Source organism: Oncorhynchus masou, chromosome 17, assembly GCF_036934945.1.
Source record: "Oncorhynchus masou masou isolate Uvic2021 chromosome 17, UVic_Omas_1.1, whole genome shotgun sequence".
In the NCBI taxonomy this organism is placed as follows: domain Eukaryota; kingdom Metazoa; phylum Chordata; class Actinopteri; order Salmoniformes; family Salmonidae; genus Oncorhynchus; species Oncorhynchus masou.
Genome location: NC_088228.1, coordinates 12346349 through 12490527, shown reverse-complemented (window position 1 = coordinate 12490527; position 144179 = coordinate 12346349). Strand labels below are relative to the sequence as shown.

At 43.3% G+C, this 144179-nt stretch overlaps 3 protein-coding genes across 3 annotated transcripts; 1 reads left to right on the top strand and 2 right to left on the bottom strand.

Moving 5' to 3' along the window:
- Positions 1–49316: 49316 nt before the first annotated feature.
- Positions 49317–52082, top strand: LOC135558502 (growth arrest and DNA damage-inducible protein GADD45 alpha-like). The gene is made up of 4 exons (XM_064992343.1): positions 49317–49490; positions 50178–50279; positions 50599–50815; positions 51200–52082. Exons 1-4 carry the CDS (start codon positions 49441–49443, stop codon positions 51311–51313), a joined length of 483 nt encoding a protein of 160 aa, XP_064848415.1. The 5' UTR covers positions 49317–49440; the 3' UTR covers positions 51314–52082.
- A 4661-nt stretch (positions 52083–56743) lies between these two features.
- On the bottom strand, positions 56744–109320 carry LOC135558501 (guanine nucleotide-binding protein G(I)/G(S)/G(O) subunit gamma-12-like). Its single transcript, XM_064992341.1, has 4 exons — positions 109017–109320; positions 60851–60885; positions 60628–60736; positions 56744–59498 (listed from the first exon to the last, which is right to left on the bottom strand). The coding sequence occupies exons 3-4, from the start codon at positions 60718–60720 to the stop codon at positions 59373–59375; spliced, it is 219 nt and encodes a 72-aa protein (XP_064848413.1). The 5' UTR covers positions 60721–60736; positions 60851–60885; positions 109017–109320; the 3' UTR covers positions 56744–59372.
- Positions 109321–111232: 1912 nt separating this feature from the next.
- On the bottom strand, positions 111233–139039 carry LOC135558500 (protein wntless homolog). The gene is made up of 12 exons (XM_064992340.1): positions 138796–139039; positions 135791–136063; positions 125056–125180; positions 124695–124856; positions 124312–124448; positions 121255–121423; positions 118173–118270; positions 117984–118047; positions 116910–117053; positions 115842–115925; positions 115486–115639; positions 111233–112431 (listed from the first exon to the last, which is right to left on the bottom strand). The coding sequence occupies exons 1-12, from the start codon at positions 138899–138901 to the stop codon at positions 112325–112327; spliced, it is 1623 nt and encodes a 540-aa protein (XP_064848412.1). The 5' UTR covers positions 138902–139039; the 3' UTR covers positions 111233–112324.
- Between the last annotated feature and the right edge of the window lie 5140 nt (positions 139040–144179).

Below are 144179 nucleotides of genomic sequence, written 5' to 3'. Positions count from 1 at the left end.
CTCTCCCCACCCATCCTATCCCCAGGCTCCCTCTCCCCACCCATCCTATCCCCAGGCTCCCTCTCCCCACCCATCCTATCCCCATCCCCACCCATCCTATCCCCTCCCTCTCCCCACCCATCCTATCCCCAGTCTCCTCTCCCCACCTCTCCCCACCCATCCTATCCCCAGTCTCCCCCTCCCCACCCATCCATATCCCCAGTCTCCCTCTCCCCACCCATCCATATATCCCCACCCATCCAGTCTCCCTCTCCCCACCCATCCTATCCCCAGGCTCCCTCTCCCCACCCATCCTATCCCCAGTCTCCCTCTCCCCACCCATCCTATCCCCAGTCTCCCTCTCCCCACCCATCTATCCCCAGTCTCCCTCTCCCCACCCATCCTATCCCCTCTCCCCACCCATCCTATCCCCAGTCTCCCTCTCCCCACCCATCCTATCCCCATCCCCAGTCTCCTCTCCCCACCCATCCTATCCCCAGTCTCCCTCTCCCTCCCCACCCATCCTATCCCCAGTCTCCCTCTCCCCATCCTATCCCCAGTCTCCCTCTCCCCACCCATCCTATCCCCAGTCTCCCTCTCCCCACCCATCCTATCCCCAGTCTCCCTCTCCCCACCCATCCTATCCCCAGTCTCCCTCTCCCCACCCATCCTATCCCCAGTCTCCCTCTCCCCACCCATCCTATCCCCAGTCTCCCTCTCCCCACCCATCCTATCCCCAGTCTCCCTCTCCCCACCCATCCTATCCCCAGGCTCCCTCTCCCCACCCATCCTATCCCCAGTCTCCCTCTCCCCACCCATCCTATCCCCAGTCTCCCTCTCCCCACCCATCCTATCCCCAGGCTCCCCTCCCCACCCATCCTATCCCCAGTCTCCCTCTCCCCACCCATCCTATCCCCGGCTCCCTCTCCCCCCCATCCATCCTATCCCCAGTCTCCCTCTCCCCACCCATCCTATCCCCAGTCTCCTCTCCCCACCCATCCTATCCCCACCCCCAGTCTCCCTCTCCCCACCCATCCTATCCCCAGTCTCCCTCTCCCCAGGCTCCCTCTCACCACCCATCCTATCCCCAGTCTCCCTCTCCCCACCCATCCTATCCCGTCTCCCCCTCTCCCCACCCATCCTATCCCGTCTCCCTATCCCCAGTCTCCCTCTCACCACCCATCCTATCCCCAGTCTCCCTCTCCCCACCCATCCTATCCCCAGGCTCCCTCTCCCCACCCATCCTATCCTCAGGCTCCCTCTCCCCACCCATCCTATCCCCAGTCTCCCTCTCCCCACCCATCCTATCCCCAGTCTCCCTCTCCCCAGTCTCCCTCTCCCCACCCATCCTATCCCCAGTCTCCCTCTCCCCACCCATCCTATCCCGTCTCCCTCTCCCCACCCATCCTATCCCCAGGCTCCCTCTCCCCACCCATCCTATCCCCAGTCTCCCTCTCCCCACCCATCCTATCCTCAGGCTCCCTCTCCCCAGTCTCCCTCTCCCCACCCATCCTATCCCCAGTCTCCCTCTCCCCACCCATCCTATCCCCAGTCTCCCTCTCCCCACCCATCCTATCCCCAGTCTCCCTCTCCCCACCCATCCTATCCCCAGTCTCCCTCTCCCCACCCATCCTAGTCTCCCTCTCCCCACCCATCCTATCCCCAGTCTCCCTCTCCCCACCCATCCTATCCCAATCTCCCCAGGCTCCCTCTCCCCACCCTTCCTATCCCCAGTCTCCCTCTCCCCACCCATCCTATCCTCAGGCTCCCTCTCCCCACCCATCCTATCCCCAGTCTCCTCTCCCCACCCATCCTATCCCCAGTCTCCTCTCCCCACCCATCCTATCCCCAGTCTCCCTCTCCCCACCCATCCTATCCCCAGTCTCCTCTCCCCACCCATCCTATCCCCAGTCTCCCTCTCCCCACCCATCCTATCCCCAGTCTCCTCTCCCCACCCATCCTATCCCCAGAACCCTCTCCCCACCCATCCTATCCCCATCTCCCTCTCCCCACCCATCCTATCCCCAGTCTCCCTCTCCCCACCCATCCTATCCCCAGTCTCCCTCTCCCCACCCATCCTATCCCCAGTCTCCTCTCCCCACCCATCATATCCCGTCTCCCCTCCCCACCCAACCATCCCCAGGCTCCCTCAGTCCCCACCCATCCTATCCCCAGTCTCCTCTCCCCACCCATCCATCCCGTTCCTCTCCCCACCCATCCTATCCCCAGAACCCTCTCCCCACCCATCCTCCCCAGTCTCCCTCTCCCCACCCATCATATCCCGTCTCCCTCTCCCCACCCATCCTATCCCCAGGCTCCCTCTCCCCACCCATCCTATCCCCAGTCACCCTCTCCCCAATCTTCCTCTCCCCTTTATTTGTTCTCTAATGTACCCTCTCTCGCTCTCTGGGGACAGATTAACCCCCAATCCCCCAGTTCCTTGTTAATTGAAATTATTTTATGGTTTGGAGGCCACCGGGTTCCACACAGTTCCCACAGAGTTTTATACTCTTCTGTTCTCTCAGTGAAGGACCCTTCCCTCTATTCCTCTCAGTGGAGAACCCTTCCCTCTATTCCTCTCAGTGGAGAACCCTTCCCTCTATTCCTCTCAGTGGAGAACCCTTCCCTCTATTCCTCTCAGTGGAGAACCCTTCCCTCCATTCCTCTCAGTGGAGAACCCTTCCCTCCGTTCCTCTCAGTGGAGAACCCTTCCCTCTATTCCTCTTAGTGGAGAACCCTTCCCTCCATTCCTCTCAGTGGAGAACCCTTCCCTCTATTCCTCTCAGTGGAGAAACCTTCCCTCCATTCCTCTCAGTGGAGAACCCTTCCCTCCATTCCTCTTAGTGGAGAACCCTTCCCTCCATTCCTCTCAGTGGAGAACCCTTCCCTCTATTCCTCTCAGTGGAGAACCCTTCCCTCCATTCCTTTCAGTGGAGAACCCTTCCCTCCATTCCTCTCAGTGGAGAACCCTTCCCTCCATTCCTCTCAGTGGAGAACCCTTCCCTCCAATTCCTCACAGTGGAGAACCCTTCCCTCCGTTCCTCTCTCACCTCCTCCCCTCTTTTCCCTGACACCCTTTTCTCCCAAGAGTCTGCAGTGGGAGTTTGACTAGGTAACACGACCAAGGGATCAATGGAACGGTAGTTCCACTATCTTAGAAAGGGGTAAAACACACAGTGATTTGTGAAGATTTCTATGAGTAATGGTTATGGAAAGGCAACAAGCTGGTGTAGTTCCACCACCTACAAAACCCAGGCTTAACACCTGCATGTGGATATGATTTGTTATCTTCCAGGTGAAAGGTACAGTACATATTACCTCAATTACCCCAACTAACCAGTGCCACCGCACATTAATTATGTACCGGTACCCCTGTATATATCCTCACTATTTTACTGCTGCTGTTTAATTATTTGTTTGTTTTATTAAAAATGTTTTACTTATCTATTTTTACTTAAATTTTGTTTAAATACATATGTTTAAAACTTCTTAAAGAATAGTTAGTTAAGGGCTTGTAAGTAAGCATTTCATTGTGTATTGTGTGGTATTCGGCTCATGTGACAAATACAATTTGATTTGATTTGAGTATCAAAACCCCTTGGATATGAAAAGGTGGAGAGTATAGCTTTATTGACTTTCCAGTGGCATCAAGATGTCGCTCTCTCTAGACAAACAAGATTTGAAGATTAAGAGCGATAGAGTTGGTGTTTACCAGCTAATCACTGGATTCGTTTTGGGAAATGTTGGGACATCTGGGATTTTAGCAACAGTTTAGACTCAAATCCAGTGTGGGATCCAGACAGGACATGAAGGCTATGCACTCACCGACACTGGCAGTATCATCCTGTTTTAAATAAAAACCACTCATGGCTCAACCACACATCAGATCATCATGAAACAAAGACCTGATAAAGTCCAGCTTGGTCTTTTCGACACACAGCGTTGACAGTTAGAATGAGATGATCTGTGTGGTGATCTGGTCATGGCTGGTTGATCTCTGTGTGGTGATCTGGTCATAGCTGGTTGATCTCTGTGTGGTGATCTGGTCATGGCTGGATGATATCTGTGTGGTGATCTGGTCATGGCTGGATGATCTCTGTGTGGTGATCTGGTCATGAATGGTTGATCTCTTTGTGGTCATCTGGTCATGGCTGGATGATCTATGTGTGGTGATCTGGTCATGGCTGGATGATCTCTGTGTGGTGATCTGGTCATGGCTGGTTGATCTCTGTGTGGTGATCTGGTCATGGCTGGATGATCTGTGTGGTCATCTGGTCATGGCTGGTTGATCTCTGTGTGGTCATCTGGTCATGGCTGGATGATCTATGTGTGGTGATCTGGTCATGGCTGGATGATCTCTGTGTGGTGATCTGGTCATGGCTGGTTGATCTCTGTGTGGTGATCTGGTCATGGCTGGATGATCTGTGTGGTCATCTGGTCATGGCTGGTTGATCTCTGTGTGGTGATCTGGTCATGGCTGGTTGATCTCTGTGTGGTGATCTGGTCATGGCTGGTTGATCTCTGTGTGGTGATCTGTTCATGGCTGGTTGAGCTTGTCTGTGTGGTGATCTGGTCATGGCTGGTTGAGCTTGTCTGTGTGGTGATCTGGTCGTGGCTGGTTGAGCTTGTCTGTGTGGTGATCTGGTCATTGCTGGTTGAGCTTGTCTGTGTGGTGATCTGGTCATGGCTGGTTGAGCTTGTCTGTATGGCCATCTGGTCATGGCTGGTTGATCTCTGTGTGGTGATCTGGTCATGGCTGGTTGAGCTTGTCTGTGCTTTGCTTTGTTCAACTCATGCAGACTCTCCAGTACACTTGACCACACATGCTCTCAGGCCCTACGGGCTGTGTGTGTTCGTAACCATTTGTGTTTTCTCTCTGCTTCAGTGTTCATGCGGGAGGGGATCCCTTTAAGAGGCTAAGTGGAGTAAAAACATTACTGCACTCAGCAAACTGGCAAAGTCAACAGGACTGACAAGAGGTCTGGGAGTGGGAGCAAAGGTGCAGAGAGAGAGAGAGAGAGACAGAGAGGGAGGGTAAGGTACAGAGAGAGAGAGAAAGACAGAGACAGAGAGGGAGGGAGGGAGGGTAAGGTACAGAGAGAGAGAGAGAGGGAGGGAGAGGGAAAGAGAGAGAGAGAGAGTGAGGGTGAGAGAAGGGTGAGAGAAGGAGGGAGGGAGAGAGAGAAACGGTGAGAAGGGGGGTAGGGAGGGAGGGAGAGGGAGAAAGGGAGAGAGAGAGAGAGAGAGAGAGAGAGAGAGAGAGAGAGAGGGTGAGAGAAGGGTGAGAGGAGGGAGGGAGAGAGAGAAACTCATGAGAGAAGGAGGGAGGGAGAGGGAGAAAGGGTGAGAGAGAGAGAGAGAGAGAGAGAGAGAGAGAGGGAGGGTGAGAGAAGGGTGAGAGAAGGAGGGAGGGAGAGAGAGAAAGGGTGAGAAAGGGAGGGAGGGAGGGAGGGAGGAGGGAGGGAGGGAGGGAGGGAGAGAGAGAGAGAGAGAGAGAGAGAGAGAGAGAGAGAGAGAGAGAGAGAGGAGAGGGAGGGAGGGATGGTAAGGTACAGAGAGATAGAGAGAGGGAGAGAGAGAGAGAGAGAGAGAGAGAGAGAGAGAGAGAGAGAGAGAGAGAGAGAGAGAGAGAGAGAGTGAGAGAGAGAGGGAGAGAGGGAGGGAGGGAGAGAGAGGGGTGGTGAGAAGGGGGAGAGAAGGAGGGAGGGAGAGGGAGAGAAAGGGGGGAGGGAAGGGAGGGAGGGAGGGAGGGAGGGAGGGGAGGGAGGGAGGGAGGAGGGAGGGAGGGGGGAGGGTGAGAGAGAGAGAGAGGGAGGGAGGGAGAGGGATGGTAAGGTACAGAGAGATAGAGGGAGAGAGAGAGAGAGAGAGAGAGAGAGAGAGAGAGAGGGAGGGAGGGAGAGGGAGAGAGAGAGTGAGAGGGAGGGAGAAGGGGGAGAGAGAGAGAGAGGGAGGGAGAGAAGGGTGAGAGAGAAGGAGGGAGGGAGGGGGAGAAAGGGAGGGGGAGGGAGGGAGGGAGAGAGAGAGAGGAGGAGGGAGATAGAGAGGGATGGTAAGGTACAGAGGGAGGGAGGGAGGGAGGGAGGGAGGGAGGGGAGGAGGGAGGGAGGGAGGGAGGGAGGGAGGGAGGGAGGGAGGGAGGGAGGGAGGGAGGGAGGGAGGGAGGGAGGGAGGGAGGGAGGGAGGGAGGGAGGGAGGGAGAGGTGGAGAGAGGAAGATACAGAGAGAAGAAGGTGAGTCTTAGAGGGATGTGGGTTACACCTTATTTGAAGGCTTATAAACTCTTTATAAACATTATTACATAGTTTGTTAGGCCAGGTAACACTGTAAGTCTTGTTGCCAGTGGCCTCGTGCACTAACGTATTTTTGTGGGCAAATCACAGGCCGAATTAGTATATATGTTTACACAATATATTTTGTTTCTCGCATAGTACAGGACTGTGTTCTGTTATTTACATTTTCATTCCACAAATTCAATATCGACGTAAAGTGTAGTTTGTGGATTTGTTTTTATTTTACATTCCTCATATACACCATTCAGACCCTAAATCTGTATTGACTCTATTATCAGGCCGGGCCCAAATGTTGCTCTCCGACTACAAATAGGTAGGATGAACTTCCTATCGCCCTGGCCCAAGCTCTTTCTGCCTCTCTCTCTTTCTCTCACGTTCACAAAGACACACACTCACCCCTACCTGCCTGCCCTGAAACCAGAGTGTATCGTTGAAATCACTACCGTGTTTCTCACAGCGATGGAACATTCTGCCTGAAAACATGATAAATAGAGGCACTCTGTCTCCTCTGAGCTTTGACATGCATTTGTAATATGATCATTCTTAACCGATAGCAGGACCTGATGTGCTTTTGTCAGCTGCTCCCATCAGTTACTCGCATGTTCACACATCCTTTTCCCTCAGATGCAGTTAGGCAAGGTGAACACTAAGCATATAGCTATAGGAACAAGAACCAGTCAACATTGAAAATAGAGAGCGTTTTTTTATGTGGTTCATATGATAATGTTGTTATTTTTTATCTATTTTATGATGGAATGGTGTTTGTAAAAGGGGACGGGAACAGGCATGTTGGTTATCATCAGTTGGGGGGAGCAAGCTGTCAGCTGAAGCCCTGGCTATTATAGTCTTTGGGAATATTGGGCAGGTGTTGAAGGAGCATGTCAGCGGAGGGCTGGAAGTGTTTTGGGATTCCGAGTGTGTATGGGGGTGGGGGTGTGTGTATGATGAGTGGCCTAGCATTTACCTCTTTCCTTATGAAACTGTCTGTGTCCACTCCTCCTCCTCTGTAAGTCTCTGAGGTATTTCCACAGGAATGTGTTCGTGCTCATATTGACTGTGCCACGGCTCAATAGGAGAAGGGCTCTCAGAGGGAGAATCTCAATTGCATACTCCCCCCGTCCTCTCTCCTCACCTCCTTCTCTAAACCCGTTGGATGAGAAAGCCAGAGGTCCCTCCCCTCTGAACATCTCCTTCAATGGGTATTGAGAAGGACGTGAGGAGTATCCAATTGAAATTCTCCCGTATTCTCATTCACCTAGTCAGCAATGTTGCCAGTCACTGATTCTGACACCTGATTCTGAGAAAATAAGAAACATTTGTAATTTGACTCTTTTCTGAAAAAAGTGTGGACATAATGCATCATAAATACATTTTTCCTTCACATTTTAGGGATTTTATCTTCTAATCCTTTACCGTTTTTTTAGAAATATTTATAATCAGTTTAAGTATGGTCCCATTCCCTTTTTACCAATCTGAAAAGGTTGCTCACCTGAGAAGGAGGAGGAGCGGCAGACTCCATGGTGGGAGAAGAGGAGGGGCTGCATTAATTAGGAACAGCCAGCCCCGAACCCTAATATCCACAGCAGCCTAACTGCTCAGATATCCAGGGCTTTTTCTTTTTGTCCCAGAATGAAATATGGTGGGTGAGATATTCAGACACTACCCACCCACCCCATTCCATTCACAGGCATGGGGGAGTCCCTGGACCGGCCTTGCTGAAAGATTAAGCTGTGTGTGTGTGTGTGTGTGTGTGTGTGTGTGTGTGTGTGTGTGTGTGTGTGTGTGTGTGTGTGTGTGTGTGTGTGTGTGTGTGCGTGCGTGCGTGCGTGCGTGCGTGCGTGTGTGTGTGTGCGTGCGTGCGTGTGTGTGCGTGGTTTGAAAGCCTGAGTGGGAAGCTGATGTTTATCTCTTCAGAGTGGTGTCTCCATGGAGTTTAGTTGTCTCGGGCAATAAAGGATCAAACCAGCAGGTCACAGGTCGTGAACCCCAAGCAAACTCTGGGGTCATTTGCCCCAGCAGGAGAACTCCTATTCCTTCACTCTATAGAGTAACATGCAAAAGGCCCAGTTTAACGTCTGATTTAGTCAATAATCTGGAGCAGTAAAAAACTAACACTATACTTCTATTTTTGCATTTGTTTTGAACCTTGTATTGGTTCTTATGTTAAATGCATATTTTGAACATGCAAACTTTATACGTTCACATCAAGTCTTATTGAATTATGTATACAACATCAAGTACAGACTTCAGCTCTTATATAACCCTCATACAACTCTCATACAACCCTCATACAACTCTAATACAACCCTCATACAACTCCAATACAACCTTCATACAACTCGTATACAACCCTCATACAACTCTAATACAACCCTCATACAACTCCAATACAACCTTCATACAACTCGTATACAACCCTCATACAACTATCCTACAACCCTCATACAACTCTAATACAACCCTCATACAACTCCAATGCAACCTTCATACAACTCGTATACAACCCTCATACAACTCTTATAAAACCCTCATACAACCCTCATACAACTCTCATTCAACCCCTTTGTCTCTTGACAACCCTATTGGCTCATTTTGCATGAGGACAGAAATAAACACTGAAAAAAACCTAGCTGCTATGTTGATTGAGAGCAGTGATGACTTTGTTCAACTGATTTCCAATCCCGACCTCAGCCTCCCTGAGCAGCGCTAGAAAACACCTTATCCAGTCGAAGGCTTCTCTCTCTCTCCTTTTCCTTCTCAGAGAAGAAGGGATAACAGCCCTTGTTCAGGGAATATCCATGCCTTCCAATTGCCGTAATGGCCTCTAATTCCAAATTAATTCAGTCTAAATGAACTGTCAGAGGAAGATTGATTTGTTGGAGCTGCTGTCTTGATGAGTGCTGTCTTGGGAGGGGGTGATTAGGAGCTGAGGCCTGCGCAGCACCCTCTCAGCCTGGGGCTAGATTTCCTGAGCAGCCCCAGACCTGGGTATAAGTAGCAGCTGCTGCCGGGCTGACAAGCAAGAGGACGTTTGGTCACCCTGGGGATGGCGTTCACTGAGTGGGAGAGTGGGGACCAGGTTCTATATTAATCTCTATGGGGATGGGAACAACTCAATGGTATTGAGGGGGATTTGAATAGTGCAGAACAACTCAATGGTATTGAGGGGGATTTGAACAGTACAGAACAACTCAATGGTATTGAGGCGGATTTGAACAGTACAGAACAACTCAATAGTATTGAGGAAGATTTGAACAGTACAGAACAACTTAATGGTATTGAAGTGAATTTAATAATGCAGAAAGTCTCAGTGGTATTGAGGCAGATTTGAATAGGGCAGAACAACTCAATGGTATTGAGGGGGGTTTGAACTGTACATAATTCTGGAGAAGGAGAAGGAAAAGGAGACGGAGAAGGAGACGGAGAAGGAGACGGAGACGGAGAAGGAGACGGAGACGGAGAAGGACAGAGACAGAGAAGGAGACGTAGAAGGACAGAGACAGAGAAGGAGACGTAGAAGGAGACGGAGACGGAAAAGGAGAAGGAGACGGAGAAGGAGAAGGAGACGGAGACGGAGAAGGAGAAGAAGGAGACGGAGAAGGAGACGGAGACGGAAAAGGAGACGGAGAAGGAGATGGAGACGGAAAAGGAGACAGAGAAGGAGACGGAGAAGGAGACAGAAAAGGAGACGGAGACGGACAAGGAGAAGGAGACGGAGAAGGAGACAGAGAAGGAGACGGAGAAGGAGACGGAGACGGAGAAGGAGACGGAGATTGAGACGGAGAAGGAGACGGAGACGGAAAAGGAGACGGAGAAGGAGATGGAGAAAACAAATCAAAAACTGAAAAATTGGGCGTGAGACGGAGACGGAAAAGGAGACGGAGAAGGAGATGGAGAAAACAAAAAAACTGAAAAAAAATTATTCAGCCCCCTTAAGTTAATACTTTGTAGCGCCACCTTTTGCTGCGATTACAGCTGTAAGTCGCTTGGGGTATGTCTCTATCAGTTTTGCACATCGAGAGACTGAATTTTTTTCCCATTCCTTCTTGCAAAACAGCTCGAGCTCAGTGAGGTTGGATGGAGAGCATTTGTGAACAGCAGTTTTCAGTTATTTCCACAGATTCTCGATTGGATTCAGGTCTGGACTTTGACTTGGCCATTCTAACACCTGGATATGTTTATTTTTGAACCATTCCATTGTAGATTTTGCTTTATGTTTTGGATCATTGTCTTGTTGGAAGACAAATCTCCGTCCCAGTCTCAGGTCTTTTGCAGACTCAATCAGGTTTTCTTCCAGAATGGTCCTGTATTTGGCTCCATCCATCTTCCCATCAATTTTAACCATCTTCCCTGTCCCTGCTGAAGAAAAGCAGGCCCAAACCATGATGCTGCCACCACCATGTTTGACAGTGGGGATGGTGGTTCAGGGTGATGAGCTGTGTTGCTTTTACGCCAAACATAACGTTTTGCATTGTTGCCAAAAAGTTCAATTTTGGTTTCATCTGACCAGAGCACCTTCTTCCACATGTTTGGTGTGTCTCCCAGGTGGCTTGTGGCAAACTTTAAACAACACTTTTTATGGATATCTTTAAGAAATGGCTTTCTTCTTGCCACTCTTCCATAAAGGCCAGATTTGTGCAATATACGACTGATTGTTGTCCTATGGACAGAGTCTCCCACCTCAGCTGTAGATCTCTGCAGTTCATCCAGAGTGATCATGGGCCTCTTGGCTGCATCTCTGATCAGTCTTCTCCTTGTATGAGCTGAAAGTTTAGAGGGACGGCCAGGTCTTGGTAGATTTGCAGTGGTCTGATACTCCTTCCATTTCAATATTATCGCTTGCACAGTGCTCCTTGGGATGTTTAAAGCTTGGGAAATCTTTTTGTATCCAAATCCGGCTTTAAAATTCTTCACAACAGTATCTCGGACCTGCCTGGTGTGTTCCTTGTTCTTCATGATGCTCTCTGCGCTTTTAACGGACCTCTGAGACTATCACAGTGCAGGTGCATTTATACGGAGACTTGATTACACACAGGTGGATTGTATTTATCATCATTAGTCATTTAGGTCAACATTGGATCATTCAGAGATCCTCACTGAACTTCTGGAGAGAGTTTGCTGCACTGAAAGTAAAGGGGCTGAATAATTTTGCACGCCCAATTTTTCAGTTTTTGATTTGTTAAAAAAGTTTGAAATATCCAATAAATGTCGTTCCACTTCATGATTGTGTCCCACTTGTTGTTGATTCTTCACAAAAAAATACAGTTTTATATCTTTATGTTTGAATCCTGAAATGTGGCAAAAGGTCGCAAAGTTCAATGGGGCCGAATACTTTCGCAAGGCACTGTACATATGAGATGAGTAATATAATATGTAAACATCATTAAAGTGGCGTAATTTGTGAGTCAGTGTCTAGAGATTTGAGTCAGTAGGATGTTGATTCAACCAGTATCCTCCTCCATTTCCGGAGACACTGTGGACCTACATGCTGCAGGATCTGTCAACCGCCCCTCAACAACCGGACAAAACTGTGGATCTGCCATTTCCACCAAACTCACTTCTTCAAGCTCCTGATTCTCATCGCAAGACACTGCCGTGTCACAACATGACTGGGAAGAATATCCTCCCTTCCATTGCTCAGTGAGAAACGTGTCAGATAAATCAACCCCTGACATACAAACAACCTCATGGTCAGCCTGCTGAGGAACCACAACCTCCCCTATTTTGTCAAAGAGCGTGTCAGTTAAAGGAACCATAGAATCACTGACAACCTCTGAAACAAACAGATCATTTAGGGGAACCCAAGTCCTTTCAGATCACTAAGAGAACCTACGTGTTCAGTATCACTCACGTCACCAAAGAGCTTCTCCCCTATAGTGACACCTGAGTGTGTAGCTTTCTTCTCATAACTACATAAACTCTGTTTTTACCGTGCACTCCAAAAAAATATGTCGTTTCTGCAATTCAATAAAAGGCATCTATTGCATTTGCACCAGTCGCTGTATGAAGAAACCTTATTAATTGGTTCCTCTCAGAGTTAATTAGCTGTAGAAAAGAGGCCGGGGCGAGCATTTGGGTCCAGTGGGCTTAATATCCCTGCTGATTTCAGGGCTAGGCTAATTATTTTCCAATAACCTTACTTACTGGGCACTCTCTCTCTTCTGGGCCTTACCCTAACAATCCTCCTCCCCCATTCCCAGTACAGGCTTTTCTGGTTGGAGCTGAGCCGAGCAGCCAAAATATGATTTCCTTCCCTCAGAGAGGAAGTGAATTCAGAACTTCTAAAACCCACGGCCATGAAGGAAGTGCTCCCTTTAAGGTCCTGTTTGATGTTCAAATCAATCTCATTCAAATTCGCCATTAACACTATTACTTAAACTATTGGACACACTCCTAAGCACCCAAATGGCATTAGGTCTACTGTTATTCATTTGGAGGCCATACCAGCCCTCCCACAAGTACTGTATCAATATCAAAAGCCAAAATAGTTAAAATAGTTCACTTTAACTTTAATACTGTAGCTATTTATTTTGACTTTGTTTATTTATTTTTCCACCAGACCTTAAAGTAGAATTTTCTGCTCTCATATATTGCACATAAATATGGTCCACATAAATATTCTCAAGGCTAATATTTGCACTGGAAATCTCTTTATCGTGCAAAGAGGGAACATCACAGGCTAAGATGGGAGGGCTCAAATAGGCAGTAGCTTAAAAATGGATATTAGAATATCGGAAAATTAAATATAAACAAACCCATTATCCATCGGTATATTCTAGATGAAAGCTGGAGGAACTCATGAAACTTTAAATGTATCCAAATCACTTGGATAAGTACTAATAGTACTGTATAAAGTAGCTTTGTTCAAGTACATGTCATTTTTTGTTTTGTTTAGGCATCTGATTATACAAACAGTATTTGGAAGTATTTTAGAGCGACAATAATATTGATAGTCTTGTCGTGTATTATTCTCGTATCAGTCTGTTATAGGACATGTCTGATATTATTCTGAAGTTGTTGTGTACATGCCAGGATCTCTGTTTCAGCATTAGACAGTGTTGTTCTCCTGCTACTTCATAATCCCTCTAAACCCTCCCTCAACAATCCGAACTACACATCTAACGGCCTTGGACTGGCTACAACCATATCACTGGTCAGAGAAACATGTTGTTCTTCTTTATTTGACACGGATCATCATCGTGATCATAACAGATTTACTCCTAAGTTTCTTCATAATAACAATAAGATGTGTATCTTTCAAGTTGTTTTGGTGGACTTGTCATTCAGACTGCTTCAAACCTGATAATTCCTGATTATGTCCTCGACAACATAATTGTTGTTATTTGATGTGGACCAGAAACATTTCATGATGTAACATGTTATTTCATTGCTCCTTTTCTAATCTCTACTTTGAAATAAATATGTTTATCTCATCAATCCTTATCACAATTCATCTCCACAGAAGGAAGTCAGAACTATGTAAATCACAACCCATTCATATTCTATGAACATTTCGCTTAAAGATTCCATTGTCATGGCATTCCTATGGAAACTATATGAAAAGGGCTATTTAACCAATAAGGCCCGAGGGGGTGTGGTATATGGCCAATATACCACGGCTAAGGGCTGTTCTAATGTATGACTCAACCCGGAGTGCCTGGACACAGCCCTTAGCCGTGGAACATTGGCTATGTACCACAAACCCCCGAGGCGCCTTATTGATATTATACACTGATTACCAATGTAATTAGAGCAGTAAAAATAAATGTTTTGTCATACCCGTGGTATACGGTCTGATATACCATGGTTGTCAGCCAATCAGCGTACTGGGCTTTAACCACCCAGTTTATAATTCCAGTTATTACATTGCAGATAAGTAGTTATTATACACAAAAGACAGAAATGCAGACCAAATGGTGACACAGGAGATAGCACTGACATGGTAGTGTTAGTGTTGAGAACACATTGTTATCACTCCTCAGTAAGACTGACATGTCTGACATGTCAGGCAGAGAGAGAGAGAGAGACATCCTTTAATTCTTCTTAACTATGCCTCTCCATTTCCCAGCCACCTGTGAGTGAATAAGGATGTGTCCGTGCATCATCTATCTCCCCAAAGTTTCTGTGTCCTCCCACAATGCACTTTAGGATGTGGGCTACAGAGCCACATGTCTCATTCACCTGCTGGACCTCCTCTCCGTATGACATCACTGTAGATGAGCTCGTTAACAACTTTACACCTTTGGTTGTCCCCTGGCGATGCAGGGGAGGGATGGACAGCTCAGCCCTTTGTCTAACCCTCACTCTCTCCTTTCTTTCCCTCAAACCCCTCACCAGTCACTCCCTCTCCTCCTGTCTCATCCAACCATTTTCCTGTCTCGTTGTGTGTTTTATTTTGCTTCAAACTCTGAACTCTTCCAGTTCAAGCCTACTGTTTGATCAGTAGCAGGGAGCTTTGTGACTGAATGCATTATACACCTTGGCAGATTAGTTGATCAATACCATTTAAATACTCTTCGTGACCCAAGCCTGGGTCTGCATTATTTAGCAGGCCTCTGATCAATTGCACATTATCTGTATAACATTAGCCTGTAAATGATCTAGCTTTGGTATCTGTATAACATTAGCTGGTAAATTATCTAGCCTTGGTATCTCTATTAGCCAGTCAGTGATGTAGCTTAGTTGCCTCAGACCTCTTCAGCTATCTCCCCCTGTTCTCAACTCCTGTCTATCCTCCTGTCTATCCTTCTCTCTCCTCCTGTCTCTCTTCCTGTCTCTCCCCTGTCTCTCCTTCCAGTCTCTCTTCCAGTCTCTCTTCCTGTCTCTCTTCCAGTCTCTCTTCCTGTCTCTCTTCCTGTTTCTTCCTGTCTCTCTTCCAGTCTCTCTTCCTGTCTCTCTTCCAGTCTCTCTTCCTGTCTCTCTTCCTGTCTCTCTTCCTGTCTCTCTTCCTGTTTCTCGTCCTGTACAACCTGATATTTACGAATAACGGCAGAGGAAAAGAGTCACACTGAAGGTTGTGCTATAAACAAGTTAGATAATGTGGGTTGCACTTACAGTCAGCTGTTTAGATAGACTTTAGTCAAAGGTTTGCTATGTTTGGAAATCCATGTTGGCATACAGTTCAAGTAGTTTGTTCTACCTTCCTTTTGAGTATGTCAAATTGTCATTCACTTGCAATGTGGACAGCTTTGTTGAATCCAAAACAACAATGAAATATAATGTTCCTAAGAATGTGACAGAACTACTGTAAAGCTGGGTCTCATTTAGCAGGAAAATGGTTTCTCATCTTCCGAGTTGAACAGGAAAAATATTCATTAAGGAATAAATCATACCAGCCATGACTGCTACAAGGGCGCCATGGAAATTCAATTTGTATTCATAAACAAGGCGATCGTTCTGAGTAGTTGGTTATTGAAGCTGTTGCAATTTCACTTGTTATTTACAAGGCCGAAGTGTGTACCACAGTCTGATGAAATAATGTATTCTGTCTGAAATCTATTAATGGTGATTATTTCCAAAGCATTATTTCAACTCAGTTCTAAACTCAATCACACTAAACAGTAAACAAATACTTGAGTTAATGTTATCATTAATAGAATGTAATATAGTATGTGAACACTTGCTCGTTGAACATCTCATTCCAAAATAATGGGCATTAATATGGAGTTGGTCCCCCTTTTGCTTCTATAACAGCCTCCATTCTTCCGGAAAGGCTTTCCACTAGATGTCGGAACATTGCTGCGGGAACTTGCTTCCATTCAGCCACAAGAGCATTAGCGAGGTCGGGCACTGATGTTGGGCGATTAGGCCTGGCTTGCAGTCGGCGTTCCAATTCATTCCAAAGATGTTTGATAGGGTTGAGGTCAGGGCTCTGTGCAGGCCATTCAAGTTGTTCCACACCGATCTTGATAAACTATTTCTGTATGGACCTCGCTTTGTAAGAAGCGGCATTGTCATGCTGGAACAGGAAAGGTCCTCACCCAAACTGTTACCACAAAGTTGGAAGCACAGAATAGTCTAGAATGTCATTGTATGCTGCAGAGTTAAGATTTCCCTTCACTGGAACTAAGGGGATTGCTCAAAGCAGGAAAAACAGCCCCAGACCATTATTCCTCATCCACCAAACTTTACAGTTGGGACTATGCATTGGGGCAGGTAACGTACTCCTGGCATCTGCCAAACTCAGAATCGTCCGTCGGACTGCGTGTTTCCACTTCTCCAGAAACCAATGGCGGTGAGCTTTACACCACCCCAACCGGCACTTGGCATTACACATTGTGATTTTAGGCTTGTGTGCAGCTGCTCGGCCATGGAAACCCATTTCATGAAGCTCACGACGAACAGTTTGGAATTCGTTAGTGAATGTTGCAACTGAGGACAGACGGACAGACGCTACACACTTTTACGCCTTACACTCTGTGCGCTTTTGTGGCCTACCACTTCGTGAACTTACAGTTGACGGGGCAGCTCTAGCAGGGCAGAAATTTGACAAACTGACTTATTGGAAATGTGGTATCCCATGACGGTGCCACGTTGAAAGTCATTGAGCTCTTCAGTATGGGCTGTTCTACTGCCAATGTTTGTCTATGGAGATTGCATGGTGGTGTGCTGGATTTTATACACCTGGCAGCAATGGGTGTGGCTGACATAGCCAAATCCACACATTTGAAGGGGTGTCCACATGGTAGTGACTTAGGATGGAATGGAAGTCTGTATTTTCTCAAATTAAGTCTCTCTAAACTCTGCTCTTGTTTATTTTGATTAAATTGAGATAAACAAATTCTATCTCCCCAAATCCCGTGTGAGGTATGAATGTAGGTCTGTGTTTTTGTGTGTGTGAGAGACAGAGAGAGAGAGAGAGAGAGATAAGGAAATAAAGAAATTGGAGAAAGATGAGCGAAAGAGAGGTGCAAGGCTAGTGTTTTTGTGCTGTGTTTTTGTATGTGTTGGTGACAGGTGGGGGGGGCTTTGTTAGGAAAAAGAGCTTACGAGTTCAGCTGAAGAAAGGCTTGAGCTCAAAGTCAATATTTAGGCCTTTCTCTGAGGCCTAAGCCCAGGCCCGGTCGAGCCATTTGAACAAGGCCTCCCTCCTAACAGTAAACTTGGATTAATGATACTCTACATCTATTAATCTATTCATCCATCCATCCCTCCATCCTTATATCTGGAGTACTTCTCCTGTCCAATTCGGTGTCCTGTGTGAATCTAAGTGTGCATTCTCTAATTCTCTCCTTCTCTCTCTCGGAGGACCTGAGCCCTAGGACCATGCCCCAGGACTACCTGACATGATGACTCCTTGCTGTCCCCAGTCCACCTGGCCGTGCTGCTGCTCCAGTTTCAACTGTTCTGCCTTATTATTATTCGACCATGCTGGTCATTTATGAACATTTGAACATCTTGGCCATGTTCTGTTATAATCTCCACCCGGCACAGCCAGAAGAGGACTGGCCACCCCACATAGCCTGGTTTCTCTCTAGGTTTCTTCCTAGGTTTTGGCCTTTCTAGGGAGTTTTTCCTAACCACCGTGCTTCTACACCTGCATTGCTTGCTGTTTAGGGTTTTTAGGCTGGGTTTCTGTACAGCACTTTGAGATATCAGCTGATGTACGAAGGGCTATATAAATAAATTTGATTTGATTTGATTTGTTTAACACTCTTTGTTTTCAATTTGTTACATGAAGGGATTTAGCATACCTGCTGGGCAAAGACGTCAATTCAACATCTACTCCACATTGGTTCAACGTAATTTCATTGAAATGACGTGGAAACAAAATTCATTCAACCAGTGTGTAGCTTGAATATTGTTATCACACTGTAAGAATGATTTCCTGGGAGAGGTTAGAAGTGACAAATGTAATGTCATTAATTAATTAAAAACAGCTGTTCTATCAGGTCATTTACTATGCATTGTATTTCCTTTTTTTAAAGTAGATTCATTGCCATCTCTTCAATCTAAGGTGTTTGACCAGATATAATGCTATTTCACTGTAAACAAATTAACAACTGAGGAAAAACGTATGTGTTATGGCTTTATATCCCCTGCTATATCGTGGATTGAGAGTTACCTGTCTAACAAAACACAGAGGGTGTTCTTTAATGGAAGCCTCTTGAACATAATCCAGGTTGAGTCAGGCATTCCCCAGAGCAGTTGTCTATGCCTCTTACATTTTTCAGTCTCTACTAATGACCTGCCACTGGCACTGAGTAAAGCCTGTGTGTGTCTATGTATGGTGATGACTTAGCATTATACACGTCAGCTACCACAGCGAGTAAAATCATTGCAACACTTAACAAAGAGCTGCAATTAGTTTTAGAATGGGTGGAAAGTAATAAACTAGTACTAAATATTTCAAAAACTAAAAGCATTGTACTTGCAACAAACTATTAACGAAACACTAAACCTCAACTTAAAATTGTAATGAATAATGTGGAAAATGAGCACATTGTGGGGACTAAACTGCTTGCTGTAACCCTGGATTGTAAACTGTCATGGTCAAAACATATTGATGCAACTGTAGCTAAGATGGGGAGAGGTCTGCCCGTAATAAAGTGCTGCTCTGCTTTCTTGACATTGCCATCAACAAAACAAGTCCTACAGGCCCTAGTTTTGTCGCACCTGGACTACTGCCCAGTCATATGGTCAAGTGCCACTAAGAAGGACAGAGGAAAATTACAGTCGGGCCAGAACAGAGCAGCACTGCTCAATCTCTCCTGGCACACAGCTCAGATACCCATGCATACCTCACAAGGCATGCCACAAGGGGTCTCTTCAAATCAAATCACATTTTATTGGTCACATGGTTAGCAGATTAATGCAAGTGTAGCAAAATGCTGGTGCTTCTAGTTCTGACAGTGCAGTAATATCTAAAAATTCCCCAACAACTACCTAATACACACAGATCTAAAAGAGTGGCATAGGCAAGGTGCAATAGATGGTATAAAATACAGTATACACATATGGTATGAGTAATGTAAGATATGTAAACATGATTAAAGTGGCCTTATTTAAAGTGGCATTGTTTAAGTGGCCAGTGATTGGGTCTCCATGTAGGCAGCAGCCTCTCTGAGTTAGTAATTGCTGTTTAGCAGTCTGATGGCCTTGAGATAGAAGCTGTTCTTCAGTCTCTCGGTCCCAGCTTTGATGCACCCATACTGAACACGCCTTCTGGATGGTAACAGTGTGAACAGGTAGTGGCTCCTATGACATCGGGTGCTATAGGTGTCATGGAGGGCAGGTAGTTTGCCCCCCAGTGTTGCGTTGTGCAGACTGTACCCCACTCTGGAGAGTCTTGCGGTTGAGGGCGGAGCCCAACAGGATGCTCTCGATTGTGGATCTGTAAAAGTTAGTCAGGGTTTTGGGTGACAAGCCAAATTTCTTCAGCCTGTAGAGGAAGAGTATCGTCCATCAGGAAGTCCAGGACCCAATTGCAGAGGGCGGGGTTGAGGCCCAGGGCCTCCAGCTTGATGATGAGCTTGGAGGGTACTATGGTGTTGAATGCTGAGCTGTAGTCAATGAACAGCATTCTTACATAGTTATTCCTCTTGTCCAGATGGGATAGGCAGTGTGCAGGCGATTGCATCGTCTGTGGACCTCTTGGGGTGGTATGCAAACTGAAGTGGTTCTAGGGTGGCCAGTAAGGTGGAGGTGATATGATCCTTGGCTAGTCTCTCAAAGCATTTCATGATGACAGAAGTGAGTGCTACGGGGCGGTAGTCATTTAGTTCAGTTTTCTTTGCCTTCTTGGGTACAGGATCAATTGTGGCCATCTTGAAGCATGTGGTGACAGCAGACTGGGATAGGGAGCAATTGAATATGTCCGTAAACACAACAGCCAGCTGGTCTGTGCATGCTCTGAGGACGTGGCTAGGGGTGCCCTCTGGGCCAGCAGCCTTGTGAGGGTTAACACGTTTAAATGTTTTACTAAAGGCAGCCACGGACAAGGGGGGGGCAGTTCTTGATAGCGGGCCGCGACAGTGGCACTGTATTGTCTTCAAAGCGGGCAAAGAATGTGTTAAGTTCGTCTGGAAGCGTGACATCGGTGTCCGTGACGTGGCTGATTTTCTTTTTGTAGTCCGTGATTGTCTGTAGACCCTGCCACATACGTCTCGTGTCTGAGCCGTTGAATTGCGACTCCACTTTGTCTCTGTACTGGGATTTCGCTTGTTTGATTGCATTGCGGAGGGAATAACTACACTGTTTATACTCAATCATATTCGGCGGAAGTCGTGACACATATTCTCAGACCTCTTTCCGTGGTTAAATGCGGTGGTTCGCGCTTTCAGTTTTGCGCGAACGCCGCCATCCATTCACGGTTTCTGGTTGGGTTGGTTTTCAGTCTCAGTGGGTGCAACATCTCCAATGTACTTCCTTATAAATTCCCTCACCGAATCAGCGTATAGGTCAATGTATTGTCTGAGGCTGACCGGAACATATCCCAGTCCGTGTAATCAAAACAATCCTGAAGCGTGGATTCCGATTGGTCAGACCAGCATTGAATGGTTCTACTCACTGGTACATCCTGTTTGAGTTTCTGCTATAAAAGACGGTAGGAGCAAGATGGAGTCGTGCCGAAGGGAGGTTGGGGGAGGGCTTTGTATGCATCACGGAAGTCAGAGTAGCAGTGATCGAGTGTATTACACCTGCGCGTAGTGCAATCAATATACTGATAGAATTTAGGTAGCCTTGTTCTCAAACTTGCTTTGTTAAAATCCCCAGCTACAATAAATGCAGCCTCAGGATATATGGTTTCCAGTGTACATAGAGTCCAGAGAAGTTCCTTTAGGGCCATCTTGGTGTCTGCTTGAGCGAGAATATACACAGCTGTGACCGTAACTGACGAGAAGTCTCTTGGAAGGTAATATGGCCGTCATTTGATTGTGAGGAATTCTAGGTCTGGTGACCAGAAGGACTTGAGTTCCTGTATATTGTTATGATTACACCATGAGTCGTTAATCATGAAACATACACCCCTGCCCTTCCTCTTCCCAGAGAGGTGTTTATCTCTGTCGGTGTGATGCATGGAGAAGCCTGGTGGCTGAACCGATTCCAACAACATATCCAGAGAGAGCCATGTTTCCGTGAAACAGAGAATGTTACAATCTCTGATGTCTCTCTGGAAGGCAATCCTTGCTCAAATTTCATCAACCTTGTTGTCAAGAGACTGGACATTGGTGAGTAGTATACTCAGGAGTAGTGAGCAATGTGTCCGTCTACAGAGTCTGACCAGGAGGCCGCTCCGTCAGCCCCTTCTGCAGCGCCGTTGTCTTGGGACGGCTTCTGGGATTAGATCCATTGTCCTGGGCGGTGGTCCAAACAGAGGATCCGCTTCAGGAAAGTCGTATTACTTGTCGTAATGTTGGTAAGTTGACGTTGCTCTTATATCCAATAGTTCTTCCCAGTTGTATGTAATAATACTTAAGATTTCCTGGGGTAACAATGTAAGAAATAATACATAAAACAATTTTAAAATACTGCAGTTTCCTAAGGACGAAGCGAGGCGACCATCTCTGTCGGCGTCATCTTGCATCTTCACAATTCACATGTCCAGAACAGATTCCGGAACGCGCAGTACCACATAGAGCCATGACGACATGGAACTCTATTCCACATCAAGTAACTCATGCCAGCATTAAAATCACATTTTAAAAAACGGATTTAACTACACCTTATGGAACAACCAGACTGTGAAGAGACACACACACGTCCATTGTAATATTGTTGTATTATACATTTTGAATTGTACATATGTAGTGGTGCTATAATGTCATGTACTTTTTTAACTTACTAGGCAAGTCAGTTAAGAACAAATTCTTATTTACAATGACGGCCTACCTCGGTCAAACCCAGAAGACGCTGGGCCAATTCTACATTGCCCTATGGGACTCCCAATCATGGCCAGATGTGATTCAGCCTGGATTCAAACCAGGGACTGTAGTGACACCTTTTGCATTGAGATACAGTGCCTTAGACCGCTGTGCCACTTGAGAGCCCAACTATTTGTGTGTGATGTAAGTGCCTCATTGTGTTTGGACCCCAGGAAGAGTACTGCTGCATTAGCAACAGCTAATGGGGATCCCTAATAAATACAAATACAAAATACATGCAACCTGGACAGAAGTAAGACAGAAGTAAGTTTGAATGCAGGCTCAAACTGCAGGGTAGTCTTCAGGCAGAGATGTGCTACTTTTTATTGCAATTGTTTTATATACTTCTCCAGAACAACTCCCCCTAAATATCTCTCAATCCTCCTAGTCATAACCCTGCCTTCCTTGCCGTGGCTGGCGGAGAAAAAGAATAACAACCATATTTAGAGCAGAGAGAGAGAGAGAAAGAGGATGAGATTTCTGCCATGCCAAAGAGGCTGTCAAAACCCATTACCTAAGTGTCCTTTAACTCCCCATATGCTTTTGTTGCCTAATCAGCTTTGTATCTCTCCAAATCCCAGATTGAGATAACAAACAAATGGATCAGCCCGTCGTTCACGGCAACGCTCGCCCCTAAGTACCTCAGCACCGCACTGCTGCAGCACTGCCCGGTGGCCAAGGGAGGAAGTGCAGTCTGACATTAATTTAAAAGAGGAGGAAAGGGGGGGCTAAGTTGCTAAGTCCACTTTCCCCTCCGTCGAATGGATCCCCTTCCCTCCCTCTGGCCTACTCGTCCCATGATCCTCTTGGCTTTTTCTTTTTTTCTTCTTTACTCTCGTTTTAAGGAGGATTGGAGTTTATTGCAGACAATTCACGCTGGTCGGGAAGTACAGTGGAAGGACCATGGACGGACTTCCGAGGGGAAAATCGCCTCACAAAAGCACCAAGACTTATCAGATTTAAGTGAAGGGTTTGTGGTTTAGAGCCTGAGCCTGAAGGGTAAACTTTGAGACAGAGGGGGGGGGGGGGGGGATACAGTGATTATAGAAATGGGTTTTAGCCAGTGGCGAGGACATGCTGAGAAGGCCTCTGATCGACTGGATGGCCAAAAGAGGGATATTTCGTTGTGATGCATCATGGCTCAGAATGCCGTTTATCGCTTACAGAGGCAGCGGTTAGATACGTACATACTAGATTTGCACATTATTCTGAGGGACGGTAGTACAGTAGATCATTCTGGAAGGTGTTATAACCCAGAGACCACAGGTTTAAGGCAAGTGACACAAGGAAAGCACAGTCTGTTTTCCATTCGCGTCAATGGCAGACAAATTACCAATGAAGTGACAAACACACACAAAAACAAACACTCCCTGCCTATGCTTCCCCCTTCATCCACTAATCTATATCAGACAAATTAGGCAAACAGATTGGGGAGAGAAAAGATTGACTTTGGGCTAATTAGCTCAGACTCATTAGGAGTTTTTAAGAGGCTGTGATTAGGGATGTTTGTTTACACGCTGTGCTGTGCTTAATGACTGGGCTAGATCACCAGCCAGGCTGCCCGCAGGGAGAGGGGAGACGAGACACAGCCTATTGACAGTCATTCATATTTACAATTAGAGGCTATGGTGGGGGGCTGGGAGGGGATATTCCCTCTAACGGAGCGCCACAACTTAAAGAAGAGCAGCCGGTCGATGTAAGTGGCGAGGAAGGTTATTGGTGGGTTCAACCTCCACTTTTGGAGGTATAAAACAGATACACGGACTGACTGCTAAAGTGCATGTTAAAGTTCTTCAACTAAAAAGTGTAAACTTCAGTAGAAAAGACCTCAACAGCCAGCAGCTCAACCTATAGACGGGTTGGTTGGTTGTTTAGCAATAAAACCGTGGCGTGCGCAACTATAGGGCAGAACAGACTGGGTTGGCATAGACTGTTGACAACGTGTAAACTATATTTAGTCTCCAATGTTTATTGATAACATAAATACATTTGCACAATGAGCACTTGTTGTCTCTCAAATACATCGTCACAGTTTTACCTGTAGCTGTCTAGAGGATTTTAGCCATATTAGCATAGACCTGACAACAGTCAAAACACCTCAAAACAAGACATGCTATCAAGATACAACCAGCTGAAACGAACCACCTACAATTCACCACAAGGCAGCTTCTTGTCATTGTTGCTAAGCTAATCTGACTGTTCAGAATCATAACAACGCAAGCCTTCTGGCCACATCGATGTGCACGCATCCTTTTCGTGACATTGTCAGCCAACCCATCTATACTGTACTGTTCTCAACCTATATCTGTCTCACCACTGGTGTCCCCCAAGGCCCTCTCCTATTCTCGCTATACACCAAGTCACATAACCTCACATGGTCTCTCCTATCATTGCTATGCAGACGACACACAATTAATCTTCTCCTTTCCCCTTCTGATGACCAGGTGGCCAATCGCATCTCTGCATGTCTGGCAGACATATCAGTGTGGATGACGGATCACCACCTCAAGCTGAACCTCGGCAAGACGGAGCTGCTCTTCCTCCCGGGGAAGGACTGCCCGTTCCATGATCTCGCCATCACGGTTGACAACTCCATTGTGTCCTCCTCCCAGAGCGCTAAGAACCTTGGCATCCTGGACAACACCCTGTCGTTCTCAACTAACATCATGGCGGTGGCCCGTTCCTGTAGGTTCATGCTCTACAACATCCCAGAGTGACCCTGCCTCACACAGGAAGCGGCGCAGGTCCTAATCCAGGCACTTGTCATCTCCCGTCTGGATTACTGCAACTCGCTGTTGGTTGGGCTCCCTGCCTGTGCCATTAAACCCTACAACTCATCCAGAACGCCCCAGCCCGTCTGGTGTTCAACCTTCCCAAGTTCTCTCACGTCACCCCGCTCCTCCGCTCTCTCCACTGGCTTCCAGTTGAAGCTCGCATCCGCTACAAGACCATGGTGCTTGCCTACGGAGCTGTGAGGGGAACGGCACCGCAGTACCTCCAGGCTCTGATCAGGCCCTACACCCAAACAAGGGCACTGCGTTCATCCACCTCTGGCCTGCTCGCCTCCCTACCACTGAGGAAGTACAGTTCCCACTCAGCCCAGTCAAAACTGTTCGCTGCTCTGGCCCCCCAATGGTGGAACAAACTCCCTCACGACGCCAGGACAGCGGAGTCAATCACCACCTTCCGGAGACACCTGAAACCCCACCTCTTCAAGGAATACCTAGGATAGGATAAAGTAATCCTTCTTACCCCCCCTTAAATGATTTAGATGCACTATTGTAAAGTGGCTGTTCCACTGGATGTCAGAAGGTGAATTCACCAATTTGTAAGTCGCTCTGGATAAGAGCGTCTGCTAAATGACCTAAATGTAAATGTAAATGTACTGTGTTCTCAACTTCTCAACAAACTCTCCATATACAACCACTTTCTCGCTTCTCAAACACTCCCACATAGTATTACATGGATGAGGACAGTGTTCTCTGATGGTGAGTAGGACAGATAGCCAGACCATCTAGAAGTGCGTCTCTTGTCTTGTCTCCATGTCGTCTCTCCGTGTCGTCATTTGGCTAGCTAGCTGTCCTCTGGGACTAACAGCTCGCTTTGCGTCCCCCCAACGCCCCCCATACCTATATCCCAACAATACTCCCCCTCCCACCCTGGGGCGACAAACGATCCACAATGGAGAACAAAGTCGTTGGGGAAATGGGGGCCATTTATAACTACCAGCCCCCCCCCCCCTCCCACTCCCCCCCCCGGTTTGGCGAATTGGTGGCGGAGGTGAGATGCGAGACAGAGCAAGAGCATCCCTCTCCTGGCTAATGTCACACAATTACCTTTTAACCACTCTGACAGGCGCTGCACAAACATGCCAAAAGAGTAACATCAAATCATAACTGTCACAGACGATCGAGTTGAGCCATCGAGTGAGCCCGCCCGTGCCTGCTCCTCTGTCTGTCACACAGGTGACTCCATGGTGTGTGTGTGTGTGTGTGTGGGGGGAGGCTGAGGATGCGTGTGTGTAGAATGAGGAGGTGATTTGAATTGATAACAGAACACAAACATCATATCAACACAGCGATGTCATCACTCATGCTGCTCAGCCCTCAGTCAGAGAGAGCTGGATCACTTCCTCTCTCTGAAGCCTCTCTGTCTCGCTCCCCTCTGTCTCGCTCCCCTCTGTCTCGCTCCCCTCTGTCTCGCTCCCCTCTGTCTCGCTCCCCTCTGTCTCGCTCCTCTCTGTCTCGCTCCCCTCTGTCTCGCTCCCCTCTGTCTCGCTCCCCTCTGTCTCGCTCCCCTCTGTCTCGCTCCCCTCTGTCTCGCTCCCCTCTGTCTCGCTCCCCTCTGTCTCGCTCCTCTCTGTCTCGCTCCCCTCTGTCTCTCTCACACACACAGGGGATCGGCATGAGAGCATGGAAAGTGGAGTGGACTAATGATATTCCTGAAATGTTAGCAACGAAACCTGAAAGAAGTCAACCATATTTCCCGTACCACAAAACCTACAAAGCATTGACTTTTTAAATTGTTGATTTTTCTCAAAAGAAAGAATTTGATAGATATACAGTAGGAAGAGAGTAGGAACTATTCTAATATGGCATCATGCTCTCGGTACAATTTGGCATTGTTTTCCTCAAGCTAAGTATTCATTTATGCTTTTGAAATCTCAGGGAAAGTGACAATGGAGAAAAGAATAAAACTGCCCAGGATGGACATTTTCTTTGGCATCACCTTACATTAAAACGATCACATACACATCCAGTGCCTTCAGAAAGTTAACTCAATGTTGCCGAAAAGCACCTGGAAGATCATCAATACTTTTTAAACTGGAAAAACTTGCCCCCCGATGGGTGTTTTTAAATAGTTGATTTAAAATTCCCTGACCTGTCAATGTTTTTAATTTGCTCTTTTATGATTTTCTTATACACTTGTGAATTCTATGTTTTTTTTACTAGATTCCCTGTAGTTTTTCTTGTTGTCTGTCTGTGATTGTATAATGACTTGGTGCTGCCTATCTTAGCCAGGACGCTCTTGAAAAAGATATTTCAAATCTCAATGAGCCCTTCCTGGTTAAATAAAGGTAAAAAAAATAAAGACTCTTGGAAGAATGTTCTATAGACAGATGATTCAAAAGTATAACTTTTTCAACGACATGGGTCCCATTATGTCTGGTGAAAACCAAACACTGCATTCCACAGTAAGAACCGCAGACCAACGGTCAGCATGGTGGTGGTAGTGTGATGGTAGTGTGACGTTTTGGGATGGTAGTGTGATGGTAGTGTGATGGTAGTGTGATGGGAGTGTGATGGTAGTGTGACGTTTTGGGATGGGAGTGTGATGGTAGTGTGATGGGAGTGTGATGGTAGTGTGATGGTAGTGTGACGGTTTGGGATGGGAGTGTGATGGTAGTGTGATGGTAGTGTGATGGTAGTGTGATGGGAGTGTGATGGTAGTGTGGTGGTAGTGTGGTGGTAGTGTGGTGGTAATGTGATGGTAGTGTGATGGGAGTGTGATGGTAGTGTGATGGTAGTGTGATGGTAGTGTGATGGGAGTGTGATGGTAGTGTGATGGGAGTGTGATGGGAGTGTGATGGTAGTGTGACGGTACTGTGACGGTACTGTGATGGTAGTGTGATGGTAGTGTGATGGTAGTGTGATGGTAGTGTGATGGTTTGCTGCCTCAGGACCTGGACGACTTGCCTTAATAGAAGGTGATGGTAGTGTGATGGGAGTGTGATGGTAGTGTGATGGGAGTGTGATGGTAGTGTGATGGGAGTGTGATGGTAGTGTGATGGTAGTGTGATGGTAGTGTGATGGTTTGCTGCCTCAGGACCTGGACGATTTGCCTTAATAGAAGGTGATGGTAGTGTGATGGTAGTGTGATGGGAGTGTGATGGTAGTGTGATGGGAGTGTGATGGTAGTGTGATGGTTTGCTGCCTCAGGACCTGGACGACTTGCCTTAATAGAAGGTGATGGTAGTGTGATTGTAGTGTGGTGGTAGTGTGATGGTTTGGGAAGCTTTGCTGTCTCAGGACCTGGACGACTTGCCTTAATAGAAGGTGATGGTAGTCTGATTGTAGTGTGATGGTAGTGTGATGGTAGTGTGATGGGAGTGTGATAGTTTGGGATGCTTTGCTGTCTCAGGACCTGGACGACTTGCCTTAATATGAGAAACCATGAATTCTGCATCAGAGGATCCTACAGGAGAATGTCAGGCCATCTGTCTGTGAGCTGAAGCGGACCTGGGTCATGCAACAAGACAATGATCCAGAACACACAATCAAGTCTACATGAAAATGTCTAAAAAGCAACAAATTTGAAGATTTGGAATGACCTCGTCAAACTCCAGTCTTAATCTCAATTGAGGTGTTGTGGCAGGACTGGAAACGAGCAGTTTACGCTTGAAAACCCACAAACGTCGCTGAGTTACAGCAGCTCTGCATGGAAGAGTGGGCCAAAATTCCTCCACAGCAACGTGAAAGACTGATCAACAACTACAGGAAGCATTTGGTTGCAGTCATTTCTGCTAAAGGAGGCACAACCAGTTATTGAGTGAAAGGTGGCAATTACTTTTTCATACAGGGGCATTGGGTGTTGCATAACTTTGTTTATTAAATAAATGAAATAAGAATGTAATTGTTGTGTTATTTGTTCACTCATGTTTCCTTTATCTAATATTAGGTTTTGGTTGAAGATCTGATAACATTCAGTATCCAAAATATGCAAAAGTAGAGAACATTTGAACGGGGACAAATGCATTTTCACGGCACCCATACAATTTAGGCTGCATTCAGTAATTCAACAGCTCAAGTAACAAATTAATATTTGAACACGTTCTTGATGTTGGCTCCTTTGTCTTGTCCACATTGATGTGGGGGCACTTGACCGGTCCGGGAACATTCTCGAAGGTTGTTGGCCTGTTTAAAATAGGTGTCCCCCATCTGACGTAGTAAATTGTCCCACCAGAGCCATGTCATCTGCTTACTTAAAAAGGCTCATATTGTTTCCTGGATGAAGAGAGTGAAGAAGTGAAAGAGAGATTCAATGCGTTCCAGTTGCATTAGCCAGTCAGTCAGGTATCTGACCCATGCTGTGCAGTCAGAGGTTGGCCACCCAGCCTCCAGTATGACTGCTCTTCTCTCCTCTCCCGGGCTTAGCTGTCACTGTTCTAATTGCCTGACTGTGACCCCGCCCCCCTCCATTCACCGGGCTAATTAGTCTTTCTTTAGGGCTCTCCAATTCAGTTCAGTTTAATACAATTATAGCTTTATTGGCATGGAAACTAAGGGGAATTATATTGTCAAAAGTGAATTATGACTCACTCTCTATTTCTACAGGAGTTTTCCTTCAGTATTTTGGATTAGGGTAGAGGACTGGCAATCTGTTTGCTGAGAGGTCTTGAATATGTGTTGATTGGATTACTGTACTTACTTTGCTCTCAGTTTTTTTTTTTACAGTTTCTTAGTGTCTTAGTGGGGACTATAACGTGGAGTGAATGACCGCCCAAAAATACCCCTGGCATACCTAGCACAACCCCCCCACACACAAGCACTCGTACATAAACACACATATTAATATGGACTGTAGCAGTCTTCCCTCCTTTCCTTCAGGTGTCAGGGAATAATTTAACCAGACGGGGGAAGTTCTAAAAAAAGGACAGAAGAGGATGTGAGAATTAGAGCAGAGATTGAAGGCATGCAAATTACATGATCATGATATGCTAATGAGCAGGGTGAGGGAGGGGTGCAGGGGGGGGGGGGGGTAAAGTTTGGGTTAGGGAGCGGGCTGGCGAAACAGCGGGCGTATGGGCGCTGCTTGGGCGAGCAGTGAGTACACACATTGCCATGCTGAGAGAGAGAACATTTAGCAAAGGAGAGAGAGGGAAAAATCAAGATTGAAGGAGAGGAATAGAGAAAAAGACAAGAGAGATGGACCCACAAGTTAATGGATGCTGATTGATTCCCAAATTACATTTCACAACTACACTCCTGTTCTTTTCTCTCACCATTCCACACACAATCCCTCTCTTGTCTCTCACCATTCCACACTCCCTCTCTTTTCTCTCACCATTCCACATTCCCTCTCTTTTCTCTCACCATTCCACACTCCCTCTCTTTTCTCTCACCATTCCACACTCCCTCTCTTTTCTCTCACCATTCCACATTCCCTCTCTTTTCTCTCACCATTCCACACACAATCCCTCTCTTTTCTCTCACCATTCCACACACAATCCTCTCATTTTTCACCATTCCACACTCCCTCTCTTTTCTCACCATTCCACATTCCACACCCTCTCTTTTCTCTCTCTTCACCATTCCACATTCCCTCTCTTTTCTCTCACCATTCCACACTCCCTCTCTTTTCTCACACCATTTCTCTTTTCTCTCATCCCTCTCTTTTCTCTCACCATTCCACACTCCCTCTCTTTTCTCTCACCATTCCCTCTCTTTTCTCTCACCATCACACCATTCCACACACAATCCCTCTCTTTTCTCTCACCATTCCACACTCCCTCTCTTTTCTCTCACCATTCCACACACAATCCCTCTCTTTTCTCTCACCATTCCACACACAATCCCTCTCTTTTCTCTCACCATTCCACACTCCCTCTCTTTTCTCTCACCATTCCACACACACTCCCTCTCTTTTCCCACCTTTGTTTTGTTGTATTTGTTTCTCAGTAACTTGCACTTTGCAGTCTTTATAGATCCTGTAGACACAAGCTTAAAAAATAAAATCTAATCATATTTGATTGGTCTCTAACACATATTTGGCAGATGTTATTGCAGATGTAGCGAAACACCTAACAATACAAAACACAACATACAAATCCCCCCCCAAAATGTAATGACCGGAATTAAGAAATATCAGAATGAGCAATGTCAGAGTCCGGAATATATATAAACCACAAAACAACAGGAAAGATTTCAGACCCCTTGACTTTTTCCACATTTTGTTACGTTACAGCCTGATTATGGGGTATTGTGTGTAGATTGATGAGAGAAAAATGATTTAGTCAATTTTAGAATAAGGCTGTAATGTAACAAAATGCAGAAAAAGTCAAGGGTTTTGAATACTTTATATTCTTTTTAATATTTTTTTTTGCTGTAGACCTCCTGGAGGGCAGGCAGTTTACCCCCAGTGATGCTTTGGGCTGATCGCAGCACCACCCTCTGGAGAGCCCTTGACTCAGACTAGAAATCAAGTTTACCCCCAGTGATACGTTGGGCTGATCGCAGCACCACCCTCTGGAGAGCCCTTTGACTCAGTTGAGAAATCAAGTTTACCCCCAGTGATGCTTTGGGCTGATCGCAGCACCACCCTCTGGAGAGCCCTTGACTCAGACTAGAAATCAAGTTTACCCCCAGTGATGCTTTGGGCTGATCGCAGCACCACCCTCTGGAGAGCCCCTTGACTCAGACGAGAAATCAAGTTTACCCCCAGTGATGCGTTGGGCTGATCGCAGCACCACCCTCTGGAGAGCCCTTGACTCAGACTAGAAATCAAGTTTAACCCTGTGTGACAATATTGGCTTCCGCACAGAAGCAATCAATCTTTTTAACTACATTTTTTCCTCTCAAATGAAATCGGAATTGATTTCAAATGTTCAGAGCATTTTAGGAATCAAGAAGTTACTGACTTGCACCCCTAAATTTAGTTTATTATCTCTTTGGGGAAAATGTGTCTGACAACTCGATAACCTGGCATCCCATTATGGGAAGTTACACAGTAAAAAGAATCCTGTAGTTTTGCCGATAACTAACTGGCAGCCAGCTACCTGTAAACACTGTAAATAAAGGTACAGTATGTTACCATCAATTCCAAATCAACTTTGGTTTAATAGTCCATTATAGTGTCGGTACTGTTAAAACCAATTCTTGGGGGGTATTTACGGTAACATATTGTAAAAAAATTTTTTACAGTATCTTGTTGCCAATAAGTTTCCATAAAAACAACATTTTTTTTTTTTTACTGTGTATGGACAAACCTGTCATCCATGCACTAAACATGATAAATGGCTCTCATTTGATGACAATGAACAAGTCTTGGCTACCAAGTGTTGGAATCTCAGTCAGGCTACCTGCCTATATATGTGTTCTTGGCCTACCGAAACCAGAGCAGAGTATTTGCCATGAAAGACAGTGTCTATGGGAGTTGGGACTTACCATCTCTTCTTTAGTCAGACAGATTGAGCAAGACAGAGTGTGACACTCGTTTGGAACCATGTCAGCTCATACATTCGATTCTTCTTTATCAAACACACAGAAAGTCTGTCCGGGTCTGGCAAAGCGCCAACGTCTTCCACTCGGAGAGGCCCATTCAACCGCTGTCTCCATTTGGACTTTAAATACATTTTAAGGGACTGAATGGGGAGACCATATTACAATCGGGTTTTTTAGGTGGTGCGGGTGGGGTAGCAGATCTTTATTGAACAAGACTGCACATATGCGACCTCCGCGCGCCATAACGTGTGACGGAACACTTTACTTCGAGATAAGCATGGGAATGAGAAAAAAACGATATAAAAAAATCGGGGGACGAACGCAATTCTATTTTTTTAAGCAAAATATTAATGATCTTTCATTTGGTTCTCATCAGAAAGGCTGCCGGGGGAAATTGCATTCTATACTGGTGAAAGCAAGTCAGAGCGAGACTGGATAATGGGCAATAGGTGTGTAGCCTAGGAAAAGAAACGAGAGAGGGGGGGAGAAACGACAAATACCCTGATGGGGTGGGGGTAGAGAGCAGGGGAGAGTGGCTAAGGTTGGAGTGGGGGAGAGAAAGAAGAAAATGGAGAGATTGGAAATATAAATTTATGACATTGAAAATGACTATGACAGAGTCGGGACAGGTCCCTTTACTCTCTCCTCTCTTTGGTAGCAGTCAACCTTGCAATGAGGGCAGATCACACAGAAATATGCTGTTGGGGGGTGCTGAGCGCCACAGACCGGATGAAATGAGGGGAGTGGAAGAGGTATGGATGCTTAGGTAAGGTGGGGTGAGGGGTGGTGGTAGCCTGGTAGATTGGGGTGGGGTTAGCCTGGTAGACTGGGGTGGGGGTAGCCTGGTAGATGGGGGTGGGGTTAGCCTGGTAGACTGGGGTGGGGTTAGCCTGGTAGACTGGGGTGGGGTTAGCCTGGTAGACGGGGGTGAGGGTAGCCTGGTAGACGGGGGTGGGGTAGCCTGGTAGACGGGGTGAGGGTAGCCTGGTAGACGGGGGTGGGGGTAGCCTGGTAGACGGGGGTGGGGTTAGCCTGGTAGATGGGGGTAGACGGGGGTGGGGTAGCCTGGTAGACGGGGGTGGGGGTAGCCTGGTAGATGGGGGGGTAGGGGGGTAGCCTGGTAGACGGGGGTGGGGGAAGAAGGCCTGGTAGCGGGGGTGAGGGATGATGTTGTAGACGGGGGTGACTGGTAGACGGGGGTGGGGGTAGCCTGGTAACGGGGGTGGGGGTAGCCTGGTAGACAGCCTAGACAGTACGGGTGGGGGTAGCCACGCGGGTGGGGGTAGCCTGGTAGACGGGGGTGGGGGTAGCCTGGTAGACGGGGGTGGGGGTAGCCTGGTAGACGGGGGTGAGGGGAGTAGCCTGGTAGGGTTGAAGAAGGCCATGAGCGGGTGAGATGATGTTGTCAGTGACCAATGTAAATCGCAGCACTAACAGACACAGTCGGCTGGCTGCGGGGGGCGGGGCCTGCCGCCACGGCAATGGCACTGACAAATTGAATATTTTCAGGGGGACTTAATCAGAGGAAAATGGGGTTTCATCTGTACGCCTCCCAGCTGCCTGCAAAAAAATAAATGATTGCCTGTCCCTCTTGTTTTCACCCTCTCGTCCCTCTCTCTTTCTTTCTTTTCTCCCTAGCACTCTCTCTCTCTCACTGAGCACAGCTACTGAACCATGGGAAGGTTACCAAAAGGGTGTATCTGTGGCATTTTACAAAAGGAGAGGGAAACACAAGAGCACACACACACACATAGACCTTGCAGAAATCTGTATTCGATGTTTATGTATTCCAATTAGTTGGTTGAATTTACAAATCAATAAGGTCATTGGTCATGCTTGCAGATTAGGGAGATAGCGACGTACCAGTCTGTATTGACATGCAAGAGGCAGGTCATGTTCTGAAATACTGTATTCTATTTAAGCAATAATACACAAGAGGCCATGTGTTATGACATTTTTATCATGGTTGCGACGTGGTCACTGATTTCTGCATGTCTAATGTTAACACTAGACTGGTCCACTTGCTCTTCAACTTGCTCTTTCATTTCTTTCATGGCCTCCTCCTCTTCTTGTTGGCAGAGTTCTTCAAATGTTAGTGGATAAAACAAATCAAAAGTAACTTTCAAATCATCCATACAGGTGCTGAGGCTAGTAGTTGTAAAAGTAGTGGTAGTGCGTTGTCTCATATATCATTGGCAGGATAGGTTTCTAACAATGGGGAATTCCAAACCACCAGTTGTATAATTAAGCAATAAGGCACGTTTGTAAAATGTTTGTCATTGTTATGACGCTTGATACAAAATACCCAGTCTGATATGGACATTTGTTTCCCATGTTATGAGCAAGGTGTTCCTAATGTTTGGTACACTGAATGTACAGTCTGTGATTTAGGATTATGGAGGATTAACTGCATTTTATTTTATTTTACTGTACTTTACATTTACATTTTACATTACATTTAAGTCATTTAGCAGACGCTCTTATCCAGAGCGACTTACAAATTGGTGAATTCACCTTCTGACATCCAGTGGAACAGCCACTTTACAATAGTGCATCTAAATCATTAAGGGGGGGGGGGGGGGTGAGAAGGATTACTTTATCCTATCCTAGGTATTCCTTGAAGAGGTGGGGTTTCAGGTGTCTCCGGAAGGTGGTGATTGACTCCGCTGTCCTGGCGTCGTGAGGGAGTTTGTTCCACCATTGGGGGGCCAGAGCAGCGAACTTTACATGATGATTTAGGAGTAACCTTATTTGATAGATACCAGAACTATTCTGGAGTAGTGATGAAGAAAAACTTGGATGGCTATTCAGAAACTAAGTGCTCCTGGTTGCAAAGTTTATTTCCAAAGCTTGGAAAACGCAACAAAATAAGTTGAAAACTGGAAGATTTTTGTTGTGTTTCAATTGTTTTCATTTCAGTAAGAATGAAAATATGTACAGTACCAGTCAAAAGTTTGGACACACCTACTCATTATTTTTTTACTATTTTGTAGAATAATACTAAAGCCAACAAAACTATGAAATAACACTTATGGAATCATTTAGCAACCAAAAAAGTGTTAAACAAATCAAAATAAATGTTGCGATTCTTCTTTGCCTTGATGACAGCACACTCTTTTCTTTTAAATTTTCTTTTACCCCAATTTTGTGGTATCCAATTGTTTTTTAGTAGCTACTATCTTGTCTTGGGAGAGACAAAGGTCGGGAGAGTTATGCGTCCTCCAAGCCACACTGCGCATCCAACCCAGAAGCCAGTGTGTCATTGCACCTGCCAACCTTGGTTGGCGAGCACTGTGCGCCACAGGAGTCGCTGGTGTGCGATGAGACAAGGACGCTAGGCCAAGTGTGCGTCGCCCCACGGACCTCCTGGTCATGGCCAGTTACGACAGAGCCTGGGCGCAAACCCAGGGTCTCTGGTGGCACAGCTGGCGCTGCAGTACAGCACCCTTAACCACTGCGCCACCCGGGAGGCCAGCTTTGCACACTCTTGGCATTCTCTGGTACTGTTTCTATCTATGTATGTACATGTCTGCATATGATCATATCTGCGTATGATCATTTTATTTAGATACCGCAAATACAGTGTCTTATAAGGGGGGTGGGCATCATGAAAATGCTCATAAATCCATCCATCAATCAATCATACAGTATAGCCTATGTATATTTCAGTGAAGTACATATACATGTATTGTATTACCAACCTCACACATAAACACATACACCAGCCCAGATTCACTAAACACTTCTTAAACAAATAAAGAAAAGAAAGACATTTCTTCTTAAGGGTTTGGGCAGTGGTCTAAGCCACTGCATCGCAGTGCTAGCTGTGCCACCAGAGATCCTGGTTCGAGTCCAGGCGCTGTTGCAGCCATCCGCGACCGGGTGACCCATGGGGCAGCGCAAAATTGGCCCAGCGTTGTCCGGGTTAGGGGAGCGTTTGGCCGGCAGAGATGCTCTTGTCCCATTGTGCACTAGCGACAACTGTGGTGGGCCAGGCGCAATGCACGCTGACACGATCGCCAGGTGCAAGGTGTTTCCTCCGACACATTGGTGCGGCTGGCTTCCGGGTTAAGCGGGCATCTCGTCAAAAAGCAGTGCGGCTTGGCTGGGTTGTGTTTCTGAGGACGCACGGCTCTCGACCTTCGCCTCTCCCGAGTCCGTACGGGAGTTGCAGCGATGGGACAAGACTGTAACTACCAATTGGATACCACGAAATTGGGGAGAAAAACAAGTAAAAAATATATAAAATACATATAAGGTTTGTGAATCGGTGGCCAGGTATCTATCGAGTGCTGGATAAACAATACTAAATCTTCCTTCTCACCGCAGCAATCAGTCATCTATCTGCTCTGCACTGGGAGTGGGGAGTGTGTGTATGTGTGTGTTGGGTGGATATCGGTGTTCGGTGTAATGAATGATATGTGCGGCATAAAAGGTTTGATATGCTGCTGAAGGGTTGTGTGGAGAAGGGTTTGTGTATTTTTGTGCGGGGCGGGTGTGTTTAGATGGTGTATGTGGTGTTACGAGCGAATGCGGTGTTGCGAGCGAATGCTAACAACTTCACCGACCGAGCTAGCAGCTCATGCTCAAGATTATGGTGAACATTCCCGTACAAAAATAACATTCTAAACAAGCAGAATTCGAGTCCATGCATACATTAAGATGACAAGGAACATTTTACCTTAAGTTTTTTGTGGATATAGAGCCATATTTACACACTTCTAATCACAAAATTAGTAGAGAAGAAAAATACAGCTAACCTTGTTCAGGTAGGTCGGAACATAGAACATTTATAATGGCTGATGCAACAGGTTCAGAGGAAAAGGACCGAAACATTCCACAGTTCTCGATTGTAAAACTCTGATGAGAGATACTGAGAGATTTGCATTGGTTGTACAAAAAGTACACCAACTTAATCATAGTTAAAGATGAATGGTAAATTAAGCAATGCCACAGTAGAACATTAATTCAGAAATTAAATAACCCCATAAGTGACCTGATTGAACCAGTCCACTCAAAATAACGTTGAAGATTCAAAGTAGCATACCTCTGCTGTATCAAAATTAAATATCTCATAACCCAACAAAATTACCTTGCCAACCAGTTACCTGTAGTTTTCTATATTGGCTTGAGACACAATTTAGCGTAGCTGTAATAGATGTGTTAGCATATAGCTGTTCCATCCATAGACCCACATGAGCAGAGAGGGCTTCACAGCTTTGATGACATTATCTATTTATTCCATGATGAATGTAGCAATCTCCCCCCTGTTGCCCTGTCTGCCTAATTTGTTATGATGTGACACAGTGGAGGCTTGGTGGACTTGTTGATGGTAGGTCCAGCAGCTAAGTGGGATGAGAACTCCAAAAAGACCACGAGGCTGACAAAATATGTATTTGTTTTGATTTGTTTAGTTCTGGTGTCCGAAAGACACCAGATTTATGGTTTGCAGTAGAATAGTAGGCTACATACTCAACAGGATTTCATTCCAGTTTGAGTCTACAATAGTTTGAGTTGAAGTGGAAATTGCTGAAACAAAGTCATAGATGCACATACTTAAGCAATAATACATGAGAGGCCATGTGTTATGACATTTTTATCATGGCTGTAACATGTTCATTGACCACCACAGCCATGATAAAAATGTCGTAACACATGGACTTAAGTGTATTATTGCTTTTATAGAAAGGGTTACCAGCATTAAAAAGCAAGAATCTTTCTAAATTTTTATCAAAACATGATGCTACATTCACTAACAATGGTTGTCAAGTGCAATTTTAGGCGTTCTCTGGTTGTTAGTTCTATTAGTATTGACTGCCATGTAAAGTGCTGGTTGATAGTTGCACAACTTTTCAGGTTGCTATGGAAGCTCTACCCATCTTGCTAGCTTGCCTATTACACAGCTAATGCAATCAATTCAGACTGAAGCTGGAAAGATAGCAAACTAGCTGCATTTCGTTTCGTTTTACCTGTTTTTCTATTGACATTTCTTTGAAAAATATCAATAAAAATGATGCTTATTCATGATTTCGACTGACTGAGAAAAGCTGCCTGTCTGTCTTGTCTCCTGACACCTTCATTACTAAGGAACACCGTAGAGATCTAAAGTTTATAAATTGCATGGCTGGGCAGTGGATCTGTCTACATAGTTGTAGTAGTAGTAGTAGTAGTAGTAGTAGTAGTAGTAGTAGTAGTAGTAGTAGTGGTAGTAGTAGTAGCACATTGCTCGGTAACAATGGCATTTTTCATGAACCTGGCAATGTGTGTGTTGTGTAGTATGGGCAGGACAGACGAACAATGGGAATTTCAAACCACCCGTTGCATAATAGAAAATTCACTTAGCGGAGCAACAGTGAAATTTGTCACCTTTTGCAGCAGATTACCTCCCTGACATGAGTACAGTTATTACTTTACAGGATCAGGGACAGGGGGAGGGAGGGCTGGGGAGGGGACCGCTGAGCTGGTCGATTATCTCTGAGATCTGGCTACTGCAGGCCCCCAGGCCTGGCCTTGTAGCAGCTCACCATAAAAACAAAAATAACAAAAAAAACAAGACATCACCATAGCAACACCCACCCGTAGCACACACTCCAGTAGGTATATTTCACTGGCCATCCCCAAAGCCAACACCTCCTTTGGCTGCCTTTCCTTCCAGTTCTCTGCTGCCAATGACTGGAACGAATTTTAAAAATCACTGAAGCTGGAGACTTATATCTCCCTCACTAACTTTCAGCATCAGCTATCAGAGCAGCTTACCGATCACTGCACCTGTACACAGGCCATCTGTAAATAGACCACCCACCCTCATCCCCATATTGTTATTTATTTTTCTTGCTCTTTTACACCCCAGTATCTCTACTTGCACATCATCATCTGCACATCTGTCACTCCAATGTTAATGCTAAATTGTAATTATTTTGCCACTATGGCCTATTTATTGTCTTACCTCACTAATCTTACTACATTTGCACACACTGTACATATATTTTTCTATTGTGTTATTGACTGTACGTTTGTTTATTCCATGTGTAACTCTGTGTTGTTGTTTTTGTCGCACTGCTTTGCTTTATCTTGGCCAGGTCGCAGTTGTGAATGAGAACTTGTTCTCAACTAGCTTACCTGGTTAAGTAAAGGTGAAATAAAAATAAATAAATAAAAATGACTGCCTCCCCTGGTCTGGTAGAAAACAGTGTACCAACATGGGTGTGTGTATTTTGCATTTGAGTAATTTACGCTATCCAGAGTTATCCACAGTTAGTGCATTCATCTTAAGATAGCTAGGTGGGACAATCACATATCTCAGTCATAAACCACATTTCCAACCACAGTTTTTATGTGAGGGAAGTCATATCGTATTAAAAAAAATCACAACAGCTGTGATGGAAACAGGAAGTTTCGGTGTGATTTTATAAATGCCAACAGATCATTCGGTCGTTCTATATGGTGGGATCTGTTTGTGTCTGTAAAATGTATTATGTGGGAAATGTCGGTGGAAATGCCGTTATGTGCAATTATGGGTACTGTGGGATTATTTAAGATACTCTTTGATGAGGGTTTCAGATGTTTTCCGGGATATGGACAGGGACTGGATTGCTCAGATCTGTAATGCTCAGGTATTTACTTTAGAGGAATAAGAGAGGTAGAGAAGGGAAGCCAGGTAATGTCCTGCTGTGTAGAGTAGGTGGTATACAAGTATTATGTCCGTTTTTCAGTGCCTAAATTTGACTTGAAGCTGTTTGTAACGCATAACACTTTCAAAAAGCCATTAGTGCAATGGCTGTTTAGGAACAGATCCACTGTGGACCAGGGTCAGTCCTCGTTCTCTCACTGACAAAGAGCCTCTTTTAGTAGGAGTCCAGGACAAACTGGCTTCATCTCTCCACCTATCCTCTTGGGTGTTTTTCAACTCGCCTTGCGGTGAGAGAGAGAGCTGGCACCTGATGGTCGGTAGGCTGCATGGCTGTGGCTCTCGGTCTCCAAGACGGGATTTGGATTGTTAGCGGAGAGGGGGGGGGGGGCGGAGAGAGTATCTTTATACAGTAATGTTAATGAAAAGTGCATAGATACTTAACCTCTTTTACAAATCTATTGCAATTGTATATTGGACAACTTTGTGATTACTCAACTTGGACAAAGTTTTCTGTTCAACTTGAACAAAGTTTTCTGTTCAATAGTAAACATACTTAATGACATTAAAAGTAAGTTTGATTGTGACTTTCATGGCTAGTTTTAAGGTTGTGCATTATACAACTGCTGTTTATTTGACTGTAGTTGAAATGAAGTGTTACCCGACTAATACCCATACTAACTGACAGTTTGTATGCATCTTAAATACTCTTTTCTTTTAGTATTTTATCTGCCACTCTTTTAGACTCCTTTGCAATTCTGGCCAGGCTTATGGCTGCATCTTCTCTGATAATTGAAGAATCTTTTGTTATTATCTGTTTTCCTTTGGAAATCTTACATTTGAAGACATACAACTCTAAGACTTGGCTGTGTTGGCCAACTCTGGGCTGAAGTTATTTTCTCTTAAAGTAGTTTAGTATCTTTGAAAGTCCTACTAATTAAAATTGTCCATCTGTCTCATTCCATTATAATGCAATTGATAAGGGAATTTATACCTTGTCAAAAAAGTGATATACTTTTGGTGAATTTCAGACAATAGAACCTCAATAGTATTCTGTACTGTAGTTAGTTACTTATAAAACTACAAACAGTTTGCTGTGTGTCTGAATATGCCTATTTCCCGTGGTGTCCACATTTGACCGTAACACATACAAACTAAATGTATTTTACGGACGGAGGATCTGAAAATGAGCGCAGTTATCCATCTTGGAAAGTCCCTCACATTTCCTCTTCTTCTGATACAGAGCTCAGTACTGACGATTATTTCTCCCCTTCCTTAAACTCTCACAAACACAGTTCCAGGTCTTACTCTCCTTCTCTCTTCTCTCTATCCTGACCTCTGTCCCCTCTCTCCTCCTCCACACTCGGCCCTTCTCTCACGTCATTAAATGTCCTGTCTGCCTGTGTATACTATCTGTCCCTTGTGGCGCTCTATGCTAAATTCCATCATTAAAACCCATTACCCAGCTATCAAAACCCCCTTGTAATTCCAGCTAATGATCTAATTTCTCTAAGTGTCACCCGTGTCAGTCAGCAGCAGGGCGCCAGCAAACGTCCAAAGGGGTCTGGTCAGAGTACCCCATACCCCTCCCCTCCACCCATTCCCCTCCCCTCCACCCATACCCCTCCCCTCCACCCATACCCCTCCCCTCCACCCATACCCCTCCCCTCCACCCATACCCCTCCCCTCCCACCATACCCCTCCCCTCCCCTCCACCAATACCCCGCCCCTCCCTCTATCCATCCCTATCTCCTCCACCCATACCCCTCCCCTTCACCCATACCCCTTCCCTCCAACCCTCTCTCCTCCACCCATACCCCTCCCCTCCATCCATACCCTCCCCTCAACCTATACCCCTCCCCTCCATCCATCCCTCTCTCCTCCATCCATACCCCTCCCCTCCACCCATCCCTATCTCCTCCATCTATGCCCCTCCCCTCTATCCATACCCTCCCCTCAACCTATACCCCTCCCCTCTATCAATCCCTCTCTCCTCCATCCATACCCCTCCTGTAACGGCGTTCTTCGTTTGTTGAATGAGAGTCAGACCGAAATGCAGCGTGGTGGTTACTCATGTCTTTAATGAAGAAAAAACGGAACGATACATGAAATAACTAATAAATACAAAAACAACAAACGGAACGTGAAACCTATTACAGCCTATCTGGTGAACACTACACAGAGACAGGAACAATCACCCACAAAATACACAGTGAAACCCAGGCTACCTAAATACGGTTCCCTATCAGAGACAACAAGAATCACCTGACTCTGATTGAGAACCGCCTCAGGCAGCCAAACCTAAACTAAACACACCCCTAATCAACCACAATCCCAATGCCTACAAAAACCCCAATACGGCAACACAATAACATAAACCCATGTCACACCCTGGCCTGACCAACTAATTAACTAAAACACAAAATACTAAGACCAAGGCGTGACACCTCCCCTCCACCCATACCCCTCCCCTCCATCCATCCCTCTCTCCTCCATCCATACCCCTCCGCTCCCCTCCACCCATCCCTATCTCTTCCATCTATACCCCTCCCCTCTATCAATCCCTCTCTCCTCCATCCATACCCCTCTCCTCCATCCATACCCCTCCCCTCCATCCATACCCCTCACCTCCATCTATACCCCTCCCCTCCATCTATCCCTCTCTCCTCCAAAAAGAGGTTTGAGAAATCAGTGGCCTACCAAAAATTACACGACAGGGTGGCGAGGGATAGTGTGTGTGTGTGTGTGTGTGTGTACGTGCGTGCGTGACTGCTCAAATATTCCACTTTAATAGCAAGGCCAGATCAACTAGGGGCCTGATTTTGGTAAAACGAAAAGGTGGGAAAAAGAGAGAGCCAGGTAAGAGGCAGAAATGCCTGCTGTTTGACAAGAGGCCATTCTAAATCCCATACACATCCATCATAAGTGAAGGTTTATGTACTCTGAAGGGGCGATAATAGCATTTAGCATTTTCACACAGCTTCCTGTCGTCTGGATTTGAGTGGAGAGAAAGAAAGTGGGGTAGAGGACACGGGTTGTTTCTTTTCCCTCCTTCCTCCTCTTCCTCACAGTCTCCTTCCTCCTCTTCCTCCTCCACATAGGCTCCTTCCTCTCCTCTCCCACTCTTCAGGAAATCATTCCCTGAATTGGAAAAGGGGCCCTGGGGCCCCCGGGGTGCCCAGTCACTCGTTTTTTCAAAGTGGATAATTGACTACCTTCGCCTGGTAATTTGTCGCCTGCATATGCCAGCTAATACATCAGTGGGAGAGAAGCCCACACACTCTAACCTCACACACACACACACAGAGGGCCCAGGCCGGGCCCCCCATTATCAAAGAGCCAGGAGCTGGGAATGAGAAGAGGGTTTGAAGTGGTGGAGGAAAAACCTGAGATGATACATGAGCCCATTGTGGCATAATGACTCCCAAATACCTTTAAGCAGAGCAGAGTGTAAACCTGTATCTATACTAATCTGGGAGGAAATATGACTGTTTACACATTAAAGGGGACTGCAAAAGAACCAGCTGTAGAATTAATTGAGCAATCAGGACATTGGAAAGAAATGTTGTACATGGCCTCTCTATTGCCGAGACTGCATTTATCATCGCTGAGCTGGCGGTCCCATTCTTTTATGTTTACCCCCCTCCTCTCACTTACTGTTTTAATATACCCCCATCACTAAACAGATTAGGATTATTGCAACAAAACAAAGGTATTTTATGTGTTTTCAATAGCGGTGTCAGTACCTGATGTATTTATCATGTGTTTCCCCGAGACCTTTTCTCTTCAACTTTCACATCATGCTCAACGGAGGGAATGTAGTTACAGTGTTTGATTGTATGTTGTATGTATGTATGTATGTAGTCAAGTCATTGATTATTGTTAATGCCATACTTGATAAACTTATATTGAGGTAGTTTTTAGACACATTATATAAACTTATATTTTTATTGATCCGTCTTTCGGCTGGGACGTTAAACGGGTGTCCTGACTCTCTGAGGTCATTAAAGATCCCATGGCACTTATTGTAAGAGTAGGGGTGTTAACCCTGGTGTCTTGGCTAAATTCCCAATCTGGCCCTCAAATGATCACGGTCACCTAATATTCCCCAGTTTACAATTGGCTCATTCATCCCCTCCTCTCCCCTGTAACTATTCCCCAGGTCATTGCTGTAAATGAGAACGTGTTCTCAGTACAACTTACCTGGTAAAATAATGAATAAATAAAATAATGAATAGTTATTATATTTGTTCATCTTTATGTAGGTATATTTATTAATGTGCTCATAAAGTATACATTTAGCATGTCACCTTTCATTTGTATTGTGCAGGCTACTGTAGATTTGAAAAAGATTTGTTTTTTATTTTGTATCTGCCTTTACATTTCTTTATATGCAATTCCTCAGCTAATGGTTCAAAAAAGTGTCTATTTTTATTTAGTTAAATCCTTGTCTCTATTTCTATGATATCCCTTACATAACATTTTTCAGTAGTGTTAGCCTCTACAGATGCAGTATCTTAATTTGATCACCATGAGACAGGCAAACTTACTTGCAATACAGGACCTACAGATGTAGCATCTTACTTTGATCAACATGAGACAGGCGAACTTAAATGCAATACAGGACTTGTAAAACGTGTCGTCTATTTGAGGTTTAAAAAGGCTTCTGAAGTTTTTAATTTACACTTTGACATTTCAGACTTGATTTTCCCTTAACGAAAAATATATCAACCAATACAAAAATGTCCATTAATTATAATCCACATAATAATTCACATTTCCTATTGCTGCAGGATTATTTTCCTGCTGTAGCAAACTAGCTCAAATGACGATCCTACATCTGTACCACTAATATAACGCAAGTTAAGGTAGAAGTGGTGGTGGTCGTGCAGTACAATGGCGTGATTTATCATCTGATGGTCCTGTGTGGAAGCATATTATTCTCCCTCTCTCTGGTGTAAAGTGGTGTGGGCTCCAGGCCCCAGTTTTTACCTTGCCCTTGTTCCAGGCTGCGGGCTGGAGGAGAGACTAACGTAAGAATGGGGCCACTAGCACCTCAAGGGTACTGTAGCTACTACAGCTCCCTGCTTAGAGCAGAGCTTGGAGCTTTTGCCCATTACAAAAACTCTCTGAGGTTCATTAGACTCATAATAGCTTTTAGTTTGATATAGCACGCAAGGGTTCCCTTCAGTAATTACATTCATATGACGTACTCTCATATTTTTATTGTATGCATTTCCCATGTAAAGTAAGGGCTGCTCAATATCCCACAATAGTATACATAATATACTGTATACACATGACTCTAGGCTTTTCATTTTAACAATAGAAAATATCAAATTTCCATTGTGACGGTATAAGAAAATGTTTTTTTAGGTATAGTACTATTCGCATACACAGTCTACTGGTAATGATTTCATCATTTCCAAATAATGTATTTGTTTTAATAATAAAAAATGACAATAGTAATGTGTAAATGTGTAACCAAATTACCACGGAAATGAAGGTATAGGTAGGCAAGAAGCGGTAAAGCTGAATATTCTCTGAGAAAAAAAGAATGGCTTCAAAAGACCAAGACTACAGGAAAAGAAGGACCGAGCACAACCCCATTCTCATCGACGGGGCTGTAGTCTACATCAACAACACAATAACATGGTCCAAGCACACCAAGACAGTCGTGAAGAGGGCACGACAAAACCTATTCCCAATCAGGAGACTGAAAAGATTTGGCATGGATCCTCGACCTCCGACCCCAAGTCACTACAGAGGGTAATGCATACGTCCCAGTACATTACTGGGGCCAAGCTTCCTGCCATCCAAGACCTCTATACCAGGTGGTGTCAGAGGAAAGCCCTAAAAATTGTCAGACTCCAGCCACCCTAGTCATTGACTGTTCTCTCTGCTACCGCATAGCAAGCTGTACCGGAGCCCCCAAGCCTAGGTCCAAGAGACTTTAATAATTCTACCTACATGTGCATATTACCTCAATTACCTCGACTAACAGGTGCGGTATACCCTGTATATAGCCTCGCTATTGTTATTTTACTGCTGCTCTTCAATCATTTGTTACTTTTATTTATTATTCTTATTTTTGTATTTATATTTTTTAAACTGCATTGTTGGTTATGGGTTGTAAGTAAGCAATTCGCTGTAAGGTCTACCTACACCTGTTGTATTCGACACATGTGACAAATACAATTTGATTTGATCAACGTTGTTTTCAGGGGCTGAGTTAATGCTGCTGCTCTCTGGTCAATGAAGCTCTAGCTTCCTCTAGTGTATAAAAAAGGACGCTACAAGACAAGACATTTCAATACTAAATCAAAAACTCAAAACTATCAGAGCTGCCAACTCATGCATTGTCCGTGAGACACACGCTTTTCACCCACTTCTCACGCTCTCAAGGAACATGTCTTATACCTCACACATTGAAAAGTACTGCTTTTGGTTTTCTAATTAGTCCATTGTATAGTCAGCGCGTTAACTTTTCAACTGTGCTCCAAATAGTTTTGAAATCGGAGCATCTTCGCCTGATATTGAACATTACGAACCTCCATCACTGTCCTGTCTTGCCACAGCACTGTGAACCATGGCACATTAAAGCATATGATTGGTCTAGTTATGTAAAGGATCAATGGGATTGGATGCGTGTTTTAAAGAAACGCCACTCAAGACGAGAGGAGATGAATAGAAAACGTTTTCTGGAGTTAAGTGATCTGCTGTCTAGACCGGGCACGCGCGTGCGTCCTCGTGCGCCATTGCGCGCATGTTGATTTTGTACATCCACACCAGGCGATCCAAGACAGCAGGTTGAAATATCAAAACGAACTCTGAACAAACTATATTAATTTGGGGACAGGTAGAAACACATGAAACATTCATGGACACGTTGCTAGCTAATTTGTCCTGAGATACAAACATTGGGTTGTTATTTTACCTGAAATGCACAAGGTCCGTTTTTTTCTGTATCTTTGTAGAATTTTGACCCATTTTGAGTCACACAAAATCGTGTGTTCTCCACTCTGACATTTAATCCACAGATAAAAGGGGAACCCTATTTTATTTATCCTTTAGCAGCCAGAAGCTGCCGCCAGCAGCAGCAGCCTAGTGGTTAGTGTGTTGGGCCAGTAACTGAAGGGTTGCTGGATCAAATACCTGAGCTGACAAAGTGAAAATCTGTAATTATACCCCTGAACAAGGCAGTTAACCCACTGTTCACCAGTAGGCTGTTGTAAAAAAAAATGTATTTGTAACAATGGACTAAAATATAGGGTGATTACGGTGCTCGTCAGCAAGAACACTACTGATATTCCCACACTTCTTGTATTATTCCACTTCATCCCAATTTTTCCGGTGTAATCGGCATATTTGAAATCTGATATGCCTACCTGTGTCTGGAAATGCATTATTTGAGGTTATGTATTTTTGTAGCCATTCATGGACAGTTTTGAATAAGTCATACAAATACGCATTGGATATTAAATACTCCAGGAATCAAATATAATTGTTGACATTTTAGTATTGTGCACATGCTAGGCAGAGATGGTAGGGGGACTCACAGCTCATAAACACGTCATATTTTGTCTATGTAGCGTAAAATGATGGCAAGGATCTTCAACTAGTAGGCATAAACCACCTGAATATTGATATTCATTCTATCTTTCTTGAAGGTCTGGTGATTATGAGAAATGTATTGTTATAACAACAAGAACATTTACAAACACCCAGCACTTGGGAAACATAGTTCAGGAGCGGTCAACCTTCCTGGAGTACAAGCAGGATTTTCTTTCAGCCCTATTTTAAAGAGAGTTCACCCAAATTACAAAATGTTTGTGTCATTACCTTGAACGCAGTCTATGAACAAGCAGACTGCGATCTATGATTTGATTGCCCACTGCCATCAAGCATTAATATAAACATGTCCTGTGCCGAGCCTTGTTGTAGTGGTAACCCTCGCCTGCATGTGCTGCATACAACTTTCCACCTGAGAACAGGGCTTAATCCCTGCTTCCAACCTTCCCACTGATTCTCTCATTTGCCATATCATATTTCACTAGTGTTTGAATAAAGTGTCAAACCACCCAAAAATCTAATGGTAAGTCGTTGAATTTTGAAATCATGTCAAAATACCTCGAATTGCAATAAATTAGCTTTAAAACATAGCAAATCTCCCTCCAAGCTTTCTTCAAACTTTGGCAGCCCCGTTTTCATTATATTACTTTGTACACCAGTTGATACTAAAGTCCCATATAAAACCATGAAAGGTTTTATATGGGCCTCAAGTGCTGTTCAGCCATTGAAGCTTCCTTGGGGGCAATGAAATGAAATTTGATACCACCTGAACTCATTCACCCAGGTATGCATTGACATCAAATAGGCTGTCAAATTCAGATGACAAAAATACAAAATGTGTAAAGATGACTATATAGAAGAAAAGGAGCGGGGTTTGAAACAGATAAAATTGGCATAATAGATTGCATGCATTGTAGTAGTAGCATATACCTCAGACGATTCTCTCCCGTCTCTCGCAAATATTTTGTAGGCTACTCTCTCCTCCAGATGTCGCGGTTTCGCAAGCTCTGCCGAATGTCCAATCAGAAACGGTTTTGCGTCTCGTTGCTTTCTCTTCACACCCGGCTCTTTCTCGTGACAGGTGAGTTTGCAGAATTTTCCTAGCAAAATACAGGTCAACATATCCTCGCATGTAGACCATTTCAATTTTCAATAACACAATTGCTAAAATGTTTGTTTCTTCTGGATGATGAACTTGACTTCTTAACACACGTCCTCCTATGATGTTTAACATACCTCTTGGTACTACTCTTTACTTTTAATCGTGTGTCATGTTCTTCACACCCTTTGGATAATACTTACTATACGTGTTTGTGTGTGTGGGCATACCATCTGTAGGTTACTGAAGCAAATGTTCACAGACCAGATATAGTACAAGTAGGCTGCTTACATGCTGTCTTGTGTTCTGTTTCCAAATGCACAAATAAACACGGACAGATAGGAATGCAATAAAGGATTTGCATCAAGCTAACTTTTTCAAGACCTCTTTCGTTAATCTTGAATAACTGAATAACCCTTCACATTTTGACTGGCATCATAACATGCTTACACCACCTCAGATACAGGTCATGCAACTGCTGAGGCAGACCACGCCTCTCTAAAATCGTGTTCCAATCAGAATATCTCATTACTGTTGCTACCGGTGGTTGCTACTCATTTTACAGCCATTCCCTATTTAGAACGGTCTTGGTAAATTAGCATGTGGCCAATGATCTTAAGTATGCAAATGTTCGACATGACCCCAAATCGCCAATAATATCTGCGTGTACAGCAGATGAGTTGCTTCATTTTCAACAGCGAACGATAAACGGAGTATAGTGACAACAAATCGCTAGCACAAAAAGTGATATATCAGCAAGCAATATCTTTGTTTCTATTTGGATTTTATGTGCAAGATGACATTTGAGGAACTAAGTGGGGAATATTCTACAGAAAGGTAAACTATACTTTTAAGCGCTTTTGCATTTGCCAATGTTGTCAGTACAATTTGTGAGTGACTGTTCTGCCATTAAGCCATGCATGCATTCAATTTACGAAAAAGAATGCGCAAAACTTCAATGTAATTTTATTCAGATATTGAACTACAGTTAACTTGACCTAAACTTTGATATGGTTTACTTTGTTAACTAGCTAGGTAACAGTAGCTTGGCTTGGTTGAGCTTTATGCAGTATTTGAATATGTAGCTAGCTGACGACAGCTTTTCTGTTCAGCTCACGACAGTTTAGCCTACTGTAATGCCGGTGTCAGGTCACTTTAGGGTAGCACACTTTTGACATGAACTAAAAGCTTCAGTGTATTCGACTATCAATGTACTCATCATCCAATAATATTAAGTCAATTATGGAGTTACATGCACCGAAAATCAAACGCGATTTCAGAGTTTCAACTTGCAAATCGTAATTTTTACTCGCAACTAGCAAAAGGTAATTAGCTAAGTAAAGTAGCTAGCTAGCTAATGCAAGTATGCCAAAGCCGGCGCCTGCTTTTGGCTGTTATTCACCAGGCTGATAGATTAGCCCTGGCATGCCTCCTTTTCAAGAAGTTGAGCTTTGGCCATGAATATGTGAAAGTTGATGTGAATTTGATGTTAGTTCTAACAATTCGTTCCTTTCGCTGTTGTAGGATGGATACAGTGACAAAAGCCTTGGAAGAGGTTCTCTCATCAGCATTACCCCAAGGATGCATAACAGTAGGGGTCTATGAAGCAGCTAAATCATTGAATGTGTAAGTAGGCTTCCCTTCATTAAAATCAATTAAAGTTGCAATGATGTAGTTTTTGTCTATGCATGCCTGTTTTAGAATGTCTGCAATTTGGGGGCAGGTAGTCTAGTGGTTAGCTAGCGCATTGGGCCAGTAATTGGGCTCAGTAATTGCTGGATTGAATCCCTGAGCTGACAAGGTAAAAATCTGTCATTCTGCCCCGGTAGGCCATCATTGTAAATAAGAATTTGTTCTTAACTGACTTGCCTAGTTAAAATAAATTTTTTTAATTCATGCGCTATTACTGCGTTACTAACCATTTGTCTGTTACTTTCTTCAACAGAGATCCAGATAATGTGGTTCTGTGCATCCTGGCTACAGATGACGAGGATGTAAAGGACGTGGCCCTTCAGATCCACTTCACCCTGATCCAGGCATTCTGCTGTGAGAATGACATCAACATCCTGCGAGTGAACAACACCAGGCGTCTGGCAGAGATCCTTGGAGGGGGAGGGAAACAAGGGGGAGAGCCCATGGACCTGCACTGTGTCCTGGTCACTGTAAGTATCCATTTCCACTAATATACACTAAAATATGTTAAATGTAGACTTCAAAGTGACTTTCAAACAGACCAGGGTGCTAAAAATGTCTCTAACGTTTATTTGATTTTACTGATGCACTTGAGACACTCATGCTCTGAACTTGTCAGAACACACCCAGTAATTACTCACTCCTTGAGTCCTGTAGTGCACCACTCAGTCTTGATATCTAGACTTGCCGCTTGTGGGATTTTCATTTAGGCAAATAACTTAATTGCTCATAGTCTTGAAACCCCCAGGTTTCTATCTATTCCATTGTCATGTTAGGCATACATGTCATAAAACAGGCATTTGGATCCTTGTGCCACTATTGACTCATTCTCTCTTTTTCTCTTGTCTTTGCAGAGCCCACACTCCTCGTCCTGGAAAGACCCAGCCCTTAGCAAAGTGAACCGCTTCTGCAGGGAGAGCCGCTGCATGGACCAGTGGGTGCCCATCATCAACCTCCCAGAGCGCTGAAGGGTCCCCCCCACCCCCCAACAGCAAGGCCTGCGAAGTACTCTCTCTGAACAGGAGTAGTGTAATCCCTGATGGACACACTACCCTGGGGAAATTCCTGATGGAGGAAAAACAAGATTAACGACCACAAAATAAGGCATTTCGAGAAGAAAAAAAGATCAGACCCTGCCATCTAGATGGGATACAAAAGAGGATGGTTTCCACTGGGCTGGTGGAGTTAAACTCTCGGCTATGGCAGTCGAGGCGAGATGAGGCACATTTTATGTTCGGTCACGAGACCGAAACCGGCGTCTGCTTTTTAACAGAAGATGGACACACTGTACAGAAGGACAAAAGCATGTATGGCAGAGCACTTCACCTTGTGGGAACTTTAAAGAGGGATAGCAACAAAAATAGGCACTGTTGTTAAGAGGACCATGGCCTTGGCGTCTCTCTGCAGAAACAGAGCACTTGTAGAAACACTGGACCTTTGCAATTTCGTTTTTTATTCACACTGTTGATGTTGTCGTTACTTTTGTTTTGTAATTATTTAAAAAGGGAAGGGCTAAATATCTAATGAATATTCAAGATACTATGCATTCAGTCAGTGTTTCCAATGCCAAATGTTTTTTACTCAAGTGAAAAGTTTTTTTTTTTTTACAGTTAAGTTATTTCTTATGATATTTAAATGTATTTATATTAGCAATTTTTTACCATTATCTATATGAAATTCTCTGCAAAAGCACAAATGTATTATTGTGGTCAATAAAACATATTTTTGGAGCCAGAACTCGATGGTCCTTCTCATTCATTTTTTTTCAACATTTCTGGAAATGTAACAAAGCTAGTTGAACTTTGACCCCACAACGTTTGTATAGGGAATCACATGCGATCATGGAGGTCACACTGGGCTCTATGCACTCAGTGACATCCTCTTGCCAGGTGACAATAGCCCCACCCCCACCACGCTTTGTCAGCATGATCGTGCTCATTCATCCCTATGCCTTCCCCTTTTCATCGTCCTGAATTCAGCCCACGGGTAAGCTGAGAGTCCTTCCTGCATACCTCTTTGAATGCCTCACACCTACCTGCTGCCTCGTTAGGAAAAGTACTGCACGTGTGCAAAGTGCACCCACAGTGCTCACGTGCACATTTGACAATCCAGGTTTCTGCGTAGTACACACACGCGTTGATTGTCCACTTGCATGCAGAACTATCTACTGAACAAGACAATAGTGAGTGCTCAGGTGAATAAAGGGAGAATGAAAACAGAAACACTTCAACTAATAGAGCATATCCAGGGGAACATAGTACATATCAATCGCGTCAAATAACAAACATATTACAAAACCTCTGAGTGAGGTTATAGCGTAAACTTTCCCCAAATTATCAAACACGCTGCTTGCGAGGACTGTTTGAGCCGGTTGCTGTTTATTAGCATTTCGCACGGAAGGTGGGGTAGAGAGCGCATGACTTTACGCCCTTGGAGAGTTGTGTAAGGTAGCCACTGCCGTGCGTGTAGGTTGTATAACACGCTCTCCCCCAGTCCTTCCTCTACATGCTCACAGGTGACGCTGGCGTTGGGTGTGGATGATGTCAGAGCTGATGCAAGGCAGGCTTTCCCCTGGTTGTCATGATCACAAGAGCTTGTCACCTTTGCACAGGAAAACAACGTTTCATTGTAGATGGCTTTAATTATCTTCTAGAATGTGTTTAATGATTAACAACTCCAATATTGCTAATATTTTTTTGGTGTTTTTTTAATCGTTTTTCATATTTTCTTACTCTGACTGCCAATAATTTAAATGGATTCTATGATATTTTCATCAATAATAATGTATATTATATATTAATAACACGACTGGGTAGACCCTCCCAACAGCACTGTGTTAAAGGTTACCATGTCGTAACTAAGGTGTGTGATGACCAGTTGAGGGTGTGACACTGATGTCATGTGGATCAGTTGGTGGTGTTTGGGGGAAAGGTTAGATACAAGTAGAGGAGGTGTGATGTAAGGTTTATGTTGGTACTGGAGGAGTTCAAGTCAGTCACAGGAGGAATTTTACATTCCCCAACCCTTAGTAACTACCCAACCGGCTCCTTGGGTATCCCTGTGTTTTCTGGTTATTACCGTCATACGCAGAAGTTGTATAGGGGTTTAAGAAGGTTGTATAGGACAATACATACTCAGGTCATCAAAATAATCTGAATCATATTTTTCACTCAATGTAATACAGGTTACTCAACAGATTACACTCAAATGTTACTCTCAACATGTTACACTCAACATGTTACTCTCAACAGATTACTCTCAACAGATTACACTCAACATGTTACACTCAACATGTTACACTCAACATGTTACACTCAACATGTTACACTCAGTGTATATAACTAGAGAAAATAAATCAAATACAATTGCTGAATAAATTGTGTAACAACATCCTGAGGGAACACTCGGGGTAGTAGACAGTAGATCAGATGTCATGGTTTGGCATGGTCCACTGCACTGCTGAATGGGGGTGAATGAGTGGCTCGGCCTAACTGAGGGGCTGTGCGGGGGTGGGACCACCAACAGTGCAGAGGACTGTGCTGGGATGGGTTCAACGCTGCCCCCCTCCCTCCCCGTCTCCCACACATCAGCACATTCCAACACACTGACACTGTGACTGCCAGGCTTTCACCAAGGGAGGCACGCGGTCAGTGGGCCTGCCAGGCCTTAGCAATGTGCCCACCAGGCTCGCCCTGGAACACAATGACATTGTTCTTGCCAGGATTACACTGTGTGCTTCGCGTCCAATACGCCTGCTTTGCACCGATATCAATACACTGTTACTGGGCAGCCAGGCTTCCGCAGGACACGGCGCCTAAAGACATCCCCAGTAAAAGACTGTACTTACTGTGGCTTTCCCAGCTGCAGCGATGAACCATGTGCAAGAGAGAACAATATCTAAAATGTGTCATGTATACTCCCTCTCCGGCCTCTAGGTCATCAGGCTGCTGATTATCCTGCACACCTGTCACCATTGTCTCGCGCACCTCATGACACTCACCTGGACTCCATCACCACCTTGATTATCTTCCCTATATCTGTCGCTCCCCTTGGTTCTTTCCTCAGGTGTTATTGACTCTGTTTTCATGTCGGTGCGTTGTTGTATAACCGGTTTATTGTTTCCTTTAACACTCACTCCCTGAACTTGCTTCCCGACTCCTTACAAGATGTCTCTTTTGGTTACTATCCAACATTTTCCTCATACTGAATTTTTTCTTTTTTTTACCCACTAGCTGCCTGAAGACAAGGTCAGAAAATAAAGGGGAACAAGCTTCAGGCTTACAAATCCTTAAAATAGCGCCTCATCTCTCGATAAGTGGAAACCAGGGTTTCAGCACCTATTTTTAGCTCTCTCCAGTTCATTGGCCCAGACGGCCGTGGGCCGAGGCCTATTCTAGTCTCACCATGGTGAGGTATAAACACATGTTCGCTGGACCCCACGTAATGAGAGGAAACAAGGCTAGGCTATAGATAACTCACAGTAGCTTTCTTTAGGCCACATGGCTGGAGTTGAATCAAACTGTTGAGCTTGGTCTGCATCCCCTTTGTACAGATGTAGGATCTTGTTGCTGGAGGACTTTCCTGCAATGCAAAACTTATAGTGTATTTTAGCTAGTAATTTCCACTTAGAAATTTGAGACTTGATTTTCCCTTACCAAAAATGTATCAACCGCTACAAAAATGTCCATTAATTATCATCCACATATCCTGTAACTGCAGGATTATTTTCCTGCTGTAGCAAACTGCCTCAAATTAAGATCTGTATTTGTTAATTATTCCCTTTAGATATGAGTGATATTGAATGCTGCATTTTAATCATACGTTTAAATTCATTGTTAGATTGTCTCAACATAATGGGAACAATGGATTCTTGCACGTGGTAGTATAATTACATTTTTGTCATTTAGTAGATGCTCTTATACAGTGTATACATTTTTGGTGCTTTTTCGCAGTGGTCCCTCAAACCACAACCCTGGCTTTGCTAGCGCCTTGATCTACCAACTGAGCCACACCGGACCATATTACCCACCATCAGACTAACAATCAAGTGAGAAAAGTGAGGAAGTAACAAAAATAAAGAAGCAGAGGAGACAAGGTGCAATTATAAATCTATGTTTAATAACAACAGGAAATACTGTACTCAGCAGAGAGAGAAACAAAGGCTCCATCACTTGATATAATGAACAAAACCACATACAGATGTCTTTAATCCACCAGGTTTACACTGTCTTCACAGAGGGTCAGGGAAAGGTCACGTACGAGTCTCACAAAGGTATATAAAGGCCATTGCTGGTGTGCTGGTTGAATCAGAATTGTCTGGTGATGTCACACAAAGTAACCGTAGCCAGATTTAGCATATGAGAGAGATACAATTGTCATCGCTCAAGAATTCATAATGGGTTACTGGGTCTCCCTGGTTCTGATTTCAAGACCTTTATGATGAATGAAGTACCTTTTTGGAGGGAGGTTAACACAAACATTACAAACAGTAGCACCAGGTGCATACAAATCAGACATTTTCTTTTCTCTTCTGCAAGTGACAAGACGATGGCACGATTCAGTTAGAAATCACAGGAAATCAGCACAGAAAGATCCATTTCATTTAACAAATAAAACAATAATAATCTTCACACCACAATGCAAACACTTGTAAGGCTTTGTGAATGCAAACATAATTATACTTTCCAGCCTATCTGTGCTAACCACATCGATACAGCTGGTTCGTTTTATCGAGACATGTTCCCAACAGCTAACCGACAGGGCATACGGGACACTCTATTTTTTTACTGTTCAATAGGACAGAGTTTCCCAAACTTGGTCCTGCCCCCCCCAAATACGATACTTAGTACTATCACAGGACATTGGGGTCAGCTTCAAATCAACGTGGTCTCAGAGCATTTAGTATTATTCTGTTTGTAAATTGAGACACTCCATTTAGTATGATATGTTACGTTTCGTATGATATGTGTTAATTTGTGGATGTCCATCATCAGTTTTTGATGATATGTTACGAATTCCAATTTGTTGTGGTTAACGTTGGTTAGGTGGCAAACATTAGCTAGCTGGCTAATGTTAGCTCTAGGGCTTAGGGATTAAGGTTAGGAGTTGGGCTAAAAGGGCTAAGGTTAGGGTTAGGGGAAGGGCCAGCTAAAATGGTTAAGGTTAGGGTTAGGGGAAGGGCCAGCTAAAAGGGTTAGGGCTAGGGGAAGGGCCAGCTAAAAGGTCAGGTTTAGGGGAAGGGCCAGCTAAAAGGGTTAGGGTTAGGGGAAGGGCCAGCTAAAAGGGTTAGGGTTAGGGGAAGGGTCAGCTAAAAGGGTTAGGGGAAGGGCCAGCTAAAAGGTTTAGGGTAAAGGGCCAGCTAAAAGGGTTAGGGTTAGGGAAGGGCCAGCTAAAAGGGTTAGGGTTAGGGGAAGGGGAAGGGCCAGCTAAAAGGGTTAAGGTTAGGGTTAGGGGAAGGGTCAGCTAAAAGGGTTAGGGGAAGGGCCAGCTAAAAGGGTTAAGGTTAGGGTTAGGGGAAGGGCCAGCTAAAAGGGTTAGGGTTCGGGGAAGGGCCAGCTAAAAGGGTTAGGGTTAGGGGAAGGGCCAGCTAAAAGGGTTAGGGTTAGGGGAAGGGCCAGCTAAAAGGGTTAGGGTTAGGGGAAGGGCCAGCTAAAAGGGTTAGGGTTAGGGCTAACTAAAAGGGTTAGGGTTAGGGCTAACTAAAAGGGTTAGGGTTAGGGGAAGTGCCAGCTAAAAGGGGTTAGGGTTAGGGGAAGGGCCAGCTAAAAGGGTTAGGGTTAGGGGAAGGGCCAGCTAAAAGGGTTAAGGTTAGGGTTAGGGGAAGGGCCAGCTAAAAGGGTTAGGGTTAGGGGAAGTGCCAGCTAAAAGGGTTAGGGGAAGGGCCAGCTAAAAGGGTTAGGGTTAGGGGAAGGGCCAGCTAAAAGGGTTAGGGTTAGGGCCAGCTAAAAGGGTCTAAGTAGTTGTAAAATAGCTAAAAAAGTAGTAAGTAGTTGCCAAATTGCTAAAATGCTTAATTTGTCCGTGGTGAGATTCAAGCATGCAACCTTTGTGTTGCTAGATATTCGCATTATACGCCCATCCCATCCCAACCAACCAACTTCCTTTTGTTTTTGCCTTAACTAACTTTCTATCTTATGTAACCATACCAAAGGTAACATGTCATATACTATAATGAAATAAAATATAAATGCAACATGCAACAATTTCTAGATTTTGTTGAGTTACAGTTCATACAAACAAATCAGTCAATATGAATATATTCATTAAGCCATAATCTATGGATTTCATATGACTGGGCAAGGGCGAGGCCATGGGTGGGCCTGAGAGGGCATAGGCCCACCCACTTCGAAGTCAGCCCGACCCACTGGGGAGCCAGGCCCAGCCAATCAGAATTAATTTTTCCCCACAGACAGAAATAGTCCCCCCTTTCTCCTCTGACGATCCCGCAGATGAAGAAACCAGATGTGGAGGTCCTGGGCTGGTGTGGTTACAAGTGGTCTCCGGTTGTGAGACCGGTTGGACGTACTGCCAAATTCTCTAAAAGGATGTGGGAGGTGGCTTATGGTAGGTAACAGCTCTGGTGGACATTCCTGCAGTCAGCATGTCAATTGCATGCTCTCTCAAAACTTGAGAATTGTGCCATTGCGTTGTGTGACCAAACTGCACATTTTAGAGTGGCCTTTGATTGTCCCCAGCACAAGGTGCACCTGTGTAATGATCGTGCAGTTTAATGAGCTTCTTGAAATGCCACACCTGTCAAGTAGATTGCTTATCTTGACAAAGGATCCATGCTCACTAACAAGGGTGTAAACAATTTTTTGCACATAATTTAAGAGAAATTCCTTTTTTGGGCGTAGGGAAATATCTCAGGGATTTTTTTTTCGGCTCATGAAACATGGGACCAGCCCTTCACATGTTGCATTTATATTTTTGTTCAGTGTAATTTGAGTGTCCCGGATGTACGTTTACTATGTTACTTCTAGTCTATGAGACCAGTCTACTCAAATACATGGTATAGTGCACATAGTTGGAGTGAAAATAATTTATTACACCATTAATAACAACCCATGTGCCAAGCTGGTGCACCTCCTATGGTCTCTCCCAACAGAATACTTGTACCTGAACCCCCTCTTTAAAATACCAACCTATACATTGATTACATGATCACTATCGTAAATATGTTAAGGTGACTTGGCTCACAGTGTTCTGTTATGTAACACCTGGTTTAAATGGCTGGGTGGAGTGCTGTATACTGAGGTTGTGAATTACCTGTCTTAGCTGTACACTGCAGTTTCCCATCTGAAAATTGTCAGTGAGTTAAAATATCCTCAGCACTAATCAAAAACTTATGCTCTTTACATTAATAGAAGGTTGAGGGATCTGATGATGTCTATTTTAGAAAATATTTGTCCCTGGGTCTACTTCCTCCATTGCTCAATGACAGTCCAGATGCCATCCTGCTGAACCAGGAAGTTATTAATAAACAGCATGAAGCTGCGTTCACATGCTAGTCGGAACTAGGTTACTCTGTCATGTTTGATTTGCTAAATGGTTGTAGTTATATACATGCCCTGTTCAACCAGTTAGCAAGTCAAACACGTCTGAGTTTCCTAGTTCCAACTAGCACGTGAACGCTGCACGGGTCAATGACGAGTCAATGGGAAGTAGACAATACAGCCACATGTCCCAACCATGACTCGAAAGCCTGAAATATATTAAATTAGGTCATTATAATACAAATGACAGAAGATACGATTAAAACAGACTTGCTAAAGGGATGGTCGGAAACATCGGCTAAATCCACTTTAGCTAAATCAGACACACATTAACAGTCAGTGTCCCAAGGTACATTTGAACGATGTACTGTATCAATGCACTGTATGTTATGTCTGTAAGTATGTTCAACGTGAGTGATAAAATACAACATTTTCATTAAAGGGTTATAGGCTTTAAGGCATGATGAGTGGATGAGTAGAAAAAAAAGACATACAGGAACATTAAAAAGCCAACAGATACATAAAGGGGTCATTATAATATAGCGCAAGGCTTTTTGTCCTTGAAGGGGTTCTCTGAAGCAGGGATGCCCATGAGCAGAGGGTCGTACTTGGCATGTTCGCCACAGTAGTGCATGAGGTCCGCTGAGGCCTTGGATACCTACAGGTGATATAAGAGAGTGTGCATGAGTGTGTGGGCAAGAGGAGTCTCTCTGCTCACACACATACATGTACAGTATGCACACTAGGCTTGGGCTGTGGTATACATATACATATATACCATGTAGCGAGGTATTTGGAAATAGCCTCAGGATGGTTTTTCAATACCATTGAAACTATTTATTTGTACCTATTTAAAAACTACATTTTAATATTTGTCGATACGTTTTAAGTAAATATCCGCAGTCAACGTGTGCAATACGCTAGGAGATAAAAGAAGATTGTGTTCTTCATTTCACCTGTCAAATAATTTTTCATTATGACGATTACTACCGGTCAAGTGGTGTTTGTATATAAGCACACAACGATGAGAGACCAGAGCCTTGTGAGTCACTCACTGTTGTGCAGCACGCACCAGATGATTTAGTTACAGTATGGAATTCACAACTAAATATTTACCAGTTAGATATCTTATAATTAATAAGTTAACTGTCTAAAATGTTGTAAATGCTCTGCAGTTGTGCATTTGGTTTGCTAATATATTAGCTCGTTATTATCTACGTATATCGAGCTAAGTGGTTAGCTTCTTCCAAAATCAAGCTTTGTTTGGTAACAGCTGAGATATCCCTCCTGGATCAAGAGCTTCCTGTCTAATATTTGTTTTGTGCATGCAGCCAACTGATGTTGCATTTGTTTGTTACTTGTATAACTTTATAAGCTGGGATGTCTGTCCTGCAAATACTTTCGGTCAGAGACCGTAGAAAGTGTTTGCAACGCTTGTTAGCATTTAGTTAGCATTCTTTATGTGAATCTACATGTACTTGTTAGCAATGCTAACCTTCGGATTACAGAGGAAAAAACTGCCCTTGTATTCAGTGTCAGTATTACCGAATATCCCGGTAAGGCACAAGGTCGGTATAAAGGCATGACAATCTGGATACCGCCCAAGCCTAACGCACACTCACAAGTACCCATACACGTGTATACTGTACACAGACACACACACTAACAACAGATCATTGGGCTATCCTTAATAGCAAGATGGTGTGCATTTAGGGAGACATTTAGGTAAGGACCAGTAAAATCTACTTTGTTACTCAGCACTCCTTTCTACTTTCAGCATGCCGTACCTTGATCCTCTCAATACTGGCCTCTATCTTTAGCTGTTGTACTGTCCTTCTGGCCTGAGTTACGTTGTTAGAGCTTGGCATCTTCGATGACATCTTGGCCTCCACACCACTGCATGGAGGAAGTACACAAGAGAAAAGCTAATATTATAGAATTTGTCATGAAACACAACAGATATGGCAAACATATAAATAGCCTTTTTATAGATAATTTGACAACACTCACCTCGTCCAATATTTTGAAATCTAATCTTATGAAATCTGAAAGAAAAAAAGTTTTTTTTAAAACAATGGCAATCATTGCATTAAAAGCATGACCACTCACTTTAGAACGGGTATTGGGACAGAACATCCCCCCCCTCAATCTTTCCCCAGACATACATCCTGCTATCTGACGGTAAAGACCGACCCATCTTTGACACATGGGAAGCAGTTAGGCCACTTTGCAAGCCTCTTGACAAATCACGGCACAGTATGTCATTACAAAACCATTCATATGTCTGCGAAGGGAATGTACAGTAAACAAATAACGGAACATTGCTGTTGTGTCAACAAAGTTTGATTCAATCAGTTCTCCATTGTGTTTTTGCTTGATATAACCATAAGTTTTATTGGAGGCATGTATACTTTAAGAGGCAGTGCAGCTGGTAGCGCTTTGCAACAAGGGTAATATATATATTTTTATATACAGTACCAGTAATTGTTTGGACACACCTACTCATTCAAGTTTTTTTTTCTTCTCTAAACCAGCTTCATGAAGTAGTCACCTGGAATGCATTTAAATTAACAGGTGTGTCTTGTTAAAAGTTTGTTTGTGGAATTTCTTTCCTTCTTAATGCATTTGAGCCAATCAGTTGTATTGTAACAAAGTAGGGGTGGTATACAGAAGATAGCCCTATTTGGGAAAATACCAAGTCCATATTATAGCAAGAACAGCTCAAATAAGCAAAGAGAAATGACAGTCCATCATTACTTTAAGACATGAAGGTCAGTCAACATTTCAAGAACTTTGAAAGTTTCTTCGAGTGCAATCGCAAAAACCATCAATTGCTATGATGAAACTGGCTCTCATAGGAAAGGAAGACCCAGAGTTACTTTTGCTGCAGAGGACAAGTTCACTAGCCTCAGAAATTGCAGCTCAAATAAATGCTTCACCGAGTTCAAGTAACAGACCCATCTCAACATCAACTGTTCAGAGGAAACTGTGTGAATCAGGCCTTCATGGTCGAATTGCTGCAAAGAAACCACTACTAAAGGACACCAATAATAAGAAGAGACTTGCTTAGGCCAAGAAATACGAGTATTAGACAGGTGGAAATCTGTCCTTTGGTCTGATGAGTCCAAATGTTTTGGTTCCAACCACTGTACGTTGTGAGACAGAGTAGGTGAACGGATGATCTCTGCATGTGTGGTTCCCACTGTGAGGCATGGAGTAGGAGGTGTGATGATGTGGGGGTGCTTTGCTGGTGACACTGTCTGTGATTTATTTAGAATTCAAGGCACACATAACAAGCATGGCTACCACAGCATTCTGCAGCGATACGTCATCCCATCAGCTTTGCGCTTAGTGGGACTATCATTTGTTTTTCCATGACCCAACACACCTCCAGGCTGTGTAAGGGCAATTTGACCAAGAAGGAGAGTGATGGAGTGCTGAATCAGATGACCTGGCCTCCACAATCATCCGACATCAACCGAATTGAGATGGTTTGGGATGAGTTGGACAACAGAGTGAAGGAAAAGCAGCCAACAAGTGCTCAGCATATGTGGGAACTCCTTCAAGACTGTTGGAAAAGCAATCCAGGTGAAGCTGGTTGAGAAAATGCCAAGATTGTGCAAAGCTGTCATCAAGGCAAAGGGTGGCTACTTTGAGGCTACTTTGAAGAGTCTAAAATCTTAAATATATTTTGATTTGTTAAACACTTTTTTGGTTACTACATGATTCATATGCGTTATTTCATAGTATTGATGTAGAAAATAGTAACATTTAAAAAAAACTTGAATGAGTAGGTGTGTCCAAACATTTGACTGGTACTATATATATATATATATATATTTTTTTTAAATACATTATTTATTTTTTACACTCCTGAAACAAACATATAAATACGAACAACAACTTACAGACACAAATAATTATTACATCTCATCTGCCCAGACCCTCATGCTCACACCACCATCCCTAGTGCCTGCATTATTGTTTGCCACTTGGCCTTAAGTTGTACCAATTTGTTTTTCTCAGTCGCCCATGCTATTTGAATATTTCAATAATATATCATTGCAACAAGGGTAAACATGAGTGTCAACACCTTCCGTTCACACACTTCCTCCATTCACACGCAGACCTTTCCCTTAAGTGACATCACAAGGTTTTCCTCATCATGCACAGTCACAAGATTTTTTTATTTATTTTACCTTTATTTAACTAGGCAAGTCAGTTAAGAACAAATTCTTATTTCCAATGGTGGCCTAGGAGCAACACTGTTCAGGGGCAAAACGACAGATTTGTACCTTGTCAGCTCGGGGATTTGAACTGGTCAGCTTTAGGTTACTAGGCCACGACTCTAACCACTAGGCTACCCTGATGCACCAGGATAGCCTACCAAGATGCTTGAGAACGGTGCAATTGCACAATTCGGGGGTATTCCTGTATCTGTAGGGACCCCTCTTTATATTTCTTTTGTTAAATGTTTCAGTTAGGACAGATGGGAGGCCGGGGCGCTCCAGGACAGTATGTGGCATTAATGCACCACAATAACCTTGGATGCCTCACAGAAGAACCTCATGGAAGAAGGGCACTGCTTTCCCAAAATTATGTTAACAACGGTGGGGGCAGGTGTTCAGCAGGAGGGAGCAAAGGGGGGGGGGGGGGGGATTCATGCAGGAACCAATGGAGTGCTTGAGGGGGGGGAGTTCATGTAGGAACCAATGGAATGCTGGGAGAGGGGGCATTCTGCAGAAATGCTCACACGTAGGAATGGCCCGAATTGCAGATTGCAGTTAGTTAGTTACACCTTATTGAGATGCTTGAGTATTAAACACAGTTAAGACAAACATACACGCACATCCATGCCTAAAGCATCTTCTACAAAATCAGGCTGTATATAAGAGAGGGTGGCAGGTAGCCTAGCAGTTAAAAGTGTTGGGCCAGTAACCGAAAGGTCTCTGATTTGAATCCCCAGCCGAAAAGGTACAAAAATATGCAAATATAGTTTAAGTGCAGAGTAGAGTCCTGAGAGTAGAGTGCTGAGAGTAGAGTCCTGAGAGTAGAGTGCTGAGAGTAGAGTCCTGAGAGTAGAGTCCTGAGAGTAGAGTCCTGAGAGTAGAGTCCTGAGAGTAGAGTCCTGTGAGTAGAGTCCTGAGAGTAGAGTCCTGAGAGTAGAGTCCTGAGAATAGAGTCCTGATAGTAGAGTCCTGAGAGTAGAGTCCTGAGAGTAGAGTCCTGAGAGTAGAGTCCTGAGAGTAGAGTCCTGATAGTAGAGTCCTGAGAATAGAGTCCTGAGAGTAGAGTCCTGAGAATAGAGTCCTGATAGTAGAGTCCTGAGAGTAGAGTCCTGAGAGTAGAGTGCTGAGAGTAGAGTTGAGAGTAGAGTCCTGAGAGTAGAGTCCTGAGAATAGAGTCCTGATAGTAGAGTCCTGAGAGTAGAGTCCTGAGAGTAGAGTCCTGAGAGTAGAGTCCTGAGAATAGAGTCCTGATAGTAGAGTCCTGAGAGTAGAGTCCTGAGAGTAGAGTCCTGAGTGTAGAGTGCTGAGAGTAGAGTCCTGTGAGTAGAGTCCTGAGAGTAGAGTCCTGAGAGTAGAGTCCTGAGAATAGAGTCCTGATAGTAGAGTCCTGAGAGTAGAGTCCTGAGAGTAGAGTCCTGAGAGTAGAGTCCTGATAGTAGAGTCCTGAGAATAGAGTCCTGAGAGTAGAGTACTGAGAGTAGAGTCCTGATAGTAGAGTCCTGAGAGTAGAGTCCTGAGAGTAGAGTCCTGAGAGTAGAGTCCTGAGAGTAGAGTCCTTAGAGTCCTGATAGTAGAGTCCTGAGAATAGAGTCCTGAGAGTAGAGACCTGAGAGTAGAGTGCTGAGAGTAGAGTGCTGAGAGTAGAGTCCTGAGAGTAGAGTCCTGAGAGTAGAGTCCTGAGAATAGAGACCACAGAGTGCTGAGAGTAGAGTGCTGAGAGTAGAGTCCTGAGAGTAGAGTGCTGAGAGTAGAGTCCTGAGAATAGAGTCCTGAGAGTAGAGTTCTGAGAGTAGAGTCCTGAGATCAGAGTCCTGAGAGTAGAGTCCTGATAGTAGAGTCCTGATAGTAGAGTCCTGAGAGTAGAGTGCTGAGAGTAGAGTCCTGAGAGTAGAGTGCTGAGAGTAGAGTGCTGAGAGTAGAGTGCTGAGAGTAGAGTGCTGAGAGTAGAGTCCTGAGAATAGAGTCCTGAGAATAGAGTCCTGAGAGTAGAGTCCTGATAGTAGAGTCCTGATAGTAGAGTCCTGAGAGTAGAGTCCTGAGAGTAGAGTCCTGAGAGTAGAGTCCTGAGAGTAGAGTCCTGAGAGTAGAGTGCTGAGAGTAGAGTCCTGAGAATAGAGTGCTGAGAGTAGAGTGCTGAGAGTAGAGTCCTGAGAATAGAGTCCTGAGAATAGAGTCCTGAGAGTAGAGTCCTGAGAGTAGAGTGCTGAGAGTAGAGTGCTGAGAGTAGAGTCCTGAGAATAGAGTCCTGAGAATAGAGTCCTGAGAGTAGAGTGCTGAGAGTAGAGTCCTGAGAATAGAGTCCTGAGAATAGAGTCCTGAGAGTAGAGTCCTGAGAGTAGAGTCCTGAGAGTAGAGTGCTGAGAGTAGAGTGCTGAGAGTAGAGTCCGGAGTGAAGTAAAGTGGGGTAAAGTTCACAGTCAGTTAGAGGAGTCATTCCCTCTGAGCTCTAATTCCCCTTCCTGGTAATCATTTACAGGGATGATGGGAACATGCCTGGACACATCCTCTCCTCTGCTTCCTGGGATCTCTGGTTTCTGTGTCTGTTTCACTCCCTCTCCCTCCCTCTCACACACATATACACACTTCATTTTTTACTGCAAGAGACGGGAAACATTGAGCACTTTTCTCAGAACATATTGTGTAATAAACAGAAACACCACATGTGCAACAACGAGGCCCACAATAAGGTAGGCCTTATTAAATCTTCAACTAAGCCAATCAGCATCCAGTGTTAAAAGTCCTATGTTCATGCACACTGCAGAGGAATTAAAGCAGAGTGAAATGTAAGAAACATTGTGTAATATCAGTAAAGAATATGAATGTAATTACACACAACTTAATGATCAAAATACAGAAGTGTGCAGTGTGCACAGGACCAGAGCTAGGATTCAAATGATCCTGTTCCTCCATTAGAGAAGTGTGCAGTGTGCACAGGACCAGAGCTAGTATTCAAATGATCCTGTTCCTCCATTAGATAAGTGTGCAGTGTGCACAGGACCAGAGCTAGTATTCAAATGATCCTGTTCCTCCATTAGAGAAGTGTGCAGTGTGCACAGGACCAGAGCTAGGATTCAAATGATCCTGTTCCTCCATTAGAGTGATTGGGTTGTTTTGTTTGACCCCTGTGCCCAACAGGATGCGATTCCTTCTAAAGTCTTTGATGCTACGACAGGCGTCCACCGTATTTCTCTTTGTGTCCAGGAAGGAGGGAAGACTCTAATTTCCTGGCCTTTGCTTTGGGATGCCTGATTAAAGCACAACGTTCCAGAGCAAAACATAGCTGGACAATGATGAAGCTGGAAAGCTTTGTTGCTGCATTTAGCCCTGCGTAAAATACATGTCAGATACTGTCAAAGGCTTTCATTTAGCCCTGGGTAAAATACATGTCAGATACTTTCAAAGACTTTCTTGATTTAGTTTCCCTGGTACAATGTGACCAAAGGAAAATTCTGTGTCACAAGTGCAATCTCTGCCTACCCTGCATTCTAGTCAAGCCAAATCAACCTGAAACCCCAAACCCCCAATGCAAATATGTATCAAAAATACTCTTCCAGAGACACTTTGATCCCAGAGTTCTGAGAAAAGCCCCGCCCATTCACCGCCAGGTCAGGTTTTTGGTGGGTCAGTTCCTGGTGTTAAACTAAACACAAGGAGTCAAGCTAACAGAGCTGAACAGTCAATGACCCGAGGGAAAAAAGGATGTAACATCATCCTCCGACAGAACAGAAGCACGATAGCTTTTCAAGTGAACCATAACAATAGAATGAATAAAAGACAATGTGTAAATCAGAGAAATGATTTATCAATCAAATCAATCAATCAAATGTGTTTATAAAGTCCTTTTTTACATCTTATGGTAATACATCACTAGCTCTTCCTCGTAAAGAATACATTCCTCCAGCTTCCTTGATTCTCTCTTAACTTCATAAAGAGTAAAGATGTGTGCAATATTCCAGCTTCGCACCATGATGACGTGCCACAATCAAAATAAATCAAGCTGAACTTTAAAGTCAACGTGATAGAGAACTTTGTTAGGGTATCACGGACTAAAGTAAAGATCCCTCCTTGGAGCAGTAAACAGCAACCGGATATTTATTTCCTCTTCTTGGAAAGAAGACAGGCCTGAGGAGCTCATGTGTTCTGCTGTTTCTAGCAGAAGGAAGAGAGTGCTGCATTAGAACCGGGGTCAAACTGGGCTCCGTGGGTTCTGATGGAGCTGCAGTCAGTTGATGTTGGCTGTCACTTGTCAATATATATATATATTTTTTTTAAATCCAACCTGAAATTCCTAGAAGTTAGGGTTGAATAAAGGTCACAGTGCATGCTTACAAAGAACAGACTACGGTACTAAATGACAGTGTGCAGCAGAGGTAAGCTGGTCCTGGATACCGTCGCCTCGTACACCGATGTTAGGCCTGTATTTACTTTCGCCCCCGAACCATAGAAACCTTTTTGTGGCTTCAAAAGACCAGTTCAACCAGTCTGAAGTGAAAGGGAGTTTTCTGACCCGCTCAACATTAGTGATTTTTTAAACAGCCCAACCCAAGTGAGTCAGGCTAGCAAGTCCTCTGATCTGATGCCAACCATCACCACCACCACCATCCGAATTGACTTTGGGAGGGGCACCCCCATCCCCCTGCAGTAACTCCAAGGCGGGGGGCCACACAGCCACCATACAGTAGTTCTACCACCTAGGATCAGAGAGAGACCACCCCATAACATAGCCCACCCCATCGCCCCCCGCCACCACTCTCCAGCCCTCACATGTAAACCTCAACAGGACCACCAACAGTATTGAATACAGCAGGCCCACTACTCTACTGTACCTTACACACACTCATCCACACACTATTAATTAACATGACATTCAAAGCACAACGCCGGAGTCCTTTGTGTTAATTAATGTGATATAATCAGGCCACTGTGAATTCTATTGCCACTGACTAATACATGTTAAGTGCATTGCAAGATAATGGACTGTGTCAACTAGTTGTGTGGTCCTTTAGTGTGAAAGTTAGCAAAAAGTAGGTAGCATGCAATAATAAATGTCCCCCTATGGCTGCAGCTGTACATCTTTGCTTGAAGTCAGGACTCATAAACAAACATTTTTGCAGGTCATATAACGTCTGCATGATTAAATCTAAAGAAGGCTATGGCTTATTAAAATGTGTTCATATGGGTTGTCTGTAGACATCGTCTGAGGCCAAAGTCGCAACTCTTGTGTAAAGTGATATTTGGAGTCTAGACAGACGTCTGCCTCTTTGAACTTTCCAGAGTTCAAAGCCCTGGGCTGCAGCCAGAATTGATATATATATATATTTCTCTCTCTCTCTCTCTCTCATATCAACACTTTCCATCTGAGTCTGTGAATAAAACCAAACAATTTTCTACTACGAACCCCCATAACAAAGATGCCATTGGTTTTGCTGAGTAAAGAAGGATACGTTTCTGAGTCGGTGAGAGAGAAACAGAGAAGCTGCTGATGGTGGTAGCTTATGTTTGCTAATGTGTGAGAATGTCACACCCTGACCATAGTTCTGAGTGCAGAGTCTATCTTGTCTATTTCTATGTCTGGCCTGATATGGTTCTCAATCAGAGGCAGGTGTTAGTCATTGTCTCTGTTTGGGAACCATATTTAGGTAGCCTGGGTTTCACTGTGTGTTTATGGGTGTTGTCTCTGTGTTTTGCACCAGATAGGGCTGTTTTCGGTTTTCGTACGTTTGTTATTTTGTTAGTTTAATCGTTTATAGTTTCCTTATTAAATAAAATGAATCACAACTACGCTGCATTTTGGTCCGCTCCTCCTTCCCACAACGAAAGCCGTGACAGAGAAACATTGAGGCACTGAAGAACTAGAGAGGATGACATCATTCCAATCCCACCAGAAAAGCTGCTCAGAGTTGTTCAGCCTTAGAAAAAAAGGGTTCCAAAAGGGTTCTACGGTTGTCCCCGTAGGATAACCCTGGTAGAAAGAACCCTTTTAGGTTCCATGTAGAACCCTCTGTGGGTTCTACATGAGCACAAAATAGTTCTACCTGGAAACAAAAACAGTTCTTTAAAGGGTTCTCCTATGGGGAGAGCCAAATAACCATTTAAGGTTCTAGATAGATTGGCAAGCAACTGTTGTCATGCACATTGGTTGGGACTGCATTGGTCCAGTCTTTCTGTTGAATACATTTTGTAACCTAGGATAATCAGACAGCTTAGACAACTCAAACAGTAGTCAGTGGATGTTGAAACTACAAACATTACATCATAGAGACAACTCAGTGTGTGAGTTTTCAGGAACTTTATAAACCATGGTGCTTATCTGAGCTGTTCCAGTAGTAGGTCATTGGCTTCATGAGAGAAAGCTACAGGGGTGAGAGATATGTCACTTCAGTTCTGGGGTAAGAGGAGAGTGAGAAAAGCAAACTACTCAAAGAAGAGGGCATGGTTACAAAGATAACTTCGCTAGGGTGACCCCACCCAGTCCGGTGTCAGCATTGGTGTCTGACTGGAGATTTGAATGCTAATTAATTGTTAAGTAAAAATAAAAAATAAATTATCCGCTTGATGCCCCCATCAAAATCCGTCTGTTTCAGCTAGAGATATTTTTTTGCATAGGCTGCATCTCAATCCACAGCATCTTTCCGCATCTGTATTGGAAGGTGGCTAAGCTACAGCTGTGTTTGTCAGACCAGGAGGTGTCGTAGTGTAAGAACCGTTTGGGCTGCACACTAGTATGGGAAGACAAGACTTTCACAAACATGATGGTGTTCTCCGTTTTGCTCTACGACACCACAAGTGTCACGAGACATGTGTTAATAACCCGGTATTGAACCAACAAATGACTGGAAATGAATAGGGCATTTCCAAGTAAAGGTATACGGGTAATTCCACGGTATTAAAAAATATATATATATATAAATAAATACATAAATATAAATAAATAAATACATAAATATAAATAAATACATAAATATAAATAAATAAATACATACAATAATTTTTCCCCTCATCAATCTACACACAATACCCCGTGTACCCCATGATGAAGCAAAAACAGTTGTTGTTTAAAAAAAATGTTTGCTAATTTCTGATAAATAAAAAACAGAAATAACTTAATTATATAAGTATTCAAACCCTTTGCTATGACACTTGAAGTTGAGCTCAGGTGCATCCTGTTTCCATTGATCATCCTTGAGATGTTTCTACAACTTTATTGGAGTCCACCTGTGGTAAATTCAAGTGACTGGACATGATTTGGAAAGGCACACACCTGTCTACAGTCGTGGCCAAAAGTTTTGAGAATGATACAAATATTTATTTCCACAAAGAATAATTTTGCACGCCCAATTTTTCAGTTTTTGATTTGTTAAAAAAGTTTGAAATATCCAATGTCGTTCCACTTCATGATTGTGTCCCACTTGTTGTTGATTCTTCACAAAAAAAATAAAGTTTTATATCTTTATGTTTGAGGCCTGAAATGTGGCAAAAGGTCGCAAAGTTCAAGGGGGCCGAATACTTTCGCAAGGCACTGTAATTACAAGTATTTCATAAGTGTCAAATGCTTTTATTGACAATTACATGAAGTTGATGCAAAGGGTCAATATTTGCAGTGTTGACCCTTCTTTTTCAAGACCTCTGCAATCCGCACTGGCATGCTGTCAATTAATTTCTGGGCCACATCCTGACAATTGGCAGCCCATTCTTGCATAATCAATGCTTGGAGTTTGTCAGAATTTGTGGGTTTTTGTTTGTCCACCCGCCTCTTGAGGATTGATGGGATTAAGGTCTGAGGTTTCCTGGCCATGTACCCAAAATATCGATGTTTCGTTCCCTGAGCCACTTAGTTATCCCTTTTGCCTTATGGCAAGGTGCTCCATCATGCTGGAAAAGGCATTGTTCGTCACCAGACTGTTCCTGGATGGTTGGGAGAAGTTGCTCTCGTAGGATGTGTTGGTACCATTCTTTATTCATGGCTGTGTTCTTAGGCAAAATTGTGAATGAGCCCACTCCCTTGGCAACCCCACACATGAATGGTCTCAGGATGCTTTACTGTTGGCATGACACAGGACTGATGGTAGTGCACACCTTGTTTTCTCCGGACAAGCTTTTTCCAGATGCTCCAAACAATCGGAAAGGGGATTTGTCAGAGAAAATGACTTTACTCCAGTCCTCCGCAGTCCAATCCCTGTACCTTTGGCAGAATATCAGTCTGTCCCTGATGTTTTTCCTAGAGAGAAGTGGCTTCTTTGCTGTCCTTCTTGACACCAGGCCATCCTCCAAAAGTCTTCGCCTCACTGTGCATGCAGATGCACTCACACCTGCCTGCTGCCATTCCTGAGCAAGCACAGTACTGGTGGTGCCCCGATCCCGCAGCTGAATCAACTTTAGGAAACGGTCCTCGCGCTTGCTGGACTTTCTTGGGCGCCCTGAAGCCTTCTTCACAACAATTGAACCGCTCTCCTTGAAGTTCTTGATGATCCGATAAATGGTTGATTTAGGTGCAATCTTACTGGCAACAATATCCTTGCCTGTGATGCCCTTTTTATGCAAAGCAATGATGACGGCACGTGTTTCCTTGCAGGTAACCATGGTTGACAGAGGAAGAACAGTGATTCCAAGCACCACCCTCATTTTGAAGCTTCCATTCTGTTATTTGAACTCAATCAGCATGATAGAGTGATCTCCAGCCTTGTCCTCGTCAACACTCACACCTGTGTTAATGACAGAATCACTGACATAATGTCCGATGGTTTTTGTGGCAGGGCTGAAATGCAGTGTAAATCTTTTGGGGGGGGATTCAGTTCATTTGCATGGCAAAGAGGGACTTTGCAATTAATTGCAATTAATCTGATCACTCTTCATAACATTCTGGAGTATATGCAAATTCCCATCATACAAACTGAGGCAACAGACTTTGTGAAAATTAATATTTGTGTCGTTCTCAAAACTTTTGGCCACGACTGTATATAAGTCCCACAGTTGACAGTGCATGTTAGAGCAAAAACCTAGAAACCTAGCCATGAGGTCGAAGGAATTGTCCATAGAGCTCCAAGACAGGATTGTGTTGAGGCACAGATCTGGGGAACGGGCACCAACACATTTCTGCAGCATTGAAGGTCCCCAAGAACACAGTGGCCTCCATCATTCTTAATTTGAAGAAGTTTGGAAACACCAAGACTCTTCCTAGAGCTTTCCACAAGGCCAAACTGAGCAATTGGGGGAGAAGGGCCTTGGCCAGGGAGGTGACCAAGAACCCGATGGTCACTCTGACAGAGCATCAGAGTTCCTCTGTGGATATGGGAGAACCTTCCAGAAGCACTCCACCAATCAGGCCACTATGGTGAGTGGCCAGACAGAAGCCATTCCTCAGTAAAAGGCACAACAGCCCGCTTGGGGTTTGCCAAAAGGCCACTAAAGGACTCTCAGACCATGAGAAACAAGATTATCTGGTCTGATGAAACCAAGATTGAACGCTTTGGCCAGAATGCCAAGCGTCACGTCTGGAGAAAACCTGGCACCATCCCTACGGAGAACCTGCTCCAGAACGCGCAGGGCTTCAGACTGGGGCGAAGGTTCACCTTCCAACAGGACAACAACCCTAAGAACACAGCCAAGAAAATGCAGGAGTAGCTTCGGGACAAGTCTCTGAGTGTCCTTGAGTGGCCCAGCCAGAGCCCGGACTTGAAACTGATCGAACATTCCTGGAGAGACCTGAAAATATCTGTCCTCCCCATCCAATCTGACAGAGCTTCAGAGGATCTGCAGAGAAGAATGGGAGAAACTCCCCAAATACAGGTGTGCCAAGCTTATAGCATCATACCCAAGAAGACTCGAGGTTGTAATCATTGCCAAAGGTGCTTCAACAAAGTACTGAGTAAGGGTCTGAATACTTACGTAAATGTGATATTTCCCCCCAAAAAACTAGCCAAAATGTCAAAACCTGTTTTTGCTTTGTCATTATGGGTATTGTGTGTAGATTGATGAATGGAAATGTGGAAAAAGTCAAGTGGACTGAATACTTTCCGAATGCACTGTATATATACAGTGGGGCAAAAAAGTATTTAGTCAGTCACCAATTGTGCAAGTCCTCCCACTTAAAAAGATGAGAGAGGCCTGTAATTTTCATCCTAGATACATTTCAACTATGACAGACTAAATGAGAAAAAAAATCCAGAAAATCACATTGTAGGATTTTTAATGAATTTATTTGCAAATTATGGTGGAAAGTAAGTATTTGCCTGAAGTGGTTCTCAATCAGAGGCAGATATTTATCGTTGTCTCTGATTGGGAACCATATTTAGGCAGCCATATTCTTTGAGTGTTTCGTGGGTGATTGTTCCTGTCTCAGTGTTTGTTTGCACCAGAATAGGCTGTTTAGGTTTTCACGTTACGGTTATTGTTTGTATTGTTCGTGTTTATCTTTTTATTAAACATGAATCAAAATAACCACGCTGCATTTTGGTCCTCCTCTCCTTCACCACAAGAAAACCTTAACACACACATATATATATACATATATATGTATACATATACATATATATATATATATATATATATATATACAGATATATATATATATATACATACACACACACACACACACACACACACACACACACATATATATATATACACACATGTACTTATATATATATATACACACATGTACTTATATATATATATATATACACATGTACTTATATATATATATATATATATATACACACATGTACTTATATATATATACACATGTACTTATATATATATATATACACACGTACTTATATATATATATATATATACACACATGTACTTATATATATATGTATACACATGTACTTATATATATATATATATACACATGTACTTATATATATACACATGTACTTATATATATACACATGTACTTATATATATACACATGTACTTATATATATACACATGTACTTATATATATACACATGTACTTATATATATATATACACATGTACTTATATATATATATATACATGTACTTATATATATATACACATGTACTTATATATATATATATATATACACACACATGTACTTATATATATATATACACACATGTACTATATATATATATATATATATACACATGTACTTATATATATATATATATACACATGTACTTATATATATATATATATATATATATACACACACATGTACTTATATATATATATATATACACATGTACTTATATATATATACACATGTACTTATATATATATATATATACACATGTACTTATATATATATATACACACACATGTACTTATATATATATATATATATTTATACTACCGGTCAAAAGTTTTAGAACACCTACTCATTCAAGGGATTTCCTTTATTTTTACTATTTTCTACATTGTAGAATAATAGTGAAGACATCAAAACTATGAAATAACACATATGGAATCATGTAGTTACCAAAAAAGTGTTAAACAAATCAAAATATGTTTTATATTTGAGATTCTTCAAATAGACACCCTTTGCCTTGATGACAGCTTTGCATACTCTTGGCATTCTCGCAACCAGCTTCATGAGGTGCATGCACCTGGAATGTATTTAAATGAACTGGTATGCCTTCTTAAAAGTTAATTTGTGGAATATCTTTCTTTCTTAATGCGTTTGAGCCAATCAATTGGAGTATACAGAAGATGGTATTTTACCAAATAGGGCTAAGTCCATATTATGGCAAGAACAGAGCAAATAGGCAAAGAGAAAAAACAGTCCATCATTACTTTAAGGCATGAAGGTCAGTCAATCTGGAACATTTCAAGAACTTAGAAAGTGTCTTCAAGTGCAGTCGCAAAAAACATCAAGCGCTATGATGAAAATGGCTCTCATGAGGACCACTACAGGAAAGGAAGACCCAGTTACCTCTGCTGCAGATGATCCGTTCATTAGAGTTACTAGCCTCAGGAATTGCAGCCCAAATAACTGCTTCGCAGAGTTCAAGTAACAGACACATCTCAACATCAACTGTTCAGAGGAGACTGCGTGAATCAGGCCTTCATGGTACAATTTCTGCAAAGAAACCACTACTGCAGGACATCAATAAGAAGAAGAGACTTGCAGCATTCTGCAGCAATACACCATCCTATCTACCCAACACACCTCCAGGCTGTGTAAGGGCAATTTTACCAAGAAGGAGAGTGATGGGGTGCTGCATCAGATGACCTGGCCTCCACAATCCCCTGACGTCAACAAAATTGAGATGGTTTGAGATGAGTCCCTCCGCAGAGTGAAGGAAAAGCAGCCAACAAGTGCTCAGCATATGTGGGAACTCCTTCAAGACTGTTGGAAAAGCATTCCAGGTGAAGCCGGTTGAGAGAATGCCAAGAGAGTTCAAAGCTGTCATCAAGGCAAAGGGTGGCTATTTGAAGTATCTCAAATATAAAACATTTTCATTTGTTTAACACTTTTTTGGTAACTACATGATTCCATATGTGTTATTTCATAGTTTTGATGTCTTCACTATTATTCTACAATGTAGAAAATAGTAAAAATAAAGGAAATCCCTTGAATGATGTGTGCAATGTGTGTGCAATGGGTGAATGTGTGTGAAAATTCAGTAAGGAGGTAAGGCAATAAATAGGCCATAGTGGCGAAGTAATTACAATTCAGCAATTAACACTGGAGTGATAGATGTGCAGATGAGGATGTGCAAGAAGAGCAGAAAAAAATAATAATATGGGGATGAGGTAGGTAGTAGGTTGGATGGGCTATTTAAAGATGGGCTGTGTACAGCTACACTGATCGATAAGCTGCTCTGACAGCCGATGCTTGAAGTTAGTGAGGGAGATATAAGTCTCCAACTTCAGTGATATTTGTAATTTGTTCCAGTCAGTGGCAGCAGAGAACTGGAAGGAAAGGCGGCAAAAAGGAGGTGTTGGCTTTGGTGATGACCAGTGAAATATACCTGCTGGAGCGCCTGCTATGTGTGGGTGCTGCTATGGTGACCAGCGAGCTGAGATAAGGCGGAGCTTTACCTAGCAAAGACTTATAGATGACCTGGAGCCAGTGGGTTTGGCGGCGAATATGTCGCGAGGACCAGCCAATGAGAGCATACGGGTCGCAATGGTGGGTAGTATATGGGGCTTTGGTGACAAAACGGATGGCACTGTGATAGACTGCATCCAATTTGCTGAGTAGAGTGTTGGAGGCTATTTTGTAAATGACATCACCGAAGTCAAGGATCGGCAGGATAGTCAGTTTTACGAGGGTATGCTTTGCAGCATGAGTGAAGGAGGCCTTGTATCGAAATAGGAAGCCGATTCTAGATTCAATTTTGGATTTGAGATGCTTAATATGAGTCTGGAATGAGAGTTTACAGTCTAGCCAGACACCTAGGTATTTATAGTTGTCCACATATTCTAAGTCAGAACCGTCCAGAGTAATGATGTTAAGCGGGCGGGCAGGTGCGTGCAGCGATTGGTTGAAGAGCATGCATTTAGTTTTACTAGCGTTTAAGAGTAGTTGGAGGCCACGGGAGGAGTGTTGTATGGCATTGAAGCTCGTTTGGAGGTTTGTTAGCACAGTGTCCAAAGAAGGGCCAGATGTGTACAGAATGGTGTCGTCTGCTTAGAGGTGGATCAAAGAATCACCAGCAGCAAGAGCGACATTGATATCTACAGAGAAAATAGTCGGCCTGAGAATATAACCCTCTGGCACCCCCATAGAGACTGCCAGAGGTCCGGACAACAGGCCCTCCGATTTGTCACACTGAACTGTATCTGAGAAGTAGTTGGTGAACCAGACGAGGCAGTCATTTGAGAAACCAAGGTTGTTGAGTCTGCCGATAAGAATACGGTGATTGACAGAGTCGAAAGCCTTGGCCAGGTCGATGAAGGCGGCTGTACAGTACTGTTTTTTATTGATGGTGGTTATGATATCGTTTAGGACCTTCAGCGTGGCTGAGGTGCACCCATGACCAGCTCGGAAACCGGATTGCATAGCGGAAAAGGTACAGTGGGATTCGGACCCTTTCCAATTTTTAGGAATCTCAGACGATACGAAAGAGAGGTTGAACAGACCATAATAGGGGTTGCGACAATGGCGGCGGATAATTTTAGGAAGAGAGGGTCCAGATTGTCTAGCCCAGCTGATTTGTAGGGATCTAGATTCTGCAGCTCTTTCGGGACATCAGCTGTCTGGATTTGGGTGAAGGAGAAGCGGGGTTGGGTGGGCTTGGCCCAGTTGCTGCGGGGGGTGCAGAGCTGTTGGCCGGGGTTGGGGTAGCCAGGAGGAAAGCGTGGTCAGCCGTAGAGAAATGCTTATTGAAATTCTCAATTATCGTGGATTTATTGCTGGTGACTGTGTTTCCTAGCCTCTGTGCAGTGGGCAGCTGAGAGCCGGTACTCTTATTCTCCATGAACTTTACAGTGTCCCAAAACCTTTTGGAATTAGTGCTGCAGGATGCAAATTTCTGTTTGAAAAAATGTAGAACTAACTGACTGTGTATATTGGTTCCTGACTTCCCTGAAAAGTTGCATATCATGGGGACTATTCGAAGCTAGTGCAGTGCGCCACAGGATGTTTTTGTGCTGGTCAAGGGCAGTCAAGTATGGAGTGAAAAAAGGGCTATATGTGTTCTTAGTTCTACATTTTTTGAAAGGGGCGTGTAGACATTTTTAATGTTGTAAATTACTATTGTAGCTGGAAACGGCAGATTTTTTAACTACATAGGCGTACAGAGGCCCATTATCAGCAACCATCACTCCTGTGTTCCAATGGCACATTGTGTTAGCTAATCCAAGTTTCTCATTTGAAAAGGCTAATTGATCATTAGAAAACCCTTTTGCAATTATGTTAGCACAGCTGAAAACTGTTGTACTGATTAAAGAAGCAATTAAATTGGCCTTCTTTAGACTAGTTGAGTATCTGGAGCATCAGCATTTGTGGGTTTGATTACAGGCTCAAAATGGCCAGAAACAATGACCTTTCTTCTGAAACTCGTCATTCTATTCTTGTTATGAGAAATGAAGCCTGTTCCATGAGAAATTGCCAAGAAACTGAAGATCTCGTACAACGCTGTGTACTACTCCCTTCATAGAACAGTGCTGGTCTCCAACCAGAATAGAAAGAGGAGTGGGAGGTCCCTGTGCACAACTGAGCAAAATGACAAGTACATTAGAGTGTCTAGTTTGAGAAACAGATGCCTCACATGTCCTCAACTGGCAGCTTCATTCAATAGTACCCCCAAAACACCCGTCTCAACATTAACAGTGAAGAGGCGACTCCGGGATGCTGGCCGTCCAGGCAGAGTTGCAAAGAAAAAGCCATATCTCAGACTGGCCAATAAAAAAAAGAGATTAAGATGGGCAAAAGAACACAGGCACTGGACAGAGGAACTCTGCCTAGAAGGCCAGCATCCCGGAGTCGCCTCTTCACTGTTGACATTGAGACTGGTGTTTTGCGGGTACTATTTAATGAAGCTGCCTCCAAATCACTATGTCCGTCCCTGGGTCTAACCACACCAAGACTATGTTAGCCTCCTGACCCTAAAGGGATACTTCTGCATTTTAGCAATAAAACCCTTTATCTACTTCCCCGGTGTCAGATTAACTTGTGGATACCATTTTAATGTCTCTGTGTCCAGTATGAAGGAAGTTATAGAGGTAGTTAAGTGAGTCCATGCTAACTAGTGTTAGCACAATGACTGGAAGTCTATGAGTATCTGCTAGCATGCCTGAAGTATCGCTTTAAGTCTTTATGTTATCTATATTATATTACCAGCAACACAAGTCTCCAGGTCTTAAGACCTGTTTGCTCATCAATGCTCGCTCCCCATTAAAAATGCATCCTTTTATTTGATACATTTAAAAGACGTTTCGGCCTTCAATGTTCTTCTTCAGAATAATCACAAAAGGAATGGACAAGTTCTCAAACAAAATACACTTTTCCAGTACTGTAAACATAGAGTCATTCCCTTGTCCACACATACCGTCAGACATGCAGTACATGCATACACACAGGCTTTATTGAAAACGGTCCTGTTGCTTTCACAGCTTTCACTCTGTAAGCTCTGTTTCAGCAGCAGAGCACAGCTCTGTCTAGACAGTCGTCTCTACACTGAACTCATTTCTGAGGAATCCACAAATCCCCAAATTCCCATGTAATTACTATAGTCTCATTTCTAACCTTCTCTCTTACCCGTGTTGATTCTATACTGACAGAGCAGCCATAGAGGTTTCCTGTAGAGGTAGAATGCTAGCCTAGATTATTTCTACATTCAGCAATGTCTGCATTCTACATGTTTGGCATGAAAATGTCTCATAGGCTAATGCAGGAAGGGGCCAGCACCAGGTTTCATAAAACGCCAATAGGAGTCAATCCAAACTCATCTTGTTCTTACTTCATATTCAACATGATAAAACTAGGTTTTGATGTTCTCGCATGCAATGATTAGCAGCAACCCATGATTGTGTGAGTACAATAACCGTGCTGTACATCCAGCAGTAGTGGGCTAGGCAGGTACAGAGTTGAAGAGCACAGGATGTGTTTGGAGTCTGACGGACGGACGGACTTGAAGAGATAACATGATAACACAGGGATATGTGGTATGTGTGGATTAAGCTGAATCCAGTCTGACTCAAGCCGTGCATAAACAGTAACAGACTGGACTCTGCCCATTTCACCTCACACACTGGGACTGACTACATACAGAGTAACAAGTCCAGGCCCTGAGGCCTCCCGAGTGATGCAGTGGTCTAAGGCACTGCATCGCAGTTGCTAGCTGTGCCACTAGAGATCCTAGTTTGAGTCCAGGCTCTGTCTCAGCCGGCCGCGACCAGGAGACCCATGGGGAGGCGCACAATTGGCCCAGTGGCGTCCGGATTAGGGGAGGGTTTGGCCGGCTGGGATGTCCTTGTCCCATCGCACTCTAGGAACTCCTGTGGCAGGCCGGGCGCATGCACGCTGACACGGTCGCCAGGTGTATGGTGTTTCCTCTGACACATTGGTGCGGCGGGCTTCCGGGTTAAGCAAGCATTGTGTCAAGAAGCAGTGCGACTTGGCTGGGTCGTGTTTCGGAAGAAAGCACGGCTCTTGACCTTCGCCTCTCCCAAGTCCGGTACAGGATTTGCACCAATGAGACAAGACTGTAACAAACAAATTGGATACCACGAAAAAAAAACAAGTCCAGGCCCCGTTCATAAAATAAACATGTTAGTCCTTTTTTACTTGATGTAGGCCGAAGCATCTGATAAATGCAAACAGTTTCCACCGTTTCAACAAGTGATTTCTTCAAGAAAAGAGGAAGGATGCATTGTTTAACACATTCTGACAGGACACTCGAGACTGGACACACAGTGTTGCCCTGACAGGGCACTCGAGACTGGACACACAGTGTTGCCCTGACAGGGCACTCGAGACTGGACACACAGTGTTGCCCTGACAGGGCACTCGAGACTGGACACACAGTGTTGCCCTGACAGGGCACTCGAGACTGGACACACAGTGTTACCCTGACAGGGCACTCGAGACAGGACACACAGTGTTGCCCTGACAGGGCACTCGAGACTGGACACACAGTGTTGCCCTGACAGGGCACTCGAGACAGGACACACAGTGTTGCCCTGACAGGGCACTCGAGACTGGACACACAGTGTTGCCCTGACAGGGCACTCGGCCTACTAGAAGAACTACATTTCCTGGCAGGATCGTTTTCCCAGACTGTGGAGGAGGGGACTTTTGGGCCATTGAATCATTAAACTAGAATTCTGCTTCAGCGTTCAGGGTAAACAGTACAGAATGTTCCTATTGAACCACTCATGGAATGTAATTATTAATAGCTTGTGTCAACTGACAGTTTCTTCTCCATTATGTAAGTGAAGGGGAATTCAGGCACCTGCCCCACATCACAAGACTGCAATAACAAGGAGAGAGAGAGAAGGAAGGAAGTGAGAGAAAGAGAGAGAGAGAGAGAGAGAGAGAGAGAATGAAAGTAAAATCCCATTTCCAATGTCATTCTGTCTATTTTTATTGGTGCAACTGTCATCTGAGTTGTTCAGTCTTTCTAGAGAATGGGCTAAGCACCATGGATTAGGCCTAGAATAAACAGAAACCTAGTACATGACTGTAAAGTCTCTTCAGAACACCAACTCTTCAGACATATCCCACAGCTTCACACACAGCACGTCAAGTGTCCTATTACACTGTGAAACACCGATACAAAACCTAGCCAACGCGATGACATCATGAGCACTAACAGCCCCATGCAGCAGGTCCTAAAAATAACCTGGCCAGTGGCTACCTTGGAGTAAGCAGGAAGCAGGAAGCAGGGAGCAGGGAGCAGGGGGAGTTGCCAGCTGGGTAGGATCCAGATTGTAGACAGTGGGTCTTCCAGCAAACTGCACAGGAGCCCTTATTCTCCAGTAATGGGGCCATTATCAGCCCAAAACAAACAGAGGCTTATGGAGGATAATATCCCTCAGGCATCACCGCAGACTCAAGGGGGTGACATGCAGGAGTCCAGGCGGCCGAGTAGCACAGGCAGTGCCTCAGCCCTTTGGATAGCAAATGGCATTGTTGTGAGAACTAGGCATATATACCTGGGGCTCAGAGGAAAGAGCTGGTCTGGAAATGGTCTTGGATGTGTTGGATGGGGGTTTTGAGTGAAAATAGGGAAAGTTGAGAGGACTGACAAAGTGAGGGTTAAAAGAGATTTTAAAAAGTATGGGGTTGTGAGACAATGAAATAGACTAGAGACACTGTTAAAATGTGTATAAGAGTGAAGATGTTTAGCGAGAGAAGCGGAGAAAGAGAGGGAGCGTTAGAAAACGAGGGGGGGAAAGCATGCTCCGCAGCTGGGTGCGTGTTTCCATAGGCCCCGTGCCCAAATCTGCTCCAGCAACAGTAGCACCATAAAACTTAAAGCTATTGTACCCTCATGCTCTCGCCTCCCCTCTACTGAATACTGTTATTCATGATGCATCTCCATCTCTCGCCCTAACAGAACCCTGCCTGTATGGAACAATAAACAAAGTATTCTTTCTGTCCACTCCCAGAGCTAGTCCAGCTTCGTAAACATTACTGCGTTACTGTTTCCAGAGAGAGAGTTTATAAGGCTAAAGGTCCACGGTGCACCCTGCTTTCCGCCCTCTTCGTCCCCTTCCATCCATCCGGGGCAGGACTAGGAGTGAGACAGAGTGAGGCAACAGGGACAGGAATAATGGCATAAGCACATCACACCAAGCGGAGGACAAAGGGAGCGTCAAAGGGAGCGTCATAGAGGAAGTCGGCTTAGTAGAAAGGTGGAACAGGTTTGAGAGGGGAGGGGAACACAGACAAGAATACAGTAGGAGACTTTAATGCACATCAGCACACCATATGGGTCTTTGATTGCTCCTGCTTGCTGAGTGGCCAAGGAACATTCAAGCAGTGACAACCTTCTACCTGACAACACAACACCAGCCACATTCCCCTAGCCATATTCATGATATACCACGGCATCTTGTGCGTTATCATTTTAGCATAGGTTTAAAAAAAGAACAATTCAACCATTAAGAGGGAGAGGAGAATACCTGACCATTGTGACTGACCCAGAATTAAGGAAAGCTTTGACCATGTATAGACTCAGTGAACATAGCCTTGCTATTGAGAGAGAACTCTGTAGCCAGACCTGGCTCTCAAGAGAAGACACAAAATGAGGTGGAAACTGAGCTGCACTTCCTAACCTCCTGCCAAATGTATGACCATATTAGAGACACATATTTGCCTCAGATTACACAGACCCACTAAGAATTTGAAAACAAATCCATTTGTGACCTGTTGCCACAACAAAAGGGCAACCAGTGAAGAACAAACACCATTGTAAATACAACCCATATTTATGCTTATTATTTTCTTTAACCATTTGTACATTGTTACAACACTGTATATATATATATAATATGACATTATTAATGTCTTTATTGTTTTGAAATTTCTGTATGTGTAATGTTTACTGTTAATTTTTATTGTTTATTTCACTTTTGTATGCCAATAAAGCCCCTTGAATTGAATTGAAATTGAATTGAGATAAAGAGAAGACAGAGAGAGATAAAGAGAGAGAGAAGAGAGAGAGAGAGAAGACATAGAGAGAGAGAAGACATAGAGAGAGAAGACAGGGGAGAGAGAAGACAGAGGGAGAGAGAGAGAGAAGACAGAGAGAGAGAAGACAGAGAGAGAGAAGACAGAGAGAGAGAGAGACAGACAGAGAGAGACAGAGAGAGACAGAGAGAGAGAGAGAGACAGAGAGACAGAGAGAGAGAGAGAGAGAGAGAGAGAGACAGAGACAGAGAAGACAGAGGGAGGGAGAGAGAAGACAGAGGGAGAGAGAGAGAAGACAGAGAGAAAGAAGACAGAGAGAGAAAGAAGACAGAGAGAGAGAAGACAGAGAGAGAGACAGAGAGACAGAGAGAGAGACAGACAGAGAGACAGACAGAGAGACAGAGAGAGAGAGAGAGAGAGAGACAGAGATAGAGAGAGAGAGACAGAGAGAGAGAAGACACAGAGAGAGAGACAGAGAGAGAAGACAGAGAGAGAGAAGACAGGGAGAGAGAGAAGACAGAGAGAGAGAAGACAGAGAGAGAGAGAGAGAGAGAGAAGACAGAGAGAGAGACAGAGAGAGAGAGAGAGAGAGAGAGAGACAGAGAGAGAGAGAGAAAGAACACAGAGAGAGAGAGAGGGAGAGAGAAAGAAGAAAGAGAGAAAGAAGACAGACAGACAGACAGACAGAGAGAGAGAGACAGAGAGAGACAGAGAGAGAGAAAAGACAGAGAGAGAGACAGAGAGAGAGAGAGAGAGAAAAGACAGAGAGAGAGAGACAGAGAGAGAGAGAGGGAAGAAAGAGAGAGAGAGAAGAAAGAGAGAGAGAAGAAAGAGAGAGTGGGAAGAAAGAGAGAGTGGGAGGAAAGAGAGAGAGGGAAGAAAGAGAGAGAGATAAAGAGAGAGGGGGAGAAAGAGGGAGAGAGGGAGAGAGAGAGGGGGGAGAGGGAGAGAGAAGGGGGGAGAGAGAGAGAGAGAGAGAGAGAGAGAGAGAAAGGGGGGGAGAGAGGGAAAGAGTAACCTATCCACATTACTATCCACATTACTTTTTATAAGACAATCATGACAAACGTTAAAAGAACAATGGACAAGCACTAAGCACACCGCTGTTCCACTAAACACAATAGAAAGTGATTCAGTAACAAACCTCACGTCTGTAAAACAATCATTTTCCATAACTCTATGAAACAGGACAATGAAACAGGATAAATTAATTGGTGATCAAAAACAAAAAAGTATGGCACGTTTCCATGCTGGCACCATTTCATCTGCAAGAGGTAAAGGTCAAGAAGTAAATTAACCTATTTACTAGTGGAGGGGGGGGTCAATACTGGTCAATATCGGAATATTATTTTTGACGATATATCATATTGTATTGTTTTGACAATATTGCAACATTATTTTTGCGTTAGTTGGCTGTAATTGCAGTAATACTCCAGTATTTTTCCTTAATAGCTTGTTCTCCATCTTCTTTTTAACCTCTACGGGACGGTTGTTGCTAACGTGCGCTAATGTGACTAGATTGAGGTGGTATACAACAGCCAATTTCCGGGACATAGACATGTCTTATATGGGCATAAAGCTTAAATTCTTGTTAATCTAACTGCAGTGTCCAATTAACAGTAGCTACTACAGTGAAAAAATAGCATGCTATTGTTTGAGGAGAATGTACAACAACAAAACACTTTTATCACGGCAACTGGTTTGATACATTCACCTCTGAAGGTAAATAGTGTACTTACATTTAGTAATCTTGCTCTGATTTGTCATCCTAACGATCCCAGAAATAAAATGTAGCATAGTTTTGTTTGATAAAATCCTTTTTTATGTTCAAATGTAGGAATTGGTGTCTACAGTTTGACCCCCCTGCTGTCTCTGGCTCCACACCCACCCCGCCAGCCCGCCATCTAGATGTGTGAAAGCTAATTATCCATCATGTATGACATTCATGAGATTGTGTAAAGTTTCATTTTGTATTACCATAGCAGTTTTGTATGTTCTCTCTAGTTATTGAGAATTAATTAATTGACCAATTTGGCACATTTGGGCAAACTCCTGGCAGACTTGATACAAAATATTGTGCAGTAATGTAATTCTTCACTAGATCCGTCTGAAACTTTGAACACACACTGCCGCCATCTGGTGGCCAATATCTAAATAACACCTAGACTCCTACCTGAAAGAATGGCCTTTCGCTTGCATTTCAAAGATGATGGAGAGAAAAAAGCATGTTTTTTTGTTTGTATTATCTTTTACCAGATCTAATGTGTTATATTCTCCTACATTAATTTCACATTTCCACAAACTGCAAAATGTTTCCTTTCAAATGGTATCAAGAATATGCATATCCTTGCTTCAGGCCCTGAGCTACAGGTAGTTAGATTTGGGTATGTCATTTTAGGCGAAAATTGGAAAAAAAGGGTATGATCCTTAAGAGGTTTTTAAATAGGGAGCCAATTTGTTTTCAGCACTTTTATTTCCATGACTGATCAAAACTAATTTTCTTGCCTCCCGAGTGGCACAGTGGTCAGGCTGTGTCACAACAGGCTGACTTCGGTCGTCAGTTAAATGGTATTTCCTCCGATACATTGGTGCAGCTGGCTTCCATTTTAAGTGGTGGGTGTTTGGAGGGTTGTGTTTCGGAGGACGCATGACTCGACCTTCGCCTCTCCCGAGCCTTTTGGGGAGTTGCAGCGATGAGACAAGATCGTAATTGGATCGCAATTGGATAAATAAAAACTAATTATTGTCCTTCTGCAGCAGACGTATGGTGAGCAATATGTTTGGAACATCGAATCGCAAATAAAATCACAGTATCGAATCGCAATAGATATTGTATCGTCACCTAAGTATCGTGATAATATCCCAGCACTACAATTTACAAGTTTGCAGAATGCGTGTGTGCCATGTATACGTGTGTGTGTGTGTGTGTGTGTGTGTGTGTGTGTGTGTGTGTGCGCATAGGAGCATGTGTATGTGAGCACCATATGCGTGTGTGAATGTGTGCACGTGTGTTAAATACATCTAGACTAGATCACTGCCACCATGATTTAAAGGCATCATTCAATGAAGGGACATTCGAGAAGCTGCACATACTACATCAGTGTCAACTGGGTCAAGTGTCAATAGTCTGTTGACCTTTTGCTTACAGGTCAGTGTTTAACTCTCTCAGTGGACCAGACTGAATATCTGTTTCTGCCACCCGCCATGTTCTGACACTGCTAGATGTGGCAACGATCAAATGAGAAAAGACACAGACACACTCTCTAACTAAATGAACACTGGTTGAACGTTCTGTATATAACGCTTCTTCCTTGTGATAGTGAGGTGTGTAGTAAAACAGATGACTTGAGCAAGACGGGATGCTTTCAATACACCTTCAAAAACGAGGAAAGTCTCTCCTACACTTTTACAACCGAAACTCACTTAATGACAAAAACTTGCTCGTAGAAAGGCGATAATTTGAACAGGTGTGATGAAAATAGGCAGACAGGGTTTGGCTCTCTGTGCGTACTCAAGTTCTTCAGATAGACAAGGACCTCAGATAGACAATGACCTCAGATAGACAAGGACCTCAGATAGACAAGGACCTCAGATAGACAAGGACCTCAGATAGACAAGGACCTCAGATAGACAAGGACCTCAGATAGACAAGGACCTCAGATAGACAAGGACCTCAGATAGACAAGGACCTCAGATAGACAAGGACCTCAGATAGACAAGGACCTCAGATAGACAAGGACCTCAGACAGACAAGGACCTCAGACAGACAAGGACCTCAGACAGACAAGGACCTCAGACAGACAAGGACCTCAGACAGACAAGGACCTCAGATAGACAAGGACTGAATCATCAACCACTGTCAATGAGCTGTAACATTTCAAAGAGGGCCTGAACAAAAAACACAGCCATGCTGGGAATGAGGTACAGGAATGTCAGTCAGGACTCAATAGTTTTTATTTATTTTTATTTAGAATTCTATTGGCCCATGCACCCCCCCCCCCTCCTCCCCACCCCCCTCTTTGTAGGACAAAAGTAACTTTGTTTTAGCAGGACTCAAGATTTACTGTATAGGACGTGTGTGTGTGACCCATCAATGTAAATCCCCAGTTATTACTGTAACAGGAAGAAAAGTGTCACTCTGAGAAGTGTTTCCCCTGCCATTATGTTTAACCCCACCTTCTCAAGAACAAAACCATCTTCCTTTAATCTTAACGGAAAGTGTTGGACCCGGCAACCATTAATGTTGCTTCAGGGGCCTTTGCACCTCGTCAATGCAAACATCCAAGGGCAACACTGACAGAGGCAACATACAACGCAGAAAAGGCAAAAGTACAGAAACAGAGAGCAGCCGTATTGCATTTGATGCAATATCCTGTCGTCATTGTGTTTGTATTAATTCAAACTATATGGTACCACACAGCTGCTATGCTAAAGGGCAAGTTCCAGATTGTAAGATATTTATGACTGGTTCAAGGACAAGGACTGTTTGAATCTGAGAGCGGGAATGGGCAGGGTCAGGTCATGAGAAACCAACCCAATAACATCTGACGAAGGGAAAACAGAAAGGAGAAGAATGTAGCAGAACAGGGCTGGGTTTCATCAAACACATCGTAGCACTAAGATCATCTTTCATTTAGTTTCAATTGAATTAAGAAGGTCTTAGTGCTACAATGGTTCTGGGAGACCCAGCCCAGAAGTAGGACTATAGAACTACCAACCAATGAACCAATGAGCCGTTACGCCTCAATCACACCGACAGCATCATCGCATTCTTCTCCAATGGAAGGCTCCATTTGCCTTGCAGCATTGCGTTCTGTGTGGTGCATACGTTGTATTTATCAAACGTATGCATCAAATTGTATAGGCGTAGACGGCTTGACAGAAATATATATTTTTGTTGCACACATATCCAGATGATGCTGCATACTATTTTGCGCAATGACCCTATAGGTGTGATCAAGGTGTTAGGGACTTCACACGAAGCTCCAAATAATGTATCACCTGCTCTAAATCCTTCAGATCTTACAGACTTATAGAAAGCCCAGTCATTCATGTTATTTATCAGACATTGAGGTGGAAAAGAGCCACAGGGGAAGGAATTACCCTACATTACCCTACAACACGTGTGGTTTTGCTTTTCAGACACGAGACATAGGTAAAGAAAGAGAAAGAATGACGAAAAGCAAGAGCTAGACAAAGAAAGAGGGACCGCGGGAGAAAACACCATGCTTTCCTTCTCTTGCATCAGCGGTAAATCCTTGACCTCTCTCTCACCCCTGGTTCAGCTGTAGATCCATCAGTGTACAGCCAGCCGAAGCCAGCCAACCAGACAGACAGATAGCCAACCAGACATGTAGGGGCAGACCAGGGTTTCCATTAGCTGGCAATAGCCGGCTTTTGGCCATTAAAATGTTTTAAAAGCTGATGAACAAAATTGGCACTGGCCAATTGTCCAGGAGAAGAAAACAAATCCCATCGCAAAATAATGTTTTTTAGCCTATTCATTGATGTAAACACCAGGTGATGGAAATACATTTGACCAGTCATGCTATTCATCTATGGGTTAATTTGCATAATTGTGTGGTATTAAATTGGCTCGTGTGCATATTCGTTATGTATCTTATTTATCAGACATGTACAGCACACAGATACAGAGGCTTTGGGCGGAAGATCTATCAGACAGCACTTATATATGACCCATCATTGCGCAATGATACTAAATGCAATTATGTGTTAAAACAATTTTTGGGGGGCGACGATTAAAAAAGAGCTACTGTTTGTATTTCTCAACTGCTAATTGAAGCGCAAATACCATTCACCATTCAAATGCATAATCAACAGAACAGGCTTCGTCAGCACGTCACAAACCACTTTGAAATGAGCTGGAGGCAGTATGCGTTTTGAAAACATAAAGCTACTAAATTGTTTGAAACCTGAATGTTTTACAACATGTTTTACTACATATCCGTGGAGGCAATTATTTTATAAAGACTTCCACATGTCATTGAAACCAGTAGCTTTTGGTTTTATAAAGACTTCCATATGTCATTGTAAGCTTTTGTTTTATAAAACCATAGTCATTGAAACCTTTTTGTTTTATAAAGACTTCCATATGTCATTGAAACCAGTAGCTTTTGGTTTTATAAAGACTTCCATATGTCATTGAAACCAGTAGCTTTTGGTTTTATAAAGACTTCCATATGTCATTGAAACCAGTAGCTTTTGGTTTTATAAAGACTTCCATATGTCATTGAAACCAGTAGCTTTTGGTTTTATAAAGACTTCCATATGTCATTGAAACCAGTAGCTTTTGGTTTTATAAAGACTTCCATATGTCATTCATTGTTTTATAAAGACTTTATGGTAGCTTTTTTTTTGACTTCCATTTATAAAGACTTTATAAAGACTTCCATATTGAAACCAGTAGCTTTTTGTTTTACAGTAGCTTTTTGCTTTATAAAGACTTCCATGTCATTGAAACCAGTAGCTTTTTGTTTTATAAAGACTTCCATATGTCATTGAAACCAGTAGCTTTTTGTTTTATAAAGACTTCCATATGTCATTGAAACCAGTAGCTTTTTGTTTTATAAAGACTTCCATATGCATTGAAACCAGTAGCTTTTTGTTTTATAAAGACTTCCATATGTCATTGAAACCAGTAGCTTTTTGTTTTATAAAGACTTCCATATGTCATCGAAACCAGTAGCTTATTGTTTTATAAAGACTTCCATATAACATTGAAACCAGTAGCTTTTGGTTTTATAAAGACTTCCATATGCCATTGAAACCAGTAGCTTTTTGTTTTATAAAGACTTTCATATGCCATTGAAACCAGTAGCTTTTTGTTTTATAAAGACTTCCATATGCCATTGAAACCAGTAGCTTTTGTTTTATAAAGACTTCCATATACCATTGAAACCAGTAGCTTTTTGTTTTATAAAGACTTTCATATGCCAGCTTTTGTTTTATAAAGACTTCCACTTGAAACCAGTAGCTTTTTGTTTTATAAAGACTTCCATATGCCATTGAAACCAGTAGCTTTTTGCTTTTTTTTATAAAGACTTCCATATGCCATTGAAACCAGTAAAGCATATTTTGCTTTTTGTTTTATAAAGACTTCCATATGTCATTGAAACCAGTAGCTTTTTGTTTTATAAAGACTTCCATATGTCATCGAAACCAGTAGCTTATTGTTTTATAAAGACTTCCATATGTCATTGAAACCAGTAGTAGCTGCCATTTTGTTTTATAAAGACTTCCATATGCCATTGAAACCAGTAGCTTTTTGTTTTATAAAGACTTCCATTTATTGAAAAGTACTTTTTGTTTTATAAAGACTTCCATATGCCATTGAAACCAGTAGCTTTTTGTTTTATAAAGACTTCCATATGCCATTGAAACCAGTAGCTTTTTGTTTTATAAAGACTTCCATATGCCATTGAAACCAGTAGCTTTTTGTTTTATAAAGACTTCCATATGCCATTGAAACCAGTAGCTTTTTGTTTTATAAAGACTTCCATATGCCATTGAAACCAGTAGCTTTTTGTTTTATAAAGACTTCCATATGCCATTGAAACCAGTAGCTTTTTGTTTTATAAAGACTTCCATATGCCATTGAAACCAGTAGCTTTTTGTTTTATAAAGACTTCCATATGCCATTGAAACCAGTAGCCTATTTCTCTCAGGTTCTATTGGCTTTAAAATGTCTTTCATTGTCTGGTAGGCAAATGCACTCTCGCGCGTCACCTACTGCACTAATAATGTTAAGAAATTATAGTGTATCAACATTTTACACTGAAGTTACACTGAAGTTCTGAGTTCTGATGATGCATCAGATTCATTGCTTTGTAACGTTCCTTTTTTTCCCAATGTAGCCTTGGCCAACTGTTGTATGAATTTGGGATCTATCGTCCCAGGAGTCTGTTTGGAACATTTCTTCCTCGACAAGCTGACCAATAGAATAGGTCAACTTTTCGACCATGGGGGATAGTAGATTGACATAGGCTCATAGGCGGCACGTCCATAACAGGCTGACTACACCGCTCGCGTTGCAAAATTAATTTAGAAATCTATATTATTAAATTATGGCACCCACACTGCTCGCACGCGCCAACGAGCGTCTGCGTTGCCAAGGGCTAATATATAGAAGTCAGTTCTATTTGTGACACAGATCGCGCTGCAAGTCCTGCCTCTCCCATCTCCTCATTGGTTTATAGAAGCAGGTACCCACGTGCCATCTCCTCATTGGTTATACCCACGTTGGTGACTGAAAGCCGAACGAGGTCAGTGGCTGTAATGCACCTAATTTATGAAAGTTGCCAATCGCAATATAAAGTCAAGAGAAGAAAAGGCCTAGAAGGCGGAGAGATGACTAGAACCGATTCGGGTTGACTGTTTTATGTGTGGATTATTTGGCAGAGTAGAGGACCTCGTGCATTTCAGGTAAAATAACAACTCAATGTTTATATTCCAGGACAAATTAGCTAGCAAGTACAAGCTAGCTAGCTAAATTGCCATAAATGTTTAATGCTTTTCAACCTGTCCCCAAATTAATATAATTGGTTCAGAGTTTGTTTTGATATTTTAACCTGCGTGTCGTGATCGCGTTTGGTGTGGGGGGACAAAATACATGTATGCACGATGGAGCACGCGCGCAGACGGTTTGGGTTCCGTGTTATTCTACAATGTAGAAAATTGTCGAAAATTAATAAAAACCCTTGAATGAGTTGGTGTGTCCAAACTTGACTGCTACTGTATGTTATTTTATATTCTCAAACTAACAGCAGTGCCTATATGATGTCTTTCCATTCAGATGTGACATTCTGGAGTGATTCTTTTATGCAAATGTTGTTGATCAGTAGGCTAATATCAGTCCCACGTGGAAGGAAAACAGATTGTGTGTCATCTGTAGCACCACTGATTCCACTGATCAGCCCAAACAAGCTCAATAACTCCTATTGAATATGCATTCATTGTATTGTGAGTAGGCCTATGCCATCTTAATAATAGTCCCAGTTTATCATGAGAGTTACCATTCAAATACAATTATTATCATTATGTTGTTATGTAGTTAGGTTGGTCAAATGTATTGTTTGATTTAAAAATTCATGCATTAAAGCATACATGGCTGTCTCTGGGAAATTTTGTCATCAACATTTCCTAATTTAATGATATTGAATATCGGCCTAAAATATTGGCCATTGGCCTCCTTGAACCTCAAACATCGGCATCGGGCCTAAAAAATCCATATAGTTTATTCTCTAAACCAGACACAGACAGAGAGACACACACAGGTAAGCAGCCAGTAAGCTAGACACAGTGGGGTAGGGTAGGTAGAGCCCCGGGGCCCAGATTAATGCTTGTGTGGTTCTGTATCCGGCTCTTCTTCCTCCTCCTCCAGTAACTCAATCTGTCTGAGACGTCAGGGATCCAAGGGACTGGGGACAGATACCGCAGGGTCAAACTGAGGTCACTTCCTGGAGAGGCCACCCTGATATCTGTCAAGTATCCTATACCCCTCTTTACATCCCCTCCCTTCAGACTTTCTCTCGTGTCTTATTTTCTCTGCACAGATACATGGGTCTGGGTCTGGGTTAGGGTCTGGGTCTAGGCTGGCCCATTCACACTACCATAAAGATGTGTTGTCAGTTTTGTTTTTTAGTTAAGTTAAAGGTTGCGATCTTTACAGAAAATGAGATTGAGTGAGTGTCTACTCACACAAGTGGCCAACACAAAGAGCTAGTTTACTATCGCACTTATTCTTTAAAAAGGTTAAAGCAGCAGAATGGATTCCGTTAAGCTGTACATCTTGGGTGTTTTATTAGGATCTCCATTAGCTGTACATTTATTAGGATCTCCATTAGCTGTACATTAATTAGGATCTCCATTAGCTGTACATTTAGGGTATTTTATTAGGATCTCCATTAGCTGTACATTTATTAGGATCTCCATTAGCTGTACATTTTGGGTGTTTTATTAGGATCTCCATTAGCTGTACATTTATTAGGATCTCCATTAGCTGTAGATTTTGGGTGTTTTATTAGGATCTCCATTAGCTGTACATTTTGGGTGTTTTATTAGGATCTCCATTAGCTGTACATTTATTAGGATCTCCATTAGCTGTACATTTAGGGTATTTTATTAGGATCTCCCTGAGCTGTACATTTAGGATATTTTATTAGGATCTCCCTTAGCTGTACATTTTGGGTGTTTTATTAGGATCTCCATTAGCTGTTGCGAAAGCAGCAGCTACTCTTCCTGGAGTCCACACAAGCATGAAACATGACAATACAGAACATTGATAGAACAGCTCAAGGACAGAACTACATAAATGCAAAACGTCACACATAGCCTACATATCAGTACATACCACCCAATATCTTGGTCTAAAAAGGGAGACGTGTATCTCTTATTTGAACCCAGGTTTGCTGTTTACTTGAGCAATCTTTGATGGGTGGGTGTTCCATGCAGTCATGGCTCTATATAATACTGTACGTTTTCTTGGAATTTGTTCTGGATTTGTGGACTGTAAAATGAGATGCAAATAAAGTTTTGTGCAATTTGAATGTGAATGCAGCACTTGAGTTTGGTGTAGGATGAACTGGACAAAGAGTGTGTCTGTGCATCTCCCTGACACCTGTGTGTGCCTCTTCAACACAGTGGAACAAGAGACAAAAACTTTGGGGCCCAAGGAGCGAGAGAGCATAAAGGGTGGTGTCTCTACACACACACACACACACCTCCTCCATAGTTTTCCAGTTAATTTCTCACCACACAGACACTAAAAACTATCCTAACACTGAACAAGGACCCACAAATTACCGACAATCTATCCCTTTGTTTGGGTTGCCAGCCAACTTCCCTGAGGACTCTAAAGAAATGTTTGGGTTGTCAGCAAACTTCCCTGAGGACTCTAAAGAAATGTTTGGGTTGCCAGCCAACTTCCCTGAGGACTCTAAAGAAATGTTTGGGTTGCCAGCCAACTTCCCTGAGGACTCTAAAGAAATGTTTGGGTTGCCAGCCAACTTCCCTGAGGACTCTAAAGAAATGTTTGGGTTGTCAGCCAACTTCCCTGAGGACTCTAAAGAAATGGTTGGGTTGTCAGCCAACTTCCCTGAGGACTCTAAAGAAATGAAATAATCCATCAAACCGACATCACTTCTGAGCATTCTGAAGCCTGAGCTCCACAAAAAGACAACAGATTACAGAAGATGCCATTTGGAAACACATTTCCTCTCGTTATTGTATCAAATAAAATGTTATTAGTCACATGCTTCGTAAACAACAGCTGTGGATTAACAGTGAAATGCTTACTTACGGCTCTTCCCAACCATGAAGAGAATAAGAAAATAGAGAAATAATAGAACATAAAACACGTAATAAATACAAATAATAATAGATACACAATGAGTTATGATAACTTGGCCATATACAAGGGGTACCAGTACAGAGTGGATGTAGAGGGAGGGGTACAAGGTAGTTGAAGTAGATACTGTATGCAAGTATAACTAGGAATAAAGTGACCGTAAATAGTAGCAGCAACGCATGTGATGAGGCCTAAAAGTTTGTGAAAAAAGGGTAAATGCAGATATTCCGGGTAGCTATTTGGTTAACTATTTAACTATCTATTTAGCCTTCTTAAGTCTTGGGGATAAAAGCTGTTCAGGGTCCTGTTGGTTCCAAACTTGGGGCATCGGTACCGCTAGCCGTGTGGCAGCAGAGAGAACAGGCTTTGACTTAGGTGGCTAGAGTCTTTGACCATTTTTAGGGCCTTCCACTGACACCACCTGGTATAGAGGTCCTGGATGGCAGGGAGCTCGGTGATGTACTGGGCTGTATGCATTACCCTCTGTAGCGCATTGTGATTGGATGCCAAGCAGTGATGCAGCCGGTCAAGAGGCCTACTCACTTTTGGAGGATCTGAGGACCCCAAATCTTTTCAGCCTCCTGAGGGGGAAGAGGCATTATTGTGCCCTCTTCACGACTGTGTTGGTGTGTTTGGACCATGATGTGGACATCAAGGAACTTGAAGCTCTCGACCCGCTCCACTCCAGCCCTGTCGATCACTTTCATTGCTCATGCATTTATCAACTTGACTGTGTTTCATGCACTTTTTATTTTGTATTTATTTAACCTTTATCTAACTAGGCAAGTCAGTTAAGAACAAATTCTTATTTACAATGATGGCCTACCCTGGTCAAACCCGGACAACGCTGGAACAATTGTGTACCTTAACCCTAACCTCAACCATAACCTTAACCCTAACCTTACTGTATGTAACCCCAACCATAACCCTAACCTTAACCCGTACCCTTACTTTAACCTCAACCTGAACCTTAACCATTTCAAATTTGATGTGATGTCAGAGTTGGGACATTCCAAGGATTCCGCTTAGACTTTCCCCTTTACCCGTCCGGCAGGGAGATTGACTTGGGCTGGTGGAGCCTCCTCTCCTTAGGCCGGGGGAAATAACCCATATAAGGGCGGTATGGTTATAAAATGCTGTAGAGTATAGGTCAGGGTCAATATTAATATTGGTTCAGGTAAGAGAGAGTTGGCGTCTTTATGAAAGGCGTGTCTTCCTGTTTTGCCCTGACGGGAGTTTTATGGAAAATTACAGAAGCCTAACACATTTCACGTGAACGTTATCATTGGCAATATGATATAGTTCTAAAATAGACAACAAAACCTGCCAGTGTTTTCTCAAGCAAACCACAAAGCTATTGGCCTACTGTTCAATGTACACGTCTGTTATTAGAGTAAACAAAACACCATTTGGTCCCCCGGCAACCCACAGAGCTGTTATCAAAGCTGTTGACAGCATAGTGGGATCAATAAGCGAGAAACATATCTCTAGGAGCTTGGGGAATCCTCTGCAAAACACACACACACGTATGACACTATAAACACTCCACACACTCTGTGGAGCTGTTAGAGGATACTCCAATGGGACCAGGCCACCCGCTAGACACAGACAGGGTAACTTTACCTCAGCGACCCAACTGTTGTTTGAATACACAGACACGCGCGCACACACACACACACACACACACACACACACACACACACACACACACACACACACACACACACACACACACACACACACACACACACACACACACACACACACACACACACACACACACACACACACGAGATATACAACAGAAGAGAAAACAATATCAATGGGCTGTGGATAAGTCTACTCACTAAAGGTTGTAGTTAGCCCACCTGGCAAAGCCAAGCTGGCAGAAAGGGGGCGAGGGGGGGTCATTGTCAGGACACCTGGACCTTGTAGTAAAGCCCCTCGTCTCCATATTAAGACGTGACGTGGGGTTAAGGAATTCCACAATGCATCTCTTCCCATCCTGACTGAGTCATTACAGATGTAGTATTTTAATTTGAGCCAGTTTTCTACAGCAGGAAAATAATCCTGCAGCAACAGGAAATTTGAATTATTATGTGGATTATAATTGATGGACATTTTTGTAGGGGATGATACATTTTTTGTAAAGGATTATTTTATTTTTTATTTAACCTTTATTTAACGGTCAAAGTGTACATTACAGACTTCAGAAACCTTTTAAAACCTCAAATACACTACAAGTTTCATTGCAGGAAAGTTCTCCTTCAATCTGTAGCTAATGCAGAACTATAATTGCACCTGCAAGTGAGGACCCTATTACCCTACTGAGCGAGTTCATTGTACTAGCTAACACACATTACCCTAACTTTGTCCTCTACCAAACAAAGCAGCTTTGTTTCAGGAATGGGGGTGTTGGAAACTTTTGCTCATTCAAGTATTTACTTCAGTATTTAGTCTAAGGTTGCGACTTAAGTATATTTACATTCTTTAAACCACATGTAACACAATACATACTGCAATATGAGAAGACACTGCTCTGCCAAAGTGGCAAACCCTCACATAAGCACAATATCAGAGTGATATATGTATTTCAATATTTGGATATGTCACTGTTTGTAAGTAGCCCATTAAAAGCAGGATACAAGTGTATGCTCTGCCTCAGGAAAGTTTTAGACCGCCTGAGGAAAGACAATGTGAGAGCTGCGAATGTAGTCTAGTGCGCCACCTAGCGTCCATAAAGAGGAATTGCTATTTATTTGAGCCTTTTCTTCTTTCTTTCTTCCATATGCCATGCCAACAATCGTGAGCCAATTTCAGGTAATTTTAAGAAAATTGTCATTTCATTATTACCTATGTTTCTCCTGTTAATTTCATGTCAGGACAATGTTTAAGGAATGAATAACTTTGAGTAAGTGGCCCTTTCGAGGGCTGTAAAACAGGGATGAAATGTCAATGACAAAACCATGGCAAGGAAACATTATTTTATAATCCGAGACATTCTTTTATAATCCGAGACATTCTTTTATAATCCGAGACATTCTTTTTTAATCCGAGACATTCTTTTATAATCCGAGACATTCTTTTATTATCCGAGACATTCTTTTATAATCCGAGACATTCTTTTATAATCCGAGACATTCTTGTATAATCTAACAGTACAGCCACAACAAATATAAGAAAAGTTTCAGCAACAAAATTCCACTGCAAAAATACAGCTTTTCCATGAGGAGCACAGCGACGGAAACAACCCCTAGCAACCTAGCTAACTGACAGACATAAATAACCCCTAGCTAGCCCTCTGATAGGAATTTCTGCCATATAATATGTTTTTTTTCTATCCAATGTTTTCAGATGTTTGGTTTCAACAGGAAAATCCAAATTGTGATAATGCCTGCATTCCCACCATATCAGCAGCAGGGGACAGCAGAATATAGGATTCTTCTTTATTTGGGGGGGGTAATACCATTATGAGCTCTGTGCACGTACAGTAGCCTACACACAAACGCGTTCTCTGCATTTTCATAAATTATGACTATAGTTAATAATAGTATGCATCAATCTGTCTTTGGTATCTAATTTCCAACATATTAAAGAGCCACTGAACACGCTGATTGGCACTCGATTTCAGTCTTGGTGGTGTGTTTCCTGACCGATTCCACGTTTGGTTAATGATATTTGTCCAAAAAAAAAGAAAGAAAATGCTGTTTCATGTAAACTTCCTCACTGTATATGCTATTGTAGAGCAACTGTTTACCCCCAGGTTAGTGGGCAAATGGACATCAAAACCCAACCTTCATTTACCCGTTGTGACGCACGGATGTTCAAAACTCCGTTTTGGATGAGACTGACTTTATGACAAAAAATGATCCTCTGTACACTTTGTAGCCAATTTTGACTCGAATAAATGTTTCTGACACATATCAATGCCACATAGGCCATTTTTCAAAGGGAATGTTTGCTTTTTAAAGGCAGTGGCTCTTTAAGTAATTTAATACAATGAGTAACACGTTGTATTGCACACACATTTAATATACTTAGCTTAACACACATACAGTACATTACATTTGTTCACTGCATGTCTATGATTCAAACAATTACTAGTACTACTGGGCCAGGATTTGCGGCCCGGAAGTTCGTGGAGATCGCATTAACGGTAAACGCTAAATGTCAGCTCAAACGTAAATTACCTTTAAAAGTCAAGAGCAATGCGCAACTCTCTAACGTGCCTTGGATTGAATCCCGGCCCTAGTCTTCCGACACGAAGACAAAGCATTAGAACAGAGTGACCGAGGCCAGAGCTTCATATCAACAACGGAAGTTAACGTTAGCTTGACATTAGCCTGAGCCGCTCATCTGAGGAGAGACTCAACAGTTACGACAGGAGCCTCAAATTAAAAAGCAATATTTTATCCCACCCTCAGACTGGTTTAGGGAATAAACATCACACTTCCTGAGCTCCCTGGTTTGGGATTGGATTCACTGTATCAGCCTCAGTGATTCCAAATCACTACTATAGAAACACTGCCATACATAGCTTACAGTCAATATCATGTCAAACAGCCATCCTCTCCACTCTCAGCTACTACTAGTCATCTAACAATACCACAACATGTATGGTGTCAGAGATAATGCTGGTATGTCCACATGAACCACTTTGTCTTTCTAAATGGATAGGCCAGCTTGGCTGTCTTTTCAGTGCTTACTGAATCTTTTAATTGAATATCTAAATCTATAGGCTAACGAAGTGAGCAACAGCAGTTCAATATATACAGTGGGACAAAAAGGTATTTAGTCAGCCACCAATTGTGCAAGTTCTCCCACTTAAAAAGATGAGAGGCCTGTAATTTTCATCATACACTTCAACTATGACAGACAAAATGAGAAAAAAAAATCCAGAAAATCACATTGTAGGATTCTTTATGAATTTATTTGCAAATGATGGTGGAAAATAAGTATTTGGTCAATAACAAAAGTTTATCTCAATACTTTGTTATATACCCTTTGTTGGCAATGACAGAGGTCAAACGTTTTCTGTAAGTCTTCACAAGGTTTTCACACACTGTTGCTGGTATTTTGGCCCATTCCTCCATGCAGAGGGGTTGAGATCTGGAGACTGGCTAGGCCACTCCAGGACCTTGAAATGCTTCTTACAAAGCCACTCCTTCGTTGCCCGGGCGGTGTGTTTGGGATCATTGTCATGCTGAAAGACCCAGCCACGTTTCATCTTCAATGCCCTTGCTGATGGAAGGAGGTTTTCACTCAAAATCTCACGATACATGGCCCCATTCATTCTTTCCTTTACACGGATCAGTCGTCCTGGTCCCTTTACAGAAAAACAGCCCCAAAGCATGTTGTTTCCACCCCATGCTTCACAGTAGGTATGGTGTTTTATGGATGCCACTCAGCATTCTTTGTCCTCCAAACACGACGAGTTGAGTTTTTACCAAAAAGTTATATTTTGGTTTCATCTGACCATATGACATTCTCCCAATCTTCTTCTGGATCATCTAAATGCTCTCTAGCAAACTTCAGACGGGCCTGGACATGTACTGGCTTAAGCAGGGGGACACATCTGGCACTGCAGGATTTGAGTCCCTGGCGGCATAGTGCGTTACTGATGGTAGGCTTTGTTACTTTGGTCCCAGCTCTCTGCAGGTTATTCACTAGGTTGCCCCGTGTGGTTCTGGGATTTTTGCTCACCGTTCTTGTGATCATTTTGACCCCACGGGGTGAGATCTTGCGTGGAGCCCCAGATCGAGGGAGATTATCAGTGGTCTTGTATGTCTTCCATTTCCTAATAATTGCTCCCACAGTTGATTTCTTCAAACCAAGCTGCTTACCTATTGCAGATTCAGTCTTCCCTGCCTGGTGCCGGTCTACAATTTTGTTTCTGGTGTCCTTTGACAGCTCTTTGGTCTTGGCCATAGTGGAGTTTGGAGTGTGACTGTTTGAGGTTGTGGACAGGTGTCTTTTATACTGATAACAAGTTCAAACAGGTGCCATTAATACAGGTAACGAGTGGAGGACAGAGGAGCCTATTAAAGAAGAAGTTACAGGTCTGTGAGAGCCAGAAATCTTGCTTGTTTGTAGGTGACCAAATACTTATTTTCTACCATAATTGGCAAATAAATTCATTAAAAATCCTACAATCCTACAAAATGCTACAATTAACAATCCTACAAAATGTGTTTCTCAATTTGTCTGTCATAGTTGAAGTGTACCTATGATGAAAATTACAGGCCTCTCTCATATTTTTAAGTGGGAGAACTTGCACAATTGGTGGCTAACGAAATACTTTTTGCCCCACTTTATGTAGGCTTGTAATTTGATCACTTTTGTTGCAGAGAATTTTCCTGCATAACAGGAAGTGCAAACATGTAGTGTAATTGAGTTTTAAAAAGGCTTCTAAAGTTTGTAATTTCCAGACTTAATTTGCCCTACGTAAAACTGTATCAACTTCTACAAAGCTTTACATGAATTATAATCCACATTATGATTCACATTTCTTGTTGCTGTAGGATTATTTTCCTGCTGTAACAAAATAGCTCAAATTAATAACTGTAGTACTGTATTATAACACTCCTAGAAAAAAATGGTTCCAAAAGTTATTCGGCTAGAGAACCCTTTTTGATTTCTGGTAGAACACTTTTAGTTCCAGTTCCAGGTAAAACCATCTGTAAGGGTTCTACCTGAAACCAGAAGGGTTCTACTGGCTACCAAAAGTGGTTCTTAAAAGGGTTCTTCTATGGGGACAGCTGAAAAACCTTAAAGGTTCTAGATAGCACCTTTTTTTCTAAGAGAGTATGATTTACATCCTCCCTGGGTTTGGACAAGCAATCAGTTATCATTGGCATCACCCTCAGTATCAACAGCTGCTAACCTCACTGGGATGGATTCAAAGGGGCAGGCTAGGAGTGCCTAGGGCTGGATTTGAGCTTCCCATAAACTGACTTAAATTCAATTATATCAGCTAGGTGTGCATCAGTGCATGTGTAAATTCATGAGAAAACAATTGCTTCACCATAAGAATACAAGTGTGTGTGTGTGTGTGTGTGTGTGTGTGTGTGTGTGTGTGTGTGTGTGTGTGTGTGTGTGTGTGTGCAAAAGAGAGAGACAGAGAGAGAGCACCAGGTGGAAGACAAAGCTCATCCACTGAAGAGGTCTCTGCATATGACAGCTTCTACATGGTAACAACTCACGTGGTCACGACCATGGCATGTGGCACAAGGCTTCCTGCATCCAAAAATAAACCATTGTCATATCCCTCCCTTCTTTGTTGTCTTCTCATCCATCCTCTTCCTGCCATCCCCCTTACTAATGGACATCTTAGAATTCCTTTTGAAGGGGATTTTAGTTGGAATTCTGCTTGTCATATGGGGAAATCTAGGAATGTTTTAAGGTTGATCGGAAAATCTGGAAATGTTTGGAGATTGACCCTCGATAACCTGAGAGAGAATGAGGATCTGTAGGGTGGTTAAACCACTTGATGGACTCCTCAATAATACAATGACTATCTATCTATCTTATCCACAATCCTCTCCACTTCATCTGAATGGAAGTTTTTTCACTACAGAGAGTACAACAAAGAGATTGAATGAGCCTCCAGGATGCATGACCAAAACAGTTTTCACCGTGTAGCTGATTGAGATAGAGGTCGAGAGAGAAACGGCTGGAAAGGAAGACTTTTCACTAGTGTGTCACACAGGGCTTGTAAGGACGAGACACAACATGTTATACACTGCCAGAGTTTCTGACTACACAAATTAGGTGGAAGTCCGCTCCCATCTCAGATAGTTGCTACGACAACCATTAAATTATTGAAGCACACGTTTGATCCCCATTCAAATCAGATTAAAATATAGGTCCTAACAGACACACTTTGTGCAGGAAAGCAGAGAGGCACAGATGTTTATCTATTATATGTCATTTCCTGTGAAGTAATATCTAGTTCTTTATTTTTTTTTAAGTTGTATTTTTTAGGGAGGGGGTCTAAGAAGAATGGGTCAGTAGGGTAGCCTAGTGGTTAGAGCGTTGGACTAGTAACCAGAGGGTTGCAAGTTCAAACCCCTGAGCTGACAAGGTACAAATCTGTCGTTCTGCCCCTGAACAGGCAGTTAACCCACTGTTCCTATGCCGTCATTGAAAATAAGAATTTGTTCTTAACTGACTTGCCTAGTTAAATAAAGGTAAATTATATATATATTTTTTAAGAATCAACTCCCAGGGCACTAAGGTTGTCATAATCCAAACTTGTGCATTTTTTCCCCCAGGTATACAATTAAAAGCATAAATTCATCAACCTATCGCTGAATCATCAGTTTTGGGTGTGGCTACTGTACATCGGTAATGTCAACACTCTTGTTAGTTAACCGATACTGAACAAAAATATAAACGCAACGTGCAACAATTTCAAAGATTTTAACAAGTTACAGTTCATATGAGGAAATCAGCCAATTGCAATAAATTCATTAAGTTCTAATCTATGGATTGCACATGACTGGGAATACAGATATGCATCTGTTGGTCACAGATACCTTTAAAAATAAATGGGCCTCACATTGGGCCTCAGGATCTTGTCACATTTTTTTGTGCATTTAAATTGCCAATTGATAAAATGCAATTGTGTTCGTTGTCCGTAGCTTATGCCTGCCCATACCATAACCCCCCTGCCACCATAGGCACTCTGTTCACAATGTTGACATCAGCAAACTGCTGACCCTAACAATGTCATACACATTGTCTGCGGTTGTGAGGTCAGTTGAATGTACTGCCAAATTCTCTAAAATGACTTTAGAGGCTGCTTATGGTAGAAGGATGAACATTCAATTATCTGACCACAGTTCTGGTGGACATTCTGTTGTGTGATTAATCTGCACATTTTTGAGTGGCATTTTATTGTCCCCAGCACAAGGTGCACCTGTGTAATGATAATGCTGTTTAATCAGATTCTTGATATGCCAACCCTGTCAAGTGGATTAATTATCTTGGCAAAGGAGAAATGCTCAATAACAGTAACACGTAAACAAATTTTCTGAACAAAATTTGAGAGAAATAAGCTTTTTATGTGTATTGAACATTTCTGGGGTTATTTATTTCAGCTCATGAAACATGGGACCAACACTTTACATGTTGCATTTATATTTTTGTTCAGTGTATGTTCTTGGGTCAAGTTGACAAACTTTCCTTAACATACGGCTGAACCAACCACCACAAACAACAGGACAAAACATGATTCTGGATTTGCCGGCACTAATAAAGTCATTTTTGTTTGGTAGCACTTTATTTTAAGTACAGAAATTACCAGGTATTTACTAGCAAACTACACTGTCAAATGATTAATACACAGTTATACTCTATTTTCTGATTTATTGGGATTGTTTTGGGGATTCATTTTTAAACTCAAGTCAGACCCCATTTTAGACTAGTGAAGATAACAAAGTTTTAGACCAGTGAAGATAACAAAGTGTTATTGATGTTGCACTGTTTTGTCAATGCAATTTGTGTGCGATGACAAAGAGCTAATTTCCACATTATGTCAACAATTATGTTCTATGTTGTATTAGTGTATTATGATATTGTCTTGGGGACACCAGTTGATCAATGTGGAGTGAGCAGTCATATCCTCTGAGTTCATTACTGAGAAGGTTATTCAATCACCCACATAAACATGGACTAGAGAAAACAGAGGAAGTGAGTGACTGTGTGTGTGTGTGTGTGTGTGTGTGTGTGTGTGTGTGTGTGTGTGTGTGTGTGTGTGTGTGTGTGTGTGTGTGTGTGTGTGTGTGTGTCAGTTGGTATTAAACTGTATCAACAAGAACGACTTGAAGCCTCACAAGTAGAACACACAGAAACTCACAAGCAAAGATTGCATTGCGTCTAAGCTCTTCCTCCTCATATACAAACCTGAGTTTATTCAAGACTGTAGCCACGGCTACCGAGCAAGTTCTGCAGCCTTCTCTTTCAAAGAAGACACTTGCTTCTGAAATCATTACAAGTTGGCTCAAAAGTCAAACTGTGTGAGTACCCTGTGGGTTTATTGCTGTCAAGAATGTACAGCTTCCCATGATTTGTTATTATTATATCGGCCCAAAAAGGGAGGATGTAAGACAGAAGGATTAGTCTAAATTGAAACTACTACAGTTTCAACTACTAATAGTTTCCAAATGAAACATCATGTTTAGATGAATGCACTAACTGTTAGTCACTCTGGATTCCTGACGGACCTCCCCCAGGTGGTGAAGGCAGAAAACAACATCTCCACTTCGCTGATCCTCAACACTGGGGCCCCACAAGGGTGCGTGCTCAGCACCCTCCTGTACTCTGTTCACCCATGACTGTGTGGCCATGCACACATCCAATTCAATCATCAAGTTTGCAGACAAAACAACAGTCGTGGGCTTGATCAAATAAAATAAAATGTATTTATATAGCCCTTCTTACATCAGCTGATATCTCAAAGTGCTGTACAGAAACCCAGCCTAAAACCCCAAACAGCAAGCAAAGCAGATGTAGAAGCACAGTGGCTTGAAAAAACTCCCTTATAACAGAACATGGCCAAGATGTTCAAATGTTCATAAATGACCAGCATGGTGAAATAATAATAATCACAGTAGTTGTCGAGGGTGCAACAAGTCAGCACCTCAGGAGTAAATGTCAGTTGGCTTTTCTTAGCCGATCATTAAGAGTATCTCTGTTGATCACCAACAATGACGAAATAGCCTACAGGGAGGAGGTGAGGGCACTCGGAGTGTGGTGTCAGTTAAATAACCTCGCACTCAACGTCAACAAAACAAAGGAGATAATCGTGGACTTCAGGAAACAGCAGAGGGAGCACCCCCCTTTCCACATCGACGGGACAGCAGTGGAGAATGTGGAATGTTATAAGTTCCTCGGCATACACGTCACGGACAAACTAAAATGGTCCACCCACACAGACAGTGTGGTGAAAAAAACGCAACAGCGCCTCTTCAATCTCAGGAGGCTGAAGAAATGTGGCTTGTCACCTAAAACCCTCACAAATTTTTATAGATGCACATTTGAGAGCATCCTGTCAGGCTGTATCACCGCCTGGTACGGCAACTGCACCGCCCACAACCGCAAGGCTCTCCAGAGGGTGGTGCGGTCTGCACAACGCATCACCATCACTGGGGGCAAACTACCTGCCCTCCAGGACACCTACAGCACCCGATGTCACAGGAAGAACAAAAAGATCATCAAAGACAACAACCACCCGAGCCACGGCCTGTTCACCCCGCTACCATCCAGAAGGTGAGGTCAGTACAGGTGCATCAAAGCTGGGACCGAGAGACTGAAAAACAGCTTCTATCTCAAGGCCATCAGACTGTTTAACAGACTAACAGAGAGACTGCTACCTACATACAGACTTGAAATCATTGGCCACTTTAATAAATGAATCACTAGTCACTTTAATAATGCCACTTTAATAATGTTTACATTTCTTGCATCACTCATCTCATATGTATATATTGTATTTTATACCATCTATTGCATCTTGCCTATGCCGCTCTGTCATTGCTCATCCATATATTTATATATATATTCTTATTTCATCCCTTTAGATTTGTGTGTATTAGGTAGTTGTTGGGGAATTGTTAGATTACATGTTAAGATGTTGCTGCACTGTTGGAACTAGAAGCACAAGCATTTCGCTACACTTGCATAACATCTGCTAACCATGTGTATGTGACCAATAAAATTTGATTTGAGAGAGTCTGCTAAATAACTAAAATGTCAAATGTAAATGTAAAGTTTCAAAATAAAAGCTAGAACAAAAACTGATAGTGTATGTCGTCATAAAAAGCTGAAATTGTAAGTTACCGGAAATTATTACAATGGCAATTCATATAGTAATGTTTTGTTTTAGCGGTAACTGTACCAATATGCCAAGAAACAGGCCGGGGAGCCTTATGACAAAACCACACGTTTTGACAAGACTGCCTTTCATTTTAATGGGCGTAGTAGAGTGAGGCTTTGATGAGAGTAAATAAGGGTACTAATGAGTTGGTCTAATCAATGCCTTGCCTGTGTTGACTCTGTGATGGGGCGACAGAACACAGGGCAGCTTATTGTCTGTGTATAAACGCCTTGGCCTAGAGCCTCCCTGGCTGGGCCTCCCTAGCTGGGCCTCCTTGGTTGGGTCTCCTGGCTGGGCCTCCTGGCTGGGCCTCCCTGGCTGGTCGTAATTCTGCTGCGTCATCACTCTCTCAGTCAGTGCCCTAGTTGATGATCACAATGTAAACTGTACTACGAGGAGGTCCTCGAGACATGTTAAGCACAGGTCTGCTAAATAAATGACATAAACAGAGTTCCAAAGAGCCACGGTTTATTAACAATCGCAGGGCAATACAAAAGTTCATCAAATTGTGAGTCACAATACACCACAGAAGGGCTATTTCTTAGAAGACACACAATGAGTTCGCAGCAGGGCAAGAAATAATCACAAGTATTCACACTCTTTGTAAGACAGCACACTCATGATGAAACACTCTTATTTAGATAAAACACTTAATAATTAGCATACAAAACACACACGTGGATGAATAAGACTTGCTTCTGCTCTCTGACTAAATAGTTCCCTCCTAATTAAAGTCCGATGTGGCGGTATCTACGAAAGTGGTGACCAAATAAACAGGTACTGTAGACAAACAAACATTTTAAATAAATAGTCAGCCCGCCAAGGCATCCCCAAATATTTTGCCTGAAATACCAGACTAAACAAAATACCAAACCCTGCCTACCTAATGGAAGAAACTCAATAATACAGTCAGAGCAGTGAAAGGCTTCTCCCAAGCTCACTTTGAAGTCGGCAAGCCATGCTCTTTCCTGGCCTCCACAACCATAACTCGCTGTCAAAGCCACTTCTCCCAACAGCACTGAACACTTCCCTCCAACTGCGTCGAATACGTCACAAAAGTTCAATAAACTTTAGACTTCAACTTCTCCGTCCTCCTCTCCTCCGTGACCCGGAAACCAATAAGTGGTCGAGAAGTGTAAATGTGTTTGTATGCGAACGAAGGAGTCTGCTCCCCTCCTCGAAAACCTACTTCGGCAGAGGATGCGCGAGAGTATCCTCGCAGCGTCTAGGCAGAAGGGTTTAACAATCCGCAACACCCCCTTTGAATCAGCTGTTGAGCTGTTGTTTTCCCAAAGGAGAAAAGAATGCAAACATTTAAAAATGATACGCTACTTGTCTTTTTGTCGATAAAATGTCTTGCACAACAAGCTACATTCCTTTTACCACTTTACACATATATTTTGGGATTCCACACCTGTAAACTCCATTTGCCTGGTTCTCTTTTCATATAAGTAATTTCCCACTGGGCACAGACGTCAATTCAACATCTATTCAATGTTGGTTCAACGTAATGTTATTGCAATTATGTGGAAACAACGTTGATTCAACCAATGGGATGTTTCCACGTTTCCTTTCCTCGACTCATGTCCTTGATTACCTTTGACATTTTTCAAAAGGTGGAGAGGACAGAGGAGAGGAGGCGAGCAAAACCATTTGAGATACTCCCATGGAGTGAACAGGAAATGTGCACTGTTCCTTGCGCTCCCGGGTGGAACCAACACACTCTTTCCCTGAACGTTTCGCTTCAGGTATTTATGCAAATCGTACACCTCATCTCATAGCGGCCAGTAGGTGCCACTGGCTACAATAAGTTACGCATTGGACAGAGTTGAAGACACAGGTGTGTCAAGCTGACCTTCAGGAGCCAAGAACATGCAATCATACACTTTCTTCTATCGGGATACAAATGTGGAATCCGGCCATTGTGCTGTCATATGCAGTGTAGCCTAATGGTTGCTAGACTTCTCATTGAAATAGTAGCAATAGAACATCCTCACTTTGTAACTGGTTTACTACAGTATTGCCATATTTGATTATCTACTGCATGCATGGGGATATATTTTATTCTGATAGGTTTCCATTAAAGGTGGTATTAAAAAACATTGCACACTCCTCGAGCCCAATGTGTGTGTCTGGCCTGTCACATCTAGATGTATGGAGAAGGATTGATATGAACAGGTAGCCTATGACATGTTGCACGAACAAGTCGACCTGTCTCTGGAAGGCCTGACGATAAGTAGCCTACACGAATGGAAATACTGGCACTGTACGTTGTGCTTCAGCTGTTTCACAATAGGCGTATTACAATTCATTCTTGGTCAGAAGGGCGATTACCGTCGACACCCAAAGGCATAGCATACAATTATCACGGTAATAACTACAAAATGCACTTTATGTTACGCGCATGGCCTATTGCGCACTCTACTAATGTGACAGCTTGTGACAGCTTCTGTCCCAATGTAAGCAAAATTGGTAACGATGTCAATATTTTATGTTATCTGGGTGCCACTGGAGTATCCTACAAATAAATACATTGTAATGGCAAGTTATCTTTCTGAACGTTTTTTGAAGAGCTAAAACAGGGAATGTGTTTTATAGGCCTATTGATTAACCCTTGACTTCCTAGGAACACTGACACGACACACTTACCTGGCGAGGGCAATACAAGCTGGTCTCCCCGTGTCGCCTACTGTATCCGTCACCAACTAGGAGGAGACCTCACTCAACAGTTGACAGCTATGAAAAGCAGATCAAACGACGGTCTTTGGGACTGCCAACTGGTGCCACTTTCACTTTCTCACGGTGTTGTCTGTCGCTTATCGTTGATTATTTTATTTTCTCCACCTACTTGCCCGTATGACTAGGCTACACTCCCTCGTCCGCTTCGTGACGAAAACTAACGATCGCAGCCGGATAGAGAAGTGGAGTCACAGAACAGTGGGAACACTAGCGGGTGTTTTGAGAATTTGTTGTTTTGCAGTCTCTGCTCCTGTATTTATTGGTGCCTCACAGGCGCCCTCTTTCTGTGCAAAGCGTTTCAATACAATATGTACTAGGCATCCGCGGGTCGATTTTTTTCTTGAGCGGATTTGGCGGGGCGCCTAACATAATTACAAGAACATTTGTTGACGGCAAATTAACCGCAAGAAGACCAAACAGATGTTTGACTAAAACAATAATTTCAAACCTTGATTACATCATACGACCACGTTTATCTCTATTATGAGTGGGAATACTTGCAAACAGATTCCTTAAATTAAAATCTCTTGGAGCTGATTTCCCGATGTTTTTTTAGTCTATTATGTCAAACAATTAACACACTTGGGGGGCCAAATAAACCCATTCGCGTGGGGGGCCCTGTACTAGGCTATACTTCATATTAGCCCAAAGGCCGGCAGATGGCGATATTGAGTGGTTTCAACTTACCTTCCAAAGGCAATGGGCTCGTTCGAGCATATTACTTTTGTCAAAATGGTCACTGCCTTTCAAAGTCTGAACCATTATGGGCATTACAAAAAAAAACTGTCCGATTCGCACCTACATGTAGGCTGCATGAACTTTGCAACAACCATGTGATCAAAGGTCATGAAGTATCGGCTGCAATTTTATGCACTTGCACCTTACCAGCATCAACTTGCAGCCGCCTGCATTCCAGGCTGTATCACAACTGAGTGTAACTTGGAGTCCCATAGGGTGGCGCACAATTGGCCTTAGTAGGCCATCATTGTACATAAGAATGTAATTAACCGACTTGCCTAGTTAAATAAAGGTTAAATTTAAAAAAATCCAAATTGTGGGAGGCTCGATTGTCAATCAATCATTAGGGTGCTTTTGTTTGACCCATGCAAACGTGACCAAAGATGCCCTTTCGAAAGAAAAAAGTCAGAGTGGAGTATTAACTGCATTTAGTGCGAGAGAGACTCAAATAACATTCATTTGTACATATCCACTGTATACCTGAATGGCGAATTTGGTTCCTGTTTGTCACACCCTTATATAAAAAATTTTTGCAGTTTTGAAACTGCAGTAAGTGCTGTAACTGCTGTCGACTGATATTTTCTGAACCTCCCCAACACAGAGAAAACACCATCATCTCCCACAGACAGCAGTCAGTGAGCTCTGTGGACCCTGTGAAGGGCATGGTACTGGCTGAGGCCCCACAGCAGCAGCCCATCAGTTATGAGGTGCTGACCACCGGTGGAAACACTATGCTCCTTGAACGGGAGACCAAGGAATCAGAGAAAGAACTGTCCTCTACCAGCCTGTCCACGGCTACAGGCAGGAAGTAGGCTGGAGGAACTAGCTGCTTCGATGGGAGCACTGAGGGGGCTGATGAAAGGACAAGAAGCCTGTAAGCATTACTAGTCACGCCGTTCTACGTGAATTTCAGTTCTCTAATATTGTAGCAACACATTGTCAACACAGAAGTTGAAGATGTTTTTTTCCCTTTTTCAGTCTGAGAGCTGCTACGGGAGAAGATTAACTCCGGGAAGCAAAAGAGGAATGATTTCCATTTATTTAGGAACAGAAAAATGTTCAGTAAACTTGCCATTTGTGCAAATTAGTTCAGTACCGTCTAATTTGTTTATTTTAACCTTTATTTAACTAGGCAAGTCAGTTAAGAACAAATTCTTATTTACAACGACAGCCTACCCCGGCCAAACCCAGACGACGCTTGGCCAATTGTGCGTTGCCATATGGGACTCCCAATCACAGCCAGATGTGATACAGCCTGGATAAGAGTAAGCACATAAAACAATTAGCCTAAAATAGAAATGCTAGTTAAGTTGCATTTTTCTTAGACCACAAGGAAATTCCCTACAACAACTTGTGAATATACTTTGAAAATATTCCAAAACTAGGTATAAAGTAAACATTTTATTTAATTTAGCATAAAAAGCACAAAACTACTACACTACCACGTCATAGTCATCTTCGAATCTCAATTATTTATTTTTTTGCCAACAGACAGTAAGTGATACAGCATATGCAAATCTTTCATACAGTTGAAAATAAGCACTTTATAAAATATATATATCTACAACGTAACATAATGAACTTGGTGTTTCCCAAAACGGCCCTGTGGTTTGTCATTTTTTCCCCCCACAATACAAAAAGGTATTATCCCCCCCACTTGGGAGAGTGATAGACAAGAGAACACAGTCGTCTCTAGAAAGTTCCATGGATGTGTACAGCTGAACGTGAGTGCGGACAGAAGTGACAAAAAAGACAAAGATATTACTGACAACTTGCAGAGATATGCTTTCTTTTGACAGATCTTCAGAAAGTGGTCATCTTGGACCTTGTACCATTGACATACACTTATTTGTCCTACTGGTTGTTTCAATCTAAATCTGCAGAGGCGGAGTGCCAAAAACAGCAGTCATCCAAATGTAGTTCTCTCTAAAGAACCAAGTAATGTTGTCTTCAGTGAGGCAACCAGTTACGCCACAGTGCCTTGAAAGCCCACAATGTTTCTCCTGTAGTTGGATGCCGTTGCCACTGGACACTGATCTAACTTCAGATCTGCACTTTACCCCTAATGGGTTGGTTCAGGATTTTGAGGGATGGTATGCTGATCCTAGATTTGTGAAGACAACATCTACCTGGAGTGTTTCGTTCCCTCCCCAACTACCTCATGACCAGCAAATGCTGTTCTACATCCTTCCACTCCATCGCAAATCAGATTTTCACAACCTGGACTTCATAAGAGTACAGTTGTTCAACAACAACAACATTATTACAAACAGAGTTAACAGACTATGTCAAATGTCAAAAATGAATATACAATCTGGCCCCATGTCTGCAATGAAATGAAAGGACTAAAGGGCTACAGAGAAAGTTGCTTTTGAACTTTTGGGACAATGTGGGGCACATGGGTAGTAGGGCTAAAGGAAGCACCGTCCAGGTTTGAGGGAGAGGTGCTTGTAGGTGGTTTGATGTCAAGGGGGGGAGGGCTACTCTTGGGCCTCTTTGCCCGTCATCTTGTAGATCTCGGTGGGTCCGTCCACGTGGGTGATGGTGGTGGTCAGCTGGATGTCCTCGCCACTGGCTCCTGCGTCTCCTGCACAGTGACCAACATACGTCAGTATAGTAAACACAGACAGCAGTACATCTGGGTCATCTGCTTTGTGCTCATTAGGCACCAAATGGAAGAAAACAAAACTGAAACAGGGAGGAGCATGGCCAGCTGCAGCCTTTCGGGGGCCCTTAGCAAAATTTGGTTGGGCGGGTCCCTTACCTCAACATTTTAGTGTCCCCCATCTTGACAGTGGTGAAAAATTGGGTGTTTTAAAACAAATTTCCTGCTATTGTACACATTTTGCCATGGGGTGGAGATACATTTTTGCGGTTTTAAAACAAATTCCCTGCAATTCTACATATTTTGTCATGACTTATGCCATCTTAATATCTGAGTGAGAAGTACTAACAAAATCCATTGGGTCCCCTGGAGGTCAGGGTCCCCGGTCGGTATTTGGCCATGAATACTAGAAGTTTAGATGGCAATCTAAAAATTGTTCGCTGACATAGCTAATTGAGTGACTGACAGAGAACAAAACTGCTGAGGCCCAACCAAATTTCAAAATTGCACTTGATGGACTCTACTATTCTTACTCTCAATAGTAGGTGGAGAACATGACGGAGTTCCCCCCAAAAAATATAAACAGTGCCTTCAGAAAGTATTCACACCCCTAGACCTTTTCTACATTTTGTTAAAAATATAAACAGTGCCTTCAGAAAGTATTCACACCCCTAGACCTTTTCTACATTTTGTTATAACAGTCAGAATTTAAAATGGATTAAATTGAGATGTTTTGTTACTGGTCTACACACAATACCCCATGTCGTCAAACTGGAATTTATGTATTTGAATAGTAAAAAATACATTAAAAATCAATAGCTGAAAAGTCTTGAGTCAATAAGTATTCAACCTCTTTGTTATGGCAAGTCTAAATAAGTTAAGGAGTAAAAATGTGCTTAACAAGTCACATAATAAGTTGCATTGACTCACTGTGTGCAATTATAGTGTTTAACATTATTTTTAAATGACTACCTCATCTCTGTACCCCACACTTACAATTATCTGTAAGGTTCCTCAGTTGAGCAGTGAATTTCAAACACAGATTCAACCACAAAGACCAGGGAGTTTTCGATGCCTCGCAAAGAATGGCACCTATTGGTAGATGGGTATAAATTCAAAAAGCAGACATTTAATATCCCTTTGAGCATGGTGACATTATCAATACACCCATTCACTACAAATATACAGTTGTCTTTCCTAACTCAGTTGCGGGAGAGGAAGGAACCCGCTCAGGTATTTCATCGTGAGGCCAATAGTGACTTTAAAACAGTGTTTAATGGCTGTAATAGGAGAACACTGAGGATGGGTCAACAGCATTGTAGTTACTCCACAATACGAACCTAATTGACAAGAGTGAAAATAAGCCTGTACAGAATAACACTATTCCAAAACATGCTTCCTGTTTGCAACAAGGAACTAAAGTAATACTGAAAAAATTATGGCAAAGCAATTAACTTTTTGTGCTGAATACAAGGTGTTATGTTTGGGGGAAATCCAATACACCACAATATGGAGTACCACTCTCCACATTTTCAAGCACAGTCGTGGCTGCATCATGTTATGTGTATACTTCAAATCGTTAACAACTGGGGAGTTTTTCAGGATAAATTTTTTATATGGAATGGAGCTAAACCCTATAACTGCCTATTTATTGCCTTACCTCTAATTTTCTACATTTGTACACACTGTACATAGTCAATAACACAATAGAAAAATCTGTTTATTTATGTGTAACTGTTGTTTTTGGTCGCACTGTTTTGCTATATCTTGGCCAGGTTGCAGTTGTAAATGAGAACTTGTTCTCAACTGGCTAAGCTCAGGCAATATCCTAAAGGAAAACATGGTTGCCTGCTTTCCACCAGACAATGGAGAGATGAATTCACCTTTCAGCAGGATAATAACCTAAAACAAGGCCAAATCTACACTGGAGTTGCTTACCAAGACGACAGTGAATGTTCCTGAGTGGCCTAGTTACAGTTGACTTCAATCTCCTTGAAAATATATGTCAAGACTTGAACATGGTTGTCTAGCAATGATCAACAACCAACTTGACAGAGCTTGAAGAATTTAGAAAATAATAAATGGGCAAATATTATACAATCCTGGTGTGCAAAGCTCTTAGACTAACCCAGAAAGACTCACAGATGTAACTGCTGCTAAATGTGATTCTAACATATATTGGCTCAAAGGGTGTGAATATTTATGTAAACTAGATCTTCCCGTATTTAATTTTTTATAAATTTTCACAAATTTCTAACATGTTGTTTTCACTGTCATTATGGGGTATTGTGTGTAGACGGGCGAGAGAGAAGAAAAAACATCTACTTTTTGAAATCAGACTAACAACAAAATGTGGAATAGGTCAAAGGGTGTGAATACTTTCTGAAGGCTCTGTATCATATTTTGGGGCCAGGGGCTCCTAAGGGAACATTTACGTCGCTTATGTCTGGAACCGGCCCTGGGGAGCGGCTACCTGAACCTGAAAGTCAATAAGAAAAGCATTTCTGTTGAAAAGCATTTTAAATAGTCCAAAACTTTGACATTTTTTTTGTCTGAATCCACCGCAATTGTGGTAACTTTTTAAGACGGCTTTCATTTAACTTTTTTCTCCTGAACAGCTTTTGTAGATCCAATTTTCATTTCATTTCATTCCTTCTGATTCAAGTAAGGCAGTATACTTTATTACTTTGTCTGTTGAAACTGCAATGCAAAAAGGGAAATCTAAGCAAGCCTAAATATCTGACATTGAGTGATGTGTTTTTTTAAATACGTTTTGCTTACCAAGATAAATTATCTAAAGTCATTGGTCAACTTATTTTAAGATAAATTGAAATAGAATTTTGAAATGTAAGATAACATAAAAATGTAAGATATTTTTCAAGATATTTGACCTTAACAGTCACAAGAGACACTTTTATTATTTTTCTGTACAGTAAAGTATATCAAGACTATTATGATACACGTCAATAAAATGTGACTTCCTTTTTGACCTACTGACACGGTTGACCATTAGAGGCAGCTGTTCGCTGGACTCACCACTGGACTGCTCGTCTCCGTAGCGTTTGTGTGAGGGAGCGTACAGGAACATGATGGCGAACACGTAGAGGTTCCACATGCCGTAGATTCCCGTGAAGAAGGCACTGTTCACCTGCACCGTGTAGTCTCCCCAGTGCCAGTGGCCCTCATTCACCTAGACAATATGGGTTGTGTTCAATAGGTACGAAATGTAAGCAAAAACACTACAAAACCATGTCCAATAAGAAACACTTGTTTTCATTTTTCCAGTGAAAAACATTTAGCTACGAAGTTGCCTAATGAACATGCTTAAATACCTAATCCTCTCCAGAGGATTCTGGGACACCCCTGCAGTCAAACGCACAGACATGACTCACCTGACTGATGATGAAGAAGATGACAGTCATTGCAGCGCAGGTCAGAGTGACCAACATGAGGAACTTGAACCGGAAGATAAGGCCCTGAGAGAGGAAAATTACAGTTACTATTACTATCCATGAAGATGATCCCCTGAGAGAGGAAGAAACTGGCTCTTATGAGGACCGCCACAGAAAAGGAACACAGAGGTACCTCTGCTGCAGAGGATAAGTTCATTTAGTTACCCGCCTCAGAAATTGCAGCCCAAATATATGCTTCAGGTTCAAGTAACAGACACTTTTCAACATCAACTGTTTCCTCAGGACACTGCATGAATCAGGTCTTCATAGTCAAATTGCTGCAAAGAAACCACATCAAAAGGACACCAATAAGAAGAGACTTGTTTGGGCCAAGAAACACGAGCAATGGACATTAGACCGGTGGAAATCTGTCCTTTGGTCCGAGGAGTCCAAATTTTAGATGTGTGGTTCCAACCACCGTGTCTTTGTGAGACCCAGAGTAGGTGAACAGATGATCTCTGCACGTGTGGTTCCCACCGTGAAGCATGGAGGAGGAGGTGTGGCGATGCTTTGCTGGTGACACTGTCAGTGATTTTATTTCAAATTCAAGGCACACTTAACCAGCATGGCTACCACAGCATTCTGCAGCGATACACCATCCCATCTTGCTTGCACTTAATGGGACTATCATTTGTTTTTCAACAGGACAATGACCCAAAACACCTCCAGTCTGTGTAAGGGCTATTTGTCCAAGGAGGATAGCTGCATCAGATGACCTGACCTCCACAATCACCCGACCTCAACCCAATTGAGATCGTTTGAGATGTGTTGGACCACAGAGTGAAGGAAAAGCAGCCAACAACTACTCTGCATGTAGGAACTCCTTCAAGACTGTTGGACAAGCATACTACATAGTTTTGATGTCTTCACTATTATTCTATAATGTAGAAAATAGTAAAAAAATAAAGAAACAATTGAATGAGTAGGTGTGTCAACTATTGACTGGTACTGTATGATAACACAATTTTAGGTGCACAAATGCATACTCAAACACACACACACACAGACCTCATAGTGCAGGCGTCTGGCCTTGGACATGGCGGGCAGGGAGGACCTCTTCCCACTGATGTTGCGGAACACTTGGAACACCATGAAGCACAGGAAGAGGAAGTAGAGACAGGCACAGATCCCCGCCACGATGATGAACGCCATCTTATCAACCTCAGTCAAGGAGGGAACTAGCATGGTGATGCTAAAAAGCATAGCTTAATAAATAGTTACAATATTACTCAACAAACTGAAAAAGGCTAGACTCCAACAGTTAGGGAGAAATAGGACCAACCGTAACTGAAGCACCATTTAGGATCCGCTGCCCTTACTTTACATATGAACCCCCAGTCTTAGCTCTACGTACATTTACAAACCCATGGCAAGCTTACTTCCAGGAACACTAAATATAAACAAATGGAAACCTCTTTGGCTGAAAGGTTGTAAAAGCTAGTGAATATGCCATGGTCTACTTCTAGGCTTGATAGAGATTGCTGTTTTTCTCCCACTAGACTAGAGAGTGAGCAAGAACGAGAACATGCTAGAGGGAGAAAGCAAGAGTGAAGGAGAGCGAGAGACGAACCAAGAGACTCTTGCTGCCACTAGATTTTGATAAGGGGGGGGGGGTCCCCACGACAGACAGACAGGCAGGCAGACAGGCAGGCAGACAGGGAGACAGACAGGGAGACAGACAGGGAGACAGACAGGGAGACAGACAGGGAGACAGACAGGGAGACAGACAGGCGATGGCCCAAGGCAGGAGTAGGCACTGCCAGCAACACTGAATTATTCCTCACTGCAGCACAGAACAGTGGAGAGGACCTCAGGGACAGCCTGTGACTGATGGAGGAGAAGTGCTCTGATTAATGTTAGTATGTCAAATATTGATATACAATCTGGCCCTATGTTGCAATGAAATGAGAGAGATCAAAGAAAAACTAAAACTAGGAAACACTGGGAGATGAAATTGGAATATACAGTACATTAACATGGACACATTATTTTCAGACTTACAAGACTTCATCCCTAGTTTACTCTCCCTTGGTCCGTCAACTTTTTACGGTAAGGAGTAATCATATTAATCTAAAAGAATACAGCCAACTCAGTCCCCACGTCGGAAGCCCAAATACTGTAGAAAGGGTTCTTCAATTGGACTCCCCTGGTGGGAAAAAAATATTTCAGAAATGGTCCCTGCAGAATTGTGGTGGTAACTTCTAAACAAGTTTTATTTTGACAGTGTGACGAAGGAAGTGTGTGTGTGTGTGTGTGTGTTTTCAGCCTCACCTCTCACACATGTCGAAGATAAACAGGCAGAAGGAGCCGAAGACAATGGGTCCCACCTGCTTCCAGTAGATTGAGAAATGGTTCCTCTCCATCTGGTCCTGAGGGTAATGAGAAAATACAAGAGAGGGGGGATGGAAGAGAGAAAACAGCAGTATCCTGGTCTAAACTAAACCCTGCATCTACAACACCTTCAGAAAGGATTCACACCCCTGGACTTTTCCCACATTTTGTTGTGTTACACCCTGAATTTAAAATCAATTCATTTTAGATTGTCACTGGCCTACACACACACACACAACCCCCCATAATGTCAAAGTGGAATTATGGAAAAATGTAAAGCTGAAATGACTTGAGTCAATAAGTATTCAACACCTTTGTTATGGCTTAAGTCACATAATACATGTGCGTTGAACATGATTTTTGAATAACTACCTCATCTCTGTACCCACACACACACACACACATCTATAAGGTCCCTCAGTTGAGCAGTGAATTTCAAAACACAGATTCAACCACAAAGACCAGGGAGATTTTCCAATGCCTCAAAGAATGGCACCTATTGGTAGATGAGGCAAAGCAAATTTAGACATTGAATATCCCTTTGAGCATAGTGAAGTTATTAATTACACTTTTGATGGTTTATCAATACACCTAGTCACTACAAAGATCGACCTCCTTCCTAACTCAGTTGCCGGAGAGGAAGGAACCTGTTCAGGGATTCCACCATGACGCCAATGGTGACTTTACAGTTACATAGTTGAATGGCTGTGACTGGAGAAAACAAAGGCTGGATCAACAACATAGTAATTACTCCACAATACTAACCTGATTGACAGTTAAAAGAAGGAAGCCTGCAAAAAATTTAAATATTCCAAAACATGCATCCTGTTTGCAACAAGGCACTAAAGTAATACTGTAAACAAAATAATGTGTCACTGCAATTCACTATATGTCCTGAATACAAAGAGTTAATGTTGGCGGAAAATCCAGTACAACACATTACGGAGCACCTCATAGTGGCGGCTGACTCATGTTGTCGGTGCTTGTAATCTTTCAGGACTGGGGAATTTGCAGGGATAAAAATAAATGGAATGAAGCTAAGCACAGGCAAAATCCTGGAGGAAAACCTGGTTCAGTCTGCTTTCTAACAGACACTGCGAGATGAATTCACCTTTCAGCAGAACAATAACAAATCTACACTGGAGTTACTTGCCAAGAAGACAGTGGATGTTCCTAAGTGGCCGAGCTACAGTTTTGACTTTAATCGACTTGAAAATCTATGGCAAGACCTGAAAATAGTCTAGCAATGATCAACAACCAACTTGGCAGAGCTTGAAGAATTTTAAAAACGGGCAAATGTTGCAAAGTCCAGATGTGCAAAGCTCTTAGACTTACCCAGAATGACTCACAGCTGTAATCACTCTGAGAGACTTACCCAGAATGACTCACATCTGTAATCACTGCCAACGGCGCTTCTACAAAGTATTGACTCAAGGGTATGAATACTTATGTAAATTGTAAATGAGATCTGTATTTTTTTCCCCAATAAATTCAGGCTGTAACAACATTTTGAATAAGTCAAGGGGTATGAATACTTTGTGAAGACACTGTATGTATGTACGCAAATGAAACAAATCTACAATGGCCATACAGCTAACCATTCTAATTTGGTGTATACCACAAAGGGCACAATACCATGCCAGACCTTTCCTTCTATAACCTTTATTTAACATAGCAGATAGCAAGACATTAAGCAGCCTAAAAAGGTTTTAGGACTATGGATACAAAGTCATACCTAGTCCATGGATACGAATTCAAACCGCTCGCCCACACGGCGCCATGCACATGGTCTGCAGTTGTGAGGCCGGTTGGACGTACTGCCAAATTCTCTAAAAACGAGATTGGATGTGGCTTTCTGATGTAAAAAGGGCTTTATAAATCAGTTTAATTGATTAATTATGGTAGAAAAATCCATATTCAATTCTCTGGCAACAGCTCTGGTGGACATTCCTCCAGTCAGCATGCCAATTGCAACCTCCCTCAACTTGAGACACCTGTGGCATTGTCTTTAGTGACAAAACTGCACATTTTAGAGTGGACTTTTATTGCCCCCAGCACAAGGCACAACTGTGTAATCATCATGCAGTTTAATCAGCTTCTTGATATGCCACACCTGTCAGGTGAATGGATTGTCTTAAAGTAGAAAGGCTCACTAACAGTGATGTCAACAAATTTCTGCACAACATTTGCGAGAAATAAGCTTTTTGTGCATATGGAACATTTCTGGGATCTTTTATTTCAAATCATGAAACCAGCACTTTACTTTATATTTTTGTTCAGTGTATTTGACCCTGATGGTCATCTATGACCATTTGCACATCTTGAAGAACGATCTGGCCTTAATGGCCATGTACTCTTATACTGTAATCTCTACCAGCACAGCCAGAAGAGGACTGGCCACCTCTCAGAGCCTGGTCCTCTCTAGGTTTCTCCCTAGGGAGTTTTTCCTAGATAACGTGCATGCTTCTAGATCAGCATTTCTTGATGTTTGGGGTTTTAGGCTGGGTTTCTGTATAAGCACTTTGTGACATCTGCTAATGAAAAAAATGGGTTTAATAAATACATTTGATTTAATTTGAAAGGCAATGTTACCATTTTCGTGTAGACTGCATTCACGGTAAACACTACACATGTCAGCTCAATTGGAAATTACCTTTTAAATGTCAACCACACTACAATGGGGAGCTTCCTTGCTAAAGATTTGGGTCAATGGATACCAAGTCACTGGCACAATGGATACCAAGTCACTGGCACAATGGATACCAAGTCACTGGCACAATGGATACCAAGTCACTGGCACAATGGATACCAAGTCACTGGCACAATGGATACCAAGTCACTGGCACAATGGATACCAAGTCACTGGCACAATGGATACCAAGTCACTGGCACAATGGATACCAAGTCACTGGCTCAATGGATACCAAGTCACTGGCTCAATGGATACCAAGTCACTGGCACAATGGATACCAAGTCACTGGCACAATGGATACCACGTTGGTGAGAAGGTGAAGAGACAGACCATGAGGTGCTCTCCACAGAAGATGATCCAGAAGGAGAGCAGCATGGCGTAGAAGATGCCCTGCCGGATGTCCCCGAACAGCAACATCCAGGTCCAGTTGAACCCCACAGAGAACCACTCCACCGGGATGTTGATGAAGGTCATGCACAAGCCCAGGGCAAAGATCACCCTGGAGGACACACCATCAACTGGATCATTATCAAAATCATTATCATCACCACAATCATCATCATGATCATCAACATAAATAGAAATAGAAATCAATAGCATACAGCATTAACATAATGCTCACAAGCAATATAAATGATCATGGACATTTTTCTTATAATTCAGCAGAATTGTTAAATGGTTGGGTTCAGATAATTTAACATGTTCTTTCAACTCAACATAGCCACTAAAAATCGGACGGAAATGTAACGGGAGAACTCATAACATGGTCCACCTCCCCAGCCCCCGGGGAGACTCCATAGTCCACCTCCCCAGCCACCGGGGAGACTCCATAGTCCTCCTCCCCAGCCACCGGGGAGACTCCATAGTCCTCCTCCCCAGCCACCGGGGAGACTCCATAGTCCACCTCCCCAGCCACTGGGGAGACTCCATAGTCCACCTCCCCAGCCACTGGGGAGACTCCATAGTCCACCTCCCCAGCCACTGTACCACACTGCAGGCTTTGATAAATCACTGCTGGTAAAATAAATAAAATATCAACCTAATAAGGCTTATCTGTTCAATTTCTGCAAGTCCCTGCATGCTGGGAAAGATGAAAGGATAATTGCAAAGAGGACGGGAGGAAGGGAGGGAGGGGTGCGGGATAGAGAGGTGGGCATATTGCAGGGAGAATGAGGGGTGCAGTGCGGGCTGAGAGGTGGGTGTATGTGTGTGTGTGTGTGGATGACGGTTTGCAATTGACTCTAAAAACATTAATCACATTCCAGAAGAGTCGGCAGCGAGAACCGTTCCGGCATGTTCTACCGAGTGAACAGTGCGAGACCACATTGGGCTGGTATGCAGGGAATGTCCTGCACTCTGCGAATATACAGTCAGGAGAGAGGTGTGTATAAAGAGCACAGCAACTAAACAAGCTTCAGAGAGCCAGATAAGAGGCATCAACCTCCAGTACATCCTGTAAAGAGAGCCAGATAAGAGGCATCAACCTCCAGTACATCCTGTAAAGAGAGCCAGATAAGAGGCATCAACCTCCAGTACATCCTGTAAAGAGAGCCAGATAAGAGGCATCAACCTCCAGTACATCCTGTAAAGAGAGCCGGATAAGAGGCATCAACCTCCAGTACATCCTGTAAAGAGAGCCAGATAAGAGGGTACATCCAACGGATAAGAGGCATCCAGTACATCCTAAAGAGAGCCAGAAATAAACAGTAAAGAGACAGATAAGGCATCAACCTCCAGTACATAAAAAGCCAGATAAGAGGCATTTACATCCTGGGGAAATAAAAGTACTAACTCAATAGAATCAAAAATTCCTTTAGTGGAAACAAACTTCAGGCATAGACTTAGTCAGTGTGTACTGCTGCCATTAACACACTTATTCCTCCAGTGTTTTATATTCTTCCAGGAAACCTTGCCAAGTAGTCCACCAGCAATTAACAGTTAACTACTGACAATGGCATTAATGTACTTTCGGTTTGGAAAGAGAACCATATTCTGAGGCATGGTGGTCATTGAGTTGTTCTGTTTTTCAAAAGTTCTAATAAAACCTAATAATCCACCACACAAACAGTCAAGTGCTTTAAACATATCCAGTTTCAACCGCCTTGCGCAGTCAGTCAACTGACTTTTCTTACATAGACAATAACGTAACCTTGGTCCAGTTCCCAGGAATCCCACCATCAGAGCGACAGCAGGGAGCCTAAGTACCTATGAGAGGCATTTCCCCATTACATCTCTCGTTAGCTTTAGAAATAAAAAGATTACCATCTCGACACCTCTAAGGAATAGCATGACAGCTTCACCAAAGCTTTTACAGCATGAAATAAATCATCTCCTCTCCACAAATAGAGTTTGAGGGCCATTTCCTGAGAACTCTGCAGTCATTTGGGAAGGAGGACTCTGAGCCGAAGACCAAGGACAAGATGGAGAGAGCGAGGAAACATTGAGATGGAAGCGTTAGTTGAGTGCTAAAAGACTGTTACACGCTTTACGCCTCGACGAATGTTCTTGTGGTTTTGAACGCAGCGACATACTGATACGCTCTCCCCTCACTGCAGGGGGGAAACTAGACTGAACGTTTAGCTCTCTGCATAGGGTATCGTTCTACATTACATTGGTAAATCATTTCAATCTGGTGTTAGTTATCATTTTTGCTTGGAAAAAGCTACATTTGGTACTCATTTTTATTTAACAGTGTAGCTGCCCAACTGCAGCTCTAGGATCAGTTTAGCCTTTTAGATCATTACGAATGCATGCACAAGGGGGAGCTGATCCTAGATCAGCAATCCTACTCTGAGATGCTTTGTGAATACGGACCCAGGACACTGCACACTGAGATCTGACCTAGATGCACAGTTCATCCATAGTTAATCTAATGACATTTCTCCTCCTGTACTAATGTTACCATAAGCACTAGGCCTAACTGGTATCCACTGGGGTTACTGGGTTTTACCCTGGTGTAACAGCAGAACTTTAGACCGCCCCCTCGCCCATAACCAGGCTCGACCCAGGGACCCTCTGCACACATCAACAACAGTCACCCACGAAGCATCGTTACCCATCGCTCCACAGAGCAAGGGGAACCACTACTTCAAGGTCTCAGAGCAAGTGACGTCACCGATTGAAACGCTATTAGCGCGCACCACTGCTAACTAGCTAACCATTTCACATCCGTTACACTGGCTGAAGGTTTGAGTTGTGTATCGCTAGGACAAAAGACACCCATGCAGTTTGGATTAGAGATCAATTCTCAATTCACACACATGGTGCGCAAGCCCATAAAGCAACCAATGTCATTGGACAACTGAACTCTATTTTGACGCCAAATTTGAATAAACAACAAAGAAACATCCCGTTTACAGTCCAATAAACAATATGGCCCGGCCTTACTTTTCCAACAGCACAGGGGGTCGTGTCATCAGGGTGATGCGTCTCCAGTACCACACCATGATGATGAGGATGCTGGGTGTGAGGAAGGTCTTCATGGCGAACCACACCTTGGTGAAACCGCCGTTCTGATGGATACCCTGATAGGATGGGAAATTAAACCTTCAGCAACAGTCTTTCACACAGTTCATTTCAACATCTCGTTTGCCCATTTTGACCATCGGTTTGGACAAAATCGAAAAAACTAACCAAAGTATTTTCACACTTCGGCCGTGTGTTTAGACTCCATAGTAAAGAATATTTGATAATCAAGGATATATTATAGTCTCTCCCAACCGAGAGGAGACGGGGCGATCTGGAAGAGATGTGTAGTAGAGAATGCTTACCACCAGACGGATGTCCTTGATCTCGCCGATGCCCATGTTGATCTTCTTGCGTTCGCTGACAGGCAGGCGGATGTTGAGAAGGTAGTACTTGTGGGCCACGTTGCCCAGCTCCATGAAGGGCAGCAGGTCACACTCATAGTAGCGCCCCTCATTCTCATATGTCTGCAGGACACAAGATAAATGGTAAGAGATATCCAATTGGACAACAACAACTTATATGGATTTTTTCTTTTACACAAAAATAAATCTGATGAGCTGAAACGATGAGACTTTGAGAGACTGATTAAGACCTGAAAAATCAGGTGGCAAAATCAGGCAAAAGCCAGAAGCACAACAGATATTGAGGAATGGAATGGTTTACCTTGGTGGTGGTGAAGTTGCAGCTGAGCTTCCTCTGTTCTATGGAGTGGGCCATCTCTGTCCACTCACTGAGCGTGTCATCTCTGTAGGCCAAACCCACGTCGATGGTGGCCAGTGCTCCATCCTCTGTCGGGGGAAAACGTCAACATATCACACTTTAGGGTGATCTGAATGTTCAAAGGTTCACAAATATACCACCTACCAAACTTCACATAGATACCATTTATGGAGACTTCATTACAAATCTATCCTGTTTTTGATCTATGCAGGTCTGAACAAGCAAGATCAGCATTGAAGGGGGAATTTGCAATTAATCAAATTCTCTTAAATGTAATGAATCCAATCCGACGCAGCCAAAACAACCAGAGTTTTTAAACTTTGTTTCTATTGAACATGCCATACAAATAGACATTTTAATGAATTATATGAAGAGGCCTTGGTCCTCCTTTTTTGATGACCAATGTACCCCTTTTACCAAAGAGCACCTTCTGTCTACCAACATGTACTATTGTGTACCTTAGTAGCGCTTCCCTTCCTCCTCTTTCTACTAGTTAATCAAAATTCTCTATTTACATCTGCTCAATTTAAATTTGTAGCTTTGACATCAATACATCTGTGTAAACCAGCGATGACTGGGATGATATAGGTCTCTGGTGACAGAGTCATTTTGGTAAGAGGCTAGCTCTCAACTATCCAAGGGGGCTGACAGTGGTCCCCATCCTGGTTTATTAACTGAACATATGGATTGCAGCTGGCTCCATGTGAACTACAATCGAGACACTGTTTTAAAAAGTTAAGAATCCTTGCGATACGGTTTTGGAAACTATGTGGATTTCAACTTTTCATACCAGCGAGAAATAATTTTTCAAATACAAAAAGATACAGTTACTGTATGGAGTTCGGCAAAGTTGCACCCGACTGTTGTCACACAAGGCCTCCAGCCGAAGTAGGACACATTCTAACCTTAAGCTCGCATTTCCATTGAACCATTCCACATTTCCGGCTGGATAGCATGAGTTTCTCAAAATACAGCCGGATGCAACTACTAAACTATTAAACGTTACCACCAAAGGGCGAACTCTGTACCGCATCGCCATGTCTCTCTCAAATTTTCGAACAATGCGAAGGGCTCCGTACAGCTCCGCATTGGCATGATTGGTTGACAGTAGGTGATTGTGGGAGGTCCTGTATAAACACAAACTCACAACTTCCTTCGCAACAGCTCTTCAATGTGAAACGCAAGAAGTATGAATTCCCTTAATTCTGCAGAGGTCGTATCACAATAAATGCAGACATCGGATTGACCGTGCAGTGGCTGTGCAACCTCTTCTGAATCATGATGTAGTCCGTCTCTGCATTATAAGGGAACACTAAAATAACACATCCTAGATTTGAATGAATGAAATATTCTTATTAAAAATACTTTTTTATTTACATAGTTGAATGTGCTGACAACAAAAATCACACAAAAATTATCAATTGAAATCAAATTTATCAACCCAAACAAGTCAAAATGAGGCTCAGTAGTGTGTGTGGCCTCCATGTGCCTGTATGACCTGCCTACAATGCCTGGGCATGCTCCTGATGAGGTGGCGGATGGTCTACTGAGGGATCTCCTCCCAGACCTGGACTAAAGCATCCGCCAACTCCTGGACAGTCTGTGGTGCAACGTGGCGTTGGTGGATGGAGCGAGACATAATGTCCCAGATGTGCTCAATTGGATTCAGGTCTGGGGAACGGACGGGCCAGTCTATAGCAGCAATGCCTTCCTCTTGCAGGAACTGCTGACACACTCCAGCCACATGAGATCTAGCATTGACTTGCATTAGGAGGAATCCAGGGCCAAACGCACCAGCATATGGTCTCACAAGGGATCTGAGGATCTCATCTCGGTACCTAATGGCAGTCAGGCTACCTCTGGTGAGCACATGGAGGGCTGTGCGGCCCCCCAAAGAAATTCCACCCCACACCATGACTGACCCACCGCCAAACCGGTCATGCTGGAGGATGATGCAGGCAGCAGAAGGTTCTCCATGGCGTCTCCAGACTCTGTCACATGCTCAGTGTGAACCTGCTTTCATCTGTGAAGAGCACAGGGCGCCAGTGGCGAATTTGCCAATCTTGGTGTTCTCTGGCAAATGCCAAACGTACTGCACGATGTTGGGCTGTAAGCACAACCACCACCTGTGGACGTCGGGCCCTCAAACCACCCTCATGGAGTCTGTTTCTGACCATTTGAGCAGACACATGCACATTTGTGGCCTGCTGGAGTTCATTTTGCAGGGCTCTGGCAATGCTCCTGCTGCTCCTCCTTGTACAAAGGCGGAGGTAGCGGTCCTGCTGCTGGGTTGTTGCCCTCCTACGGCCCCCTCCACGTCTCCTGATGTACTGGCCTGTCTCCTGGTAGCGCCACCATGCTCTGGACACTACGCTGACAGACACAGCAAACCTTCTTGCCACAGCTCGCATTGATGTGCCATCCTGGATGAGCTGCACTACCTGAGCCACTTGTGTGGGTTGTAGACTGTCTCATGCTACCACTAGAGTGAAAGCACTGCCAGCATTCAAAAGTGACCAAAACATCAGCCAGGAAGCATAGGAACTGAGAAGTGGTCTGTGGTCCCCACCTGCAGAACCACTCCTTTATTGGGGGTGTCTTGCTAATTGCCTATAATTTCCACCTGTTGTCTATTCCATTTGCACAACAGCGTGTGAAATTTATTGTCAATCAGTGTTGCTTCCTAAGTGGACAGTTTGATTTCACAGAAGTGTGATTGACTTGGAGTTACATTGTGTTGTTTAAGTGTTCCCTTTATTTTTTTGAGAAGTGTATTTCTGAACAGCTGAAATTCAAACCCTGAGGCGATTTGAATGAACCATATCTATTATGAAGGCTCCAGCCTTCTCGGTCTGTCTGTTGTCATGTATATTATGAAGGCTACAGCCTTCTCGGTCTTTCTGTTGTCATGTATATTATGATTCTCGGTCTGTCTGTTGTCATGTATATTATGAAGGCTCCAGCCTTCTCGGTCTGTCTGTTGTCATGTATATTATGAAGGCTCCAGCCTTCTCGGTCTGTCTGTTGTCATGTATATTATGAAGGCTCCAGCCTTCTCGGTCTGTCTGTTGTCATGTATATTATGAAGGCTCCAGCCTTCTCGGTCTGTCTGTTGTCATGTATATTATGAAGGCTCCAGCCTTCTCGGTCTGTCTGTTGTCATGTATATTATGAAGGCTCCAGCCTTCTCGGTCTGTCTGTTGTCATGTATATTATGAAGGCTCCAGCCTTCTCGGTCTGTCTGTTGTCATGTATATTATGAAGGCTCCAGCCTTCTCGGTCTGTCTGTTGTCATGTATATTATGAAGGCTCCAGCCTTCTCGGTCTGTCTGTTGTCATGTATATTATGAAGGCTCCAGCCTTCTCGGTCTTTCTGTTGTCATGTATATTATGAAGGCTCCAGCCTTCTCGGTCTGTCTGTTGTCATGTATATTATGAAGGCTCCAGCCTTCTCGGTCTGTCTGTTGTCATGTATATTATGAAGGCTCCAGCCTTCTCGGTCTGTCTGTTGTCATGTATATTATGAAGGCTACAGCCTTCTCGGTCTGTCTGTTGTCATGTATATTATGAAGGCTCCAGCCTTCTCGGTCTGTCTGTTGTCATGTATATTACAGTTGCTGAAAAACAACACTACTTGACTGCCTGCCTGCCTCCTGAGCAGCTTAGCTAATGTTTGCAATGATGAAAAAATAACATTCAATCGCTAATTGTCTTCCAACTCTGCCGCCGAACGTTCTAGGCAGCCGGGCTTGTATCCAGATTGTTTTTTTTTATCTATCTGACAATGGGCAAGTTAGTTTTGCGTCGCCCAGTGACATGTTTTATTTTCACCGGGGAGGCTAGTTGAGAACAAGTTCTCATTTACAACTGCGACCAGGCCAAGATGAAGCAAAGCAGTGGCACAAAAACAACAGAGTTACACATGGAATGAACATACAGTCAATAATTCAGTAGAATCTTTTTTTTTAAAAATCTATGTACAGTGTGTGCAAATGTGATAGGCTATAAATAGGCCATAAAGGCAAAATAATTACAATTTAGCATGAACACTGGAGTGATAGATGTGCAGATGATGATGTGCAAGTAGAGATACTGGGGTGCAAAAGAGCAAGAGGGTCAGTAATAATATGGGGATGAGGTAGTTGGGTGTGCGGTTTACAGAAGGGTGGGTGTTGCTATGGTGACCAGTGAGCTGAGATAAGGCAGGGCTTTAACTAGTAAAGACTTACAGATGACCTGGAGCCAGTGGGTTTGGCGACGAATATGTAGTGAGGGATAACCAATGAGAGCATACAGGTCACAGTGGTGGGTAGTATACGGTGCTTTGGTGACAAAACAGATGATGGCACTGTGATAGACTACATCTAGTTTGCTGAGTAGAGTGTTATGTTTCTTATGTTTCAAATACTGGCAGAGTTTATACGATCAAGTTGAAAATGTATATTGTGTAAAACATGTAAACAGCTGGATGGAGTCCACTCCGCTCCTGAAAAAAGGACATGAAATCACACTGATGATTACCAGGGAAATGGAATGCAATTGTTTGAACGGTGTCGTGTACAACATTACATTAGTAGGCTACACTAGTGACCAAAGAAGGTCAAGGAGGGGCAGCACAGCAGCTATGTAGACCGTAGCATTTCGCTACACTCGCATTAACATCTGCTAACCATGTGAATGTGACAAATAAAATTTGATTTGATTTAGAGGGGGCACTCAGCACAGCAGCTGTGTAGACAGTAGAGGGGGCACTCAGCCCAGCAGCTGTGTAGACAGTAGAGGGGGCACTCAGCACAGCAGCTATGTAGACAGTAGAGGGGGCACTCAGCCCAGCAGCTATGTAGACAGTAGAGGGGGCACTCAGCCCAGCAGCTGTGTAGACAGTAGAGTGGGCACTCAACCCAGCAGCTGTGTAGACAGTATAGGGGGCACTCAGCCCAGCAGCTGTGTAGACAGTATAGGGGGCACTCAGCACAGCAGCTATGTAGACAGTAGAGTGGGCACTCAGCACAGCAGCTATGTAGACAGAGTGGGCACTCAGCACAGCAGCTGTGTAGACAGTAGAGTGGGCACTCAGCACAGCAGCTATGTAGACAGTAGAGTGGGCACTCAGCACAGCAGCTATGTAGAGAGCAGAGTGGGCACTCAGCACAGCAGCTATGTAGAGAGCAGAGTGGGCACTCAGCACAGCAGCTATGTAGACAGTAGAGTGGGCACTCAGCACAGCAGCTATGTAGACAGCAGAGTGGACACTCAGCACAGCAGCTATGTAGACAGCAGTGGACATTCAGCTACGTAAAAATGTTTTATCCTGCACATGTGCAGAAATATCCATATATATTTTTTTTGCCTTTGGGAAATTGGGATACAGAAACTCAACATCCGTAGCCACTCCACTTTATGCCCTTAAAGTTACTCATTTGAAGTATGAAAACAGAGAAACTTTCAAGTTGGGATGAACTGTTCCATCAACCTTCAAAGTTTGCAGGAAAGAAACCATGTCATCCAAAACACTATCAGAACAGATGCACCAAACGCTCACGTCGGCGTGCTGTGTTGATCCAGAAATAGTCCAGGGATGATTCATGACCTGAAACACTTCCCTGTTGAGGGGTTTACAGCTATTTTACGTACATGTACGTAAGGCCTCAAGTTCAGTCTACTACACAATAGGCAATGATACTATAGTGCTGACTTGAAGGTGAAAACTTTCAGAGCTGAACCTGGTTTTAAGTGATTTGAGAACCTAAATGGGAGTCAGAATGCCAAGACAGGCTTTAGATCACATTGCAAAGACAGTGTTCTGTACTTCCTCCTTCCAAACAGACTCTTGTGCGGTTATGAAACAAGCTGGAGCGCACCGAAAGAAACCCGGTGGCCTGACCGGGAGAAGAGAGGAAAGGGAGGGGGGGGGGTATTGGCAGTCCTCTCTCTCCTCAAACCCCTCTATCCCTCCCCTCTCAAGCGAACACTGCCAAAGATTCTGAATGTCAGCTTACCACACACAAACATTCCACCCCAGTCCAGCGGCCATCGCCACAGTGACTAAGCCTGCTCAACAGCTGTGTTATTGCTGGACCCCTGCCAGGGGTGATTGTTTTCCGGGGTAGAGTGGGGTGGGAAGAAAGGGGGGCAATTCATCTCAGGGACCAGCTTTATAACACCAAGTGGGCAAGGTGCTGTTGGGGGCCTTCTTTATGCATTCCGCAATAGTCATATGACTGAGGAGTAGAATCCCCTTACCTTTGGTGTGGTACTGTCTAAAGAAAGTGGTTCTGGTTGAGTTATAGACAGAGGCCATATTGTCAGACAGAGCTCTGCTTCTTTGCTTACCAGTCAGCCAGAGAGATTTAGATGCCCTGAGAAAGTAATAACCTAGAGCTATGTCAATAGACTGCTGGAACTCCTTCCTCGGCCCAGATCCGTCAATAGACTGCTGGAACTCCTTCCTCGGCCCAGATCCGTCAATAGACTGCTGGAACTCCTTCCTCGGCCCAGATCCGTCAATAGACTGCTGGAACTCCTTCCTCGGCCCAGATCAGTCAATAGACTGCTGGAACTCCTTCCTCGGCCCAGATCAGTCAATAGACTGCTGGAACTCCTTCCTCGGCCCAGATCAGTCAATAGACTGCTGGAACTCCTTCCTCGGCCCAGATCAGTCAATAGACTGCTGGAACTCCTTCCTCGGCCCAGATCCGTCAATAGACTGCTGGAACTCCTTCCTCGGCCCAGATCCGTCAATAGACTGCTGGAACTCCTTCCTCGGCCCAGATCCGTCAATAGACTGCTGGAACTCCTTCCTCGGCCCAGATCCGTCAATAGACTGCTGGAACTCCTTCCTCGGCCCAGATCCGTCAATAGACTGCTGGAACTCCTTCCTCAACCCAGATCCGTCAATAGACTGCTGGAACTCCTTCCTCGACCCAGATCCGTCAATAGACTGCTGGAACGCCTCGACCCAGATCCGTCAATAGACTGCTGGAACACCTCGACCCAGATCTGTCAATAGACTGCTGGAACTCCTCAACCCAGATCCGTCAATAGACTGCTGGAACTCCTCAACCCAGATCCGTCAATAGACTGCTGGAACTCCTCAACCCAGATCTGTCAATAGACTGCTGGAACTCCTCAACCCAGATCTGTCAATAGACTGCTGGAACGCCTCGACCCAGATCTGTCAATAGACTGCTGGAACTCCTCAACCCAGATCCGTCAATAGACTGCTGGAACTCCTCAACCCAGATCCGTCAATAGACTGCTGGAACTCAACCCAGATCTGTCAATAGACTGCTGGAACTCCTCAACCCAGATCTGTCAATAGACTGCTGGAACTCCTCAACCCAGATCCATCAATAGACTGCTGGAACTCATTTTCTTTGATCAAATTAGCACTCTGCGCCTTATTAATGTAACAGAGGTTGTTTGCAGAGCTAGCCTTATTAATGTAACAGAGGTTGTTTGCAGAGCTAGCCTTATTAATGTAACAGAGGTTGTTTGCAGAGCTAGCCTTGCATGAAGAGTATTCCTGCCTGAGACTATATGACCTCTGTTTAGACCAAAAAGAGACCTAGAGCTCAGCAAGCTAATATGATCTTGAGTTGCAAAGACAACCTGGATTGGATTACAGCCACACGTTTCAGCTCTGAAGTTGAATACGTGGTTTGATATGCAGCTGCTTGACATTTCCGAGCCGGTTGTCTAGCTCTCCTCCGCGGCTCGGTCATAGACGGTTGTTGACATCAGGGTGATCATTAGGCCCTTGCCTCAGGGCCCGGGGCCAGGCACAGTAACACTGCTGGCAGATGATCAGAGGTAGTCTGCCTGGCCCCAGTGACTCAGAGTGGGGTGGATAACAGTCCCATTCCACAGCATCTGGTTGGGTGGAATTGTGGGACGGGGTGGTGAAGACTAATCTGGCAGCGCAAGCTGTAAACAACAATAATTTCATGCTTGGGACATTAACTTATTTTTTTTATGACGACACATTGATGAGTACACACTGAAACATGACTATAGTTTATATGAGAAAAAAACTGTATAAACCTCACTCAGAATTTAAGTTTTAATGTCATAAAATACAGCTTCACTAAACTCCCTATCTGAGATATCTACTGCAGCCCTCATCCTCCACCCGTTATCCTAATCACATTCTGTTAAAGGTCCCCAAAGCGCGCACATCCCTGGGTCGCTCCTCTTTTCAGGCCGCTGCAGCTAGCGACTGGAACGAGCTGCAAAACCCCTCCAACTGAAGTTTTATCTCAAATCGCTTTATTCAAAGACTCAATCATGGACACTCTTCCTGACAGTTGTGGCTGATTCGCTGATGTATTGTTGTCTTTACCTTCTTGCCCTTAGTGCGGTTTTCTGTGCCCAATAATGTTTGTACCATGTTGTGCTGCTACCATGTTACTGCCGTTGTTGTCGTCATGTGTTGCTACCATGCTGTTGTTTTCTTAGGTCTCTCTTTATGTAGTGTTGTCTCTTGTTGTGATGTGTGTTTTTTGTGTATATATATATTTTATAATCCCCGCCCCCGTCCCTGCAGGAGGCCTTTTGGTAGGCAGCCATTATAAATAAGAATGTTCTTAACTGACTTGCCTAGTTAAATCAAGGTTGAATGAAATCAAGCATACTTTCACAACATATCTTTGGTGAGAGGAAGATGTTACAGAGCGCCTCATGCCCTGCTGTACAACAGTGTTCCCCAACTGAAGACCCGCAGGCTGAATTTGGCCCACGGATGATCTCATTTGGCATCCCCATGTTCTCTGAATAAAAAAAATAACTTTATTGTTGGACATAACACCAGCAAATCAGCTCTGTTTGATTTTAACTTTGAAAATCTGTTCCAAAATATTTGCACACATAAGATATATTTGTGATCGTAGATAAATGTAAGCAAGGATTGAAATTATTATGTTTTAGTCAAATATTATGTCTGTTTGGGCTTCTTGCGGTCAATTTGCAGTCAACAAATCATTTGTAATTACGTTCCAGTCCCCTGACCAGCCACTCAAGGAAAAGGCCTGCGGCTGAATGTAGTTGATGCACAACCGCTGCTAGGCGAGAGAAATCTGTTACACAACATAAGACGTTGGGCTCTGCTTCCCTCCATCCCAAGGGCTCCTGGAGCTTAAAAGAGTCTGTGTTCTGATCACTTTCCCAGGCCGGCCCGGCCCACCGATCCCCCTTCATTAGTTCTCTTTGTTATCCCTCTAATCCCTTCTTTCACAGCCCCAGACCTGGCGCAGCGCCAAGCACCGATCTGCCCAGTCAGTGTCGCCACCTCCTTTCTAACCACACACTAAGAGATATTTCACTTGCTACAGTGTTAAGAAGTCAAAGGAGGGAGAAGCAAACCCAAATCCATATTACCTTTCCCTTAATCACAGGCCAGAAGAGGGTTGCCATATCTGAATTATTTTCTGAATGTGATATCTATGCACACCTCCAAATCAAACTCTCATCCCTACACCTAGGATTTTCAGGTCGATCTGTGAGAACAGAGTGGATAGATGTAAGAACGATGGTGACCTTTTCCCATGTATATAGGACCATATTGCAATAGGTATACAGGAAGTGCATTGGGTTCAAGTCGGAATTGGGCACAGATCTGACTGATACCATGTTCGGATAAGGATGTGGCCAAACATTCCTGGTCTGAACGTAAAGGAATGTTAAGAGGGTACAGGGAGGTGCAGGATGTCTGCTATGATGAGCAAAGGGATGGAGGAAAAACTAGCCTTCATCAGATCAGGGAGGCGCACAATTGGCCCAGCATCGTTCGGGGAGGGTTTGGCTGGAGTAAGCTGTCATCGTAAAATAATAATTTGTTGCCTAGTTATATACAGGTTAAATTTAAAAAAAAAAATCTAACACCTGCTGCTGAAAATGACTCAATATTTCAGGGCTTTTGTGTTTGTTTTCTAATTTTACATTGACCTCTACAATGGAGAGTGAGACACACATCCCCAACCCTCACTGAGGGACGTACCGTGTACCATGTTACAATTCGTCTTGAGGATAGCCAGGAGAAAATGTGACAAATATGCCCAGCAGAATGTTATTCCACTTCATATTAGGGAATTGCAAAGCTATCAGCTTCCAAATTGAGACAGCCCACCACAGTTCGAGTTTCCCCAACTACCTGTTCTATAGAGACTATAAGCCTCTGACATGGATCCCTGAGGCTTGTATCACTAAGGAGAACCAGCAGCACATCAGTCATTGTCAGGCCTTCCTCTCAGCGTGAGATAAATGCAATCCACTGAGAGGAGAGAAACATTCCTCAGGGGCCTCACGCGGTCAACACAATAGGCAGGACAAAAGCAGCCAACAGCCTGAGGTGATGTAGAGGGACACTAATATCAACAGCATCTATAGACACATGAATACTTTAGAATTGGATCCACAGAGTGTAGAAGACAAAGGACACATACTTCAGTGGTCATAGAACTGCTTGGACTGGTGAGTCCTCATGAGTCATGACACAACAGACAGACAAACCAGGCGGAAAGATAGACAGGCAGACGGACAACAAAAACACACAAGATGGAGATACGACAGAACACAAAAAAAAGAGACAAAGATCAACAAGGTAAAAATGTCACTCCTGAAATAACACAATCGACACAATGAACAGCAGCCATATTGAAATCTAACAAGAAGTGTCGCTCACCTATCTGGTTGTACATCTTGAAGGCAATGTCAAACTGTAGGATGACCAGCATAAACTGGAACCAGGGGCTCATCTCTTTGTTGGGCAGGGGGATATGGACGGCAAATACAATGTTGTTTGCCTCGATCTTCTTGGCCATGGCCTCATCAAAGTCCCGGATCTTGTCACACTGGTTAGGGCCCCAGGGCATGAACCATTTGGTGCTCTGATGGTGTTTGACAGTGTCCACACATTTGGTAGCCAGGTAGTGGACTGCTGTGGTGGGGCTGGGAGCTACAGGGAGAGGAAAACAGACGTTAGCCTGGGTAATTGCTTGCTAGGTTACATTGGTAGCTAACCTAGATACATAAGTAGTTCTATTCATCGTTCACCTTGTGTGTAGGAAAATAAATAAAACTATATTTGATGAAATTAGCAGTAAATAGTATTTTGGGGATTTAAAATGGTAATTTTTGGTTGCTGACCACATGGTTCCACAATTTAGTTGCAGTTCTTATTTCAATGCTCTATGTGTAACCTTTTCTTATTATGCTGAAAAGCGCAATCATGTGGAATTTTCAAGTCCATTGTTTCCCCGAGTGGCGCAGCGGTCTAAGGCACTGCATCTCAGTGCAACGGGCGTCACTACAGTCCCTGGTTTGAATCCAGACTATCACATCCGGCCATGATTGGGAGTCCCATATGGCGGCGCACAATTGGCCCAGCGCCGTCCGTTATTGTAAATAAGAATTTGTTCTTAACTGGCTTGCCTAGTTAAATAAAAAATAAAAAAATAAAATAAAAACTGTTATTCTATAACGTGTGACAAAGTGTGTATATTTTCAGTGAATTCATAGTTAGGCTGATGGTAAAGTTGAAAACAATCCATTTCCAAACTCATAATCAAAGCTTTGTTCTGGAGATTAAGATGTGTCATACACCTATCAAGATCAACAAAGTAGGCATACATGAAGACATTTTTTCTATAGTTTTCATTTATTGTCAAAAACAGTCAAATAGAATATCACCCAAAAAAAGAAGTTGTGTTTTAGATCAAACCTAGCCAAATCCTGCTTTAACAAAGTGGCAATTATTTCCAAACATGTTGCCAGAACACCCTGTAGCAAGGCCCAATCCTTTTGAAGGTAGCTGTCAGGAAATGCCCCAGTACACAATACTGTAATGTATTGGTAATAGGTAAGAGCATGGTCCATGCCCCCAGGGCTAGAGAAAGCCACGACCAAAAAAGCATGCGTGACTTCTCCCTTCATCAATATATCCCCCTAAAATCAGGGACAATACACAAATCCCTGCTAGGAATACATCAAGACACTATAATCAATGATTAGCTCAAAGGGAAGTCATTTGAGACACCTACAACAATGCAATGTTTCACATTAGTTACTTACGTGCTCAAATATCATACACCTTTAATGATTTATCCACAGACGAAAACAGCTACAACAAGGAAACGTTTCCGATTGCGAGGCCCTGGTCTGTGCAGATGGTCTACATTACCAGCTGATGTCGAGCCAATTTATTTACTCTCAATAGAGTAACTGAAAAAACATACCGCAGCATAAAAGCACCCTCGAGGCTAGGCCTTTGGCACCCGCTTCATAAAACTAATCAGGCCATCAACTATCTCTCTGTGTGTGTGTGTCTTAACTAGGTGTGCCTGTATCACCTCACAAAGGACGACTCAGGAACAAGCACACAGACACACCAAATTGAATTAAACCAGCTCTACGGAACCCCTCAGAGTTCAATTATCCCGGGACCCTAAGATTCCGGGCACACACCGCTCCTCCAGTCTCTACCCTAGTGTGTCCGCCTCTCTGCCCAGTGACCTCATGCTGTGTCGGAGTTGTCCAATAACGGGGAGACGAACGCCTTTCTACTCAATTACCCTGGCTGGCCCCGGCCACCGAGCAAATACAAAAGCATCAGGCTTCATTAAAACTGTCTAAGGCAGGAGCATCCCAAACAAGCTCATTTTTTTCAGTAGCCATCCAGCTCTGGAGAAGAGACTGACTGAGTGGAGAAAGTTTCCCCCCAAATTAACTAGAGATAAGAATCTGTAACAGGCCTCATAGGACTCAACTATTGTGACATTGAGCTTGTGTAGGAGTATCTATGGGAGTGTGTAGGCACATGGGGATAAAAGCTGACAGCAACTATGATGTAGTACTTCAGGCAGAACACAATTTTGACAGTTGTGTGTGTGTGTGTGTGTGTGTGTGTGTGTGTGTGTGTGTGTGTGTGTGTGTGTGTGTGTGTGTGTGTGTGTGTGTGTGTGTGTGTGTGTGTCAGTGGGGAGTAGAGCCATGCAAATGGAACCAGCAGGAGAAGCGGAAATATGCAACGCTAAGAGGGGTTTGGGATTTGAGGGGGTTGCAAGGGGGGGGGGGAGAAAGAGATGGTGCCTGCCTGGGGCCACGGAGACAGACAAATGAGGGAAAGGAGGAGAGCAAACATTCTGTATTCAATCAAAGTGAAGTTAAAGATACACAACAATTCCTATGGTGTTTTACAGGAATAGAGGTTATTCTTATTGGAAAAACAAACTCATACGCCAATGAGTAAGTGAATTAACTCAATACTTTATAATACGTTTTCTGAAATAGGAAAGTCGTGTGTGTATTAATGGCAAAAGTTTCAAGACCACATTAAACCTTGCAACGTCAATACAGAGGAAACGATTGAGTTGGAGGCGAATAGCTTCTATTTTTCTTAACACTTTGAAGAGTTCAAAACTTCGTTAAAGGCTACATTGTTAAATTTATAGGCACAACTTAAAGGCAAGCCCTACAGTCGCCATAGTGTTCCATTTTATAACAAAACATAGCAGTGATTTAAAAAATTACCATACTCTCTAAAATGATAGTCTAAAGAACTAAGTTGTTTTCATTATTTGATACATAAAATATACGATCTATAAATCGTGATTATTCAACCGCATATATCGCATAACAAAGCTAAAGGTTGCAACATAAAGGAATACAATTGGGAAAAACCATGCTTACCAATCAAGCCTCCGACCATAAAAGAAAACGCTTGGAATAAAAGCAGAATCACTCCTACGATCACCAACTTTTTGGTGCTCATGTTTTCAATAATTGCCCCGGCCATCTTAAAAAGTTGAAGAAAAATCACGAGTAAGAAATCGAGAAGAAAGTCACCGCATCTAGCTAGTACTCCAGCAACCAAGATTGAGGAAGGCTAGCCCCGCACTGACTTGCTTGCCTTTCAACTTCGAAGGACTAAAGCAGAATCACATGACGGAATAGCACCCCTGCCTATCGCTGCGGAACACTACACTGAAGGATCTGTGGAGCGCCGCCGCATTGCAATAGAGGTTCATCATGCAGGTTACCGAGTCACTAAATGCCCGAATCATAATAGCCACTTGAAAAGTGTTCTGATCTTAACTTGTTTCTTCCCTTCTTTGGAAATGTTAAAACTATATTACTTTATAAATGCCCATAGCCGTAATGTGTGACGTTTAATGGATAAGCTTATACAAAATGTTTCCTAAATTAAATGTATGAATATAGGATGAATATATTTTATGTAAATTAATTGAATGCAAAGTATGGACTCAAGCCCTTTTTGCAAATATTAAAGTCTATGCCCACTATACAGTTTTGTAGTGTGATCCCATCTCTGTATGCTGTACCTAAGACATTTTAGACAGTACTGAGGCGAGATGCAGCGCGCGCGCAATGAGTGGGTGTATCTGGCACGGGCGCAGGCGGTAAGGACGAATAATTTACTGTGTCCCCATGCCACTTTACTTGGTGAAAAGAGAAGCCTAGACAAATAACGATATAGGCTACAGTGAGAGCCCCGTTCACAGTGACAAGGGTGCACAACCTGGTCTCAGAGCATTTCGTATTATTCTGTACATAAATCTCAGATACTCCTGGGTGCAAGGATAGCTATGTTTTTTTGTTGCGTGTGCCAACTTTACACCTATGGATTTTGCGAGGTCAGAAAGAGTCCTAGCTACTGTAGTAGGAAACCTAGGATACGTGTCGTTCTAATATATTATGGTGCCCTACCCAGAGCTTAATTTTATCCTGCCAGAACAGGACTGGCACCTCTTCATTTTGGACTGTTTTGTTCCGGAACCTATTTGGCCAGATCCGGTACCTCTCCTGGCATAAAAAAAAAACATTTTCACCTTTTGCTATGTAAAAATTCGAACAAAATCGATCAAAGTTTATTTGAGTTACCTCTTCGTTCGTTAATTATCCTGCCTACACAAAAAAAAACGTGAAAAAAATTGATTTTCAGTGCGGGCTTAATCAACTCTCGGCCCGTGCTGAAAATCTACTTTTTCACAAAGGTTTTTTGATTCAGGGTTGGGCCAGCCCGGGTTCATGATTTAAAAAACATTGTAACCTGTGTTTGAAACCAACGTGTGGCCGTGGCGGTGTGAGAAGCGTGCCAGTATCTCTCACATAACTAGAATGAGATTAACTTTATATGATCTCTCTCCCTGTCTGCTCTAATAGACGTGAGCCTGCAACGCTCATCTCTCCAGCATTGTACTTCATCATTTATTTCCTTCTAGAATCGGGCGAAGGGTTCTGAAGGAACTGCAGCACCACAGATACATTTAAATACATTTGTAAAATGTATATAATTACTGCTGTCTGTTCAGAAATAAATTAAATCATTCAGAATAGCCTACAACACCATAAGGTCTATAACTTAGCCACAGAGGATAAATGGCTTATTTTTAAAAATAGGCTAGCTGTGGATTGTAGCCCAATAACAAGGAATAGCCTACAGTCTGGGAATGCGAGGCAAATTTGTCAGTGAAAAAACAGCATGCAGACAAAACAGGCCTTTAGCAATATTTCAAATACAATCGAGGGAAAACACAGGTTGGAAGGCAAATGGCTCCTGCTGAAAAGAGAAGATTCTATGCTGTAGGCTACCAAAATATTTGATCAACTTCCAAAAATTGAGATAAGCTTTCGGGATGAGCCCATCAGCCATCACCAGAGAGTGGGCTGAGTATCACTGGGTGAGCCAGCGAAACTGGAAAGCTTTTTTAGGACTTTCATTTCCTCCTCATATTGTACCCTACAGTATAATTGTCTCCACACACCTAGACCTGGGATATTGATGGATTCAAGACAAGGTCGTTTTCATTGATCTCAGTGTCAAAGTAGCCTGCCATTTCGATCATTTATTTGTGCGGTATTAAAAAAGATTCTGCCAGTCTCAAATCAGGTAAAATTATGTAGAATTGCATGAAATGTATTTATAAAAAAGCAAAAATTTTCCAGGACCTTAGGATACTAAAAATATTCCCCATGTGTACAACTTATGTAAGTGCCTCTACTCCATGGCTCCTCTACTCCATGGCTCCTCTACTCCATGGCTCCTCTACTCCATGGCTCCTATACTCCATGGCTCTATGCCACTTTTTTCTCATGCGTTCCTGGACGTCAAAACTCCCTAGGTCACCTGCAGGTCACCTCCTCTCACGGCTCACTTTTTGTTCCGGCACCTCCCGATTTACAAATCAAGCACTGGATGCACATAAAATTAAAAGCCTACAATAACACATACTTTGGTGTAGGTGGCCTAACCAGAAGCTTTCAGCCTATTTAAAGGCCCTCCTAAATGTCTTGCCTACATGGGCCTGCCATGGGTCAATCACTCACATAGGCCTAGTAATTTTCGGCAGAAATACAGAAAGCTTTCCTCTCTATGAAAACCTTTCTCAGTTTCTGTTAAAGTCTCTGCGGGCCTGTCCATCTGTGAAAGCTAATGTACAGCCTAAGAAGATATCATGTCATTTTTTTTGAGCCAAGAGGCAAAAACCACCCAGTTTAACCTCCGAAGATTGGCAGTCAGAAATTTGCTGATGGCAGGGCCAGCAAACATTTAGGTGGGCCAAAATTTGGGCACTCAAATCATCATAAAATGATCATATAAGCATAGCCTATCCTATGCCCTACTGTAATTTATTGCACACAACAAATCATCTAACATATGATTTCACATTACGGACCAAATAGTCTTGTAGGCCGAGGTAAATCCATGACTCTTACATTTAACGTGCGACTCAAATAGACTTACATATAATTAACCATAGGCCTGTAATTAATAGACTATGAGACTAGAATATAATGCCCTGAAATAACAGTAATAATCACAATAGTCTTTTCAACCTCTCACTGGCTCAGTGACCAGGAGATAGAAGGCTAGGCTCAACGACCAGGAGATAGAAGGCTAGGCTCAGTGACCAGGAGATAGTAGGCTAGGCTCAACGACCAGGAGATAGTAGGCTAGGCTCAACGACCAGGAGATAGAAGGCTAGGCTCAATGACCAGGAGATAGAAGGCTAGGCTCAGTGACCAGGAGATAGTAGGCTAGGCTCAGTGACCAGGAGATAGTAGGCTAGGCTCAACAACCAGGAGATAGAAGGCTAGGCTCAGTGACCAGGAGATAGTAGGCTAGGCTCAGTGATCAGTAGGCTCAGTGATCAGAAGATAGTAAGCTAGGCTCAGTGATCAGGATATAGTAGGCTCAGTGACCAGGAGATAGTAAGTTAGGCTCAGTGACCAGGAGATAGTAAGCTAGACGGCCACAAATATAACCATAGGAGAGACAAGAGCGTCATATTGAGTTAAAACACATGCACTTTTTAAATTACTCTGCCATTTTAAAAGTTATGTCCCCCTGTTCTTGACTTTTCATAAATAAGTCTAACACACTATCATTGTTAGAATCTTAATATCACAAACAGAATGTACTGTAATTTACACAGAGGCAAAGAAACAGAGTGGTGTGCATCTCGGAAAGCACAACTTGTTTGTCCTTGTCATCAATGGGCTGTTGCAGCAGATGATTTACACTCCTATCAGTTAAGAAGATTCAGCGCCAGTGCGCAAGCGATCAGCAACCCTGGGCAATTGAGGAGTGGACAAATATCGCCTGGTCCAACGAATCCCAGTTGCTGATGGCAGAGTCAGGATTTTACATTAGTCCATGGCCCCATCCTGCCTGGTTTCATCAGTACAGGCTGGTGGTGTACCGCTGTCCAATCTGCAGAAACTGCATGATGCCATTACGTCAACATGGACCATAATTCAAAACCGTTTTCCGACTTGTAGAATCCATGCCCCAAATCATTCAGATTGTTCTGGAGGGAAAAAGGAGTCCGACCCAGAACAAGATGGCTGTACCTAATAAACTGTGTGTATCCCTTTCATTTCCCACCCCCTCCCTACTGCTTTCTATGAATTCTATCTGATGGTGTATGCATGTAGACCAGTGCTTGTCTTGGACTGAAATAGGTGCCGGTACCATTAATATTTAGGTGCAGAAACTCCTTAATACTTTTGTGGTAATAATCTATAGGTGGTGCAGGAACTCAAGCAGAAGAACATTTGAGGTACCGATACTCAGTTCTGGTGAACTCCTGCCCAAGTCAAGTACTGTGCTTAGGTATAAATACAAATAATGTCCCATTTGGAACACTGACAAGTAGAGCATAAAAAATACTATTTTGGTAGGCCAGGCTCCCCAGTTTGGTGGGCCTGCGCCCACCCAGGCCCACCCGTGCTTATGTCCCTGGTGGCGGGAAAGAGCTGTCCATCAAAGCTCCCACAAGACTGTCTGATGAGCTGTTTGATGAAGGGCACATGTCAATCACACCATGCTGCACTGCTATCAGTGATTTATATATACACTAGATGACCAACAGAGGGCGCTGTTTTGAAGCCACCGCACCTCCGTCTTGGCACTCCCCCATCTTTGGAATAATATATTTTGGAAGCTATAAAAATGCATTTATTCATGTCTATATTTGTTCTATTATAGACATTTTAATGCATGTCATTAAATTATATTATCTGAGCTAAAAATTAATATAATTTTGTTACTGTCCCCCATATTTTTTTGTTTACATGTAATTTTTGCCTTGAAAAATGTAATTGAAATACTGTAGAATTCCATTCATTCCTATGGAGGACTGCTTATTCTGGGGAGTACCAATATGGCTGACCGATGGCTTCAAAGCCAGCAGCATACTACCCTGCATCCCACTGCTGGCTTTCTTCTGAAGCTAAGCAGGGTTGGTCCTGGTTTGTCACTGGATGGGTGACCAGATGCTGCTGGAAGTGGTGTTGGAGGGCCAGTAGGGATCACCTTTTCTTCTGGTCAAAAATAAATAAATCCCAATGCCTCAGGGCAGTGATTGGGGACATTGTCCTGTGTAGGGTGCCATCTTTCGGATGGGACGTTAAATGGGTGTCCTGATTCTCTGTGGTCACTAAAGATCCCAAGGCAATTATTGTAGGGGTGTTAACCTTGGTGTCCTGGCTAAATTCCCAATCTGGCCTTCATACCATCACGGCCACCCAATCATCCTCAGCTTACAATT

Coding starts and splice junctions, on each gene's coding strand:
- LOC135558502 (XM_064992343.1), top strand. CDS start 49,441: ATGTGCAAGATGACATTTGAGGAACTAAGTGGGGAATATTCTACAGAA. Junction 49,491..50,177: donor GGGGAATATTCTACAGAAAG/GTAAACTATACT, acceptor TCGCTGTTGTAG/GATGGATACAGTGACAAAAG. Junction 50,816..51,199: donor TGCACTGTGTCCTGGTCACT/GTAAGTATCCAT, acceptor TTGTCTTTGCAG/AGCCCACACTCCTCGTCCTG.
- LOC135558501 (XM_064992341.1), bottom strand. CDS start 60,720: ATGTCATCGAAGATGCCAAGCTCTAACAACGTAACTCAGGCCAGAAGG. Junction 59,499..60,627: donor CCAGTATTGAGAGGATCAAG/GTACGGCATGCT, acceptor TATCACCTGTAG/GTATCCAAGGCCTCAGCGGA.
- LOC135558500 (XM_064992340.1), bottom strand. CDS start 138,901: ATGGCCGGGGCAATTATTGAAAACATGAGCACCAAAAAGTTGGTGATC. Junction 118,271..121,254: donor TCTGTGGAGAGCACCTCATG/GTCTGTCTCTTC, acceptor CATTACCCTCAG/GACCAGATGGAGAGGAACCA. Junction 115,926..116,909: donor CCAGACGCCTGCACTATGAG/GTCTGTGTGTGT, acceptor TTCCTCTCTCAG/GGCCTTATCTTCCGGTTCAA.